The sequence below is a fragment of the Simochromis diagramma genome, unplaced genomic scaffold (assembly GCF_900408965.1).
Source record: "Simochromis diagramma unplaced genomic scaffold, fSimDia1.1 OVJJ01000802.1, whole genome shotgun sequence".
NCBI classification, from domain to species: domain Eukaryota; kingdom Metazoa; phylum Chordata; class Actinopteri; order Cichliformes; family Cichlidae; genus Simochromis; species Simochromis diagramma.
The window spans coordinates 619,712-741,607 of NW_024387492.1; the positions used below are offsets into that span (position 1 = coordinate 619,712).

At 44.0% G+C, this 121,896-nt stretch overlaps 4 protein-coding genes across 4 annotated transcripts; all 4 read left to right on the forward strand.

The window, feature by feature from the left end:
• Nucleotides 1-8,391: 8,391 nt before the first annotated feature.
• Nucleotides 8,392-40,074, forward strand: emilin1a (elastin microfibril interfacer 1a). The gene is made up of 12 exons (XM_040016906.1): nt 8,392-8,745; nt 29,134-29,250; nt 31,090-31,256; nt 31,609-31,708; nt 31,935-32,043; nt 32,127-32,297; nt 34,669-35,943; nt 36,455-36,869; nt 37,145-37,261; nt 38,119-38,136; nt 38,236-38,370; nt 38,469-40,074. The coding sequence occupies exons 1-12, from the start codon at nt 8,633-8,635 to the stop codon at nt 38,786-38,788; spliced, it is 3,057 nt and encodes a 1,018-aa protein (XP_039872840.1). The 5' UTR covers nt 8,392-8,632; the 3' UTR covers nt 38,789-40,074.
• Nucleotides 40,075-41,375: 1,301 nt separating this feature from the next.
• ankef1a (ankyrin repeat and EF-hand domain containing 1a) lies at nt 41,376-76,548 on the forward strand. The gene is made up of 12 exons (XM_040016907.1): nt 41,376-43,167; nt 43,453-43,659; nt 44,405-44,566; nt 46,434-46,633; nt 46,721-46,870; nt 47,062-47,185; nt 49,454-50,270; nt 50,507-50,733; nt 50,996-51,135; nt 54,151-54,306; nt 54,480-54,646; nt 76,346-76,548. Exons 2-11 carry the CDS (start codon nt 43,470-43,472, stop codon nt 54,633-54,635), a joined length of 2,322 nt encoding a protein of 773 aa, XP_039872841.1. The 5' UTR covers nt 41,376-43,167; nt 43,453-43,469; the 3' UTR covers nt 54,636-54,646; nt 76,346-76,548.
• On the forward strand, nt 76,431-109,121 carry snap25a (synaptosome associated protein 25a). Its single transcript, XM_040016909.1, has 8 exons — nt 76,431-76,562; nt 90,850-90,993; nt 93,382-93,423; nt 96,995-97,043; nt 100,477-100,594; nt 104,269-104,388; nt 106,782-106,926; nt 107,679-109,121. The coding sequence occupies exons 2-8, from the start codon at nt 90,922-90,924 to the stop codon at nt 107,745-107,747; spliced, it is 615 nt and encodes a 204-aa protein (XP_039872843.1). The 5' UTR covers nt 76,431-76,562; nt 90,850-90,921; the 3' UTR covers nt 107,748-109,121.
• A 4,238-nt stretch (nt 109,122-113,359) lies between these two features.
• LOC120725567 (high choriolytic enzyme 1-like) lies at nt 113,360-114,927 on the forward strand. The gene has a single exon (XM_040018601.1). It carries the CDS (start codon nt 113,860-113,862, stop codon nt 114,652-114,654), a length of 795 nt encoding a protein of 264 aa, XP_039874535.1. The 5' UTR covers nt 113,360-113,859; the 3' UTR covers nt 114,655-114,927.
• Nucleotides 114,928-121,896: the final 6,969 nt, after the last annotated feature.

The following is a 121,896-nucleotide window of genomic DNA, read 5'->3' on the forward strand; positions in this document are numbered from 1 at the left end:
AGAATAGATATCACAGCCAGCTCGAGCTATTTATTTCCACACAGACATCACGTTTAAAAAAATAAACGGAGGCGTGCCCGTGTTTCTGTACAAGCGATCGGGTTTTGCATGTTTTTAAAGTCCAAACATGAATCTGCACTGCAGTAGTGTCCGTTATAAAGCTGCTGTAGTCAGTATTTGTATGTTAAGAAAACTGCGTGTAATGTGGAAGGCGTGGGCTGCAGTGACAAACTCACAGTAAACTCTAAGCTGTCTCTGGAGATTAAACAGACTTATCAGCAGTTTTTGGTATTCAGTGTTGTTGTTCTGGGCTGCAGCTTTGTTCACTCTCATCGGACTTTTCTCAGCCATCATTAAATAAAGATGGCAGTTGTGCTCATCAAATGCTATCTCAGTGCAGACCTTTATCCAGCCTGTCTGCTTATCTTCTATCTGAAGCAAATAAGGAAATATACATCTGCTGCATCTGTTAGAAGATGACAGTGGTGGCTCGAGGTGCTTCATATTATAAGGTAAAGATGCAACCACATTAGAGAGAAACCGCCCCAATAATCAGACAAAAGCTTGCACGTCATTACTTATAAGGAGAGTAAAAATTGGCAGCCTGAGCCTAAGGCAGACCTTCCCAAAGTGTGTGTGTGTGGGGGGGGGGGGCGCAGAGCTATTGTGGTTATTTAATGCAGTTTACTTGTATTTGCTTAATTGTTTACTAAATGTTTGAGGTGTGAAATAAACCGCAACGGAGCAAAGTATGGGCGTGTGTGGTTGGAGGGTGTGTTTGTGGGGGCGTGAACATTTTTCTTGTAAAACAAAGGGGGGCCAGCAAAAAAAATTTGGGAACCACTGGCCTAAGGGAAGGTTGAGGGTCACCTAATTCAGACTTAACTATGAGCTTTATCAGGAAAGCATCTCCCAAATCCAAACTGAATTCTTACTCTTTACGGATGGATTTAATGGATGGTGTAATACCATTCCCAACTTGTTCAGCCAAACTACTTACTTTGACTGCACCCTGCTGTCCCTGGAGGTCGCCACAAATCTAATGCCGCCACAGCGGATGAATCTGCCTGTTTGATCTGGCACTTCTACACCGGATGCCCTTCCTGAGAAAACCCTCCCATTTTTTTCCGGGCTTGGGACTGGCACAACGAGGGCACTAGCTTTGGCCTCCTAAGGCTGTGTTTGTGTCTCCTCCTCAACTCAAACCAATTAAATCTTAATGATGAAAAAGACTAAAACTACGGAGCCCCGCAAGGGACATGGGAGAAAAAAATTACGATGAACTTTTGCGAGATCTCGCAAAAGTCCGTCTTAATGTTTTTTCCTCCCATGTTCCTTGCGGGGCTCCGTACAAAACTAACGCTGACACTACGAAAAACTAAAATTAAACATTTTCAAACAGCTAAACTGAAACGAGCAAACTCACGAGGATTAAAGATTAAACTACAACTCTGGGAGCAGCTGACCGTACGAGTAAATCAACTTGTGTAGAAAAGAAACATTAATTTGGAGCAGTCTGAAACCTTAGCAGTGCTTTGTATAACAATCTACCCCATAAACATCCAACATGGCTGAAAATAAGGAAAAAAGCTTTGATGGAGCAGAGTTGACATGATCGCTCTGTGTCCGGGTACTTGAGTTTCAGGCAATAGTACAAAGACATGCTCTTAGTGGGGTTAGCTGCTGATTCAATGGAGTGGCGCCGACAGTGTACCCTCCCTGGGATAAGCCCCGCCCCCCCTGAGTTGGATGGACGGGTTCCATTAAATGCTCGATTAGCCATCATAGCGAAACATCAGATGGATGACAGCGATTGATTGCACGTCTTTTGAAAATCAGAACTTTTTTGGGGGGGAAACAATGTTTGACTGAGATTATTATTTCAAGCAGAATCCTTTCATGTATCTTTAAAATACCTTGAACAGGTTTCGTGTTGAGTCTTTTCTTTGAAAAGTAGCAAATGGCCAATAACTCCTGATTTTTGTGAATACTGGTAAGAGGGTTGGCAGGGTGTGCTTTATTTTATTGCTCAGTGTTAGCAGAAACAGCAGGATTAAAGAAATGAAACAACATTCATCATCCTTACGATGCTTTCATTCTTTGATCACGATCCTGAAATCCTGGGAGGATGCGAGCCATCGTTAACATGACAGCACTGAAATTTCAACATTATCGAACTTTTGTTGCAGTAAGTGAGGGACGGCCACAACAAGCAGGAATGGATATTCACATGAACTTTATTTGGACTGTGAACACACCGTTGCCTGTTTTCCTCTAAATTGAGCGTTTGACATTGTGACTCTGGGTGACAGCGTTCCTAATGATGGAAGCCGGGAGCTCCCGCTCGATCCAAACAGGCTCATGTTCGTTTCTATCCTTCGTGTCTCTGCTCGAGGTGAACTGCAGAGATTGGAGACTTTTTGTTGGAGGTTAGATAAGTTTCGGAAACAGTGGCTCCTGCTGTTTGTGTAAAGTCTGGACAACATGAAGAACACTTTGTGTGTGAGTTTGCTTAGTACTACTGTATGTTTGCTGTACACACAAAGCAGTGTGACATATTAATCCAGTCTGTATTGTGAGTACAAACGGCCTGGGGGGGTATAAACCCTTCAAAGAAACAACCTCAGTCAGCGAGTCCAGAGTTTCATAGAAATGCACTCCAGAGCCGCCTCCCCCGAGGCTCCTTTTGGTGCAGCAGAGCATACCACACTAGAAGAGGCATTTAAAGGTTCCTCCAAAGTGCGAAATAACAACTGGGGGTCTCCCATAATAGTTAAGGCAAACAAAATCCTCTGACCTGCACAAATGTGAAATGCAGGCCAAGCCACCAAGAATGTCAACATGGCAGCTGCAAAGCATCAGAAACATGCACCGGTCAAAACCACACACACACAAAGTCTCGATAAAGACTTGAGGGAAGCGGTGGGAGTTGATAAAAACTGAAACGGGCACAATGGGAGCAACAGAAAAGCACCGAATGCACTTTTCTCTAAACACACACCAGCTTGTATACTAGCTGTTTATAGGAACAATGCCTTCATCCACACATATTGTGTGTTTCTACCACAGTGAGGCTTGTTGTTCGTTTTGTTGTGTATGGCCTAATCTTGCCTATTTATAATGGCAGTGATGCAGCGGTCCCCCCTCCCCACAGGAATGTTAATCTCCCCAAAGAGCTTTGGTCAAGAGTCCAACGGCCCATGCAGCGAACGCCGCACAGCTCCACAGTCTATCCAAGAACATCCCTGTGCAAACTTCTTCTGTAAGAAAGATGCAATTAATCTAAAACCACAGGAAAGGAAAAGATGCGTCGTCCAGTCACATTTTTCAAAGGCAGCCTCACAGTGCAACCACACAAACCAATGAAAGCGCCAGAGATTCCTGTGAAACGAAGCAAAATGTGAGGAAGGAAAGAAGAAGAGGCTCATCAGCAACTTTCAGCATGTCAGCACACAGAACGGCTGCCACAGCAGCAGATGGCAGAGAGCGTCCTGGCTCTAGGTCTATATGAACGATAGAAACAGTGTTAGGGTCAGAGAAAGGTCAAGCTTCGTGACCCCGGAGGGAAAAAAGTAGCATCAAGATGCTATCTCTATCAGTATGGCTCCACAATAACAGATATGGAAATATTCTCTTTGGATTGACATGTGTGGAGACGCTCGACGTTCTTACAGCCCCGTCCACTAGTTCCTGCTCAGTCAGCTCGGCTTGATTTGACTTGGTTTTTGGGTTTTCTGTTACATGTTTAGAGAAAGGAAAAGTAGGAGCTGTCACCGAGCAGAAACGGGAGCTGGAAGCATGTAAATATAATAATAACAACCACTGCAGCCAAACAGAGAGCCTGACGAGCCCAGCTGTAAGTAAGCTGTTAAGACTCGACTGTACGCCGTGTTCCTGTTTTCCTCCGAAACAGTAAGTTCTGTTGCAGCAGCCTTTCAACACCTCTCTCTGTCTCTCGCTAGCAAACTTGACCCAGACAACAAAGTAAAGCTAGTTTTCAGCTACAAGCTGACACGAACCCGACGTATCAGCCAGAGGTCCCTTTACTACGGTTCGGAGCCGTGGACCTGTTTTATATACGCGCGGAATAGTTTTCTATACGAGATCGCTGCAAAAAGTGCAGCCTTACCTAATGTCCACCTACTGTTACTCATTTATATCAAGATTTAAACATCTAGTTGGTGTTGGTATGGAGAGTAACCTTCAGTAATAGTAATAAATCACAGCAATAGGACATTCATGTGGTTGTAAAAAGCTTGATAATATATTAAGTAATCCAAAGTACTCAGAATAGTTACTCTCACTGAGTAATGTAAAGTCAGCTAGTGCACATTTTGAAGATAGAAATGACTGAAACTTTCAGGTAAATTAAGACAAATTAAGCCAAGTGGCTTAATAATGGATTGCATTCATAAAGCGCTTTACAATTCACACACTGGAGGCAGCTACAGTCGTAGCCACAGCTGCCCTGACAGAAGCGAGGCTGCCATATCGCGCCATCGGCCCCTCTGGCCAACACCAGTAGGCGGTAGGTAAAGTGTCTTGCCCAAGGACACAATGACCAGGATGGAGAGCCCGGGGATCGAACCGGCGACCTTACAGATGCACTTCCCAACCCCCTGAGCCACGGCTTAAACCTGGTTTGTTTTTTAAAGGCTACCAGGAGCAATCGCTGTGGTAATAAAAAAAGACTTTGATTCCTACAATACTCAACCGTGACCTGTTACTTTATTTCCAGTTGTGAATTTTATTTATTTTCTCATTTGATGTTTCTGAAAATCTTTTTCTCTAAAAGTTTAAAGCTTCGAACCAAGAAAGCCAACTTTTCAGTGCATACCACACACACACACACACACACACACACGTTAGAGCTTCACCTAGACTAAATCAAAGATTTTTGGCCAGTCTACTTAACAAAATGTTATTATTTGATCGCTAACTCCATACAAATCAAGTCTCAGCCAGCTGTAGCTGTAGCCTCTGTGTTAGGCCTAACCTCTGTTAGAACTGGACCTCTTCACCATGTGTGTGCTGTTCGGGCCTTTCTACGTCAGCACACGTACGGGTGATGGAGCCTGGCTTGTTTTTGGAGTCATCGTCTAGTAGTCATTAGAGAAACCGCAGTTTTTGGCACTTCTGAGCCAACTTAACATTTCAGCCCCAGAGATTTCTCCTTTGTTAGCATATTCTTGTTAGCATTTAGCTCAGAGCACTAAAAGAGCACATATTCTGTATATTCTTAGATGTATAAGATAAAATAACCAGCACATTAATCATGGCGATGAAAATAAATGCAGTAAGAGGTTTCTGTGTTACTGTCTCGTTTAGTTTTCTCTGTGAAGGGTAGAGTCCACTCCACAGCAAACACTCCACAGCAAACACTCCACAGCAAACACTCCACAGTGAGCTTAAGTCTGTTAAAGATGTGCAGTAGATAAGCTGGCAACACCTGTCTCCAGCTGACACGTGGACTTGTTGCACTTTTAAATTCCAACTGGTACTAATTTCATCATCTTAGTACTTGCAATTCGGAAATTGCTACCAATTAATCTTGGGAACGTTTGGCTTCAGAAAAGGAGGCAAGTTAAGGGTTTTGTCTGAAAATAACACGGCGTCACCGCGTCCGTCTGTCCAGAAAAATCCCTTTCTTTAAGATTCATTGTAAACAAAGGGAGGGATGTATTTTGCACGTCCCAACATGATGAACGTCTTTTTCACAGCGCTCCCCGTCATTTAGTTCGAGTTCAGATTCTTCTTATATCTGGCTTGTGTCACACACCACGTGGTTTGTGAGGCCGCTCATTCATTCTCACTCTTATCACCTCGACTGCAGGCTGGCCTGCATCTCACACCAGCAACGGATCATTTGAAAGGTACAGTAGCAATGTTACAGCCTGCAGCAGCAGTTAATGAGCCATGAGCCTGTGGAATAAAGTACAGTGGCTCTACCATTGCTAAACACAGGCCACTACTTCCCAATCTGATTAATATGTTCCAGCGTTTCTTTGGCAGGAATTTAGTTTGGTATGGATCTGCGTAGGTCAGGGGTCACTGCGATGGAAATCCAGTTCACAAAGCTAGAACTGGGCAATGGCCAATTTTACAAGCCCAGCAGATGCTTTGCTAACTGTCACTCTGACTTATGAGGATGCTGAGCTGCTTGGCAGAAAACATCAAAAAGGGCAAGCATGGCAGTCATGCATCAGCTTGTACCACACCTGGCTTCCCAACACTGTTGGGTGTATTTCAATGATATATCTGAGTCATGGCCTAGCAGAGTTTATCTTTAATTTGCCAACTATCCATTTATCATCATGCATACGGCTGCAGGTACAGCTGCATGTTCCTGTTATGGTCTATGCTCCTCAGCATGCCTGGCTCTGCTCTCAGTGGGGAGTCGGCAACAGCGCAGCTGGGAGAGCTGATCTCATTTGTGGGTTGATGGGAGGGCTGCTGAGCTGGGCATTCTTCTGTGGCAGCAGTGGAGGAGATGCACAGCTTTCAGTGAGTGAAAGAAATAAACCAACAGACCAAGAGAACTCCAGGGAAAGAAAACAGCCTCCTACAACCAGCCTCACAAAAGTTGCTCATCAGGACACAGAAACTGTTCGAGGCTCTCTGAACATGAATAACCAAACGCGAAAAACAAACCCAGTGTCATGAACCGAAAGGTTCGCGAGGAAAGTGGAGCCAAAAACGCAGACAAACACGGGCGAGGAATGCTTTACAGTGATATTTATTTGGAACAGTGACCTAAAGTGACGAGGGAGGCCCAGTAAGGCTAGTTGCAGGAATGGGGAAGAGGTCGGAGAGCCGGGGGAATTTTCTGTAACAGAGGGAGAGGTAGCTATAGTCTGAAGAGAAAACTGGAGCTTGATAACTAGAAACTGGAGAACTGTTTGCCTTACTGTGCCAGTCCGGGTTAGTATCACTGAGGGGAGGGGAGAGAGGTCCGTGGAAAGCGTCTGGAGGGTCTCAAGCTGAAGCGTGGAGGTCAGAGGGCAGGCGGGTGAGCAGGCAGGGAGACAGAGACTGTCCAAGTAAGGTGAAGCCAAGGTTGGAACTCCACGGAATGAAGGGAAGACAGGAATTACTCCAAGAGATAAATCACACGAGGAAAACCACGAAGAAGAGTAGAACAAACTGGCGAGGAGAAGCAGTCGAGTCAGCTTAAGTAGGTCTCCCACTGATTGCTCGCAGAAGAGGCTCAGGTGAAGCACTGCAGTCTCCGCCCCAAAGGGATGGCTCAGCAGCCACAGAAGGAAAACCCCTCCGGGTACTCCCACGGACCATGACAGCCAGTGTGTCCTTTCCCCCCCTCTTTCGTCTGAATCACAGAGTGTGGACAATTAGAGTTCAGCAAATGTTTCCAAATACATTTGAAAGCACGGTACAAATAAAAACGACTGTTTTTAAACCGACTTTGGACACTCTGTCACTCACAGGAGAGCTGCTGAGATCGCAGCCGTCTATATTTAACTGTTGGGCATGTTGGCCCAGTTTGGATACGTATAATAGCAGGAAGAGAACTGAAGCAGGAAATGAAGAGCAGCGTAAATCATGGCATGAATAAAAGCTCTCTCTTGGCTCAGAGAGCACAAGAATATCCACAATGCTTCTACTACTTGCTGTCTGTGTGCGTTTGATTGGAGTCGCTCGATGTCATCTGCTTCTCAGACTGAAATCTGACATCAGCCTACGATATAAAATCCTTACTTTGAGTTAATCGATTTTCTATTCCAGGCTGGCTTAAAAGATGAGACTAAAAGTTTTACAGTTACAGCGTGTAAAACAAAGTAAAATAAGTAACTGTGACAATATCAGAAATAAATAAGCATGTTTCATGCCTCAGAGGCTTGACTTCAGCTCAGTGTGATTTATTTTAACGTGAGCACATATTAAAATAAATATACTTTGAAATGTGTCCAAACTGACACATTTTAAAGTATATTTTTGGGCGGCTTTAATAGTTCAGAGGACAGGTCGTTGTTCTAACTCATCCATCTAGATAAGTTATGGCCATCTTTTCTATACAGTTTATCCACAGTTATATTTACACTGTGATTTTGGCGCAGGGCCTGAGAGCAGAGGAGTCTACTTCGTATTCTGACGATTTAAGTTATAACGTTTATTAAGTAAAGTTTAAAAATAACTTTACTCTGTGCGTGTGACTGTCTGTCTATGAAAAGCGTTTAATAAATCAACTTTACTACTTACTAAAAAGATAACAACACACTGTGAAAAGCGTCACGCACGTCGACATGAGTACACTTGGGAAGCAGAGTAGAAAGCGAAGTGCACTTCCAGTAAACTGAGTATCAAAGCGAAACAGACAAACGGGGGAGGGTAGGGGGCATGCAGGGAGGGAGGGAGCTGGCATGGGGCTCACTGAGCTCAGCAAACTTGCTTCTTGTTCCTTCGCTCTTCAGCGGCAGTCTGCCTCCAGCACGCTCGCAGTTTAGCGTCTGAAATGCACTTGACTGGACTCTGCGGGTCTTCTTCATCCTGTGAAGTCATGGCTCTGCGTCTGCATTTACCGACTGTGCGTCACTGAACGGATCCAGCGGGCTTTTTCTTGGAGAGACTTTGGACCTAAATGACTTTCATTTGTCTTTGACTTACATTGGACTTAATGATGGAGCATTTATTTTACCTGCTTACCTTCTTACTAGCCCGTGTGTGTTCGGGTCTGGGATACGCGGAGTCTACAGTTCCAGCGGGTCAGAGAGCGGCGAGCAGGCACAGGTAAGGTCCACCGCGCACAGAGATCACCAACCTGTGACTCGTTCAGTTTAAAACGTTTGTTTACCTAAAAATAGTTTCAAATTAAACTCTTTGGTTAAAAAAGTTTGCTTTGTTATTTTTTTCTTCTCCAAAGAAACGTTCGAGACCTGTGAATTTCCCCACTGGTCCGTTCATGGATGAACTCATGGATGCAACAATCTATTAGTCAACAACTGTTTAAAGTTTGCTTGTATCTGTTTAAACCATTCAAGCATCAGATGAATGGGCTGTTTATAAGCAGCTCACGTGGTCTGAATTCTCATTTTCACATGAAATGTGTTATTGGTGATAAAGTCTCTTACGCAGCAGAGAATCGGGAATAAAGCGTGAGTAAGTGAGTGAGTGGGTGGGTGGAGTGTGATGATTCAGGGGCCCCGGAGCTGGACAGGGCTTATAGGAATTACAGACATTTACTGTTCCAGATCCCCAAGTGAAAATTTTTCAGGAGGCCCTGAATCTCTAACAGCGCTTCAAGTGTCAGAGGAGGATTTATCATTCTGCCTTGGAGCTTGTTAAGTAGAGGTGAAAGGGCTCACATTGTTCAGGAGCTGTCTGCCATAAAGGATGTGATACAACCAGGGCTGCTAGGGAATGATGTGTATTCCCAGACTGGTTGGCAAATGGTTCCTGGAGGTTGCTGGCTCTGGCTGTCTGAGTTTACAAAGAAAGTGCTGCACAAAAATCTCCTAGTTGTTGCTTTGGTTGCCAGCAGGTTGCCACAGTTGCTGCTAGTTTTTATGTTTGTCTGCACACACTGGCTAACTACTAATGAGCTGAGTAAAAGCTGACAAAGAACCATGAAGAAGGCTCCTTCAGAGTAAAAGTTGTGGCTCAGCATTGCAGCTAGCATGTTTCAGAAGATGCAACTTACTATGTTATCTTTAGCCAGAAGTCACCATATTAATGTGAGAGGGTGGAATGCTAGGCTATCAGCTATGGCTAGCAAGCTTGGTTAGAGAGGTGCATTTCTGAACAGTACTAGTGCAATACTGTGTTTCTCAGTGTTTGTCTTAAGTTACAAATACTAGAATTTCTATTACTAGAACACAAAGATGATTGTGTTAAAGGGCACCATCACCTGGAACAAGGTGCTGTATAGTAGGTGGCTGTTGGCTACAGTGTCCACGTCAGTCAATTGAAGCAGCCCTAGCTAGCTTCTTTAGCTTGGATTAATTTTCAAATGGCCGTGAAACTTTTATAAAAGGGAAACTCTCCATTAGGGCTGCCACGATTAGTCGACTAGTCACGATTACGTCGACTATCAAAATCGTCGACGACTGATTTAATAATCGACGCGTCGTATGAAGCTTTGTAAGATCCCAAAGGACGCAGGAATAAGTAGTAGGATTTAAGAGTGTAATAACGGACTGAAACAGAAGATGGCAGCACTGCATGTACAAGGATGCCAGCTGCCGTTAAACCCCGAAGAAGAAGGAGCAGTGTCCGGTATCGTAGCTGTCTCCAAAGTTAGCGGCTGCATCCTTCGGAGGCCGCATTTGTAGACCAATTACGTTACAGCGACACGGCGAAGCCTGTCCGAATTCGAAGACTCCACCATGCCGAAAAATGCATTCTTCATTTCCCCAGATTTGAAGGATGGGTCGGGCGCAACCTATCCCAGAATTCATAGCGCGGCCCTGCTCAGTTTCCAACAATGGCGGCAGCTAGTTAGTTTTAATATTACTCTTATTATTCTTTCTGGGTCACAAAATAAACGTTTAACATATTTTCAGGCGAGAATGTAGCTGTGTAAACCTCAAATATCTGCTCAGTTTATCAAGACACCGCATATTTTCAAAAGCGCTCCGATGTTTTCGGAGACGTCTGTTACCCGTCTGTTCTATCCTGTAAACATGCTTTGTAATTCCTTCAGTTTTTTTAACCTTTCATGTTGGCTTCATTTTTCAGAACTGCTGGTTCAGCTGGATTTGCACCATTCCCGTTTTGATCCTAAGACAGCTGCTTAGTAGTCACTGATGGCGTCCCAGCTCAGACCCGGCCAATGATATTGTTAGTGGGCGTATAATTTTTATTATCCTGTATCCACCCCGTAGGTTGTTATTAGCATGTAATTGATCGCCTCCTTCAGGGGCCCGTGTGTGGACGACCCCCTCAGACAATGCGAGTGACTTGTACGGCTGTAAATGGATGAATAAAGAACTGATCTGATGATGTAGGTGTTCGCACATGTGTGTGAATAAAAAGGTTCACTGCACTCACATGTGGTGTGGGTCTGCCTCGAGGCCTGCATGTGTTTGTAGTTAGTGTGTATGTGTCGGCAGGATAGGCCAAGCTTCTGGGAGCTGAGCTCCTGCGACAGAGGTTTCTATCAGGTTTCTGTGCTGCTGATGCTGTCTGTGACGAAAAGCAGCTGTTCACGTGTGCATTCAAGTTGAGCTGTAACCACAGACAGGAGGACACAAGATGGAGATGGAGAACGAGTTGATTGGTCAAGTGGAAGCAAGAGATAGGAAGCTAAAAGAAAAAAAATCAGACGGAGACAAGTAGGCATAAAACGTTCTCTGTCTCTGCAGGAGTAGAAAAAGTGGTATAAAAGACTATCTGGAGTGAGACCAAGCAAGCGGGCATGGCAAAAGAGAGTGAAAGAGTGACAACAAGGCAGGGAGGGGAGACAAGACAAGAAAAAAGACAGACTGACAGGGGAAGAGGGGGGGCTTTGCTTCTTAAAAGGCTTCCTTTTGCTGCAGCCAGCAGGCTATGAAGGAGTCACCATGGTTGGCCTGTGATGGACACACACATACGCACACACAAAGTGACGTATCAGGAAGAAGAATGCATTGGCCCATGACGGTGCAGTTTGCCCCTCTGACATCTGTTTGAACTCAATTGATCTGTTTTGACAGATGTGTGAAGTATTCCAAAAGCGGCAAAGGCTTTGGTATGAACTGGAGACATCCAGCAGAGGTTTGATTGCGGGATCAGGAGGACCCAGAGCTTTCTGACACATCTCCTGCCAAAATCTCCGAGCTGCAGATATTGACTGAGGAAGAGCGGAGGAGATGTCGGAGATGGATGCAGGTGGACTGCAGACCTGTTTTGGCTCGTTGGTAGTTTGATGGACGAGGCATTAGATCACCACTGGAGGGTAGCAAGGAGCAGAACATGCTTACTGTCACCGTCTGTTAGTTATCACACTTAGGTTCCCTTATACAGTACATGGGTCACAAAGGGAGACAAATGCACTGTACACTTATTCAGACACTGGAGTAATCTGGAGCAAAATGAAATGAATGTGTAACTTTGTTGTACCTCCCTGTGCAGCAAATGGCTTTGGAATAAGTCGGTCGCCTCTCTCCGTACTCAAAAGTCTAAACTTTTTATTTTGGTGTCCTCAAACATGACACTGAGAACAAAAGTCTTGAATGCGGAGCCCTGATGGTTTTTGGTACTTACTCCTGTGGCTGAACTGAAACTTCAGTCGTAAACACTGAGATTTGCTGTCAGTCCTTCATAACTGAATGACAAAGGCTTCTTTGTTCCGGGCCTAAGGTTTAAGGATCCACTGAAAAATGAATCAAATGTGAAATTTCCAAAAGCTTCTTGACCAAAAGTTACCGGCAGAACCACAAGACTCTGTTTTCACTTTCTAACCTTCTCATTGTAGTTTTCTGTTTAGAACGCTCTTCTTCTGTTGTTTAAGGAATTATTAAGGAAACAGGAGCAGATTTGGATTGTTCAGCAATGTGGGAGCCGCTGTCCACAACTTAGCTTGTCTTAATTGCGTCTGAGCAAGCATCCGTTCATTAAGCATCGCAGAAGTTTAAAGGCAGCGTTCGGTGGTTCTAGTCCTCTTTATTTAACATCAATGCATGCAAAACCTAACTGACCACATCTGCATAAATCTACAGGGAACTAATCCTTAGATTCAACTAAGCATTAGCCCAAAATATCATGTTCACAACTGTTGTTCACCCACATGTGATCCAACACTTTGTGCTCTTCGTTTATAAATTATAAACACCTCATAAAGTGCTCACTCAGCCGATCTTAATGCACGGTGAGACTAAACAATGAGGGGGTTGAATTTCTATCAGTGCACTCAAGTGCTTAAGTTTGGCTGTGTGGATGGTAATGCCTGCCAGCTGATACAGGCTGAATGATCTCAGCATTCGTGGTAGCTTTTTTTTCTTTTAGGACCACCGTGGAGTTCAAATTTGTGGTTTTGAGTGAAATGTCTCAACAACTTTTGGATGACTTGCGATGAAATTCCAAGTAGAAATTGATGTCGCTCTCAGGGTAAAAAGTAAACAGTGTTGTTAAAGAGATGTTTGCATATGAATGTGCAGAATCGGGGGGCATGGGTGCAGGAAGCTTTCAGGTTTCTGTCTAGGGCTGCCACGATTGGTCGACTAGTCACGATTACGTCGACTATTAAAATTGTCGACGACTAATTTAATAGTCGACGCGTCGTTTGAAGCTTTGTAAGATGACAAAAGACGCAGGAATAAGTAGCAGGATTTAAGAGTGTAATAACGGACTGAAACAGAAGATGGCAGCACTGCATGTACAAGGATGCCAGCTGCCGTTAAACCCCGAAGAAGAAGGAGCAGTGTCCCAGAATTCATAGCGCGGCCCAGCTCAGTTTCCAACAATGGCGGCAGCTAGTTAGTTTTAATATTACTCTTATTATTCTTTCTGGGTCACAAAATAAACGTTTAACATATTTTCAGGCGAGAATGTAGCTGTGTAAACCTCAAATATCTGCTCAGTTTATCAAGACACCACATATTTTCAAAAGCGCTCCGACGTTTTCGGAGACGTCTGTTACCCACTAGCTCGATAGCTAGCCGGGGGCAAGGTCACTAGAGCCGTGAGAACACCGGACTCCCAGCAGATTGTTTTCAAACCCACCGCCGTCTTTCACTACTCAGGTTAAACATGATATATGAGTCACTTAGATAACTTAAAAATGTTATTGTTTGGCTTTTTTAATATTTTATTTCTTCCTGGGTAAATCGGTTTGGCTGAGATTAAAGTTATAGTTTTTACACAGCTGAATAAACGTCAAGCAGACAGCTGATTATCAGAAGTGTGAGATGCTGGAGAATTTACTCCGGTGTCCTGTTATATTTTAGATAGCAAGGAGTTTATTAAACTTCACCGAAACAATCTGCAAATTTCATTAAAATTTAATAAACTATCATCTTGTCTTTATTTTTAGTTAGCACAGACCTGAAACACTTAAAGCTGTAAGCTAATGATAGTTATATAAGAGCAGATGCTGCTGGTGCAATAAGCTGTACGTTTTACGTCCAATGGATGATGATCTGATTAGTCGACTAATCGCAAAATTAATCGGTGACTAGTCGACTATCAAAATAATCGTTTGTGGCAGCCCTATTTCTGTAGTAGTCCAAGAATTGTCGACCTGTAACATTTGAGTGAGTTTGTCTGTATGCGGGCAAACGGTCTGTGTGGCTGAAATCCAATCTCAAAATCACCAACTGTAGGGGAGACCGGGGACAGTTGTAACACTTCCAATTTCTCCAATCAGGGCTAAGTTTCAAATGATGTGACTCATCCTGTGCATGCCCAACTCAGTTCTGCTATCACATGTGAAAAATCAGCACATTTTGTCAAACACAGACAATTTAACACGAAAAAAAGTAATTTACATGCCAAAAAGTAAGTTTTTCTACTTTATTTCAATTTGTAATAGCATTATCTGCTTTGCAGTTAAACTCATCAAACTTAAATTATGTTATTTGTATGTCTATGGGGATATATTCTGTCTTCAGTGCTAATGTTTTAGCCGTTGGCTGTAATGTTAGCTAGTTCATGGCTATAGGAGTCTGGGTCAGTTGTAACAGCAACAGTCTGGGTCAGTTGTAACAATAATGCAGATGTTACAACTTACCACACTATTACTTTAACCCATATTAAACAAGTTGGGGCAACGACATCAGCAGAGAGAGGTTCACTGGTCGCTTTTGTATATGCGGTTAATGCCATTGGTAACACAATTCCTCCACTGTTTGTGTTCCCACACATACATTATGCAGACCACTGTGTCAGAGATGGACCAGTAGGAAGTACTGGTAGTGGAAATAAATCAGGATGGGTGCAAGAAACAGATTTCCTCATCTTTCTGAAGCACTTTGCAAACCACACCAAGGTAAGCCATGATAAAAAGTAATGGAATTGCGATGCTGGTGAACAACTACATTTTTTCAGCTTCATTGTTATGTTCAAAATTGGTGCAAGAGTTGTAGGTTACAATGCCCACTGAGCCAATGAGGCCAAACTCAAGGAAGACCAACCAAAATTAATGAAATATTCAGTTGCAGAAAATTCCATAATTTGTCTTTTTTGGGGGGTTGGAAGTCACGGTGGTTAGCACTGTTGCCGCACAGCAAGAAGGTCCTGAGTTCAATTCCAACATCAGGCCGGGGTCTTTCTGTGTGGAGTCTGCATGTTCTCCCCGTGTTTGCGTGGGTTCCCTCCGGGTACTCCGGCTTCCTCCCACCGTCCAAAGACATGCAGCTTGTGGGGATAGGTTAATCGGATAATCCAAATTGTCACTAGGTGTGAATGTGCGAATGAATGTGAGTGCGAATGGTTGTCTGTCCCTGTGTGTTGGCCCTGCGACAGACTGGCGACCTGTCCAGGGTGTACCCCGCCTCTCGCCCTATGACAGCTGGGATAGGCTCCAGCGCCCCCCGCGACCCTGAAAAGGATAAGCGGCAGCGAATGGATGGATGGATGGGGGGTTGGAATATGTTCAAAAGCTAGATTTCTGCATTCTGTCACACACACACACACACACACACACACACACACACACACACACACACACACACACACACACACACACACGTAGCTACATAAATGGCTCTAAGTGCATTCATGTGTTGAATAAACAAAGATTACATGTTAATGTTTTGTTAGTACCCTTATTTCATTGTGTTACATTTCACCCCAGGATGTTACAACTAACCCAGACTATGGGGTCAATTGTAACATTTCACTCTTTGTGTTTGAGACCATACCATGCAATGGGTAATTGTGCTGCAGAGAAAATAGCTGCACTATTTAATAGCCGAGACATGTAAATACTTTGCATTACATTTTGAATCCACTACCTTAAAAGAGCTCCAATTTACAGACAGAAATGTCAAAAATGTTACAACTATCCCCGGTCTCCCCTACTCAGATATTATTGCTTTGTATCACTTTATCAAAGCTGATAAGCATCCATAGTGTGAATGGACAATGATCTGTACACAGACTAAGAACCGGACTGATGTGTTGGTTATCTTTATTTAAACCTGGTGGCTGACACCCACAACACAAGACAACACTGACTGTTGTCAGATACTGAACCCCAAATTGCTCTGAAGTGTTGTGAATGTGCATAAATCTCGGTGGTTACGTGAACGTAACATGTTGTTTGAATGCTCAAGTAGAGTTTTAGGCCGTTTACCAATATGAAGCACTTTGGGGCAACCGTTGACAGTTTAAATTGAAGACTGTGTTAAATATCATCTCATGTAAGCAGCAGCTAAGAAGCTCCAATGAGCTTTCTAGTTTTAGTATGTTACTATGGTAACATCTGCTAATTTGCACTAAGCATGGCTATTACTTTAACTCTTGTTGCAACAGAATTGAAGAACATAATTATTTGATTTGTCTGACTGGCACAGAGGTGATTAGCATGTCCTCTATTTGTCTTTTTGGCACGTGTTTGATCAGCTCCAGCTCATCTCTGTCAGTGTAATATTTCCCTAACAATCACCCATCTATATGACACATCTACCCACAAAATTACTCAGAAGTGAGGGGCGTAAACTTCATTGTAAATTTAATAGGACTGCACAGTTAGAACATGTTTAACGCTGCACTATGCAGCCGGTGGATCAGGCTGTTTGTCTCCTATTGAACCAAAACTTGGAACGCGCTCAAATTCACTTTATCCGTACGTGATTTTCTGCTTCCTGTTAATTAGGTCAGTATAAAAAACATCTCCTTAAATATGCTAATGCCATGTGGGAACAGGGATGCTCTCCAGGCACAGCCTTTGTAACCTAATTACCATAGTTTCAGCGCGCATCACATATGAGGAAGCCGTCCTTTGTTTACATAAACCTACAGAAAGTTATAAAGACTGGGATTTCTTCCCATCACATCCCCCCACACAGCTCAACAGCTGAGACTATGAGCCTCGACTCGGGTCACGGATGCCATGACAGGACATTTGTACTACAAACAGCTTGGAGAGCTTTACCTTGCTATTCTGGGCAACTGTGATTTTAAGGCTTTGAGCACTTATGCTCTAAATGCGCACGCTTCCATAAATGGCTAAAATTCAAGTGGGTCACCAAAAATCCCCCGCAGACCTCCGAATGCTGATGTGTCTTAGCAATAATATTAAAGCAAATGGCAGAATCCTAGACATTCTCAGTATATCTTGGTGACCGTCAGGCTAAACAATCAGAGAGAAGTTTACATAGTCACGCACGTCCTGGTGTGCGTGCCAGTAAAACGTGTGCAGAGCCTGGAAATATGCGTGCGTCTGCCTTTTCTGTACGTTAGCCTGTCCAAATGGGATCGCTCAAGCATGAGTGAGTGCACTCGAGTCATCCGTGGCGATCCGTGTGCCTTTCACTGTGTGTACAAGGACTTCATAGGGACGCTCGACCTCCGGTTCACAGTTCAAATGCTAGCCTACCCCTTTCAACCCGCTCATTCAGGTTGCTGTCGAGGCCTCCCCTTGAAGATAAGTGAAAGATTCCTCAACAATAGACGCCGCCAAAGGATTTCTTTGTTTAAGCATTAAACCTCAGCCCACTCTTTTCTTTCTTTCACTCCCTCTTCCGCCCACTCATTCGATGCGAATATTCTACTTTACCCGCACGTTCTCTGTGCAGGTCCCATGCAGTGATGCTGCTGAATATAATGAACCTGGAATGCGTGGGTAGAGATGTCAGATCACAACTTCCTGCTTGGCTGTGAAGTTTCTGTCTGCTGTTTTACAGGGAGCTGAAATTTATTGGGCATTAAAGCAAGGTTCAGGCAGGTGTAAGACTTTCACTCACGCTGAGTTATAGCTCTGTATATAAAGACAAGACGCATACGTTCAAAGATTCCCTGCTCTGTGTCTGCCAGAGAGCTAATGAAGGCATAGTTTGCATGTTTGTGACTGTGGGAGACTGACGACGTGGATGTGAGGATGTGAATCCAGCATTCAAGGCCAATCGTTTGGTTACTTTCTTGTATTGCAAAGGCGCGGCTTTCCCGTTTCGTTGACTTAAAGCTGCTATAATCATTAACCTTCTGGTAACAATGACTCACATTACTGTTTAGCAGTAGGTATGTCTTATCATGTTAAAGTAACTTTATACTCACCTTCACTTTACTCACCTTTACTCTACTTTTTAGCCCCTTTCAGTATTTTGTTTTGGTTTTGTGGTCTGTAGCTTTAGTGTTTTAAGTAAAATTGAATTCAGCTTTCCACAAAAGTCAAAGTTAATTTGTGATTTAACAGCTGGTAGCTTTGAACCCAGGCCCGACTTTTAGTAACTACTGTGCCACCACATGAGTTATGAGCTAATCCCCGATAAATGGGTGTTTAAAAAAAGTTGCTAGAGAAAATCTTGGACATTTTTTTAGTTTTTGAAATGAAGTAAAAAACCTGTCCCGCCTTTCTTATGCAGATGCTGATTTTCTGCAGTACGTCCGGCAGGTCGACAGGTGATGGAAATTACTGTAGATGCTGTGAGTTTCTCAATCCCAGAACATTTCCAGTGTGCCATCACTAATCTCTTTATTACAACTGTCAATAAAAACTAATCGGCTCATCACATGACCTCCTGCCTCGAAAAAGAAAAAGCCAGACAATACTGTTTGTGCAATGAACACCTCCAAAGAGCTGCATTTGTACGTCCTCTTATCTGACAGAAGTTCTCTGTTACTGCTGATGGTTCAAAGCTGTGAGAACAAAGTTACACTTGTAAATGTGACAGTGTCTGAGGGAAGGAGCGGCTCAGGAAATACTGATACAAATGTGTGGATTTAAAGGGTTTTTAGCGCTATGATAAAAAAAAAGGTTACATAATGCAATTTAATAAATGGATGTGGATTTTTGAAATGCCTTCTCTGTGTGTCCATTTGGATTACTTCCACATGACCCCAGCCTCAGTCACACCTTCTGTAATTACCTGAACCAGTTTGTCCACTTCCACTTGAACTCTTTCCACTTGCACTGGCACAAGGAAAGCGTCTACAGACTCAGCCTACATAGTGAGTTTCAACTACAGTTCAGCAGGTTTAACAATGTTTGGTTGCACAGCACAATAGATGTTTGAATATGGATTGAATATCATTGTACTTTAGCTTTACATTTCTGGCTCTATCTACTACTGTCAGACAAGCATCCTGAAAATACACAATGTAGCCATAAACATCCTGAAGCATGTGCAGGAACTGCTCTGCACATGTGCGGTATTATACTGTGGAGCTGATATAGTAAAGGAAACGTTGCTGAATGGCCCCTGATGGGAGGCAATAGTACAGACCCATACATGGAGACCTGTGCATTTCAAACACGAGCGCTTTAATTCTCAGTTGCCTGTAATAACTCAGATTTTTAGCTTTTTAGCTTTACAAGCTTCTCCAAAGTCCAAATGTCTTAATGTCATTTACTCTTAGACATGTTTAGAGTTTCAGTCGGTGAGTTATGTAACGGGATGTGAGTATTCGGAAACAATCCAAGTTTTTTTAATGCTTTATTAGTTTATCGAAGCAAAGAAAGGAAAGCTTTCTCATCATTAAAATGCATTAACAGCAGTAAAGCGTAAATTATGTTTATTGTAAGCAAACTGTAGAAAAAGGATTCAATACTGGCAACAGCTGTGCACTTTAATTTGGGAATACAGCAGCGTACTGGGATTCATGTGAATACAATCCAACTGGTACAATTTTGGCAAGTGACACACTTTTTTTGTAGCTCTGCCTCTGTATGCCATCACGCTGGATCAATCGGTCAGCTTCAGTAAGTGTAGACTAGGGCTGTGCGATATGACGAAAGTCTCATATCCCGATATAAGACATCTATCTTCCCGATAACGATATAAATCACAAAAATGTAACATTTTCTGTAAATTCTGTGAATCTCGGGCAGCTCGACTTGGAAGTGTTTCCAGCTGGGTGTCATGTAGCTGGAGTCGAGTGTTTTAACCGATGCATGCAACGACACATTTTTAGACATAAGTTGTAACGGCCGCCGTTTTCTTTCAAAGTCTGAGTCTAAGGTTTATTTTTTAGCACCTGACGGCTCTTTTTTGTTTCTCATCCATAAACTCTCTGCATACTCTTTCACGTGATTCAGTTTATTTTGAAAAGTCTCAACAGGATCTTAAGCTTTATTGTGAAAGGTTTACTTTAAGAAATTAATGTAGCCACTACAGTGACCATCAAACGATGAAAAAATATTAATATAAACAGTTTATTTTACGACACCACGAAACCAACGATAGCGTGATAGGACACGATAAATGTTTCTATATCGTTATATCGAACAGCCCTCGTGTAGACCTTCAGCTCTGATTCAAGGACATTAACAAAACTAATGCATGAGCTGTTTATGACAGCGGGACTGTGACCAGCATTTTAGGTTTATTTACTGTTTTTGATTCCTCATGATTTATTAGAGTAATTGGTAAGTTCTAGTGTATTATTAGTATGTCTTAGTTTCATCCATGCTCCCTTGTTTATGTGTTGTTTCCTGTTTCCTGTTTCTATCTTCCTCTCCTTGTGTATCGTTCTGTCTATTGTGCGTTTCATGTCTGCGTGTTCCATGTCCCGTTGTCAAGCCTGTGTTGTCACAGTCTACGTCTTTCCATGTTTCCTGTTTTGTCTGAAAGTCTTGTGTTTCCATGTTCAGTGTGTTTAGTTTTGCTTCCCCTGTGGCGTCGTGTTCACTTGTATCAGCTGTGTTTCCAGGTGTTTCCACTTCCCCTGTTACCCTTCTGTGCATGTGTCCTCTGTGTTCCTCTGTTCATTGTTGGGTCGTCTGTTTACTTCACGTCGGGTCGCAGAGTCTTGCTTTCTACTCTTCGTGTTCGTGTTCTTGGCAGGTTTAGTTTACTTCATGTTCAAAGTTTTGCATGCTGCTGTTCAGTTTACATGTTATGTCTCACGTCTTAGTCGTCATAGTAAGTTTAGCTGCTCCCAGTTTAGTTTCCAGTTTAGTTTTGCCCCAGTTCGCCTCGCCTTTGTTTGGTGGTTTTTTACTATCAGCCAAATAAACGGCTTTTTGTTAAACCTTCATTTTCCCTCTCCTGTGTCTGCTTCTGCGTCCACTCCGCAAACACCCCGACTGTGACAGTTTATCAACTACAGCCATTTTTACACAAAGCCAGTTTTTTTCAGTAGCTCAAAAGTAACTGGACGACTGACCGACAAGCTCTTTTATGTCCAGGCGAAACCTGTTACTGTATTTTTCTAATGGTAAATGAAGCAGATCCTGGAGGTCTGGAGCTGATTCTGAGTGTTGAACTTGGTATGTTTTGGTGGTACTGTCCACTCAAGCTCTCAGTACGAGGTTGAAGGAGATGTCAGTGCAAGTGAACATGCCCATCATTAAATCCAAAATAATCCCATGAGTGTAATAGCAAAAACTTAAGGAGCGATCAAATCAATAATCTTAGTTGGTTACGAAAAACAAGTTCATAGTTGTGAACCGCTGGTTACACCCAGGAACAGGAAGCACAGGCTGGCCTTCACGGAAAAGAGCCAACACAGTTTGGACAAAACAAAACTTTTTGGAAAGACGAAACAAACGAAATGTAGCAGATAGAAGGAAGAGAAAAATATTGTTGGAGGAAATGTTCTACACTTCACTCACTGACTTTCAACCAAATATTAAAACCATTCCTTCTATTTAAAATTCTGTTAGTTTGTCCAATTACTTTCGACCCTCTGAAAATGGGGCACTATGTATAAAAACATCTGCCAATGCTGAACAGTTAATGGAGCAATTTTGTTAAGCGGCCTGAAATAACGCTGACAGTTGGCTCTTCAATCACATCCTGCTTGTATGATTTAAAGTCCCCCATCGTGCTGGTCAGAGGCAAAACTACAAAAACGTGTCACTGTCCAAACACCGGCACTGTGAAATCCAAAGCAAGTATTTTAGTATCCATACGTCACGGGCTTGACGGTGTGTCCACGGAGGAACACGTGTTCCTGCCGTGTTATGTTCTGAGCAGTGATTTTAATGATGATGTTCACAATAGTAATGTGTGTTTGTGAAGAATGAGCAGGTGACACTCAGGTTTGCGTCTACCTTTGTGCGTGTGCTAGTGCTTGTTTAGGAATGCACAGCTGAGTGTGCGTGCAATTGTGTTTCACACTTATGGGCAAAGATGCCAAGTCTAGTTAGTGCACTTTCATCTGAGTGATTTCTCTGCAGCCGTTTGGATTATTGGGACTTCATTGGATTACAGTTGAGAAAGCCTAACTTCATGCTGATTAGCCAGAGAGGAGAAAACGGGTTTGCTGAAACGTTTCAGATGTGTCATCTATGCAGCACAGAGCCTGAAAACTTCAACAAATCCAGCAAAGTCTGCTTTTGGGACAGACATGCACTCAATGAGCTTTGCGCTTAGACTTCGTCATCATCTGACAAATATAAAGACGGCTCTCATCCCATGATGGAAAGACTGGAAAATGAGCCCACAGTGAGGGCGGTGTGTACACTAAGTGTTTGAAAGCTGCCAGATCGAGGCAGTTCTGGATGTATATGGATACGAATGTGTGTTTGCACATCTGTGTCTGCTCAGAAGTGAAAAAATGATCGATGGTTACGTTTATTTATGTGACACGTTCTGTTCTCTGTCAGAGAAAATCGGGCGGGGTGTTGCCAGCTCTAAGCTTTATCTGCTGTCTGTGACGCTGAGAGTCAGTAAGGCCAGATAATAGAGCGGCAGCGCTGTCCCACTGAATCCCTGTGACGAAAACAAGTCAGCTAAAGTGCGAGAACAGGAGGATGAGCGGTGACGATTAACCACGGCTGTGTGACTTGAAATGCTCTCTTTTTACTCTTGCTTTGATGAACATGTTCGATTCCCATTTCTCAGTCATTTTAAGTAGAAGAGAGCAAGACCAGAGGTAACCCAGCAAACCACCACGAAGCATAATGCAGTGCAACCGACCACCAGACCGAGTTTTACAAAGACATTAAACACAATGTAACTGAGGAAAATGTAATATATTAAAAACAGCAATGCACACGAGTGTCTGTGCTGCATCTGTGGAAGCATATAGAGGCAGCTCCAGTGCTGTTTGGACGCATGAGCGCTGGGTGATTTCAGCCAAATATCATTCAGTGGTGCCGACTCCAGGCTGAACTGAATCCCACCAAAGCTTGAAACCACTTCACATCAGTGTGAGGCAACGTGATATGCTGTAAACGGACCAAATAAGCCACAAGTTTCTGCGCACGGCTTTTAACTGCCATCAATATTTCACGTGTTTTTCCCATAACCCCTCCACTCAAACTCCATGTCTTATTGGTGAAAAGAGAAGCAACCATCACATGTATTATTAGCCTTTTACATGAAGGACCACGAACAGTGAAAACTCCTCTTTCAGTCTAAAGATGTTTAACTACACATTTAATCCTTGAGATGTGTCAATATGAGATAAAGAAGTAAAATCTCAACAGCACGTCTGAGTTTTTCTGCTTGCTGTGGTACCCTCTGTCTGAAACATGCTGTTAGATGTTAGATGCCTTACTGATCGATCTAACCCGCCACAGGATGAGACAAAGATCGGAGGTCAGAGCAGCTGTTGGGTTATTTCAGGTTGAATCAACATCTGCACAGTTATTTTCTATGGGATCAACTCGATTGACACGCAGATACAAAAGCTTCACAGACTGACACTAAAGATCTAAATAATTAACAAATACTTTTTGTGTTCACTGAAACAAAATGTATTATCCTCATGAAATTTCTCACCCTTCACCTGACATCAAGCATCGAGTCAGCAGGAAACTATGGTTATGATCCACAGAGCTCACTTTCATTAAGCCACTGCTCTACCAAAACAGTGCGCAGGAACACTATAAATAATAATTCAACATCATAACACACATCAGAGGGAACGTTAGGACACTCCCTTCAGCCAATCCGAAAAGATGTTAATGAGGGGGAATCACAGGCGGATTTAACAGATGTAACCACTGTTTTTGACCCACTCATACATGTCAGTGATAATCTGTCGTCAGTGGTTTACACATGCACCTAACAGAAGACAGAACAGACACAGGTCAGTTTGTGGCTGCGTGAGGAGGGAAGCTGTGAAAACAAAACTAACAACAGCCTAATCTGTCACGTAGAGCCATGAACGTCTATGAACATCTATTATTGTGGACAGAAAACATAAAGAAGTCCCATTTAAAAAACAGAGTAACAAATCTTACAGGCTGTTTCCATTTTAAATGAAACTTTAATCCCTGTGTGCTTTAACTTTTCTACTCTCAACAGAAGTTGTTGAAAAGCCTTTTTGTAAGTGTACAGTGAAAAGTAACAGTAACTACTTTAAAGCTCGGGGCGCTGAGCGGGCGGCCACGTGCCGTACAGCTGAGAGCATCCACCCGCCGCCCTTTACCGCATGTCTTCCCCTCGCTCTGCCCCCACCCTCCTGTCCTTTCTTCACTGTTGGACTGACGTCATGAATTTAAACCAAAATGTTGTCTGAGGTGCTTCTTTAAACATCACCTGGACCTCTTTGCTTTCTACAAGAGAAAATTATGCTCAACGGTTGTTTTTAACTGTTTTTATTGATTATAATTAAATGAAGTGGATGTCTCAGATTCGCGACCTTGGCGTATGTTATGGAGCTGATGGGCTCAGCGTTCGTATGTAACGCACAGGCTTTGGCACCGCGATCAGGTTGATGGCGTATTTGCAAATGTCCTGACCCAGCAAAGTTTCCCGAAGCAGATACAGTTTTTTCTCCAGAACTTTGGGAAAACCTTGTGAGAATCGAGGCGAATGAACATTTGCTTTCTTTAAATGAAAAAGCTCCAACAATAAGTAAAGTTTTTGAAAATTGACATGTTTAAGGTGTGGATGTGGTTGATTCCATCCATCTGTAGCATATGTTATGTTTCAGATCAACAAACATTAACAGCAGTCTGACAACTAATTAGTTCACTTTCCCATGAAGAGAGGTAATAGGTCATGGGGGTCAGAACATGATAAACTCTTCTTGTCAATGAAACAAGCTCTGGAATGAGGAGGGGGACAGTTTACGGGGTGAGAACGAAGGCTACAGGAGGAGGAAAAAAGGAAAGGAGACGAGTAGCAGATAATAAACAGAGATGGACAGAGAGGCGCTCGGGTGCCAAAACCTGTGTGAGACTGAACAAGACGGTAACACAGAGAGAAAAGTGACAGACGTGAAGACTGACAGACAGACGGATGAAAGGACGAGACAGAAGAGGGACTGAAGCTGCTGACTGACTTCCCAGGATGAAGGAGCTCCTTGTGTTCTCCAACTTTTATCCATAAAACACTTCATAGTTCTGCGTAGATGACTCTGGGAGTGACACTAATTGGCCGTAATGACCACTGGAGAAATAGCCGCAGATGGGGATTGTGGGTAATATGAAAATGATGATAGAAAGTGACTGAAGGACGTCTGTGTCTCAAATCTATCTGCAGCCGTTATCAAGAGAGACATCAGAGGGTCAAGGGCGATAAGGCAGACGAGGACAAACGGAGTAGCCTGCAGACTGTGGGAGTGTGTGGGAGCGTCGTGCTATGAAAGCATGTTTATGGGGACGTTTTTTTGCTGTTTTAACAAATGTTTGACCGTCCACTTCATGGGAATTATTTTAGGATTAATATTTGAGTTGGCGTGAAAAGTATGGATTAAGTTAAAACCTGAACCTAGCATTAGAAAGCTGCTATAATGAGCATTATTTTATCAACATTGGATTTAATTTAGTGTGAACAGTTCTTTTCAGTTAAGCAGCCAGTGTTATTTGAGCCACAGCGGGCAGCTGTTTCCACTGAAGTCACTGGCAAACAAAGTTAGCCACCAGCTCTTAGGAGCTGCAGTATTATTTTACTATTTTACTTATTTATTTACTTTTAACCTTTTATATTGTGTATATTGTCTATTTTGTTACTTAACTGTCTGTTTATTTTAATCTCTGTGTACAGCGCTTTGTGACGGCCTGTCTATGAAGAGCGCTTAATAAATAAACTTTACTTACTTACAGTCCCCTCGGGGCTCAGTGAAGGAGGGGAAAGCACATGACGCGAGTGAATACTTCACCGGGAAACATAACTCTAGATGCATGCTGCTGTTGATCTGTGATTTTGCTCTTTGCAGCCACTTTATGCTTGGTGTTGTGGTTTTCCATGTGTGTACTGTAGGATCAATGAACATCGTGCTTCCTTGAACAGGTGGGAATCGGTGGTTCAGAGGGTTGATCAGAGGGCTACCCTGTCAGCAGTGACACGTGTGTGCGCCATATATAGTACACCTTGTTAGTATTAGGTCAGATTGGTCTAAGGAGCTTGGAAAGAAACTGGACTTCTTTAAGTTGCTTGAAGACATTTCACCTTCAGTTTGAACTTCTAAGGAGCTTTCCAAGCTCCTTATACTACGATGATCTGGATGACTGAGAACCTTCACAGACATTAGGTCAGATTCCCTTTAGCGTTCAGAACTACTTTCATTCTCGATGCTATAGATTCAGTCAAGTGCTGTAAAGATTCATTGAAGATTCATGTCTATATTGACATGACAGCATCACACAGTTGCTGAGATCCATGATGTGAATGTCTTCTTGCACCAAAGGTGACCCAGTAGGATTGGGATCCGGTGACTGTGGGATTTGAGTGCAGTGAACTCATGAAACCAGTTTGAGATGATTGTACCTCTGTTACATGGTCCATTTTCCTGCTGGAAGCAGCCATTAGGAGATGGGTAGGTGTGGTCATAATTGGATGGTTGTTTAACTGAGGCTTAGTTCGTAGTAAGCGGCCCAAAGTGGCATCAAACGCAGTTTTACCACCAGCAGCCTGACTCATTAATAGAAGGAAGGATGGATCCATGCTTTCATGGTTTTTACACCAAATTTGGACTCTGTTTGAATGTTGCAGCAGAAATGCAGACTCATCAGACCGGGCAATGGTTTTCAAATCTTCTTTTTAATGAGCCTGTGCTAGCTGTAGCCTGAGGATTCTGTTCTTAGCTGATAGCAGTGTTCCCTTTCTATCAGCTTGAAGTAGTCTGGACACTCTCTCTGACATTAACATTTGATCACAGAAAAATCAGAAAAAGTGTTCATGTGCGACAATCCCAATCAAACCTGTCTGGTTTAGCAGTTTAGCAGTTTAGCAGGTCATGTTGACCATGTCTACGCACCTAAGTGCACTGAGTTGCTGTAGGCTCAAATACAGTGAAACAACCAGAGAGAACACCATGTGGACAGTGAGGTTACTATCATAAACTAACTTCAGCTTTTTGTGTGATTCTTGTGTGAAGTCCACTAAGTAACCCAGTATTAGCACAACCAGCTTGTAGCTTTGGAACATCAAAGTTAACAAACACAGGAAATATAGTTACGTTGGAAAAACTGGAAACTGATGTTGCTGATATTTGTTTGCTTAGACGAAGCGACCTGCATCCCCGGGTTAACATTATGTGTTTAACTAGGCTAAACGTTTTCTTACTCTTATATTTTGTTATATATTCTTCCTGTTAAAAGGGAGTTTTTCCTTCCCACTGTCGCCGAAGTGCTTGCTCATAGGGGGTTATATCCCACATAGCAGTCAGGTCTGGCCCTGGATCTGGTGTCAAGCCGGCACTGCTGGCTGGCTTCTGGCATGGTAAGTGGTATGTCATCCAGATACGAGCCAGGTGTAGATGGCACTGTCTATGTGATGGCATGCCATATCTGGGCCGATTATGGTTTGGGTTATGTGGCCCAGGCTCATAGAAAACAGGTCTGGCCCAGCATCAAGCTGGCACTTCTGACTGACTGGTGTCATGGCAGAGTGTGTGTCAACCAGATGTGGGCCAGGTCTGGCAATGATGACACTGTTTATTTTCCTATTTTCCTATTTTAGGTAGAAGACCCAAATGTCATGTTCCAATACTATACTGCTATGGTAGCTAATGTTTCAAACGCAGGTTTGACAGGTTTGTGAGTGTACACTTTATCCAAAACCCAGTGATGTTTCACTCATGTTTGCCGCTGGGTGGCTGTAGCTCAGCAGGTAGAGCAGGTCACCTACTGATCGGAAGGTTAGTGGTTCGATCCCTGACTCCTCCAGGATGTCAAGAGTGTGAATGTGCATGAATGTAGTTAGGAAGCACTCAGCTTAGAGCGAGTGTGTGAATATTGTATGGAGCACTTTGAGTAATCTGTGAGAGTAGAGAAGTGTTATATAAGAATCAGTCCATTCACTGTCTGAGCAGAGTTTTGTCATGTTACTTTTGCACTATTATGTTCCGGCACATGTAGTTATTACATGGCTTGATTAAGGTACACATTAGGCTGACATCTGTTCTGGGCCATCACAGGGCCAGCGGCGTGTCTGCTGCTGGCCCATGTGTGGGCCACCTTTGGCAAACCAAATCGGGGCCACCAAAGGGCCGTCATTCTTTGAGGTATGTGGGCCAGATCTGAAATGAATATTTCTTTTATTTTTATATTGTTATCTGTAAGGAAAAACGCAAACAGGCGCTTTCATACTTAAAGCACATTTACAGTGTATCTACCTTCATTGGTTTATGAAGGTATTGCTTCATTTTTTAAAACTGTTGTAATGAACTGAAAACTGTTTGCAAAGAAAATCTAATTTACTTTTGCAGTTACTTTCCCTGGTTCACGACTTCTCAGATTTGTGGAAAGAGATAAGAAATCATGCATCTGACAGGCTTTTATAAATGTTATGCTGGGCATTTGTGAATAAATGTAACTCTGTGTTTACTGCAAAGAGATGCAGTATAAATACTGCAGTGAACTTGGTGTGTTGCAGTCATTGTTAAATTCATGTACTTATCATACATGATCTGACTTTTGCACCAATTTTCCTGGAGTGCAGCACAGAACAATAACTCCAAGTCCAAGGTCTGAGATATTAATCTACAAAAACTCCAAACAGTGCAGACTCACATTCAATGTGTGACCAGAGTTTTGATTGTCATTCCTTCCCTGTTTTCTGTGCCAGGGAACGTAGAGCAGAACTGGAGTGAGGGCGAGGTGCTATGTTTGTGTTAACGCCTGACTCGAAACTCTGAGCTAACCGATAGCCATCACACACTCATTCATCTGCCATTTCCTTTTCCCTGCTTCAATAGGAACTGGTGCGCTTATGTGGTGACGCGCACGGTTAGCTGCGTGATGGAGGATGGCGTGGAGACGTACATCAAGCCGGACTACCAGCGCTGTGCCTGGGGACAGTGTCCTCGAGTAGCGTGAGTATCTATGCCTCGTCTCCGTGTTTCCGGATTCTACCCCGAGTTTAGCCTTGCCGTCTTCAAAGCCGCAGGAGTCCTGCACCCTGTATCCATCATCTTGTTCTATTTCCTGTCTGTAGACTTCACTCAGCTCTCTCAATCTTTTGTCTCCCGGGCTTCAACCACGAGGTCAGGAGGGCGCCTGGTTGAAGCTGGGCTTCCACATGATTGCAGCTCCGTACTGGTCTCTGGGTAATCTCAGTGATAAAGTCTCTTTGGTGCAGACGGGTGAATATCTACTATTACAAGTAACGGAGCACATTTACTAGAGATAGGACTCGCTAAATGGGTTTTCCAGTCGTGGATGTAATGCTTGGAGAAAACATTAATCGAGCATTGCTGATGTTTTCCCTCCTTTGAAGTTTTCACTGTGTTGTCTAACCCTGGCCTTGCCGCTTGATCCCGATGCCTGCCAGGGGCCTCAGTCTAAACCTGGGCTATGCTAAGAATGAAGCCAACAGGAGTTCCAGGCACCGCAGTCTCGTCTCCTACCCTGCAAAAACAATCTTCTCTTGCTCTCTGTTTCTTCCTTTTATGATTCTCTCACTTTCACTTGCTAACTCTGCCCAGCTCCTGCTCCCATTTCTCCGAGCCCTGTTTTGTTTTTCTTCTACGAGGACCTTTTTTCTCACGCTCACAGAAAAGGGAGCTGGAAGACGAAATCTTTTTTCTGTGTTACCTACAGTAAAGTCACGAAAGGAAAAAAACTTTTGCAGCCGCAGCTTGTTAACATGCCTGTGATGGTAAATCTTTATGGAGTGCTTTGGCCAATTTCTGGTCTATTTATTGCGTTAGGACTGCAAATAAGACCTCTTCAGAAGCAGAGCTGAGTGGCACATTAATGATACGACTCCAGCAAAGCTTTCCAAATAAAACATGCTTTTCTTTTTTTGCAAAGGAATGCTCTAAGAACGAGATTTTGTACTGGCTCAGTGCAGTTCCTTTGGAAAATGGGAATTTAAAGTCCCTGTAATCTCATTCATCATCAGTAGATGATTTGCTGTGATTTTCCTCACATATAATGACCTTTGCACATGAATATCAGTGTACAGCACAATGATGATGTCTCATGCAGGGTTTAGGGGCTGCTGCAGGTCTTTGACTTGGTTACATTGCAAATATTAAATCTTGCAGTGTCATCACCGGGAACAAGTTGGCTGCAGTTTTTGAAGGCAGAAACGTTTGGTGCTGTATTAGTGATCTGTGAGGCTGTACTCAGGCATGGCTGCACCTTGAAACCAAACACAGATGATAGCATGCTGACAGGCTAATACATGTATGCCTATAGATTTTTTCTAAAATCTATCCTGACTTTTCTACACTCCATACAATGATACCAAAAAAAAGAGTAATATAAAGCTAAATTTGGCCGTAGAAAATAAAAAATTTTTTGAGCCACCCCATATGGAAAAGATATATATAAATCTTATAAAGTTTGTATCTGTCTTGTGTGAAACTTGTATGAAAAGCATACAAGAGTGAAAACAGATATAAGATCCTTAAAAATTATAAAAATGAAACTTGTATGTTTTGGATACTTCCTAAAACAATATATGAAAGTACTGAGAAAGTGGCCACTTTCATGACTAAATCATATCAGCCTTATATGAGTCACTATATGAAGTAGGCCACATCTGATGCAAGTCTTTTATAAGTTTATTCTATTTCTCTTCCATATGGGACACTATAAAGACGACCAACACAAACTAAAAACAATCGAGATGAAAGGGTCACGGGGTCGGACGAGCGAAAACACCAATCTGGATGTCGTTTCACAAACTCCTTTTTCATCCTCAGCTATCGGACGTACAGGAGACCGAGATATAAAGTAGCTTACAAGATGGTGACAGAAATGGAGTGGAGGTGTTGCCATGGTTACTCCGGGGAGGACTGCCACAGTGGACCACAGGGGACACCTGAGACTGGTGTCGTGGACACAGGTGGTGGGCAGCGGGGAGGAGAAGGTGAAATTACAAACAAATCATAAAATATTCTTTATCTTCTGAGTTTTGATACCTCAAGAATGAAAGAAGACGTGTGGCCTCTGATAAAGTAAAGGACGACTGCTTTTAAAGCCTTGAAAACATCAAATGGTCATAACATTAAAAAAAGAAGCTCAGGCTGCCGTATTATGTGCGTCACACGTACTGAACCTCAGTGAGCTGTGTGTTTCCTTTATTACTGCAAAATGGTCCAAATCTGGAAACATGATAACAGTCAGTATAAGTAGCTGACTGAAAAACATGTCGAGACATTTAGCAAACAGATTTACAGCATTAAGCAGCACATTTCACACCTTCCTTTCCTTTTGTCCAGGAGACACAGAGAAGATCAGACAGCTGGAGAACACCATTCATGGCCTGACCAAAGACCTCAGCAACATGCAGACCACCATCAATGGCATAAACCAGAGGCTGTACGTCACTGTTGTTTTTAACACACGTGCGCGCTTTATTTCATGGACTGAGTTTAGTGTTAGTGAAACGCTGTTTAGTGGAAATAAAGAAACTAAAGTGTTGTTAGGGTCACGCATGGACGGCACACTTTCAATTCCTGTTTATTGCAGTGGAGATATACCTCAGCTTTGGAGTGGATGAAAACTTCTCACACGCGAGGGAATCAAAACTGTTTCTATCTCGTAGGCACGGGCTGACTGGGGCCATTGTCCCTGCAGATTCAGCTCAACCACACATGAAGGAAACCATCAACAGCATCCAGACAAAGCTGGATCATCTCTATAACAGAACACAGGTAACTGCGGCTGTCCAGAAGTCTGCTGTTTGTGCACGCAAGCATGGATGATGCTCATTTCTGTGACTGTTGTGGTCGTTTAGGCACATGATCAGACGCTGCTCACGATCAACAACCACCTGGTGAATGGAGGAGGTAATGAACTGGATGGAGCAGGCCGAGGAGGAGGTGGAGGTGACCAGCTGAACATCCTAAAGGAAGAGATACTGACAGAGCTGGAGAGGAGGGTGTCTCTGTCCTGCTCTTCCTGTCAGGTAAAGTCCAATATGTCCTCATTCATTATGTCATAATTATATCAATATGGCAACAATCACCATTATTTCCCCACCACCAATAAGACATGAAGGCGTACTTGTGGTTCGTTTACTAGCAGTTCGATGTTCATGCCTTTGCCCCTGTGGGAAGCGATTTCTTCTGCCCAAAGCAGTAAAAGATAATGGCCCCATGCTGCAGCATAAACCACTGCACAAACAAACAGTAAAAAAGGATTACTGAAGAAAAAGATGAGAAAAGTGCAGCGACAATAAGGAAACAGTTTACCAGCTGCATTACGTTTTTTTGTTGGGATTCAACATAAATCAGATAAAGTGAGTTTTCATTTGCCTCGTGTGCTGTCATGGCTCCCTGTGGGCGTCGACACATAAAGGGCCCCACACTTGCTCCCACCATAGCACAAAGCCACTCCTTTGTTTGTCCCATGTGCTCCTGCATTGTCAGATCTTCACTCTGAGCACATATGACCTAAAATGCTGCATACAAAGCGTCGTAGCAGGGCGATTGTCTTAGTACACTGGGCAGCTTCTACAATGACACCTACACCTGTTGCGTAAACTAGAGGACGTTATATCGTCTTGCGTCTGTCGCCGTATGTACACTCTGCTCTTATTGGCACTCAGCGAATGTATTTACCTCAAAAATGAGAAAAGTTTAGCCTGAGCGCTTTACATCATCAGCAGGTTTTTTGCCCATGGTCTCCATGTCACTGTTAGTCGCTTCCTGTGTGGAAGCTTCGCACACTTTTGGCTAGCTGTCAGCCCAACCACCCCGTGCTGACTGATACTTGATTTATATAGCACCTGTTTCAAAACAAGGCTATAAAGCCTTTCGCACAATAGTAAAATAGGTGGAATGACGAAGGTTTGTAAATGTGCTTTTTTATTCAGTATGACACGAAAAGAGTAAATGAGCCCATAAACCAAGCAGGAAAGTGTTTACAGAGGCACAAAGTCATTGACCCACAGGCCCACATGAGTCTTTTTATAACCACAGCTGTCGCCACCTGTTGGCCTTCAGATAGAATGCAGGTTTAAGGCACTTCAGCATTAGCTTAGCCTCACTTTCTACTGTCTGTGTTTTTGCCAGCTGTGATCTCAGTCAGTAGGACAGGGGTGGGCAACTCCAGGCCTCGAGTGCCGGTGTCCTGCAGGCTTTAGATCTCACCCTGGGTTAACACACCTGAATCAAATGATTAGTTCATTACCAGGCCTCTGGAGAACTTCAAGAAATGCCGAGGAGTCATTTAGCCCTTTAAATCAGCTGTGATGGGTCATGGACACATCTAAAACCTCCAGGACACCGGCCCTCGAGGCCTGGAGTTGCCTACCCCTGCAGTAGGATATGATTACACATCCACCTGCAGCTTAGCTGGATGTGCAAATCTGCTGATGGTGAGTTTGTTAGCAGATGACATCATTTAAGAAAAAAGCTAGTTACAGGATCCAGTCTGGGATTGGATGAAGTAAACAAACATGGTTGCTCAAGACAAAAATATTTATCTTTACTATAGCCTCAGATTGCACTGTATACATAATATATGAAAAAATTCTTTGCAATATTACACAACGAGTGATATTTACAGGGAAACAATATTGAATCAGAACGTCCTTCCTTTTAACGGAGCGCTGTAACCTTTGATAAGAAGATGAAAGAGAGGTTTGGTCGTGGAAACCCCACCTCCACCATCCCATACTTGATTTCCTGGCCTGTGTTATGTAAACAGTGATCCATAAAACCGGGCCTTTGCATCCGTGGCACCCAGACTCTGGAATAACCTCCCCGTTCATATTCGCACTGCTGAGTCTATCCAGTCTTTTAAATTACGTCTTAAAACTTATTTTTTTACTTTGGCTTTTGATTCTGTCTAGTTGGCTGTTTTAGCTTGTTGCGTTGTTACCTATTGTTTGTTGTCCTCTTTTATTGTTTGTTTTAACTGTCTCATGTTTTTATTGACTGTGAAGCACTATGGTCAACACTGTTGTTTTAATATGTGCTATATAAATAAATTTTGATTTGATTTGATTTGAAAACAATAAAAATAATAAAACATCAGCACAAACACTTTGTACCAGGGGCTTCGTGGGGTGACTCTCCAAGGCTACGCAGCTTTCCTGTTGGTGTGTAGATGGCTCAGTGCTTTTCTCCTATAGAGTGAAGTAATACACATGGTATTAGTATAGAGATACAATCACTCCTGCTGAGAAGCAGAACAACAAAGCAAACCTACAGTTCAGGAAAAGTACCTTTGAAACCCTTAGAAATCACAAAAAAATCAAAGTTTCAAGGATGCTGAAAAAATATGAGCCTGACATCATGACGGTTATGTCTCGTATGTCTCGTTATCACCAGGTCGGCGTGGAGGACCTGAGGCGCCAGCAGCAGCAGGACAGGGACCGGATCGCAGCCCTGGAAAAGAGGATCAGCTCCATAGACCAGCACTTGAGGCAAAGCTTGGAAATCTCTCGCAGCGAGACCGAGCGCTCACAGGCCTGCTGCAACACAGTCACCGAGCTGGGAAGGAGGCTGTCTGATGTCGAAGTCCGACTCACCTCCACTGCAAACAAGTGTGACGCTATTAAAGGGCGGCTGGATAAGGAGCTCGGGACGGGTGGAGGAAAGGGAAGAGTGACAGAGGACCGGTTGAACGGCAGGCTAAGAGAACTGGAAAAGAGGATGAATACCACAATGAGGAAGACGGAGCAGAGGTGTACTAACACCGGGAACAACATGAAAGAAACTGTGCAGAGAGACGTCACTCAGCTGCGAAACTCGGTCCTCGTTCAGCTCGATGACCACAGCTACAAGATCGGTAAAGTAGAGCTGGATGTGGCTGTTCTTGGAGACACGGTCAAGGACCACAGTCGACGTTTAAGCAAGCTGGAGAACATCACGACCTTCCTCGACAGACGGCTAACATCGACCACAGACATGTGCAGAGACACCTGCGGGCCGAACACAAGAGACCGAACAAGTGATGAAACTGTGAAAACTTTAGAGTGGAGGGTTGTGGCCAACCAGGATGAGATCCAAAAGTTTAACACCAAGCTGAACAACCTGTCGGTGTCAGGAGACTCGCTGCTTGAGAGAGTGATTAACTTAACAACTGATGTGAAAAAGATAACAGCTGTGACCGGGAAGGATGGCGAGAACTTCAACAGGATCTTCACTGAAGTGGAAACTTTGGGCCGCGATTTTAAGGAGTGTTTGATATGCAGCACTGTAGAAAAGGACCTGCTCACATTTAAAAACTCCACCACGATCAGCCTCAACAGATGCCAGACGGCACTGACGGATCTGCGGAGAAAAGTCGACTCGGGAGAATCTGTCTGCTCTCAGGTTTGCTCCAACCTCCAGGAGGAGGTGGGACGACTCAGAGAGGACGTGGAGGAGTGCACGGTGCAGTGTAAAACCAACATAAATGATCTAAAGAAACGTCTGGAAGGTCACACTGTACATAGTGGAAAATTAGGAGGGGATCTGAAGTCTATCCAAGGAGAGCTGGCTGAGGTCATGGATACTTTTAGCTCCATTAATGACACTCTGAAGGGCCTGGGAAGGACTGTGCAGACACACGGGCACACGATAACAGATCTGACCCACATTAAGGACAATATCATCGTTGAGGTAAGAATATGTGATGCAGATAATAGCCTAGTTATGCACACATCTGTTTGACATGTGAACCTTTTAAAGCCACTAAAGGCTTTTTCTGCGTTGCATTGTGGAGTGGCTATAAAGTAAGCAATGAACCAAAACAAGGAGGCTATATCAGTGTGACTGTTGGTAGCTTGGATCAGCAGGCATAGCAGCGGAAACTGCCTGGAAAAACAGAAAGAGCAGTGTTGGGCGGGCTGCGCAGTTGTTCAGTTCAAATGCACTGCAAGTCAAGAAAACACCAGCAAACAGAAAATGATGCAAAAGCACACAAAAGAAAACAGAAGTTCAATAAAAAACAAGAGAAATTCATAAAAATTTCCAAATGCATCGTGGTTACCTTTGGAACTGTTTTCATAGAATATTTATACAGTTATGAAAATAGGATATTACAGATATTTGGGTTTTCTGACAGATGATGTGCTGACCGTAGGAGAATAAATTGTCTTTTCATAGTAGAACTTTCAACACTCTTTTCAAGGTGAACAACCTGCAAACGGTCGTGGCAGACCACGTCGCTGACTCAAACACTCGATTCAGCGATCTGGGCAGAGAGATCCAAATAATCAGGAGCAACCATGTGACTGAGATCGGGGAGTGCCGGAGGTCCAGTGACGGTCTAGATCGAAGGCTCTCCAACCTCGAAAAAGTGTCTGGGCGCTTCGACTCGGTTTCTGGAAAGCTGGAGGGCATCAAGGAGGGCTTGGACCGACACGTGTCTGGGCTGTGGACCTCTGTTAATGGACTCAATGTCACAGTTACTTCTCAAGGAAATGCTATTGAAAATATCCAGAACGTCCAGCTGCCTCACATCCACTCCAACATACACAGGCTGAACTCTTCAGTGGTCGACTTGGTCAGAGACTTCCACAGATTCAAAACACGGGACTTTAAGGGTGAGTCACAGAGGGCAGATGGCGTGGGATTTGAATGCTGGTCGAGAGATAGTTGCTCCCAACTGAAGGGAGGTACGTTTGGACTGAGGGAAAAATAGATGAAAGAAAGATTCCAGGCAGTTGTCATAAAATGATTTAAATTGTGCTCTCTGCCTAAAAGCTAAGTTTGAGTAAATATGAGAGTAAAGGGCACGTCCCACGAGTTCTCTTTAAGGATAGTGTTACTGGTACTGGAGTGTTTCCCGGCTGTCTCACCAAACATTGCACTCCTTCAGGTCCACCTGGTCCACCTGGGCTCCGAGGAGAGCAAGGGCCCCGGGGTCCGATGGGACCCGAAGGGAGGATAGGACCTCAGGGCAGAGATGGCGAACAGGGACCAATGGGACCCCCAGGTAAATACTGTAGGCCCAGTGTTGGAACCAGAGTAGTGATCATCTTAGGCCAAAAAGATGGAAGTTAAGCTTAACCCCTTAGCAGTCGGACGTACCGCCCACGGTACGTCCGACTCCTAACCCTTTTAGGCAAAATTTGTAGGACTGCTAAGGGGTTAATCAAGCTAGCTAAAGTTAGCTATGTTATTTAGGAATGTGCATTTGTACCGTTTGGATGTGACTCCTGGTAAAACCTTTCACCAAACAGAGGCTTCTTGAACAATCTGTTAACACCGCAGCAGCAAATCATTTTTATTTGGCTGATAATTGGCATTATTCTCAACTAGATGATCAAATTTAGGTAGTTTTCTCTGGGCTTATTTTTTATTTTTTTTTGTGTATGTGTTTGTTTGTTTGTTTGTTTTTTTATATCTCTCTATTGACATACTGCAAATCGATTTCCCATTGGGGACAATAATGTTACCACCATTGAAATCTTAAATCATCACACCAACTAAAATGCAGTAGAATGTGATTTGCTCTAAATTTTCACTCAAAAAAACATAAACTATAGAACTATGAATTTCTAATGCGACCCAGCCATGGGACAAGGCACATGTGTGAGCCGTCTCCCACTGGGACACAAACTTCAGTACAGAAGAGTAAATTTAGGTCAGAGTAATGAGGAATACCATAAACTGACTTCTGCTTCTTACTAGTTTGAATTTACTTTTTATATAAATAAACGTGTATTAACAGACGTATTTGGTGCATCTTTGATGTCTCTTCATTAACATGTTGCATATGTACAATATAAACATGAGGAATGGTATCGCTGGGTCTAACTTGCTGTTGTTGTCTTTCATCTTACTTTCCAGGTCTCAGAGGGGAACAGGGTATGTGGTGTTCTTATCAAACAGCAGATCAAAGTGCGACTAACTCTTTGATCTCGAATCCACGGTAACACCTGCTCTTTGTTTCTGCTCTATCATCAGGTCCTCCAGGCTCCGATGCCCACGTGCCACGCCTTTCCTTCTCTGCCGCCATGACCCGCCCGATGAGGAACACGGGAACCATAGTGTTCAATGAAGTCTTTGTCAATGAAAATAACGCCTACAATCCCAAAACAGGTGAGTTTCACTACAACGGATGTTTCAATAGTTTTAGGTTTTCTTTATTTCAACTTGGTGTCTGCAGTCAGTCATTATGACCTCGTCCTGTCCCTCAGGTTATTTCACAGCTCCTGTGCGTGGGAAGTACTTCTTCAGTGGCATCCTGACAGGCCACAAAAACATAAAGATCGAGGCAGTGCTGTCCAAGTCCAACACTGGTGTGGCCCGAGCAGACTCGGCCGGATATCAGCCTGAAGGCCTGGAGAAGCCCATGGCTGAGGCAAAGCACATCCCTGGAGCGTTAGCTGTCTTTAACATCATCCTACCCATGGAGGAAGGGGACACGGTCTGTATCGACCTTGTAACTGGGAAGCTGGCCTACTCCTCCGAACCTCTGACCATCTTCAGTGGGATGCTGCTCTACGAAACCATCTGATTGGATGTGTAAAAATCCTGAGCGTGAGAGCTTCTGATTTGTCCAAGAGACAGTGCCACTGAGAAATGGAGATTATTGGACTGGATCTATTCAGCAAGACAAAAGCTTATGTTTGACCTTCAGTGCCAGGAAGGATTTCAGAAGTCCTTTGTAACCACAGTCGTTTGTTCTGTGTTTCACAGCTTTAAGGAAAACTATTTTAGGCAAGAGCCATTGGTGTGTTTTTATATCCTGAAGAAGCCACTGCACGGTTATCTAATAATGTCACATGTTTTCACTAATATTTTCATATATATCTACAACCAATCCCTCCCCCAAAATTAAAAAAAAAAAATTGGCACATCGTGTAAAATGGAAATAAAAACAGAACACAATGATTTGTGTCACAAATGTCATAAATCCACCTTTTTATTCACAATCGAATACACAAAACATGTTTGTGACTCTTATCACTATATCCCTCATCTTTAAAAAGCTGGGAGTTAAGGAGACCAGATGCTGGACTTTTGGGAGAGGATTGTTGTCCCGTTGGTGTCTGTTAGAGGATCCAAGCTGCTCAACAGTCCTGGCTCTTCTCTGTTGCACTGTAATAGATGCATTATGCAGCTTAGCATTGTCTAAGGCCTTCCCTGAAAAAGATGTCTGGGTGGGAACTCGTTCTGATCTCCCACCTGCATGTATTTCATAGGTACTGATGCGCCTCCACACCATCAGAGAGGCAGGACTTGAGAGCTGCTGACAAGCCGAATGGTGCCTCTTCTCTTTTCTTTAGAGGACACGGCGTCCATGTTTTCCAAAAAGAATTTCAAATTTCAATTCTTCCAACCACAGTTTTCCACTTTGCCTCAGTCTATTTTAAATGAGCTTTGGCCCAGAGAAGTTTCTGGATCATGTTCGTGTATAGAGCTTTATCCTGCCTTTGTGGATGTCACGGCGGACTGTAGTCACAGACAATGGCCCTTACAATTAGATGCAAAATGTTCCTCCAGCTGTTTCTTTTTAGTAACGTTAACTTTTCCAAACTTTTTTGAGATTTGCTGATGCAAACCAAGTCAAGAGCTAATGTTTTTTTCTCAAAATAATTTCAGCTTAAACTTGTAAAAATATGGATCCATAACATTTCAAAATCATTGCATTCTGTTGTTATTTTCATTTTACATGCCATTCCAACATTTTTGGAACTGGTTCAGGTAGTTTTTTTCTACTTTTAGCTCCGTATTATGTCACTGAGAATGGATATCCCTTATATGGGCACCTTAGTTGTGTAGCCAATAGGAAGAAAGTTGGCTCAAAGTGGGGCGGGGGAGCTGAAATTGCTTCTTTCAGACAGAGGATGAACTATGGGGCTACGCCAAGGACCAGTGTAAGATAAAAAAAAGGGTTATTTTTAACCAGGGATCCTTCAAAGCTACTCAGCAAAGCTAAGCAGAGTTCAAGAATGAAAACATGGAGCTGGAAGGGAGCACCACCGGTGCCATTTAAAGAAAGGTTATCTTATAAAAAGATGATTAATGTGAAGGCTTTTTGTCCCTTATCCACCCACAGCATACCAAACGATCAGAGGTTATTACACACACTTCCTGAATTATTCCTTGGAGTTTCATTCTTACCACAAGTAAATTCCCAGAAATACAACGCAGAGTGCCAATTGTATTGGAAAAAATGCAGAGTGATGAAGTCCAAACCACTATCACTATTCTTTAGGAGGAAATGCACAAATGAAGTCACTGATAGTTTGGTGGAGAAACCACAGGATTTTATAAATCATACAAAACAATAAGAGCATTATAGGACATTAGCTGTGCCCAGAAACACAAGAGGACGTGGAGGACTGCCAAGGGCAAGAACAGTTCTTCTAAGGGACGTTTGTGAGAGTTCAGATGGTGAAAGTTATGTCGCTGTTACTATCAGTCGATCTTACGCTGGAGTTTTTATGCAAAGCAAACAATAACAAATACAGAAGCTACACTTATCCTTATATCAAGTATACAAAGCCTATTTCTTTGATTGAACACACACATCCTGCCTTTGGTTGTCTGTTTTTCAAGTGTGTATTTTGAAAGGTGTTGTACATATTTTTAAATGGTTTGCACACTTGTTTGCAGATTCATAATGCATTTTTTACATTATGGCTTAAGAGTGTATTTTCTCTTTTTTCGTATCATACACGTTTTCCTTTGCAAGGAGGACATGTTTGTCATCAACTCTAGTGTGGAAATATAAGTGTATGTGTCTAAGCATTGTGTAACCTTAACAGACTGTACATATTTTTATGATCTTTAAGAATTGCCACTTCACCTTGCAAGGTACTGTATACGTTTTGTATGTTTTGCCACGTGTGCTACAAATACAGATACCCAGTGTTATACGGCTCATGTTATACGGCTCACGTCAACAGTATCGCTCTCATCTGGATTTGGTTTCTTTTATTAAATGAGCTGGTATGCGTCAGGTTTTACACACTTCTCCGCCTGCTTTGGACTTCACTTATTTGATCTGGCACTTCTTTGGCCTTCACAAATACACACAGCTGGGCTGACTTTTGTTTCTGGCTCCTACTTCAAACCTCTATCATCTCCTCCCTCGACTTCAACAGGCTAATTTTAGCTTAAGACAAGACAAGGAATCTGTTAAACTGTTTTTCTTTCATATGCTACACTGCAGTGACCCCTAGTGTTCAAGATATTTACTCCAGCAGCTGTTAGGAAAAGCTTAACAGTCAAGAAGCTCATTACTTATCAAAGAAAAGATATGTGCTCTTATTTGTGTTATGTTATAGCCTCATTCCAAAATGAAATTCTACACAAGTGAAAAACATTTTTGCTGGAAGTATATAAAATATATAATTACATATTACATGCCCATAATTACTCACAGACTTTGCTCGACATCGTGTTGAAGCACCTTTAGCAGCAATCACAGCCTAAAGTCTTTGAATATGATGCTACAAGCTAGCACTCTTGTTTTTGAGCAGTTTCTCTCATCCTTCTTTGGAGAACCACTCAAGCCCCACCAGGCTGCGTAGTCATTTTTGGCTCTCTGTTCAATCAGGTCCAAGTCTGGCCTCTGGCTGGACATTCACAGAGTGAAGCCACTCCTTTGTTATCTGGGATGTGTACTTAGGGTCATTGTCCTGTTTGAAGATAAACCTTAGCCCAAGTATAAGGTCCAGAGAGCTCTGGAGCAGCTTATCATCAAGGACTCTCTGCACATTGCTGTATTCATTTTTGATTCCTTTTCCATTGATCCTGACTAGTCTTCCCGCTGCTGAAAAACATCCCCACAGCATGATGCTGCCACCACCGTGCTTCACTGTGGGGATGGTACTGGCCAGGTGGTGACAGTGGCCGGTTTCCTCCAGACATGATGGAGGACATGAGTCAGGCCAAAGAGGTCAATTTTCGTTTCATCAGATCAGAGAACTTCAGACGTGCAGTCATTCGCCTCTTACTGAGGAGTGGCTTTCATCTAGCCACACAGGCCTGATTGGTGGAGAAACTTCTGGTGGTGCAGAAATGGTTGTCCTTCTGGAAGGTTCTCCTCTCTCCACGGAGCAACGCTGGAGTTCTGTCAGGTTCTCTAAAACCTCTGACTAAGGCCCTTCTACCCTGATTGCTCAGATTGGCTTGATAGCCAGCTCTAGTCCTGATGGTTCCAAACGTCTTCTATTTACAGATGTTGGAGGACACTGAGCTCAGTGAGACCTTCAAAACTGCAGACCTTTTTCTGTAACCTTCCCCAGATCAGTGCCTCCATACAATCTTGTCTCGGAGGTTTGGGATTGTCCAATTCCTTGGACTTCATGGCTTGGTTAGTGCTCTGACATGCACTGTCAACTTTGTGACCTCATTTATACAGGTGTGTGCTTTTCCAAACAGAAAACATCTGACAGATGATCAGTGGAGACAGGATGAAAATGATGCCAACCTTGAGTGTCATGGCAAAGGCTGTGAATACTCATGTACATGATCTGTTATTTTTAGTCAGTTTGCAAGAATTTCAAGCAAACGATTTTAACTTTGTCATTAACTTTTGACAATTTTGAAAAAATAAAATAATCCATTTGGGGAAAATGGAAGCAAAGTGGTGACGCTTTCATTTACGACAATTTCAGTATTGCCGAGCTTATCGAGAGACCCTGAAAGCAGCATCAGACGCTGCCGAGGGCACGAGGTCCTGCCCGGGATTTTCGCGCGTTCCGTTGCCATGGAGCCGACTTTGTTTCCTTCTAACGGCCCGCACAGAAAAGTGAAAAGCCTGGGAGGGAAAGCAGGTACAGACGGGACCCTCTCGCTGACCAAGCCTGGGTTTGTGGACCACAGCAGCAAGTGTCTGTCAAACAAGGGGAGCCCGTGTAACCCGTGCGTGTCTGCGTGCAGGTGCGTGATGAGCTTGAGGGTTTATGCGTCTGTACTGACAGATTTTTAACAATACTTGTGACTTTATTTTTCATGTACTGTGGTGATGTTTGTCTTAAAGAGACCAGAAAAAGCACTGGGCCACTTTGTATGAAAGTCGCCATTCACATGGGTAACATGAACAAGTAGCTTATTTAAACTGCAGTTTTTCAGAGGAAAAGAAAGCACCTAAAAATTGTAATTCAATTAAAACATGTTAGAACCAAATATTTGCGTGCATGTTAGAAAGCTCCTATTTCATACCAGCATTCAGTGAGTCCACAATGAGCAGCAGAGTGGCAGAGGGCCGCCTGCAGACCCTGCAGATCTACCGCCTGCTTCAGCTGGTCCATAAAGGGGATACGGCACAGATAGAGAAGATGGTGCAGCTCGGGGCGGAAGACCTCATCAGTCTCACAGAGCCGAAGGACGGCGTGGGGGTGCTCCACGTGGCAGTTTCAGCCAACAATCTAGGTAATGTATGCCTGTGGGTTGGCTGTGGCAGACTCATTCCTTTGCAACAATCAGACACATTTGGTTGGACGAGTGCTATGTTTGTTCAACTCAAATACTGTGGGTATTTACAGTACAGGTTATTTCATTGGAGATAATGTATCGGAATTTCAGGAGCGGGACCACGCCTCCAAACACGCTACTTCCGGTTGTCATCTGTATAGGTTCCCCCAGTTCTGCAAACTGTTCATTGTCGTTTACGTGCCCCACCGTCCCTCCCTCCTTGTTCTCAATTCTTTAACTTCTTCATTTCTATTTAGTCCACGGGGATCTGCCAGGCCGGGAGCCGTCCCCTTCGAGGCCTTCCCCAAACTGCAGCTCAATTCATGTCAAAGCACCACTTTTACCTACTAAAACGCTGTCAAACCTAAAATGAGGACGTGGGCCCAGCGAGTGAATTTAGTCTTTGTGTCTTTGTTTGCATGCCGCATTTCTTGCCAAAGAAAATATGTCCACAGAGATTTGTGGCAGCATGTAGAGTTCTCGAAAACGGCAGCGCAATGGAAAATGGATGTTATTAAGTTTGCTAAACATCTTAATCACTGCCTGCAGTAACACTGGGGAAAGATGACATGGGGTATAAACATGTATTTCCAGTTACTTTTAAACATAATCTGCATCAAGCCCAGTTGGTCTGAGAATTTACCACAACCCCAAATATGATCTGTCTCCTGATTGTTTCTGCTCTCTCTTTTTCTCCTCACAGAGCTCGTCACCTTCCTCCTCTCCAAGGGAGCAGATCCTAACGTGCAGGACAAAAGGGGCCGCGCTCCGATTATGTTAGCTGCTGAGCTGGGCAACCATCCCATTGTGTCTCTTTTGGCCCACAGCGAAGCCAACCTGAGGCTCCTGGATGTAGAGGGCAAAAGTGAGTTCAAAACTAAAGGCATTACTACTTATAATCTCTGTGTAGGTTTAGCAACACTGCACTGACAGAACAGTTACGGGATTTCAAACACACTAAAGCTGTGTGCCGGGAGCTTCGTGGCATGAGTTTCTATGGCCGATGGTACAGGTGTAGGCGGCCCACTTTTGTTCATGTAGTGTGTATATGGTGGTAAACAGCAGGGTTTTCTTCAGATGTCTAGTTCAGAATTGCAGCTGTCACACAATTCAAATAAGTTTTCACAATAAGAACCCAGAGGCATTTCAAGGGCTCAGCCCAATGGCGATGCTCACTTTTAGAGGGACATTGATGCCTATCTTTGTCTCCCTTAGCTTTATCCATACAGTGGGTGATTTTCAACGACTTGGCAACTCGAGAGAAATTCAGTCACATCCGGCGACGTAAAGTGACTATGGGTGAAAAAACTATGGCAATGAGAAAGAAGTCTGAGTCTTTCTCAACTTCAGCTGGCACTGAGAGCACAGGATGCTGGTGGCTGACAGCTAACAGGGAAGTAAATACATTAGAAGTTACTTAGGTGATGGGAGTCTGTCCGTTAACAGCCGACTGTTACCTACAAAGTAAGGTTTGGGAAGCTAATCGCTTCCTGTGTGGATGCAGGTTTAGCCCACGATCGTTTTAAACAAAGAGACTCTAAAGCTGCAGCTTTTTGCTTTCTGGTTAAATAAAGTTTTGAAACAAAAATATTTTGTAGCATTTAACAGCTGCAGAATGATCAAGGCTGATATTGTCACAGGAACACGTGAGAGTTGAATTTCAGAGCTTTTTTGTTTGCGATATGTCATATTTGTTTAAAAGTTCCTGCACAATTGAAGCTCATTCATTCTGTGCCAAGTGTATCAGATGGTTTGCTTTAAATGTATGTATTCTCATTTGAGTCTCAGTTTCCCAAATGGGGGCGTTTCCATCTCAAGTTAGGTCAGCTGGATCGCTTGCGGCGTCTTTCCGCTCATGAACATGCAGAGTTTGTCTCTTTAGATATTGATGAGGAGGTGGTATCCCAGACAACTCCAATCAGAGCGCACAAAGGTCTTCTGAAGGAGCTCGTTGAAGTAATCGTGATAATGACCCCATTACAGTGTGTCTGTGGTAGCGATTACTCTAACTGGCTCTCCTTTGAGAGGTAGATCAAGGCTGAGTGATTGAATGCTTCCTGACGTGTGCATAATTTACATACTGTATGATGTATGTACGCATGTGTGAAGAGCCATATGAGGTTTTGTTTGTGTGTCATGCCACATGGACACGTCTAATTACAGATCAAGTCCTAATGATCGTCTCCTGTGAAACACGCTGAGCAACTTGATACGACCCAGCTCTCCCTGGGGTTTTGTTCAGCCTGGCCTCAGTGCTCACAGCAGGCTGAGCTTCAGTAGTCACACACACCTGTTTGTGTTATCCGTCGTGTCAGAATATGGAGTAATGTGGGAATAATCAGAGTGGGGAAAGTAAAACACAGCATCCTGCCCTCCCTCCTTTTACAGCAGTTTGATCCACCAGCAGTTAGCAGCTGTGCTCGGTGCTGGAAGCGTGGAAGCTCTCTGTCAGAGCAAAGTTTCCCGAAAGTTTCCTCGCTTTTAATTTTGCAGTAGAAATGAAGATGGCTTGATTTGACTTGGCAGAGTTAGCTCGCTGATAGCTGCGAAGGACTGCAAACACTGGATTAGACGGAGGGTCCACATTAATATTTGAAACAGCATTTAGGTCTTAAGTGCTTAGCTATCAAAGTAGTCTGATTACACTGATGTACAGGTTTATTGTTGACGCTTACTTGCTTCTTCTGTCTCATGAGCTTTTCCTAAACTTTTGCACCCACGCTGTGACTCAGATGTGCTGTTCTACTGCATCTACCCCACCAAACGCCACTGCCGCTGCCTGCAGGTGTTGCTTAAGTGCGGTGCCGATGCCAACAGCGTGTCAGTGCAGGGGATGCATGTCTTTCAGCTGATGTGTGAAAAGGCCCAGGAGTGCACCCCCCTGTGCCTCATTATGCTGAATGCCGGGGCAGACCCCAATGCGGCACACCAGGTAAACAACAGGGACTGTGAGACCTGCGTTTTGAAGACAGTCTGTTGGAGCTGAAGCCTTTCCTCTCCTCTCTTCCCCTCTGCTCAGAAAACTGGAGTCACAGCGTTGATGGAGGCAGTCAAAGCAGGGTCCCTGCCGCTTGTTAGAGCTATAATCAGGATGGGCGGAGACCCCAACGCCTTTGACAGGAAGCGGCTCACAGCCGTCCACTATGCTGCCATGGGGGGCTTTTTTGAGGTGTAGTAGCTGCTCATATATAATAGCTGACATCTTTTGAAATGGCAATAACATGCAAAGTTAAGCTGTATCTATTAGGACTTATTCTACTTTGTACTGGAAGCTGAATTAAAATGACAGCGACCCACTGTTAGTGTAAGCAGCACCTCGGATTTAGGCTCGTCTAACGTGTTGCTCTGGGCTGTGTTCAGGTGCTTCAGGTGCTGTCTGCATACTCAGCAGACATGAGTGCGATGAGCCTTAAGGACTGCACAGCCTTACACTACGCTGCTGCCTCGGGCAATGCAAACTGCTGCAAGTTCCTGGCACAGAGAGGTACTGTACTCTTTAAAGTCTTCTTCTGTGATGAGGCCTGTCACTCCTGCTGATGCCTTAAAAGGAGCCCGACTGTGCAGACATTTAAAGCTCATATCAACATTACATTCAGTAATTTCAGTCTGATGTCACTTGCAGGCTAACGCTGAAACGCAGGAGGAGAACACAGCAGCTATTACTCAAAATGTACATCAGGAGAAAGCTGGTCACAGCGCGGGGGTCTGTGTGGTATCACAGAGCATTGCAATCGGCTCCGAGTCTTAAATGTGTGTTGAAGTGTGTGTGTTGGTGTTTGACAAACAGGGAAACAAACTGAATACTTAAGTAAAAAGGGCTCATCGTAATATTTACTGTTGAGCGAGGTAAATGTGTCTCAGCCTCGCAGCCTTATATAAAAACCACCGTGACGTGTGCTTTGCTCGAGCGTCTCGGTCATTCCTCAGACCTCTGATGCTTGGAATCTGCTGGACTCGCTGTTCTAGCCACTGGGACCACTTTGGACTTGACCGTTCACATCTCCAGCTGTTCTTTCCGCCCATCGGACTTCTTCCCAATATTACAGCAAGCTGGGATTGTCACGTCTGCAGCCTTGTGCTCTTTATCGGTCACAGCTCTGTGTGGTTGGTCGTCAGCAGCTGTCTGTCTGTGCCGCCATGACTCTGTGGAGTCCTTTAGGCCGAGCTCTTCTAACCTCTGGTAGGATTTATTGATGTCAGCCACCTCCTCTATCTAGCCCATGCAGGGGCTTTGTCCTCCTGTTTCTCCTCCTCCTGTTAGCTCCTCAGCTACCTAAGGCACTGTTGTAGCAGCTCATCTTGTGGGTGGGGGTGGGGGCCATGTATTCATGGTTGCTTCTGGCTTGTCGCTCTGATCCCCTCCCTCTCTCTCGTAGAGCCCAAAGGTGCTGGACTGCGTTCCCAGGGTCCCACCGAAGCATCTATGACACTTATGTGGCCGTGATGATGGCCGTACGTCTGTACTGGCTCACATCTTATTGCTGTCTTCTCAGCACCTGCCTCACCTTCTGTAGGCGTCGCCTCTCACATTATTGTTGATCACGGTATTTTTGAGGTATTGCTACGTAAGTATTGTATACCTCAAACTGTGTAATGATTCATATGCATGGCCTGTGAAAGTGAGAGGAATGCTGACGGTTACACTGAATATCTTCAAGTTTAAAAGAGGGGAACAGGACTCTATTTGGAATATGGGAATTTTCAGTTCGCTCCAAAAACTGCTCTACGGTACCCTTTTAGTTAGACGATGATTTCAATATTGTTAGCTTCATAGCATAAGTGCCTAAGTCATTTTTTTGTGTGTTTTCGGAAAACAAGAAAAAACTAATTTTCTAAATTTTAGAAAATTAGTTTTTTCTTGTTTTCCGAAAACACAAAAAAATGACTTAGGCACTTATGCTATGAAGCTAACAATATGTTACCCTCCGTTTGTAGTAGTGTTCGTACACATGGAAACGTAAAGGAGCACGCTCCACGGCCAGCTCCACGTTACTGCCAAAATGTTGAAATGTCATTTCATTTACACGCGTGTGGACGCTGGAAGAGTCGAGCACATTTCTGATTCTGTTCTGGTTTCTTTGATACACGAGCACGTCTCGTTTGATCACACACGGGGATTTCCCAGCTGCTATAAATATGGATCAAACTGTCGTTTTATGATCAAACGCACAGTCGTTTCAGAGATTAACATAATAACACAGTCCCCCTGCTTTTTTCATGTTCACACGTGGAAGTATTGTCCATAATTACCAGCTTGTGCACGCCTGCTGCTCACCACACCTGTCATTGTGTGTTGGTTTTAGCGCGTTGTCAGCTTCCTGTGTGATCAGAGGTCTTTTTGGACTGTTTGCTGCCCAGCTGGGGACAAATCTGTCCCATCACTCATGTTTCTTAAGACGATTTGGAGACATTTCTGTCCTTCAACGCGCATATTAAACCCTCTCTTGTATTGGAAACATCCCACGTTCATGCATTTGTGACTTCTAGGCTGGACTTGTGTAATTCGCTGTTATCAGGATGTCAGACAGTAGATTTGTCCCATGTTGACGTCTCCTCACTGCTTGGACTGGGTTCTGGGTAAAATCCAGAACTGAATTTCAAATTCTTCTCCTCAGTATTTTTATAACAGATTGGAGGATCAGTGTCCTCCCCTCTGTGTTTGCATATCTCCGGTATGATACTATAGCTGCAACCACAGTCCTGAGTTAGGCCATTCTGCCGTGTGTTTATATAACCTCTGCTCTGTGGTCAGGTTGTAACCCTAAACTGAAGAACCGGGAAGGTTTGCTGCCGCATCAGATTGCCAAAGATTGCGGTCACAACGCAGTAGCCAAGGAGCTCCGGAAGGCGGAGAGGAAGCAGGGAAAAGGCAGCGATCCCAGCGGCACCGGGCAGATGTCAGAGCTCTGGGCACTGACTCTCCACGACTGGTCTCAAGAGTATGAAGCCGAACTGTGGAAAGCCTTTGGCGACAAATCAGACACAGTTACTGCAGAGAGGTTTATTTCTGTATTAGAGGAGCTACAAGCTCCAGTTGAACCAGACCAGATCCAAGCAGTCATCTCAGCCCATGGAGGAGACGTCAACATCAGTGACTTCATCAGAGGAGTCAAGTACATCAAGAAACCGTTCCGCCTCTCCTCGTATATGCCTAAGAAGAAAAAGGGGGGAAAGGGAAAAAAAGGGGGCAAGAAGAAGAAGAAGGGTCCGTTTGTTCTCCCCATGCCCATTTGCACCCTCCCACTGGAGCTGAAGCCCCGACGAGCAGACGGAGGCCCACCCAGCTTCATGATCAGCTCGTACTTTAACTGCTCGGACGTCCTCCGATTCGACCTGGCTCACCCGCCAGTGCATCCGGTGATGAACGACTCAGGATGGTACATACACAAGCCACCGCCGGTCTACGTCAACGTGAACTCCTGCGTGAGAACCAATGATCTGGAGTCTCTGGACCACGCCTTCAGTGAAGGGGTGCCGGTGGACGTTCAGGATGAGTTTTACAAGACGCCGCTGATGGTCGCGTGCTCCACTGGCAGCTATGAGACGGCTCAGTACCTCCTCAGCAAGGGGTGAGAAAGTTCATGTCCTGATTTCAGTGCCGTTTGTTTTTTCTGTGGCTTTACAATAAAAGCCAAATTAATATTTTCAATACTTTTTACCCGTTTCTTTAGCTTTGTATCACAAAGCACGCACCCAGAAGCAAACTGAGTTTTTCTGGTGTTTTCTGGTGGCTGCTGATCCGAGCCAAAGAATGGGCCTAAATACTAATATACGCCTTAAACTCTGACATCACTGTCTGTGACAGGGCTGATGTGAATGTGTGTGACCAGTTCTTCTGGACCCCCCTCCACCATGCGGCGTACGCCGGGCAGCGGGAACTCATTGAACTTCTGGTGAATGCTGGAGCTAACGTCGATGCCCCGGCCCTGGGCGGAGCCACGCCCCTCATGAGGGCCATTGAGACGTCTCGAGTGTCCTGTGTGGATTTCCTCATCGAGGCGGGTGCCAGTGTGCTTGCAGAGAACAAGAGAGGTGTGACGTAGTTCAAAGCCTTGTACCTTTTTCTTATAATGCCACAATGGAAACACATGATTTTGTATAATTACTCTTTAACTCTAACTCTCCATCAACATTTACTCTAGAGGTCTCCTTTGTGGCGATGTATAACGTACCAGCATTCATATCCTGTCTTTATAGGCTCATTGACTGCAACCCTACATCGTAGCACTTTCACATCTATGGCCACTTTAGAATCACCGTGTCTCGTTTAACTGCTGATTTTACTTCTGTACAGAGCAAAGCTGCCTTGATGTTGCCAGAGATTTTGCAAACCCTGTGATAATCGACTTGGTCAAACAAAAGATGGATTCTCTGCCTAAACCAAAGGACAAAGCAAAAGGAAAGGAGGCCGAAGCTAAAAAGCCTAAAGCCAAGGTACACAAATAATCTACGACTTAAAGGAGACCTTTGAAACACATTAAAATCGTTTGCCTTCAGACTTTCCCTGTTATCTTTGTTTCTCTAAACTGTATCTAATGTTCACTCTGTACTATAGGAATATAGCAAGTCATGGTTCTGATATAGAGCTTTTCTCCTCTGTTTGAGCGTTCACAGCATTTTCACCATACAAGCGCGTTTTCCTGTGCCTCAGTGCTCTTTCACACTCCCACGCTGATGTATGCAGCAGGGGCAGCTCTGGGATCAGCGTCTGGGCCACAGAGACAGCCCGCTCTGTCTCCTGATCCCCATCATGACCTCTAAATCATGTAAAACGACACACGCTGGTTTTGCTCTCTTCTCCCTCGTAGCAGCAGGGAAACCCGAGCCTGCAAAGGGAGCCGATTACTTAAAGCTGGGCACTCGTACGCAAATGACACCACATGTGTTTGGTTACAGCTACACCGAGCTGGTGTTTAGATTTGTATTCCCTCTAACCAGGTCACAGTCGGTTCAGATGTATTGATGTTGTCATTAAGACCCTGAAAGCAGCAGGTGTTTGTGACGCGTTCATAAATAATCAGGAGTATTTATAATTCAAGGAAAATATCTGTCACACAGAGAGCCGACGAATCACGGAGCGTTTTTCTCCGAGCTCGGTCGGAGGCGGTATGAGCTGCTTTCACTGTTTTCTACAATAAAGGGCAATAATCCTCATCAGGCCCACTGGAATTCACAAACTCTCTGTAAATCATGCACCTTCAGCACTGTGTGTGATTCAGAAGAAGCCCCGTGGTCGTCCTACCCTCTAACCACAGCCGTGGGAACATGTGGGGGCTTCTGTGGGAATTACACCACTCTCAGTACCCGACTGCATGTTGTTCTTGTTTGTCTTTAAAAATTAGTTACATGTGAACAAAAAAATTAATATTTGTCAATGAAAGAATAATTACACTAAGAAATATAGGACACACACACACACACACACACACACACACACACACACACACACACACACACACACACACACACAGCAGCTAGGGGATGGGAAAGGCAGTTTGATGCCAGCAGAGCCAATGATTACCTGATAACAAGCTCACACAAACAGCACAGAGCTCTGCAGCGTCTGTGGTGAACGCCAGAATATCCTGATGAGAACATCAACACCCGTGTGATCGGTGATTAAGTTAATAATGGGCCTTTGTGCAGAACGATTGGTGTAGCAGCAAATTCTTCCCATGACCGCGCCTCACATGTAGACGGGGTTTTACAAAAACAGCAGCCGTCAATATCCAGCTTAGCCACAGTCCTGGCCAATCAGATGATAGCCTTTTTTGACATGCAGTTGGCAAAGCTCAAGTTTCACGTCCTGCAGCCTGCAGACAGTTTTACCTGCGTATGCTTTGACAATGCCAGTGATAAACATTCATTATTGCGATGACACACTGACACAGCGGTGGAGGCAGATAGGCTGAACACCTGACGATGATGGCCGACAAAAAGAAACAGTCGAATCGATGCAAATTGCTTAAAGCAGGCCTAGATGATCTCCAGCTGCAGCTTCACAGGACCTTCAGTTCAGTCTAACTTGGTACCATCCAGAGGCAGGATCACATCAGCAGCAGGTAGCAGTGATGCAAACATCTGGCAGGAAGTCAGTAAAGTTAAAAAGCTAGTAAAGTTCACAGTTCTGTGAATAATTATTTGCCCCTTTCCTGATTTCTTATTTGTCACAATAACATGTTTTCAGATCATCAAACAAATGTTAATATTAGACGACGATAACCTGAGTAAATATTCATTCAACTAAATGATCCTACGTGGAGCTGTGTGGAAAAGTCATTGCCTCCTAAAGCTACTAAGTGTCAACCGTGACAACAACTGCAGTCAGTGATAACGAGCAGTGGATCCTTCACTGTGGATCCTTCACTGTGGAGCAACAGTCTTCTTTGTAGAATTGTTTTAATTCAGCCACAGTGGAGGGTTCTTGAACATGAATTACCAACATGCTGGTGTGTGTCAGATCGTTGTCCTGCTGCAGAAGCCAAGTGCACTTAAGCTGCAGTGCACGAACTGATGGCCAGATATGCTTCTTCAGGATTTTCTGGTGGAGCTGAATTCAGCAGGTTTGACAGTTGTTTGATGTTCTTTTCATGGAAAGCCGTGCTAGTTTTATGCCGGCGTAACAGGCGTAACGAGAGCTTTGCCTCGTCGGTCCACCGAGTATTATCCCAACAGCTTCATCACAGTGTTTTTTGGTGGATGTGAGCCTTTCTGTTCTCTTTGGTCAGCAGTGGTTTTCTCCTCGAACTCTCTCATTTTTGCCCCGTCTCCTTCTTACTGTTGAATCATGAACTCTGACCTTAACACACACAAGTGAGGCCTGCGGTTCTTTGTTGTTCGGGGTTCTTTTGTGACCTCCTGGATGAGTCGTTGATGTGTTTTTGGAGTCATTCTGGTACGCCGCCCACTCCTGGGAAGGTTCTCCATTTGTGTACAGTGGTTCTCATGGCGGTTCGCTGGAGTCCCAAAGCCTTACAAGTGGCTTTGTAACCTTCTTAAGACGGATGTCAGGGACTTTGTTTCTCATCTGAAACATCCGAGCCATGTAAGTGTGACATATATGCAAAAACTAAGAAATCAGGAACAGGGCAAATACTTTTTGTAGCACATTTATATACAAAATAAGTTTTGTTACTGATGCTCCTCAGATTCCTTCACCAGGTTTTCTCAGTCCAAAGTAAACATTAGCTGTCCGGTGCTTTAACAGAGTACTTCTGTTTCCTCGGTGCAACAGCTAAATCTTTGGATTACTCTTTATCCTGCCTCTGCACCGTTACTGAAAACCATTGAGCTTTAATCCTCAAACATAACGTTTATTGTTAGCGACCTAATCTTGTGCATTTGGACATCTCTAGCTGCCTTTAACCAGCCTGAGTCTGACACTTTGTATTGAACACAGCGAGTATGCAGAGGCTGCAGAAGCTTTGAAAGTCTTGGTATTCACTACAGGTTGCTGCTGCAAAAGTCGCTGTGCAAGCAGAGACGTCGTCTGCAGCAGCAGAGAAGACTCCACCCCAGAAGGATTCAAATAGCGTCGTCCTGCAGAACACCAGCATCACGACTGGGAAAACCAAACTCGTGGACATCACCTTTGTGCCAAAGACGGTGAGCCTCTCCACCGTTTACAAGAAGACGGCTTAATGTGTCTTCTGCTGCCGGCTAGTTGCAGCAGTCACAACGTGCACAAACCAACCCTGCATTAAGCCCGTTAGTGCACACATGTTCCTGAAGAAGTGACTGTGTAATTCCACTTCTCACTCTGACTGTTTTTGTCTCAGGTTTGGGGGAAGCCGCCCACCACCAGCCAGCTGATGTCAAAGATAGAGAGAAGGAATAAGCACCCATCCCTCGAGGTGGACTTTGACGACCTCGTGATGCCTTTCAGCCGCGACCTCCAGGGCACGATGCTGGAGCTAACAAACAGCGCAGAGTAACAGGCAGCGAGGTTAGACAGAGGCTGACATCTTGGACTGAAATTATCATAATTGTGGATGTTTCATCTTTTCCACATGGCTTCTTTTTTCTGCCTTGTTGGACATCGTGCTTTGAATAACGTTTCCTTCCATCGCATCAGGTTCCTGCTGCTTTCATTACGGCTCTGTGCCCGTGACAGACGTGGTCACAGGTTTGATGTTTCCAGGTTGTGCGTCTCTAATCATCGATGTTATAACTCAGGATTGCCTTAAGAATATTTTTTTCTTTTTTAAGGAGGCACGAGCATCCACTTGGACTCAACGATGAACCGATTGGACATAATCAATTCACTTTTATTGTTTCCTTTTAGGAAAATTTGTCTCGGGCACATTTATCACAGCCAGGTGATTAAACGCAGACAGCACTGCACAGTAACATGTGGCAAAGAACAAAGGGCTTGTGGCCCTGATAAACTACATTGTAACTCAGGAAGCACTGCAGCAACATGGTGTATGGATAACATTATATCCACAGGGTCAAAGGTCATAATGTTGTTTGACAGCATGACTCAGAAGGATGAACTGTGAGCCGATCTGCTGTAGTGTTGTTGAACACGTTTTACAAACTGCAGCTGTTTTTCGGTGATACGCATCATCTTTCACTGCTTTTTCTGCTGTCATGGCAACAACTTTGCATTTCATGAGAATGAACTTTATGGGCCAAATGTGTGATCGCTTATTTTAAAAAACTGTTTGTTTGTTTATTTCATGAAACAACATTTATTTTGCTTTTTCTTATTTTTGCTCATATTTATGCTGCTATAATGGCTCAATGCGGTCATCTCTGACACGCAGAGTGACGGGAACGATGGGTTGTCAAACCTGAGGCCTGGGGGCCAGAATCAGCCTGGCAAAATCCCCTACTCGGCCCACTGGATGTTTTTGGACTTTTAACTGTATTTTCATCAAACCTACAGCTGTCCTACTAATAAAGACTCCCTCCACAGCTATTCATAACACAATAATGAAGATAAACAATTAAAAAACAGAAAAGTTCCTGTTTTCTCACTATCGACTACAAAAAAACATCTTCTTTTTATACAATGTATCCACAGTAAAATGAATAAAATGAGACATTTTCTGTATAAAATATTCCACTCGATGGCACTTTTGGCAATGAGCCCCTGGAACCTTTTCTCTAATTTATTTCTTGCAGGTTCAGAGTTGTGCTGGAAGATTTCTTTCATTTATTACAGCAGCATTTTTGATCATGTAGAAAAGCTAAGGAGTATTATTGCAGTTGCACTTTATTTTTCTTATTCTGAGACATCTCAGGGGTTGGATGTGCAGCTAAATGAGGTTACAGTTGCAGAAAATGGGGTATTGATGTTTTTACATGAATTTGTCTTTGCTGGTTTAAGAGGGGGACAAATATGTGGTTTCAGACAGTGGATGAACTGAGAGGGTGCAGCAGAGATAAAGAAGAACTTATTTTGGGTTGTGAATCATGCAAAGCTACTCTAGTGGTCTGCAAGAATAGAAACATACAGAGCTGGAAATTAGCACAGTATGTGAGTGAAATAAAAGTGTGCAGATGCTGCAGATGGTTCAAATCCTGCCAGCTCTGCAGTAACTGTGCCTGCAGTGAGAGAAAACAGATCAAACCTCATGCTTAAGACGTCACACAAAGAAAGAAGTCATCATCGCAGCCTGTCAGGGCTCTCACGTCGCCTTCGTGTCGTGGTGATTTGGTCCTTCAGCCCTGTGCAGTTCCATCTTTGTACCAGCACATGGCGCTGTTTGCCAAGTTTTCCAAAGCAGCGGTCTGGTTGTTTATTAGAACAGAAAACTTGGAGCAAGCTCTTGTGTTTCGAGCACAGAAAGGCATCAAAATGGCAGCCGTGTGTGTTCAGCGAGCTCCTGGTTTTCTCCCGAGAATCAGATGATTTAAAATGAGCGAACAGAACATGATGAGGAGCGCCTTCATCGTCCTCCTCGTTTCATCTTTGCCCAGATTACCTTAACGATGCTGTGTCTGAGCCCTGTTTGGATAAGGCTTGTGTTTTGGATGTTTACATGAATGCAGCTACAGGAAACAGACATTTCTTCTGCTTTAAATGTCGCATTGAGGCACACTCCCATCATCATCGCCACCATCACCTGATAAAATTAGATTGCAGCGTCCTCGAGGTCCATGGGGACGGAGTTATATAATCAAATATATCAGCAGAGAGGGAGGGGGGGAGGTTTGAGGTTCTCAATACGGGCCCGGGATTGTTTAAATATACATAAGCACAACGCCATCGATGACAGTGGAGAGAAAGAGGGGACGAGGGGGATGGATGGAAGCAGTGAGACAGGCAGAAAAAGGCGCGCATGTATGTAACGATACTCAGAGAGACGAATGGAGACGGTGAGCAGGGGAATGGAGAACATATCACTGAAAGCCCAGCAGTGCCATTCATAAAGAGACCCGAGAGATGAGGGAAGGTGAGGAGTGACGGCGAGGAAAGGGAAGGCAGAGGCACACGGGGGGGGAGAGCAGCGGAGGGTGATTCAGAGGATGGGGAGGGAGCACGACGGAGGAATGGGAGTGGGCGGGAGGAGAAGATGAGGGCTTTTCTAGCACAATCAGTGGCACACAGGTTAGAGGGAGTAAACAAGGCTGTGATCGCTGGCTGTGATGCAGCGCGTCTGTTAGGGCGTCGGCTTGCAGCATGTTTGCAGAACCACTCGGAGACACATGCGAGCGGCTTTGAGTTAATGTGTCATTAGCGCAGTCAGGAACAAGCTCTCCTATTTGAACTGTCTGTGTGAGCGTACAATGAAAGCGTGCCAGCTGAACATGTCTGAGAGTCGCAGCCTGTTTGGAGCCTCTCCCTCCTCCCCCTCCCCTCTGCTGAGTATCAGTCTGAGCTGTGTTGCAGGCAGCAGCACTGCAGTCTCTCAGCTCGGGCCCTGCTCCGCTTACTCAGCACTTCAACCCTTCACTTCCCCAAACAGCCTCTGGGGACAAACACAAAAACACACACTATATTATATTACTGCTGTTTGTCACATTAGAGCATTATTGATGTGTCATCATTTGCAATAATCGTGCCTTCATAGAGACACAAATGTGCTCACATATGCATCCAGTAATGACATACATGCATAACCATACACGGACTCATTGTGCACATGCACGACGTGCAGTTGTGTCTGTCTGCCTGTAGTCTCCAGAAGCATCTACACGGAGATCCACATAGACACATAGGTGTTAGCTTAAAAGCTTTGATGATGAACAACATTTTGGGTTAAAAAATCTGTTTTTCTCCGATTTCAGGGTGAGATGGTCCAGTGCTCGTGACTTTTCTCACCAATAGTGTAAATATGGTAGCCACGCTATGGCAAAGCCCTGTCGACAGCACTGTGCAGATCTGTATCCATTATTGATGCGGGAGTCGTGTTTCACGCTGAATGTGACACAACAGGAGAACGTACAGTAAGCTCTGCCAGCATCTTTTGTCTTTGTTTAGCACCTGTGCAGGTTTACTGTGTGTGTGTGTGTGTGTGTGTGTGTGTGTGTGTGTGTGTGTGTGTGTGTGTGTGTGTGTTGCAGTGATTCATCATTCATTAGTGCAGCGTTGGCAGTGCCATAGATCTCTTTATCTTTCTCAGCTTTAGATTCCAATTTGCTCCAGGCCTGGAACTTTTATTATGAGAGTATTGATCTGAATTTCATAGTGAGACCAGTAACGCTGGGTGGTAAACAGAGGATGGGGTCTTGGCTCACGTAAGCAGAACAATTCCTGGGAAAGACACCAAAAGCTGGTATAATAAATATCTCTCAGGATGCATGGCAGCTGCAACCATTTCACTGACTGTACTTTGATTTAAGAAAAACAAAAAAACAGTATTTAACGGTATTTTAAGAAAAAGAGAATAACAGGAGGCCAAAGGAACAATATTTGATATTACCAGGTGTGTAAAGAAGGGTGAGTATTCTACTTAAAGAGGACCTACTGTGCTCATTTTCACCTCTATGTTTTTATTCAATAACTTTTAATGAGGTTTTCCATGATTCACTGTACAAAATAATCCTCCCCCATCTTTTTCTGTGGAATGGTACAGCCCCTTATTACAGATGTTTCCTGAAACAATCCTATTAGCTGTTCCTTTAAGCCAGCTTTCTACTGATTGGCTGCCTGTTATAAACAAGCAGGTGGGCGGGGCTGCTGCGTTCACAAACAGAGCAACTGCTGTCCTAACAGGTAATGCAGTACTGCACATTTTGGTATTTATTAGTTAATAAGTCAGTACAGGCGCAGTGTTGCAGATACCAACATATACACACCGATACCAGTATGTGAGACGTAGACTGTGCTTCCCTGCAAACAGCACGTTGGATCAACCTCAGGTCTTTAAATGTGCTGTAGGTTTTAAATAAAGTAGACAGTCAACACAAATACGCTCTGACATTTTTCATACAGCAGGTTTAACGTATATTTTTTAATTTCCAAGAAGATAATTTTATACAATTCAAGAGGTCACATAATGATATCAGAGACTAGAAACAAAGTATCAGTCCTATCATGCTGGTATCAATCTGATACCCATACCAGCATTATTGATATTTGCATCAATCCACTGACCTCTAATGTCAGCTTTCCCTGACGTCACCTGGAGCCACGAGTAGAAACATGTTAACATCAGGAGAGCTTAGAGCCGACAGGTTCCTGCGTTTCTCCTGGATACATGAGACCAAATCTGATTAACACGAGTTCAGTTTCATGACTTGACCATGTCAGTGTTGTGCTTTTGTTTTCAGTGGGACATTTTGGATTTAGAGGACTGATAAGAGCACTTTGATGTCCTGTGTCCGAGCCTTTGTGTGCGCTTGGTTCTCACTGCAGTGTCAGCTGTACTCCCCAAACTGACCTTTGAAAATACAACGAAGAGAGATGGTCACACACACACACACACACACACACACACACACACACACACACACACACACACACACACACACAGACTCACACACACACAGACACACAGAGTTATACACACACACACACACACACAGAGTTATACACACACACAGAGTTATACACACACACACAGACACACACACACACAGAGTTATACACACACACACACACAGAGTTACACACACACAAATACACACACACACACACACACACACACACACACACACACACACACAGTTACACACACACACACACACACACACACACACACACACACACACACACACACACAGAGTTATACACACACAAATACACACACACAGACACACACACACACAGTTACACACACACAGAGTTATACACACACAAATACACACACACACACACACACACACACACACACAGACACACACACAGATACACACACAGACACACACACACACAGGGCCTGCTCAGTGGCCAAGAGAGACGTTTTAATCAAACTTCAAAAAAACAGCCATAAAATATAATAATATAAAATCTAAATGTTATATAAGGAGTTGTTAGCAGGGCTTCCTGATAAGCCTGTAAATAATACAGATTAATGTTACTTTAAAAAAAAGCCACTCATGCGTCAAGACTGTGAATGAACTGTTTTAGTTTTGCTGCCATGCAAGCACTCGTTTTATTATCTAATTAGGAGTCTGAAGAGTTCTTGTCATTATGTTTCCCATTAGCATTATTTCCCTTAAAGCCCCACACATCACACACTTACCACTGCCACTGTCCTCTCACTCTGAATGGTAATGATACAGCCGTGGCTGTGGAGCACAGGATGCAGAGAGGAAACAATGAACCGAATGCCAAGCATGCCTGGGTTTCTACAGTGTTCCTGGTTTTATCATGTACGAGAGAAATGTGCTTCAGGGTAGAAGAGAAGGAGAAGGAGAAGGCTTGTTGTTAGGCAGCCGGTAGGTGATAAAGAGGAGGAGCGTGAGAGGACTGAAGAAGATCTGCATGGAGGTTATGACAGGCGAGGAAAATCACTCAGACACAGTGGAAGGTGAGGATAAGTTTAGCGGTGAGTAAAAGTGGGAAAAGGGTGTCTTTCAAACAGAAGGTGGCCTTTAATGAAACTGCAGGTATCATCGTGGGTGTCGGTACAATAGGCTGTATTTGGGTGTGTCGATTCAAATATGAGGACGCAGCGATCGAAGACAAAAGAGAGGTGTTTTCCCCAAACCGTGTAGCCACTGCAGAGCCCAAAGCTGAGCGATTTCTTTTCTGCAAGAGTTTTGCTATGCTGCTGCTGCGCTACTGAATCGATGAGGAGAAAGAGGAGGAGGAGGGTCAGCCTGGTATAGGGTTGTTTTACTGCAGTGGAGGCTCTCTCTCTGACTTCACATTGATAGACCCCATATCTTTCTCTCTCTCCCGTCATTCTAACTGGAGTCTCATCTATCTGTCTTTGCTTGACTCGCTGTCTCTCCCTGTCCTTCTGCCCGGTTTTCCCCCAGGCGGGACCTTGCTCTCTGATACCTGGCGCCCCACTGTCCACAACTATTCTGGCAGCCTTGGGTGAAGTTGTCTCAGATTCTTGCAGTGTGCAGACTTCCAGCATCCAGCCAAGATCCTACACTTTTCCTTATTAGCTGCATCAGCGTCTGCCCTGTACTAACTTGGCACATTTGCACAAAACTTACTCTTCTAGAGTTTGTTTGGAAGGGAGTTTGTAGGGGGCAGTGGTAGGGATACACTGATGGATGGGTTTTTCACCTTATCAAACACACTGTTGGGATGATCTACGATGAATAATTCAGTTCAATTCTATTTATACAAATCACAACAACAGTCGCCTCACAGTGCTTTATATTGTAAGGTCGACCCTACAATAATACATACAACCCAACAATCATATGACCCCCTATGAGCAGCACTTTGGCGACAGTGGGAAGGAAAAACTCCCTTTTAACAGGAAGATACTTCCAGCAGAACCAGGCTCAGGGAGGGGCGGGGCCATCTGCTGTGATTCATTTGTTTCTTGTTGAGAGCGTTTTGAGAGAAAGTGTCTGTTTACATCCAGCTGCCTGTTATATTGAGACGCTGGGTGAGATCGTTACAGAGTAACGTGTGCATAGAGAGGAGGTCGGGGAGGACAGGCGGGTTAGTACTGTGTCAGACGTGGAGACGCAGGAGACCCTTTTTTCTTCCTCTTTCAATCATGTTTTTCAAAGTATGACCACAATCATGACCAAACTGTTTACACAAATATTATGCTATTATAAAATGTAACACAAGATTACAGTTTCACTCACCAAAACCAAAGTGACACAGCAAATCATTTTGTTAGACAAGTCGAGTAAAACTGGTGTTTTACTGAAAGTGTGGGGACCTTTAGTGAAGTGAGTGCAGATTTGTCATAGCAGACAGCTGTCAGCTACACCACATTGTTTCTGCACTAACTTTAATCTATTTCATGGATTGGTGACTATCTGATAGACAGTATGTAAGACTGGGCAGGGCTCTGTCTGGTTTAATGGTGTGCAGTACAGGAGCTCCACTGTGCTGTCTCCATTCCTGCTCACCATGTACACCCCAGGACACGCAGAGAAACACTCTGACCATTCTGCAGTGGTTGGATGTCTGGAAACGCGGTGTCTGCCAGAGAGTAATTATTACTGTATTATTGTTCTTATTTAACATTTGCTGTAATAAACAAATTCCCCGTATATGGTATAAATAAAGTAGTTATCGTCTCTTCTCCAGGATGATATAAAAATTCCCTCCCTGCCCAGCTGTCATGAAGTGGGAACGATCAGTAGAGGCTGTAAATGTTTTTTGTATCTGGCTGTAAGAAGGTGTATTAATACTGTAAAGTTGGGCATTTTAAAATTGGGAGTCTGTGGGACTGAATCAGTTTTGGAGAAACTGCAGGTTCATTAAAGTTACCACTTATGTCAAAGAAACAGCTTAAACACAAACTTTGTCATTTGCACCCTTCTTTGTGTAGATTAAATTAGATAAATGAGCAAACGTTAGAGTTGCTGCTTTTTTCCCCCAGAGCCAGGCTAGCTGTTAGCTGTTAGCTGTATCATAAAGTGGGAAGGCTCCATCGGTGCCCTGTTGGTTCGTGCAGTAGGGTTTAAGTATCAGCTCTGTATTAGGGGAGAGAAATTCCTGTAGGTACTATTTTCACAGCAGGGTTCGATGACGAGTAATGCCGATGCTTTCAGTGTGCGGCGCTCTGTTCCTCATCGCTGATTCATAAAGAACGACATCTGTTTGAACCGCAAACAGCCGCTGATCAAAGCTCAGCTAATTCTGATTAAGAGCATCACACAGGAACTCGATGCTGCTGTTTTCTCTACAGTGCTTGTATTCTGAAATGTGTACAGTATTTTATGTTTTTGTCTCTGTTGAGGTGATCCCAGCGGTGTGTGTGTGTGTGTCTGTGCACTGCACTGTGCAAAAAAAGGAATTCGTTTAGTTAATGCACTTAAGGTTTTTAGTGTGTGTTTCTCTTCCAGTGAGTTGTTGGGAGCGAGAGCGTCAGAGACAGCAAAATCTGACAAGAGAGAGCAAGAGGGAAGCTGATGGAAGGGAGCAGGAAACCAGACCAAACATGGGCACAGGTGACGCACAGAGGATACCCAGTTTCCATAGCAACAGGCAGGTGCAAGACATTGGGAGCTAGTTTTCGATCTGCTGAGGTGAAACATTTGCATGCTCTTTGCAGTGTGATTAGAACGACGCTCACACGAGTGCAATGGCAGAGCTTCGTGCATTTTCGGTCATAGATGTGAGAAAAGCACACGTGTGAAAATGGTCTCCGTCACAGAGAAGACATGATTGGCCAACCAGCACCGTGACTTTGCTGACCCTGTACTGGGAAATGCCTGACGCATTGGCGATACAGAGGGAAGGGGAGGGGGATGAAAGGGGAGTCGACAGGAAAGGGGAGAGGAGGCGAAGGATGAGGCAGGAGAGTGAGATTAGAGAGGAGGGGGTGCTGGGGGAGAGAGTGTTGATCTGTACCCTGGAGCTGCAATACATGATGAAGAGGAGGGAAGAGAGACACAGAGGGGGATCGCTGGGCTAGGGTGAGGACAGGGAAGGAGAAGAAAGCAATTTCAAAGAATGAACAAGAGAGGGGAGAGATTAGAGCAGGACGTGAGGAAAACTTTAGAAAAGGCAGATGCATGCAGGGTGTGCTGCAGAAATGCTGTTCATGCTGTAAAGAGCCACAGCTCCTTACAGCATAAACACTTCTGAGCGCTTGTTTGCCTGAATGATGGTCTGCTGTGTTGCAGTGGAGGCTATACCAAAGTGGCTGTACCACAACAGGACTTTACATTGTGATGTCGTTGCTGTGTATCCTGGTGCTGTGCATCAGCTTGATGTCCCCCATGTAGAGGAGGTGGCTGACGGTTGCTCCGTTCTGTAGTTCTCACTGAGGGGTTCAGGCCTATGCAGAACAGCAGTAGGCACAGAGCATCTCCTTGGTAGATCCCACACTTGATGGTGACTTGTGGGCTTGAAGTTGGCCTTCATTGAGTTCCCAATGAAGGCTCTTAGGCTCCTGTTTTAGGCATGCCAGGATCCAGGTGTGGGGCATCGAGTCATAGGCCTTCACAGTGAGGCTGGTTTTGCAGTCTCGGGCAATTGCTCTGTCTATAAGTAGGTGGAGTTTCGCCCCTTTGGTATTCCTGCCCATTCGTTTCTGTGCCCTGCTCATGTGTCTGTTCATCTTAGCTGCTATGATGCCTCCTTCCACATGATACTGAGGCAGGTTATTAGCTGGTATTTTGATGGGACCGGTCCTTTCTGGGGATTATTGAGGATCAGGACACTCGGGGTGTGTCTTATCTACTAGCAGCTGATTCATTTGTGCTGCCAGACTCATAGACTGCAATCAGCTTCTTCAGCCAGTATCAGAATCATGTCAGGCCAGGTGCTGTCCAACTCTGACCCTTTCTTGGATGTCTGCCGCTGTGATACTTGCTGCATCCTGTTCAGAGACGTTGCTGTGGTCTGCTCTTAGATCCAGTAGCCACTGAGCATTGCTGTTATGGGTGCGTCCTTCTCCCATGTGCTCTTCCAGTCTTGGTGGTGCTGTTCTCATATTGTTCTCCTGCCACTGAGAGTACACCCTGGATGGTTCAGTGGAGAGCAGCTGGTTTCTTCTCCTACTTTCAATCTCTCTGGTTTATCTCTTCAAGATAAGACTGTGAGTCTTTGCTCGGCAGTTTCCAAGGTGTGAGGATTTTGCTGTACTTGGCATCCCTTTCTTTATCACACCTTTCCACTTCCCTCTGCAACGACATGAGGGCCTTTAGTCTCCTTTTCCATGGAGGGTACTGCTCCAGATATTTGAGATTCTAGTTGGACTCTGATTATAAGTACTTATCGTGAATTTTTGTTTAATGTAAATTTTACATGAAAAAGTTCAATTCATATTTAACTTTCAGGAAAACATTTTCTTAAATATTAGACTTGTGTTAGCAATATAGCATGTCCATGTGTTAACATGTCCATGTGTTAACATGTCCATGTGTTAGCAACATAGCATGTCCATGTGTTAGCATGTCCATGTGTTAACATGTCCATGTGTTAGCATGTCCATGTGTTAGCAATATAGCATGTCCATGTGTTAGCATGTCCATGTGTTAGCAATATAGCATGTCCATGTGTTAGCATGTCCATGTGTTAGCATGTCCATGTGTTAGCAATATAGCATGTCCATGTGTTAGCATGTCCATGTGTTAGCATGTCCATGTGTTAGCAATATAGCATGTCCATGTGTTAGCATGTCCATGTGTTAACATGTCCATGTGTTAGCATGTCCATGTGTTAGCAATATAGCATGTCCATGTGTTAGCATGTCCATGTGTTAGCATGTCCATGTGTTAGCAATATAGCATGTCCATGTGTTAGCATGTCCATGTGTTAGCATGTCCATGTGTTAGCAATATAGCATGTCCATGTGTTAACATGTCCATGTGTTAGCATGTCCATGTGTTAGCATGTCCCGAACGGTGTGAACTGTCCAAAAACTAAAATTGTTTCTGTGCAAAACAGCGAGAATATCATAGTAATGCACCAAATAGTTGCAGGGATATTTAAAACGGACTGACCATCTGGAAAGCTCAGCAGCTACCGCAGACAAACAGGAGGTTGCATCAAATAAAACAGAGCATTACCAAAGAAAACCTGCGCAATATGTACGTGCAGCTTATTCTGCCATTCTTGTCATTTTTCACTTGTCACTTTTCAGCACAGCTTTAGTTTAATTAATGAACACTGAAGCATCAAAAAAAATCATTCTGGTCTATTTGAAATTCCTGCAATGGGCATTTATCTGCATTTGTCTTTAAAAGCAAACAGAAACGTCTTGATCTCCATATCCTGACGAAGCTGATTGCATTTCTCTGCTCACTGGCCCTAGTCATGCATCGGGGCAGTGTCAGCTGTTCAAACATTACCACACATTTATATGCAGTTTCATGTATACACATATGCACATATGGGAGAGAATTCTGAGTTTATTCGACAGTAATGTGCCACTTCCTGTGAGCTAGCCAGGAGGGACTTTAGATTCTGGGCCAGTGCACCCTCATCACTTCTGCTCCTTTTCTGCTCTCAGTTCTGTTGTAACATTACATCGAGTTGTATTACGTTACATTTCCTTACCTTGTGTTGCTCTATGTGACAGCGCTTGTGCATTTGTTATTGTGTTAGTTTGGGACGATATCTTCCATAACCTGCTCTGTCCAGTTGTTCCGCCTCGGTCTGTCTCTGCTCGGTTGGAGTGAAGTGTTTAAGGACAACGCTTCTATGTCGTTTCCTTGTTTGAGTCACAAATACCACATACCACTCACAGGATGTAAGCCTGTTCTACATGCTTCATCCCACACTAGCAAAAAACAGAAGACAGAAAAGAAGGGGGTGGGGTGGGGAGGTGGGGGTTGCAAATAGATCCAAAGAGGAGATGAAAACAGGAAAATGTGGGGAGAGCTGGAGCAAACAGAAGAGAGAAAATACCAAAGCTAAGGATAGAAAAGGAAAAAGAATAAGGCCGGGGAGGCGTAGCTGTGCGGGTCGATTCACAACCATTCTCCCTCTAACGGTCCTCCTCACCATCGGATGCAAGACCTTCAGTCTCACACTCATCAATGTCACCACTCATTCCTGATTCATCAATACCTCAATTATCAGATTGAATATCACTCTCCCCAGTGGGCTGGCTGAGACTGAGAGCTATTCTTCATGCACGTCCCCGTTGATGCACATTTGCTTTAGCTCCAGTTTAACCTCCTAGGACCTGCCGTCCACATATGTGGACATCACATTTTGGGTTATTTAGACCAAAATACTCAATTTTGCTCTACAAGGGCCTGATATCCACTCACGAGGACATTATGCTGCTACTGTTCTATCAAAATTTTAAACGAATATCCTCATAAGTGGCTCTCATTTTTCTTAGAAACAAAAATTAGGTAAAAAAAAAAAAAATCTGGTGATTCTTTGTTTTTACATTCATCGGGTCCCAATCAGCCCAAATATCAAAGAGAAATTAAAAATGCTGCTGTGGAAGAGTTCAGGCCGTTAAAGGCAAAGCAACATAACAGGCCTGCACGCAAACCGTCAGAGTCAACACACAGAGCTGCTACAAAAGATGAGACTCAGTCATGTTTATACGATATTAGCACTCCACTGAGACACGAGTTCTTCTTAGAATAGTGCTGAAACTTACTACACGATGACTTGGTATCTAAATCACTCCTCATGGTGACACAACAGCACACGTGCTAAAGCCTACAGTTGTGGTCAGATGTTTCAAATACACTCATCATGGCATGAATGTCGTGGTAATTTGGGGCTTTTAATGTTTTCTTTGAACGTTACCGTTTCCAGGGTGGAATGGTTGCATGTTTCTCTAATGACATTTAAAAACAGAAACTAGGTGCCACAGAGAAGAAGCCCTCGCTCCAAAGTCAGCACCTTCAAGCTCAAGTGACATCTGGAGCTCCCCACATGGACAAGCCAGATGCCTTGTGGAGAAAAGTTTCATAGTCAGATGAGACAAGAATGGAGCTATTTGTCCACAGCGACAAGACGTATGTTTGGAGGAGTAAAACTGAGGCTTTCAAACTCTGTATCAGCTGTGGAGCACGGAGGAGGCTGCATCGTGCTCTGGCACTTTTTTGCTCCCAGAGCTACTGGCAGGTTGTAAAAAATAGATGGAATAATGAAGGAGGAGGACAACCTTGATATTATTAAATATCACCTCAAATGACCACATAGAGGGTTGCATTCAGACAAAGTTTGATGTTGCACCAGGATAGTGATCCCAGATGGAAAGGATACAGCAGGCTAGCAGTCCTGACCTTTGTGATGGACTGAGCAGCGAAGGAAATTTAGGCACAGGTTAAAGTCCAAAAAAAGGATTTTTTATTTAACCCCAAAACCATAATTGGTTAAATCCTGCAAAAAGAATCAAATCTTGGGCCCATAAAAGAGGTCAGAATAACAGAACTCTGCTCAAAGTTGACAAAAATACTGATAACACAAACAAACTGACCTAACTTAACAAGACAAAGGGAAACTTAAATAGAGGCTGACCAGCCCACAAAAACACAGAAGGGTAAAACACACAAAACCTAACTGAAACTAACATAATGGACTCCAATTCCCCCCCATGGTCCCGAGTTATGGAATGAGCCAATTTGCAGCTTTCCATCAAGGCTTGCTCCGCCCCTTTTCCACCTCCTGGCTCCTCAGTCAAGCGACTGGAGCAGCTGCAACTAAGGTAACTCAGAAAACAAAGATTAAATCATGCATAACAGTGTAAACTGAAATGTGCGCACTTATTTTAGAAGGCAGTGTTATGTAACAGCCTCTGCACTAACATGGTGATATTACCGCTGTGTGGCTGTGCGTGCAGCCGTCACACCTCAGTCCCTCTGAAATCTGTGCACTAGATCCAAGATTCAAAGTGTTTATGTGTCACAAGAGAAAAGGCATTTCTTTGTGCAATGAAATTCTTTCTTTACTGTCCACCCACAGATGCCGAATAATATATACAATAGAAACAGAGCATATAAATACAAATAAATAGCTGAAGTCAGAAAAGGAGACAAAATATGGAGATTTGAAAAAGATGTGTGCAAAAGAGCTATAGCTCAATATGTAAGACGACCAGGCGTGCAAAATGGGTCAGCTGTTCAAGAGTCTGGTGGCAGTGGGGAAAAGGAGTTAGTGAGTCTGGATGTTCTGGACACTTCTAAACCTTCGTCTCAAGGGCAGAAGTGGCTAGGCTAGGCTAGGCTAGGCTAGGTCCCTATTCCAATGAAATGTAAAAATCCTGCTGAGAAGAGCAGTCAAACATCCAACCTGAATTATGCCAAGAGCTTACTGATGGCTACCAGAGGTGTGTGGTCAAGGTGCAACTACAAGGTCACACCAGCTTTGAAAATCAGTAAAAATTTCATATTACCTACAATTTTTTACAGATCGTCTTCAAACTTAACAACAATATACTAGGCCTTAGGGAGCATAAGTGCTCAGATTCACTAAGCATTTGACTTTCATAGTTAGCACCTGTGGTCAAAGTTGACCTGGAAAAAAAATCATATTGTAGCATAGAAAACACAACGGTGCCAATAACAGGCTGACATCATCAGATTGTGATAAAAACATCATAAAACATGAAGGTTTTAGTGTAACCATTAGCCTTTGGTAAGAGTTACAGTCTCTGAATGCTCTTGTTTCCCATCAAATCACAGAAAATATTTTTAAAAGCCTTTAAAAAATCCAAAAATATCCTGTGTTGTTACTTGGCATACAAAATTCTTGCTTTGGTTAACATGTTGCTATATCCAGCACCAACAGTCATGATATGAGTAAAACAGAGGCTTTCTCTTAAACAACCCTCTACAGTACATGTGTTTGTTTCTTGGCCTCTCTGTGTTTTTCTCACCTCCCCTCGTGGCCGGTGGCTTCCCTTTGTTGGAGGTCTCATCCTGTTAAAAGGGAGTTCTTCCTTCCCGGGGTCACCAAGTGCTGCTCGTAGTGGATAATGTGATTGTTGGGATTTTCTCTGTGATGCTACAGTCCAACCAGGGTAACAGAGATCACAGCACAATCAAAATTATTACAACCGTGTGTGATAGAATTGCAGACTTGTTACCTTTGAAATGGTCTCTTCAAAGACAGGGATCTGTGACGACTTGCAGTCAGATGCACCAAAAATCACCTAGTCTGGTAATTCTATATATATTACACTTACATATTGAATTAAAATGTTAAATGATAAATATAACCATAGGAGTCTGAGGAACGGAGCAACTGAAGGAAATCTTGGCAGTTTTGCATTAAGGTGAAAAAGGCCAGTCGCTTGAAGAGATGCAGCAGAGAGATATAAGTAGGAGAATCAACCAGCTGTCCTCCACTGAACCATCCGAGGTGTACTCTCGGTGGCAGGGGAACAATACGAGACCAGCACCACCAATGGGAGAAGGACGCACCCCACAACAGCAATGCTGAGTGTCTACTGGATCTAAGAGCAGACCACAGCAACCTGCTCTTAGATCCATGTCCAAGAAAGGGTCTCCAGCACGAAGAGTTGGCCAGCACCCGGCCCTGACATGCTTCACGCCTACTGGCTGGTTTTGCTGTTCACATAGATTGTTGATATTGTTCGTCAGTTTTCACACCCTGAAGCTGAAGATGGCCTTATAAGTACTGACAGTAGCCACCCACTGTTCAATAGTCGAATCAAATTGTTATGTGTTCACTGACTGTTATATGAAGTGTGTGTCCTTGTCTGGAAATAGCCTTGTAGGTGTTTTCATTTCTAATTTCAAAACAATGCAGATTTTCTTCTAATGATCATCGACTGCACTGTTAAGTTTAACTAATAGAGTCTTTCATTCCTTGACTTAATAAACTGATTCTTCAGCTACTCCTACGACATTTGTCCAGATAAACTTTTTGCTTTTTTGTTGTTTTTACTGTGCAGAATATAAACGTAGCACAAGATGCACTGAAGGAAATAAGCATTAACACGACAATATAAAAACACTGGAGTCCCGTTGATGTTGTGAATGCATTATCCTGTAGCAACACATTTAAACATTTTAAAGACCATTTTGTGTACTAAGACTGTTAAATAAAGTAATGAGTAAATGAGGATGTTTTATGAAGTGCAAACAGAAAATATCCTTTGAACTGTAAAAACTGTAAATAAGAGCTGGGCAGATGTAAATGCTTTATGTGGTTGAATGCTCAGGAACACAGGCAGCTGTAATCAGATGCAACATTAAAATAAAAACGCATCGTCGTGACGAGCTCTGAACAGACGGATGAAAAGCGGTCTAATTGTGTGCGATGGCTAAGTACGATGACTAAGGGCTGATATTTGAGGGAAATGAGGGGGGGGGGGGCAGAGTTTAGTGCTGAGTCACAGCACGGCTGCTGCTGCTGCTGCCGCTGCAGCGCCCTCCCCCACACTGAACTACTCAGCCTGGCTGACTAGCTTCATCTCTCATGCTTCATCCTGCCCTCTCTGTCTTCACAAACACACGGACACAGAAACATGTATATAACATAATACAGAGATGCAGCCTCTCCATCCATCACTCCCTCGCTGCCTCGCCTCATCTCTAATCTCATTCTTCTGCCTCAGTTAATTTTGTCACTTGCAGCTCTTTCACATCTCTTTCTATGTTTTTAGGCCGTACCTATTGTGGGTTTGTTTTTTTTGCTTCGTCACTCTTTCACAGCTCACCCCCATCCTCTCTCCTCCGCCTTCAGTTCCTCCAGCCTCCCACCTTCCTTGTGAAGTTTGTGTGAGCTTGTCTGCTACAGGGCTGATAATGCTGCAGCTAATCTTCCCTCCACTTGCTGTGTTTTGCTCTTTGACTGTGAGACAAAGCACAGTTACAGCAAAAGCTCCATCGCCCGAGTTCCCCAGACACACACACAGGTACACACACACACGTACATGTACACATACACATACATGCACACGTACATGCATACGTGCACACACGTACATGCACATGTACACATACACATACATGCACACACACACATACACACACAGGCACACACACACACACACACACACACACACAGGTACACACACACACACACATACATGCATACGTGCATACACACACACACACACATGCACACGTACACACACACACACACACACACACACACACACATACATGCACACACATACACACGTGCACACGTACATGCACATGTACACACACATACATGCACACACACACATACATGCACACGTACATGCATACGTGCACATGTACACATACACATACGTGCACACACACACACATGCACACACACGTACATGCACACGATGGATCAGTAAAGACTTCATTCTCTCACTGAGAGCTTTTAATTCATGTCTTTAGCATCTTAACATCAGAACTTAAGGCGTGTCATTACATTCAGATGCTAAACAGAAGAGACCAGCTCGCCCTCAAATCCACAAGGAAAGACTTTAGACCTTGCAGCCACAGTTTGCTCTGTGGTGAAGAAACTGAAGGATAAGCAGTGCCAGGGGGAAGTTTCTGGAAATAGGCTGGCAGTGCATGTTTCAGACAACTGATAAATCTGTCAGATAAAAAAACAAATAAATAAAAATGTAATTCTCATAACACATGAAACTGGATTAACCTGAATCTACCGATGATAATAATACTGTCGTCCAAATCTCTATGACAACAAATGTCAATGATTTTTCTGAATCACTGGACGACAAATCCAGCTGTTTTCTACATTCATGCTATAATAATGACTTACTGCTGTAGAAAAACATTGTTAGTATCATAGTCCCAGTCTACCCAGTGTCTGAAGTTTATATTCCTGACTCCTTTTTCTTACCTTCTGGTCATATTTTTGATGGTATTGTTCTTTGTGTATTTTGCTGTTTAGTCATGTTCTCAGTTCTTGGTTGTTTACAGTTTAGTTCAGCTGTTGTCTTACTTACTCACCACGTTTCACTTCCTGCTTTATTTTAAGGATTTGTGCCTCGTGTTCAGTTTACTTCCCCTCCTCACATTTTCCCAGATTGTTTGCCCCCGTGTGTTTCCCACAGCTGTGTCCAATCCCATTTTCCCTCAGTGTGTATTTAAGTCTTTTGTTGGTTGTCAGTGCGTTGTGATCCCGCGCTGCTCTCTGGTTTTCTTTGGTTTTGTGCTTTTGTGTTTTTCCCAGATTCTTGGATGTAGTTTCCTCTTTGGACTTTATTTTCCCAGCACACATACTTATTAAAGGCACACTTTAAGTTTTCATTTGGATCGAGTCTATTTAATCAAAAACACAAACAAGAAAACAACCAGCAGAAGCAGAATGAGACTTAGCGTTTGTTGCAGCTTCACTGAAACCTTTCGATTTTGAGAATGTAACCATCTGCAGGTTTAAATGAGAAGTTAGATGTGCCCGAGGTTGGATTACCCACATGTAATTCCCCCAGGACACCAGACTCCCGGGGGCCTGTGAGTTTCAGGTTCACTGCATGTTTTTTGGTACTTGTAGCTGCAGATTTGGTGGAGAAAGCCCTGCATTGTTATCTAATGCTGTGGGTCTGTCATTGTGAAACAGTAACAATCTGAACCTTTTTAAATTCAGGGTTTTTTGTGCTTGCTGAGTTCACGTTACTCAGTCTAGTCATTCAATCTAATTACTACCACTGGACTAATGGGCAAAAACCTCTGGAGCTTGTAGAAGCAGGAGCTAAACAGCTTTGTATTGATCCAGATGTGCTTATAGACACGCTATAGATGGATTGTTTATCCTGGTTTTTCTTTTCTGTTGTCAACAACCATGTGAAAACTGTTTTAAAAACAGTTATGAATTATTGTTTCATAAGGTGTTTTTTAATTTATCATTTAAAAGAAGCCTTTCTCAGATGACACTGGGCCTGAGCCAGGTGCACCCTGGACTGGTGACCAGTCTGTCGCAGGGCTGACACAGAGAGATTAACAACCATGCATGCTCACTCCTGCAGACCTACAGCCAATTTAAAAACACTTATTAATCTAGCACACTTAACATTCAGCTGCCAAGCTAAATACCAGCCTCGGCTGCACTTCTGTTTAGAGCCAATGGCTAATGCTAGTGTGAAATTAAGATGGCAAACCTTAAATATTATGGCTGCCAAATATTAGAGGGTAACTGTTTGGAGCAAAGTTGCTTGGAGCCGTCCAACGCAGCATCTCTGCTATGCGTCGGTCAAATAAATGAATTGTTCCTCCTTTTCTGTCTCATCTTGCGTAACAGTAAACATATTGCAACTCAAAACTCAGATTTATTCCTACGAATATTCAGAAAGTAAAGACAGTCAGTCCATAAAACATTTCCTAACTGGGACTCCTATTAATGAAATAATGCTGACAATAAGTGGTGTGTGAGATTGTTGACCTTAGTTTGCTCGAAGGTGTGTCCTGTACTGCCAAACAAGTTCAGTATACTCGGGCTGTCTCTCCCCTCATGCAGCTTCACCTCCATCAGCAGTCTCACAAAGTGTTTCCACTAAGTAGTTATCAGCTTGATAGATCCACCCAGGGTTTCCCAGTCTAACTATGCGCGTTCCCATCAATGAGAGGCCGTTCGCCATATATGACCAATCACAAACTTGGCTGCTTGCAGCATTGTAGCATTTCATTTTTCATAGAAAAATAATCCACAGTATAGAAACACTATTAAAGCTACATGGAAAAACAGATGCCTTTACATTGTTTTAGACCAGCAGTAAAGAGGAAAAAGGAATAAAGTTTGCTTTGGTGGCAGTCTGCTCATGAGGGATGTCTCGCTATAATATCTGAGCACACAGGTCGACAGGATCCTCCAGGAGTGGTGACGCTGTTGTCCAGAGAGTTGATTGGACAGCTAGAGGTGTTTTTGTGTTTATGGATTTAACTTGCAGCATAAGTTAGGCAATAAAACTGAACCAGCTTTGTGACAGAGTCAAACCCGAGCTTACCTCTTTAGGTCCTGAACCCTGCTCTGTAGTGCCGGCCTCACAGCCTCTGATGCTTCTGTTCAAACTCTAAATCCTTCATTTCCATCAGAGCCTAATTTTGTTTGCCGTGCTCCTGTGATGTTGCTTCAGAGTAAAATGAATGAACGTGAAACCTGTAGATTCATCCTGTTCACCCTCCACACTCAAACACACATCTGCAGCCACGTAACAGCCCTCAACACACACACACTCCTGAGTCTCGTCCTCTCTCCTCTGGCTCTTCTCTCCAAATGGATTTTTCGTACAGAGTTATCATTATCATTCATTTAGGAGACAGGTTCGCTTCAGAGTAATTGAAGACACATTTGTTACAGTGCAGAGCAGAGGCAGCGGCTGGAGGGGAGGGGGGCATTCCCACGCCGCTGAGTCCACAGACGAGCTGAGGAAACATCAGTCGCTGTCTTTGTGCACGTTTCCCTCTCGTCACGTGATTGTCGTTCAGTATTTTTTCATTTGGAGCGGAGATGACGTCAGTGTCATGAAAGGCGACCTGTCAAAATGCAATGGCCTGCATGTATGAACTCTGGGGGGATGTTTAAACTATAAGGGACAAAAAAGTGCCAGTTTAACATATAACGACGTATAACAGAGTGAAACACTGCATTCTGTGTGATTTTTGGCACCTGTTCTCCTTTAGTATCATTATGTTGACTCTACATGTAAACAGAGACGACGTCGTTTTTGTATTTGTTTGCGTATTTCCATGAAAGAGAATCAGAGAGTAACGCGTCTGGTTCTGTCTGATATCAGGCAAACAAACAAGGTGCTAAACTTGGAGGGTTGGATGATCCACACGTGTACGTGCCGCTCACTCAACAGAAACAGACACATATGCAAGGACACATAATTATAGTTTGTTGTGAAGCTTCTGCTCATGGAAGACTCTTTACTTCACACTATGTTGCTTATATTTGAGTGTTTCTCTGCTTTCCTTTTCTGCGATGCTAGCCACAGTGATGATGCAGCAAAGTACTGCACACAGCTGGTTTCCTGTGAGCTTTAGGACTGGCGTACAGTTGCCTCCAGTCTGCCCACTATCTAACTCTGTGCTTACTTGACAAACCAAGAAACCGCCAACTGCTACCATGGTTACAGCTACCAGAGGATTATTGTGCAATTAATAAGTTACATGTTCCTCATGTTCCTCACGTTCCTCTCCATCCGTGTTAGTGAACGTTCTTCGGTGTAGGACCTTCGACATCATGCCTGTTTTGTGTGTAGTAATTTGATGAATACCTTATGATATTGCAGTAGCGTGTGCACCACGTCGGTGCAATATGATAAGGTTTGTTTTGACACCGAACATTTTGGCTTTGGCAGCTGGTCGCTTTGTCCACTCTGGTGACCACAGATCGTGATTACTCATACTCGTGGGATTTAAAATGATAGTGTAGAGCCCCACTCACGTCCCACTGACACTGAGTGAACGCTGTCAGTGTAACAAACCGACACCTCTGAGGCTACAAATGCTCTAAGGAACTTGTCGGGTGTTAACTGACGATGCAGGATCATCTTGCATGAAGTGAAAGGCCTGTAGGGATGTATGAACAGCTGATGTGTTGAATCTATTTGGCTTCCATGTGCTGGGCTCTATGAATCACACAGCAGCAGCATATGAAAGCATCTAAACAGATGATAAGCTGCTGTCCGCGCAGCTGCCCGTTATAACAAAGACTTTCTGAAGTCTCTCTCTCTCTCTCTCTCTCTCCCTCTCTCGATGACAGTTATCTATTAAAAGCTGCTGCTGACGTCAAAAGTGTCCGCCATCTTTGAGGAGAGCTGCACCGCTTTCCCCCCCATTGAAGAACAAGTGAGGAGGAACCAGCCGACGCGCAGTGCCTTTGCTGCAGTCACATACAGAGAGAGGCTGGTATCGGTTGCTGTTGATACACGCAGACATTTCCTCCCATACTGACGGCGGGACACCGAAAACAGGCGCAGGTAAGACTGGAGACGCTTTTCCGCGAGATTTGAAGCCATTCGTGTACCTCGGGACGGCTTAGATTGTGCGAATCGAGGCGGAAGATGTTTAGCGTTGAGTGAAACCGTGGATGTCGGGTGTGTTTCAGCATAAATGATGCTGGGATAAAGATGATTTGTGTGCGTGTGTGTGCTTTTGGGTGTTGGGGCAGTGTTGTGGACGATCTGCAGCACTGTTAGGGCGAGGAAAGCAAAGGACGTGGTTTGGTTGGGGGGGCGGGTGATGCGTGACCTCCTGGGTGATAAATCTCAAGCGCGCAGTGGAAAGCTGACAGGATGGGATGCGGTGCGCTATAATGCGCATATTCAGTGTGGGCGTTTTCAGCGCTTCAGCACCTCGGACAGAGCCAGAGACGGAACACACCGAGGAGGTGAAATCAGCGTCTCAGCGTCGTTTTCTTTTGTTCAAGCATTTATTGCTCTGTAAAAAGAGGGCCGGGGGGGGGGGGGGACCCTGTTTTCTTTGCAAAGCCTCAGAACAGGTGTAGACTGATGTCGCAGCAGGATGATGAAGCGTGAATCAACGTGTCGCATTCACGCCACCGAGAAAGGAAATTAAACCAAACAAAACACGGCAGAGTCGCGGGACGTGGCGTGGTTTGTGGGGATGTCATGTAATAGTGAACTGCGCCATGGTGAAGTCGGTGGAAGGAGGGTAGCCCATATAAACAGTAGTGCGGGGGGGGCGTCGAGTTCTGTGAATGCGACGCTCCCTTCTTCCTTCTTTTACGCAGTACCTTCGCACAACATGCCCAATCCACGCCACGCGTCTACGTGACCGTGGCAGAGAGGGAAAAGGTGTGTGGATAGGTGGCTGAGGGGTGCGGGGAGAAAAAGGAGGACAGTGCCGGGGATGTCGGCGGTGAAACCCGCACTATGACACCCTCCTCTCCCTCTCCTCCTGCGTCCCATCCAGCGTCTGTGGCCACGCACGAAACTGTCAATGATCCCCGCACGCGCTGTCTTGTCAATCAGCCAAGCCACATTGGCTCGCGCGCTAAATCGATACCTGAGCTCGACACAACGTGTAACAGTTGAAGTGTTTCTGATCCACGACAGTAGGAGACACACATGAACCACGGCACAGCTGCCAGGTCGGACCCTTTGACTGCTTTTCCCAAACCTGCAGGAGCGGCGAGCCCAGCAGAGTCCGCCCAGGTTATCTGTCAGTGTGTGCGTGCTGTGATTTACCACACTCACCATGTTAACTTGAGTCTGCGTGTTTGAAGGCTTTGGTAACAAACAGTAGCTAAGCTAGTTTTTCTGCCCATCAGTCACAGCACCGCGTCTGCTCGTAGAGGTGCAGAGAGGCGGTTGTTGCTTCTCCTGAGCTTTGATGATGCGGCAGATTAGACACTGAAGTGGTTTGGATTTCTGGCGCACCTGAAATTACATTACACTCCCACATGGTGCGTAAGTGCCTGGCTGTGTTACTGACACATGCTCAGTTGAATGTTTGGCACGTCACTGGAAATCTGCAGTGAGTTTTCCATGAAGCAAAGGCTGTGCTCAGATGGCGTTGTTTAAAACCAAAATCATGTCTCAAAGCAGAGCCTGCAGGCCGATGGCATCAAAGGACGGCCTACAGTTCGTAAAGCCCCTCAGGATACCCTGGTTGCTGCTTTTCCACAGCACGTTATGCGGTTGGACTGCAGAGAGGGAGCGAGGCAGACTTGGGGAGGGGGTGGGAGGGGATGCCAGGCCTATACTGCACACACTGTGAAAGGGCTGCTTTCTGGATAAATGGTGACTTGCAGCACCATCAGCACGCACTGATTGTTTCTTAGAAACACCCCGGCCATTGTTCATTTCACAGGAGCACTTTCACGCCTGCCATCTGTGAAATGAAGCTAAAGCCTCTCTGATTGATGCTGAGCCGGCCGGCGCAGTGCGTGTTTTGGTGCAGGTACAGCTCTTATTATTTGCTTTTTTCTCCCCTCTCCAGAGTTTCTAAGTTCGGCCTTCAGCCTGATGCTGAAATACTCAAATGCAGTCACACAAACCCTCTCATGCGAGTCCAAAATGAAACTAGATGCTCATATTTGATTGTTTGTACTGCAACCAGTCTGGGGCGATATTTCTATATCTGCTGGAAAGACAGAATGAAATTTTGAAATGGTATTTACAAGCCTTATCATGTCTGTGACACAGGATTTCCTTCACACCTTGAATATTAAACTCAGCCAGGTGCAGCATCACAGAAACAGCTGAGCTCCTGAGTCCAAGCTGAAGCTAGAGATCAGTCTGGGAATGATGGAGGCAGAGATGTACGTGCATCCCTCTAAACTGCTCAGCGGTCGTGTCTCGCTGTCACAGAGCAGTTCAAGTTTTGGCTACAGAATAAACAAAATCATCTTTATCGATTCAGCAGAGCTCCACCGCTGTTGCATGAGCAGCTTTGGTGGTCCAATGTGCCGTTCTCACTGTGGGATTAGTCACACCAGCTTTAGGTTCATAGTCCAGAGGAGGACAAGATGTGGCTTCTGAGGTGAAAGGCTGTTAGCTTCTCTGATGTGTCATAGGAGGCATTATTAGCCTGTGAAATGGCTTCGGCGTCATCAGACGGCCTTATATTTTATTTTTTACATGTTGTGCATTACTCATGTTACAGTGGTAGATTTAAATGGAGCAAAGAACGAACAGAAACACAGAGATATCCAGATGATTAAATCGTACTGACTGAGGGAAGAAGATGAAACCTTTTCTATCTGGAAAGTAAAAAGTAATAAATACGTTTATTGCTCTAATGTTAAGAGTTAGATGAGTAGATGCCATTAAAATTAAATTTAGCCTTATTGGCTAAGTTTAGTAGCTTTCAGCAAGTTTAGCATAACTAACCTCAAAGCTTTCAAATAGTTTTAAACAGCCAGCAAATCCACTTGATATTTGATATTTTGTATCCTGTTCATTGAATCTGCACCAAGGTTTTCTAAAACGCTGTTATGTTTCTAAAGTTGTTTTAGCTGTTGTACACAGACAGCTGTTTACAGCTGTTTACAGCTGTTTACCGTTTAAGTTAAACTCACAGGCTGGACATGTAATGGTCCCTAACCAGTCATTAAGTGTCCTTTGCTTTTGTCTGAAATCCTCTCAGGTCACTACAACATGTGAAATCCACCCATTTTTCCTTCCTTTAGCTAGCGTGCTGCCAGGATCAGCCTCTGAGGCCAGGCAGACAGAGTGGAAGTGCTGTTATTTAAAAGTGCACATTATACTTTGGTAAACAGCCCCGAGGCTTTTTATTGAGAGTTTGCACTCGTTCACTGTGACTCGTGGTCACATATAATATTTTTCGTTCTCTTTTTTTGCTGTACTGAAGATTAAATTGTGACCCAGCTTTGAATTTCGTGTGAGAGAGAATCGATGTTGTCATCTATCACGAAGAAATCAAAGAGTCTTACGGAGTCAAACTCAGACGGGAAGAAAAACAGCAGCTTTAGAAGGAAACAAACGCTCATTTGTTTGCAAATGATCAGAGTGGAGATATTAAAGTGGCAGCAGCTTTCTGGTGTCCGGCCAGCCCCCACGTGACAACCTGTCACCTGCTCTGTATGTAAACAACAACACAGAAACAAGATGGCCCCTCCGGCGGCGACGAGACTGTGCTGCATAGAAGGCTTGATCCTTCTCAGCTAAGCGTGTCGTACGCAGTTTTTGATCATATGTTCTGATGTTCACGTCGCAGTCATCGGTTTATTTTGTACAGTAGATTTGTCAGATTACATTAGGTTGCTTAGCTAAATGGTTATTTATAGAGATAGGCTGCGCCGCACTCGTCAAGTCTCCTTTCAGTGCTCACACAGCGCGACTTCTCTAAATTTAGTTTTATTCATCTTACCTCAGTTGTAGCTCGTCACAGCAAACATGACAGCTAGAGAAAGTTAATATTATCTCCCAAGTGATGCTTTTGTTTTTGAAGCTTTCCTGGCACAAAAAGCCACGTTCGGCTTTCCACCGCGCCCGTCGTCACTCTGCCATCTGTCCTCTCGGCTGCTCTCGCAGGGTTAGAAACCTTTGATTAATGACAGGAATTTAGAGAGAGAAAATGAAAGTAATAAGAAAGAGAGGGAGTGGGGGAAGGTGGAGGGAGAGGGTGCGTAAACGGGAAACGATTGTCAGGCCGAATCATTTCAAACACACTCACGCTGTGAGAAAATAGCATAAACATACAGAAAGATGCTGAAAATGAAGCAAAGTCTGCACAGTTTGGAGGCTAATTCCAAATTCTAGCTGTAAACCAGAACCAGCCTTTCACAATGTTCACCAGGGAATACACGTGTCCGATTTCACTGTGGAGAGCAGATATTTTGGAGTGGAAACATTTCCGTGTGTGCGTATGAAGGAGATGGTGACGGTGGTTTTAGTATTTTGTATCTTCAAGCGTATCATTTTCACCCGACCATTAGCCGGGCCTTTCAGTGTCGCTGTGCTGTAAAACATCCATAAGCTCCTAAAGCTTTTATGTCTTTCAGAATAAAAGCACGTGTAGAGATCTTTCCTCTGCGTCGGTGAAGCATAAAGCCGGTAGATGGATCTGCTCGGCTCAATGTGAATACGCCCTACACGCTGCACATTGCACAGCATTGTGTGTGCTCAGGTGCGCGCACAAGTGTGCAAACATGACCCGTGTGGCGCGTGGAGACGGTGTTCACGGGAGGATCGGTGGGGTGGTATTGAGTGGGGGGGTTAGTTGTGTAATAAATGAGGCTGCAGTGCAGCTGATGAGGGTTGTTGGTGCAGATTAGCATCTGCAGGGCTTTTACAGAAACATTAAGCAGCCTGGTCTGTATCAAAGTCGTATTTGAATGCATTTATAGCGTGTACACGCACTGCCACTGCATCATCGCTGCATGCAGTCGCTGGGCGAGGGGCCATCTATGCTGCCCTGCATCTGGTCCTGATTTAGCTTCTTACTAGCTTTTCTTTCACTACACAGACGTTCAGACTGCTGTGCATGTTGTAGCAGGACACACAGGAGCTTCTTAGTCTGAACAGCGTCACTTCCTGGTTCTAACAAAAACATTGTGTGTTTTACAGTAAATGATATATTTCTGTTGTGCCAATTAAAATAACCCCATTATGTGCTGTGATAGCGCTCATCTGCAGTGCATGAAAAGGCTCATAAATGCATTGTGAGCAAACACAGTATCAGTGTTATTGATCTTTCTGGGCCTGTCAGCAGGTCAGAAATGCAGCTTCTACTGCAGGCAAACAAATACGACAGTGTGCGACTGACTGCAGCTTTCTGACGCTCCGACACAAAGAAATACAAAAGTCCAGCTTCTCCAGTTTATCTACATGAAACAAAATATCATTATTTTTAAATCTGTCATAAAAAGGGAATTCTTTTCTATGTCCACATGCGTTGGACAGATAAGGAAGCGAGCTGTTGTTTGCTATGTTTATGATCTTATTCCCAGTTGAATACGTCACGCCGGGTGGTTTCGCAGACTGGAATTCAGAGTTTCAGGATGGAGACTGTGTCAGCGACATTCCCAGTGCCAAACAACTGTGACTGAAGCAGCAATGAAAGGCCTCCATACTGATGATGGTGTAACAGTCTGACGGTGTGCGTGCTGCAGCGTCGCTAACACAGCAGACATCCTGCCGCCGCCCTCTGCTGTCTGGGATTCCTTCAAACATGGTGTAAAAAGAACTTCTGCTGTGGTTTTTTCCAGAGCCTTCACATCCCACCGCCCTGATGTTTATTGTGTCGTAAAACAGGAGAGGTTGTGCTTCTAATTCAAAACAGGACCGTTGCTCCTCCTCTGGAACCACCTAATCCCGCTCGTCCCATCTGATGCTTCCTTGTTTTCCTCCTTCCAGCTTTACTGCCAACATCACCCCACGAGCACCCACCTGTCATGTTTTGCTTGTCAGATGTCAAATCTCCGCAGCCCTCCAAGCAGCCAGAACCTCATCTGCAGCAACCACATGGCAGTTAATGTGGCGGCGCGTGCCCCGTGTGGCGGCGCGTGCCCCGTGTGGCGGCGCGTGCCCCGTGTGGCGGCGCACAATGAACCCAAAAAGCCACCCTGAGAGGCTGGCTGTGAGCACAAAGAGACTCCCGAGCGTTCATTCGCTGCTTTTCACTCATTTTCAGTCTTGTCCATGTTTTGATACTTGAGTTACTTACATGTAGTAACTAATCAATGAATCATTGATACATTTTATAAAAAGCTCAAAGGATGCACCGTTGTTGTGTCCGCACTTAGCAGACAATGATATCTTTCAGCAAAAATGCAAAAACATTATTTGTTCCTGTTTCTTTACTTAAATCTATCAAAAATGTCAACGACGGCACAGTTTGACAGGAGAACGAAGCATTTCTGCTGCCCTAACCCAACAAGGCTGGATGATCCCACTGATGCTGTACAGTGTGTCCTTAAAGGACTGAGGAAATCTGAGCAAGTGGAGGGTAAAAGGCCCTAAAAACTCTCTGCATAAGTCATGTCCTCAAGAAACAGGAACAACCATCTACAGCCAGAAAAGGACCAGATATTGAGGCACCGTGCAGCACCGCGGGGAAAGAGGCTGATGGGCAACAGCTGCATCATCATCATGTGACTTTACAGCAAGGCAATAATCCCAAACACACTGCAAATGCAGTAAAAGCATTTGTGTGCAGAAAACATACAATGGAAAGCTGTCAGTCACAGACTGAGCTCAAGGTTACAGAAGCAGTTTGAGCCTGAAGAGAAAGAATGAAGAATAAACGTGTTCGCACCAAATATCAACTTTCAAGCTCATTAAACTGGTTTTTATATACTGAGTCTGCACTTATGTTTGCACGTCTCCATGAGTCGGTGCATGAATTGCACATTTTTATAACAAAATGCAAAGAAGTGAAGAGTGGCTGCAGACGTTTGCACAGTACTGTATATGTGTGGTGTGCTTTTCATTCGTGTCTCTTCTTTATGTCCACTCTTCCACAGCAGCGTAGAGTAAACGGCGTCTGCAGCGCCGACATGTTGCTCTGTCCACCAATAAGCAGAGAGATCTGGACACTCGGCTCGTCTTTACCTTCAGTCTGCTCTCTGATAGCAAGTGAAGCTGCAACATCAGCTTCAAGCCACAGTCAGCTGGATGATCACATGTTCACTTCTTGGTAAAAGAGCATCCGCAGCTTTTTTTACATGAGATTTTCCGAGCAGCTGTTTGATTGGAGTAGAAAGCGTGGGACTTTAGCCGCTGACGTTTCCAGGAAGCCGTTTATGAATGCTGCAGCTCCGCTCAGCAGGAACGCTGCTGCGTTTAACGGGACCTGTAACAAGTCGAGAATCAACGTGTTTTATCACAGCGGTGCGCAGCTTAGTAAACCACCTCGGGCAAGGACACGACGTGTTATATATTGTTATATAATCTGCCCTGGAGAACACTGTGATTATGTTGGGTTGCTTGTAGTTCTGCATACAGAGAAGGCAGCACTCCGGGTCGTCACCCGAGGTTAAAGCTGTCGCAGTCACCACGTCTCTCTTTGGTCTCTTTGTGTAACATGTTGTATTTGGAGCTTCACCTATTCTGGGATGATTCCAGTGCTTGAAGCTACAGTCTGGCTGATGGCTGTCGGCAACTGTTTGCTCTGTTTATTTTACGGATTGTTGCTATCCCCCCCCCACCCCCACCTGAGCCAAGGTGTGAAACTGGGTGTGGGTCCCAATCAGCCGGAGTTTCAGGTGAGCTCATTGTGAAACCTGGCCCCACCTTATCATGTGATGTCCTGAGGTCAGATGGCCCAGGATGTGAGTGGGCGTTAAGGCGTCTGGGGAGGGATCTCAAAACTGGATTATAGATGGCAGAGAGTTGGTGTCGTAAGCCCCGCCTCTGTTCAAAGATGGTCGCTCACAGTGGACATAGATGCTTCTTTCACTCCTCTTTCAAACCATCTGTCCTCTCTGTCCAAAATGTGAACATTGGCATCCTCAAAGAGTGACCTTTGACCTTTAGATGCAGATGGACTGCTGAGTCTTGTCCTGTGGAGGTGGCTCTTCTGTGTTGTGCCATGCGCTTGTGAAGTGGCTGTTTGGTCTCTCCGATGTAGAGGTCTGGGCATTCCTCGCTGCTCTGTACAGCAAACACCACATTGTTAAGTTTGTGTTTTGGAGTTTTGTCTTTGTGATGAACCAGTTTGTGTCTGAGTGTGTTGCTGGGTCTGAAATGCACCGGGATGCTTGGAGAAAACCCTCCTGAGTTTCTCTGATACGCCGGCTACATAGGGGATGATGCGTCTGTCTTCCTGATCCTCCCTCGCTGGTGTCTGATCTTCTTTTCTGTGCATCTTTGCTGACTTTATAAAAGCCTCATTAGGATAACCGCATGTTTTAAGAGCTTCCTTTGTGAGATGGAAAGAAAAAGGATCCTATTTTTAAATCACCAGCATCAGACCTGGTCTCAAAAGGCCTGATATGAAGAGGGAAACACAAAGACTGTCAGCGTCCTGTCAGTGCGGTAAAGGTGGACATTTGCTGCCGTTTCCTTTCCTAAATCTCACTTTGTGCTCTTTGTCACTTTTACAGTAACACGGGAGCTTGTCTGATGCTGTCCTGTACTGGCACATGTGGGCTGCACGGTTGCAGTGGGAGTGGGTGAATCAGTGACAGGATCTTGGACCTCTCAGGTCAATGATTCAAAGCATTATCTTTGGAGCCACTGGGATGTTGCTTCACCACTTAAAGCTCCAGCTCTGCTGACACTTGGTCTCTTTGAGTGATGTTGCTTCAGTTATTATCCATCCCTGCGCTCGTCTTATCGTGTCAGCAAGATGCTAATGTGGAGCGTTTTCCTTTTGAGCTCCAAAATGGCTGCAGAAATATTTAGATATCCATTTGCATGTAGCATTTCATCTGCAGCCAAGCTGTGTTTTTAAAAGAAACGGCCGCTTGATGCAATTTATCTTTGTGCTGATATCAGTGCAAGCTTTTCAAACGAGGGAAAACATCGGTCCGAGTGAAGGGCTGCAGTAACTTTCACAGCTAACGTGTTTCACATCACCAGATTTCTTTCTAAAAGGCCACATCAAACTCTCAGCTGCTCCTCTGCCAACCGTGCCAAGACGGCTCGTTTCCAACAACCATGGATGACGTTTAAATCCAATAATTGAAGCATGAGCGTCGCATGAATCTGCAGATTAATCTGCATTTGCACAGGAAAGCAGAAAACGAGACGTTACGCTGAACTGTAACATCGAGTGAGGCCTGGTTATTTAATGCCAGTTAATGTTTTCCAACCCACGAAAGATTCCTCGTTCGGTAACGATAAGAAGTTTAACGGAGGGACAGAGACGACACGTTTGAAACTGATAAGCAAACAAAATGGCAGCTGCACGCACACACACGCACACACACACACACACACACACACACACACACACACACACACACACAGATCTGTTGTCTTTCTTGTCCTGAGCACAGAGCACGGTCTCCTCAGGCCGTGGACGTGAAGCATTACGTCACATGTCTACTGATTCGGTCGCCGACGACACGCCGTCTTTTCATAAAACACTTGATGGGTTGACACACATGTTCAAGCGTTTTATGTTTTTCTGACGTGATGTAAAAGAAGACGGTCGAGGATAAATACGTCGAAGCACAGCCAGAGCTGGGGGAGGGGGGGCAGCTGGTAATCACCTCCAGGTAGCGTGTGATTGGACGATGAAATACGCCGTTTCATCGGGGAACGGAAATAAGGGCGTCCTCGTACCTTTGCCTATTGTTCCCATGGCGGCTCCATCCTAGTGTTGCTCCACGTGTGCACATGGAAATACGGATGTTCCATTAAACATTCGTGGAAGTTGTGCCGTGTGGCAGGAAGTGGATAAATCCAGGTATTACTGTTCCACTGATCAGTGTGGTGCGCTCGGCCTACTGCCAGTGACGGCCACGCATCAGTCAGTCGCGCCATCACAGCAGCTTTTCTAGCACCAGAACTCAACCCCGTCATCAGCACGTATGTATGGGTTTGTGTTTATCATGCTACAGCCTGCTCGCATCATTTTAATAACTCAAAGCGACTGTTTTCCCCTTTGAGCTCTCCATTTCCTGTTTCTTATCACCTTCTTCAGGTCAAAGGTCATACTGCTTACCATTTCATGCCATAAATGTCAGCATCCTTGTAATATGTGATGACAAGGCAACAGAAACTCTTGGCCAAAGGTCACGTGGCTGTATGCAGGGACACAGCAGAAGGAGACAGATGTGGCAGCTGATGGTTGTCGACTCAGTCCCTGCATTTGTTTGTGAATGAAACAAGGTTTCTATGGCGATGTTTGGTGTGCATGGGGAAGTATGGGCTTTGATTACATTCATCATGTCTTCAATATGTGCTGCATATGTTTGTAAAGACCGTGTGTGCTGTAACAATCCTGGGACAGTCTAACAGGAGGATCATATCGTATTATATCAGAGGACAGGTCTGCATTCCTCTGTTACTCCTGCAGCACGCTGCGTAAGGATGCTTCACTGCAAAACAATATTATTTCATGCACTAACTGGGACACATGGTCCATGCACACTAGAAGCCCTGCTGTAGACACATCCCTGATTTATCAGCTCAGAAATTTACCGTCCTCACTAAACTCCTGACAGGCAGTGTGCGAGTAATTAAGTATTTCTCAGATGGGCTGGCCAACATTTAATCAGATGGGACTCTCCGGACAAACGTGTGTCCTCTGAGAGGAAACATTTCACGGACGACGGGCGGCTCCTGGTTAAAGGTCATCACGGGTCACCGGTTTATGGGACCCATCTGAAGCCATTCAGCGCTCTCAGATTCTCTGTGGGATCAGTAAACGTACAAATACACATTATAGCACCACATCCAGTAGATCCAGCCAGACAAACAGATGTTTGTAAGCTAGCTCTAAATACATATGCTTCATGTGCAGAATAATTCAGTTCAATCTTATTGATATCGCACAAAATCATAACAACGGTGACCTTAAGGTGCTTTATATTGTAAGGTCGACCCTACAATAACACACACAGAGAAAACCCCATCAGTCACATGACCCCCTATGAGCAGCACTTGGCGACAGTGGGAAGGAAAAACTCCTTTTTAACAGGAAGAAACCTGTGGTTGAACCAGGCTCAGGGAGGGGCGGGGCCATCTGCTGGCTTGGCGTGAGGGGAGGATCCCTGTTAATCAGTGCAAATACACATTAATAAAATATTAGCACAATGTCACTGGCTGAAACAACTGGATCACACACTTGTTGTGTGGTCTGAACTGTAACTGCAGACCTTATTGTTTGTTCAGCATTAAAAATTCTCCAAGAGCCACAAACACCTCAAAGACGAGAGGTCGAGTCCAGGTACGAGTGGAGGTGAGGTCTCACAGCGAGAGCAGACATGCTCACGATGTAACTGATCCCACATGATCGGCTGCGGCTCCTGTGCACGTTCACTGACCAGCATAAATGCAAAAAGGCTGCGCAGGTGGAAAAAACCGGACTGTAAATACCAGAGAAGCTGTGCAGTGTAAAAAAGAGCTTATAGGTGTCAGGAACAGGTAGCAGGAGCTTCCTGGGCAGTAGATGCATTTACTGGATAATAGAATAAGTACATCAACATGTCGTCCTCCATTAACTCAGAGTTTCTGCATCAAGCCTGCGTTCACTGAGTTACTGACTTTAATTCAGCTGCGATGAACCTGCCCACAGAATAACTGATTCCACATAAACAATTGTTAATGCACAACATGAGCTCCGTCGGTGTTTTCCATCTCTCCCTGAGAAGACCTGACCGTACATTTGCTGCAGAGCTCAAACCGACGGCGCAGATGGGAGCAAAGACGCCGCACGTGAGGCGCGTGATTGAGACGTAAAGTAAAAGGTCAGCGCGGCCTGCTCAAACTTCATTGCCTGACTTTAGTTATGTAGCGAGGCAGCGATGGCGGCCTTTCTTCCCCCGACAAGTGCTTTTGAATCTGACTGGATTCAGACACGAAGCCCTGCGCTGACTGCTTTATGTAACCCAACATGGCCGTCGCTGACATGCAGGAGAGCGAGACGAAAGGAAAAAGCACATCGGACACGTGTGTTGGCATTCAGCTGTGGCGATTATGACACGTATACGATCTCTATCTGCCGCCCAGCGAGGCTTTAATGATTCAGAGCGTGGCATGCTGGGTAATATTGTCTTGGCAGTGAAAAAAAAAGTGTCTTCATATCTCACATCCGCGCTGCAAGACCAGCAGATGTTGTTGTGAATGCCTCTGGACACACGAGTGGGAGAGGCAAACGAGGGTACGGCGAGACCTCCGAGCAGACCGTTCGCTCCGTCACCAGGATGAAACGTCCAGGTGGGCGAACGCGTCTGTCTGAGGCACCGACCTTCACTGCTGACTCCATTCGCCGTCACCTGAACGTGTTTGGATCTGAGCTCTGTGGCCGTGCTGAATATTTTATCAGTTAAATTGATCCTGTTATGATGCTTGCATTAAGCTGGTAGATGTTGTTGTTTATATGGACAGTGCCAAATCATGATGACAGACTCTATATGTAAGACAAAGACCCCATAATAAAACCGTGGGAAGGGAAAACTCGCCTCCCACGGCCTGAGCGGGTGGATGGAAACGTCATCTATGGCACAACCATCAGTGACATCATGTGAGTGGCGAATGTGTAATATTTACTCTTCTTTTAGGTCGTTTGGCCAAATCAAAATAACGTGTCTGACTGGTTAACTGCTGAATGCACACTCGGGTTTATTGTTGAGATGACTACCTGCTGATGCAGGAAACAGAAAGCAGTCAGAGGAAACAACTCAGTGAACCCGAGGTCCATAAAACCAGCACAATGAGCTGGTTCCTCGCTCATCCTCAGCGGGTCCGGCCCTTCTGTCAGGTTTCATTCAGCTGATGTTAGTGCACTGAGGCTTTCTTCACACGTGGTCTCGTCTGTCCCTCAGGATGTGCGTGGATTCATTCTTCGTGACTTTGCCTTTGGGTCATAAAGGCCGACACCACAGTCGAGTTTCTGCTGAGCCAGAGTTACATGTAACTGCCTCGATTGGTCCTGTAGACATGTCCGCTGATAATCTCTCTCATGCTCATCTTTCATGCAAGCTTCTGGTAATTTTGCATCTGGATGCGTCCAGCTGTTTAGCCAGTGATGCTAGCCTGTGGTGACCTGCAGAGACCAGAGAAGGATTGCAGCTACAGGGGCACGCGCTGTTTATTTCTCAGGCTGATCCTCTGAAAGTCCAGGAAGCCGGGATTCCTCTGCCCGTTCACTCCCCAACAAACAGACGATACTGCTGCATCCTCACAGTCCTCAGTTACGCCGCCTGCAACGGCAAACAGAGGCCTGTGGAGGCAGCAGCTCCCACCTCCGGGTTTTTCTCTTGTTTACCTGACTTTCATGAACGTGCTCTCGTTACACTCAGGCCATTTGCTGCGTGCCATGCGCCTCTTGTTGCCTCTCTGGAATGCTCTTCACTTTTATTTGTGTGACCGCCGTTTTCTGGCGTAACAGTGAGGTGGGAGGTATTTGTCGCCTCCTTTGAGGCCCATCGTGATGCCCGTTGATGTACATACTTGAGATTGAAAAATAAAGAGGACGTTTGCATGAACTAGTATTGAATTCAGTTCTTAGAAGCACGATCTGAGTCGTGTTTCTCTGACGTCAGCCCGTTCCAGCTCATTAATTACTTTTCATATTTTGTCATATGTGTGTGTTCATGTATGTGGACTACACTACACACTACACAAACGCACACGGGGCATTGTGATGTCAGTAGCCGTACAGCCTTTGTGCCTCTTGCAGGCTGCGAGCGAGCAGCAGGTGTGTTTGTCGTGAATCTGAAGGTAACATCACGTGTCCTCGTTTTCAGTTTGGCTCAGTAGTGCAGCTGAGATAGAGGCAAAAACATCACCAACACGGCAGGGACGATGTTAAGCTCAGAAAGTTGAGAATAATTATTTTAAAAGCATGTCGAAAGATCGAGAAGGGAAAATATTCGCGGGGAGCTGTCAGCTGGTTTCATGTTGTTGTGCTCTTCTTTACATAAATAAAGACGTTTTCATCATAAACGGACGCAGAGAAAGGTCTGAGGTCAGGGGGAAAGGGATCACGCCACAGTGATGCTGTGAGTTTGAATCCTGCACAAGCTCACGGGTACGTTAGTTGACTCTGCAGTGGTCGCACACCAAATTATCCACGTTCTCCATCGTCCCGAGTCCGTTGATGCGACAGTCGACTGAGCCGTGTGCTGCACGCTGAATGCTTTGTGTTTTGCCTCTCTTCCAGCCTTCCCCGGACTCCCACTAGGATCTTCTCTTCCCTGTCGGAGACCTTCTCCACCCCCGACATCCAGCAGACATGGCAGATGATGCGGACATGCGCAATGAGCTGTCAGACATGCAGCAACGCGCTGACCAGCTGGCTGATGAGGTGAGAACACCGGACTTGCTGCATCGCAGGCGTTTGCCTCGTGATGGCAGGTGCACGCTTACTGACTCGCTGAGGAGTCGCGTGGTGGTTGGAGAAGCCGAGCATCTTTGTTTTATCACAACTTCAAACATACTGAAACTATGCAGCACAGTAAGAGGGTGCACTAATGAGCACATTATAGAGAGTGTGTGTGTGTGCGTGTGTGTGTGCGTGTGTGCGTGTGTGCGTGTGTGTGTGCGTGTGTGTGTGTGTGTGTGTGTGTGTGTGTGTGTGTGCGTGTGTGTGCGTGTTTCGCAGTGAGAGAGAGGGCGAGAGAGTGAGAAAGTCTCCATCATGGCCCACAGCTGATCAGCCCTCCAGCTTCACATATGACTCACTGTGGCACAGCTGAGCAGAATATTAAACACACACACAGACACAGACACGCACACACACACACACACACACACACACACACACACACACACACACAGGAACGCAGGGCAAACACAAAATGGCGGCGCTACAGCTTTGCCTCCGTGGCTTCTGTGAGCTTCAGAGCCTCCACAGCGATTCCAACAGATGGAAGCAAACGAGCGAGCTGATGCAGACCGATCAGAGACACAATGCAAAAAGGAAGAATCAGAAGAAGGAAAAAGAACGTGAGCCACGTGAAAAATGGCTGCTCGGTGTCAGATTTGTTTGTCTAACCGACACCCCCCACCCCTCAACCCCTACCAGCGCAGACGATGCGCTTGCAGCGAGCGCAGCGAGGCGGAGCTGTGTCATCGTAAGAAGGACAAGATGCCCCGCTGCTGCCTCTGTGCAGCCTCACGCTCCTTAGAGAATGGGAGCCCCCGTTACACATCAGCCAGCAGCTAAGAACAGACGTCACACAGTGATGAGGATTCTGCCTGCTGCTAATAACAAAGCTGAGTTATTTTGATCAATCAGTGCTAACTTAGTAAAACAGACACAAATGCCCATCACGTGCTATAAGTGCTGCATTTCAGGACCTTCCAGGTCTTATCTTACATGTTCCCACAGCTCCGCAAGCTGTCGTGCCCCCCCCCACTTCTGTTTAGCACCTGGGGATCTGTCGGCCCGAGAGCTGCCACCAGTGCCCTTCGAGGCCTTCCCTAAACCACAGCTCAATTCATGATTAAGCCATTTATCTACTAAGAAACACTGGCTAACTTAAAATGAGGGCCCAGCGAGTGAAATGATTATATGAAAGACAGAATGCTGTCTGACGCTGCCCCTCATTTCTTGATATTTTATTTCCAAGGAGTTTAAAAACTATCTGCAGCAGATGAACTTAAGAAACGGGAAATAATCCAGGAAAGACGCGACAGAGGACCTGAGAGATGCTTTTGGGTCTTCTGGTGATTTATCCACTGTTTCCCACAGAAATCGTCTCAGCTGAGGGGCGGCTGTTCTGCCACATCACACAAGAACTGGACTGAAAATCCGTGGCAGCAGCTACGATGGAGTGATGACATTTTAGCTCAAATTATCGTCAGTGTGTATAAGGTCAGGAAAAGGTACAACACTGTAAAACGTAGAGGCTCCGTGTCTTTTTGGGGCTGTAGTGTTGCAGGTCTGTAAAGTGTCCAATTAACATCAGCTTCGTTTTTCACGTAAGTTTTAGCCTGGAAATCCGAAGCACACTGCCGAAGCAGTGAAAGCAAACATTAAAACAAGTGTGGGCTCATCTTCACTGTAGCCGGGTCCCAATTTCCCAGACAAATATAAAGAAACGAGAGGGGCGGCTCTAGACTTTTGTGCCGTACTTTAAACTTAGAATAAGTCACCATTTCCATGTGTTACAGTCAGAGCTATGCAGTCCTGCGTGCACACAGTCCATCTCTGCGAGTTCATGTTGAGTTCACGTCGATAATCGTTCAGGGATTGATCCTGTTTGCGGCTGCTGATTGTTCTGATCGGCTCCATTTAGTTTCACACACACTCGCTTATGTTCAGTCGAACGAATGCGCATAACCACATTGAGTTGTTGTGTAAATAAGATTTAACAGGAACACAACAGTCAACAGAACATGTTGTGTCCACCTGCAGCATGGCTGTGAGAGGGCACAGAGCAGAGCAGTTACCACGACAGCAGATATGACAAAGCCTGGAAAAGCATGGAAGGTGGTGGTGGGTTGCAAAGAGGCTTGCAGATGTGCAGCAGCTGTGGGCAGCCTTTTTAGACTTTTGCATTAATGGAAAATCAAAGGCTGGTGGCAGTGAGAGCAGCTGACCTGCCAGTCCTGCAGGTAAGCTTGGCTTCATGGCCGGTCTGGTGCGATGCTCAGGTTATTGGCCATCACATGAAAAACTGCACATAACATGAAAACCAAAACTTTTCAAGCTTCTTGAATCTGAATTGTTTCCTTTATTTGTCCGCAGTCACTGGAGAGCACTCGCCGTATGCTGCAGCTGGTCGAAGAGGTAAGAAAAGTCCTCTAAATGTGGGTGTATGAGTTTGATTTATAGCCAACAATAATATTTAAAAATGTGTGTCAACAACAAATGAAAATAAATGATACTGAATCGCGTCTCGTGGTGTTACGTGTGCAGGACGAGCTGCTGTTTTGCAGCACAGATCATTTACTGTGCCGACACTCGGATATAATCAGGGCAGAGGAGACTTCAGGGTTAGTCGTGTGAATATTACAACGATGTCGTTTTGCTCCTGTGTTGCAATGTTGTTACTGTTACTAAAACCTTCATTTTCAGTAATCTGGGAAGGGAGGAGTGTATGCAAAGTGCAAACACACAAGCTCATAGGATAAACGTCCTTTTCTAATAACTGCGCCTCTGTCAGAGATCCTTTACATTTTACAAACTTAAAGTTTTTAACCTGACGACACCAGCAACACCAGGATTACATGCAAGCATGTCACTGTACCAACACTGAAACTCTCAGAGGAGCAGAGATGAATCAGTAGTAGAAGAGCGAGGACAGTAGGAAGCTCATTGTTGTGTGAGGATCTCTAAAGCTGTTAGAATATCTCAGATTTATGGAGCGAGACTCAGATACCTGAAAGTCCAAACTCAGCGTTCAGCTGTCATACACTCAGCAAGTGTTCACGTTCATCAGCGCTGCCAGGAAGGACACAATCAGCCTTTACATGAGAGGGAAACATGGCGCTCTATCAGATCTATTCTGAACCGTTAGTGGTCGGTTTGCCCCCAAACAGCCAATCAAAAGACAGAAGTAAGTCTACTGTTTGTGCCTTGGATTGGTGTTTGTTCAGTCCTCTGTGAGACAGGCTCTGACCTGGTCAGCGCTCTCTCGTCAGATTGTGCTGGTGATCAGCAGAAGCGTTACCAAGACGGCTGCCAGATGGCAGGAAACTGTGGATAAAAGAGAGCCTGTCAGTTAGGCTTGGTGGCATTTTCTGTAACGTTACGTGATGTATACGTAGTTAATTTTAGCTGTATCCACAGAAACAGTCGTCATATGAAAATACTGAACATGTTTGTTTGTTTGTTTGTTTTAAAGCTGTAAGAAGAGGAAGTGGAAACAATTCCTTCTTAGTCATTTAGACACGCGTCACGATTGCTGTGCACAGAAAAATGCAGCACGTTTTTAAATAAATCCAGTAAACTGTCCAACACAAAGCCACACGTACATGTGAGCACGTCCCTGTTCATGCTTTGCCCAACGGTTGTGGAGCGTGTGCCCAGCTTTGGCGGACCACGAGTCAACTGAGTAATGGCGTGAATAGCACATAACGTGAAGATGATAATACTGCGATGCAATGAGACTGCAACAAGCAGACGCAGATGGAAGAAAGGAGGGCGGGTGAGGCATGGAGAGACAAGGAGTGAGAGCATCTGGGGGGGTGAGTGGCTAACAAGCTACCCGCTGCAGCTCTCAAGGTCATATTGATCATCAGTCGACATTTCTCACCATCAGCTCCACCCTACAAATGTACTGCAGGCAGGGAGGGACCGAAGGAGGGCTGAACAGAGCGACGGCTTCTTTATGCACGTGATCAGAGAGATGGAGGGTGGGGAGGATGCAGCACGAACAGCTGACATATTTCCCTTCATAGATAACATTCAGCGGCTCTCGTGATGTCACTCGCGACTCTGTGTTTATCGGTTTTCCCCACAAACTGAATGTCCAGGACGACAGTAAGAAGACCTGTTCAGTCTGAAAAATACAAAATTAGTTGTTTCTAAAAATGAGGCTGACTTTCACTCGATTCCGCAGCTTTAGCGGCGTGCTCTTAGCGGCGTGCGTGCTCTTAGCGGCGTGCTCTTAGCGGCGTGCGTGCTCTTAGCGGCGTGCTCTTAGCGTAGCGTGCTCTTAGCGGCGTGCTCTTAGCGGCGTGCTCTTAGCGGCGTGCTCTTAGCGTAGCGTGCTCGTTGCTGTGAGGCCATTTGAAAAAGCCGGGATTATTAGATATGGAACATTTCATGTCATCACAGGTACAAAAGCAAACATAAACTGTAAACCTGGGACAATGATCTATCATCAACAGTCCGTCAGTGGAGGTGTAGGATAATACTCACCTGCACCACCAGGTTAGATGGAGAAAGCTGCACCATCCTCAGGCCTGTCTGGGATTATGGTTGATTATTGTTGGGTTTCCCCAGGGACACATTTCAGATACTTTGGGATTTCTCATGCAGAGGCTCCTTATTGCTCCCCTCTCGCCTCTCAAGCATCCGTGTGGCTCTCTTCCCAAACTGCTGAGGAGGAGGGGTGGCTGTTTGTCACGGCGAGCACGTGTGGTACACAGCGACACACCGTGATCGTGTTTATGCCGATCAGGCTGAGCCAGCTGCCAAATCTTAGTGCTGCATTTTTAAGAAGCACACAGTTGTGTGTTAGCTAACGCTGCTGCGTCTTCTCAGACTCCTTTGCCAGCCCCGCCATCAGTGACGAGAAGCATTACTATGAATGCTATTGCAGGCTCAGCTGCTCCAGTCAGGAGCAGAAAACTCGCATTGTACCACGATTTTAAGAAGAACGCTCGTCCGCTGTCGATGCTAGCATCATTAATCTCCTTCAGCTTGATTCCACGTTTAACAGACAGATGTCTTTGCATCTTCGGATCAATATCATCCAGCACAGAGGTAATAGGAAGGAAAATATTCAATTTGTTTGTTCAGGAAAACAAGAAGATGAAGCAATGATCCCGATGATCAACCTCAATGTGCATTTGTTTGCAAAAATACAGAGAATATTTAAATCAAGTGTGCGATTGATTAACACTTCCAACACACAATTTAAAGCTAATCGCACCGATATAAAAAACAGCAGGTCTGTGATTTTTTTGAGTTGCTGATATGAAAACTATCTACATCTGTCAGCAATGATCCTTTGCCCCGTGTAGTAAATTATACCCTTAGACTTCTAAATCACATTCATTTAGACATTACACCATGTGCTCAAGCTGTTATTGCCCCGACTAGCTGAAGACTGGGCAGGTGTGTCAGGTGTCATAAATAAGGTCCTTAAACTATCTGTGAAGGAACTGTCCCAAAACATGCCTGTATGGTGCTTAATGCATGTAAAGTTAAATGAGGAATGGTTCATACTTTCATATAATACAGATTTGTAACCTTTATTTAATGAGGAGTTCACTCTTGTGGTGACCAGGTAAAGGTGAAGTCTCTTAAAAAATGGTTGTAGGGCTAAAAAGTTACATAAAAATATAAAAGAAAAGCACAAAACACAGCTGGATAAAGGTGGTAGATGTTTTAGTTTAGATTTGCAGGGAATTAATTGCAAAAATGTACCTTTAAAAGTGTGTGTGTGTCGCTCTCCTGCTGTAATAAAAACGTAATTTGGCGAAGGCGAGCAGAGCGCTCGTGTTAGCTGCAGGTGTAATTGTGCTCTGCCAGCGTGTTTAACCATGTTAGGAGAATTTAACTTCAAAGGATGCAAAGAAAGGAGCAGCGCAGAGTTTCTCAGCTTCACTGCTTCCTGAGCTCCTGCAGCCGCTCACCACTGTTTTCCTGTGATTGTCTTCCTTTTCCACCTCCTGTCTCCGGGGAATAGAGCAAAGATGCCGGCATCAGGACTTTGGTTATGCTGGACGAGCAGGGAGGTAAGTGTGCATGAGGGGCGATGGCGCAGGGTCACAACATATAGATGCGACCAGAATCGGCACAGTGATAATATGATTGCATTCAAATACAAGCAGCGCTACACTCCAGTCTTCACCTCGTAGACTTAGAATTAAACGACGTGTTTCATTTGCAGTTGCTTGGTTTTATTTGAGTATTTCCAAACTAATTCGTTTTGTCCTTAAAGGAATCGGTTTTGAGTTGTTTGATTTGTTGCATGTTTTCTTTGGTGAAGGTTCAACATGGTTTCCTTCTTTCTTTCAGCTTCTTTTAACATTTGTTTTCTTTGGCTAACATTTTTCTTTTTACTTTGCCTAACCGCTTTCACTTTGCCAGCAGCGTTTTATGGTTTTTCTGAGCTGAGGACGACGGTTAAAGGAACTGTCACGAGTGCCAAAACCATAACAGATCCTCTCAGGAAGATTTAGCGGCAGCAACCGCAGGAACCTTACAGCTCAACAACTCATTGTCAGGAACCGGGCGACAGCCTGGTCCCTGTGGGTGCTGCTGGCAGTGTAACCTCCGGGCTGGCCTCAGATCTGTTTACAAGAAATAAATACATTTAAAAAACACCTATATGACCTATTATACTGCTTTATATCACAATAAAGGCAAACAGGTCTGAGGACAGCTAACCTGGCCGTTCCAGCCCACTAACAGTCCAAACGATCGATTTAGCTGGTAATGACAAAATATTCAAGCCCTTGTCTATCAGCCCACCTACAGATTTGTACAATCCCTGATTAGATGCAATAAATGAGAACGTCGGCTCACAGTAACCTTAAAAGATATCATTTCTAATGTGAAGTGAATGATATTTACACTCTTGAGCGCCCTCAGTTTTCTGTTTCTGGGAAAGCTCGTAAACCAGAGCAGCCCAGTAAGAGGCCTGACTGCACCAGCATCACTCGGGGAGAGGAAAGCTCTCCCTCCTCCAACTCTCCATTTAGCCTTGCTGCCCCGAGAACTGCAGGATCGTTTGCAACAGCTGACTGGACGCAGGAGCCCGAGCTGACCTATGACCCCAGATTTGCACCTCTGCAGCACTTGGTGCTGAAGTCAACATTCATAGGCTGATGTGCTTTACCTCTGATGCAAATCATTTCAATTTGAACTTGAAGCCATCGCTGATCTTTATTTTGTATCATTCTTTAATGATCACCACACACTCAGTGACCCACTTCTCTATAATACCACTAACACAATGTGACGTCCTTTATGACCATCAATGACTGTAAACCAGGGATTTTACAAATTTGGGGAAAAGAATCTGTAAAGTCGTTTCTCAGTCCACTCCATATTTAACCGTGTCTCACCCTTCACTCACCCAGCAGCCGTCCACCACACAGCACGACGACGGCCCCGATGCTCACTGACCAGACGGACCAGAGTCCTTTCAGTTACACTGAGTCGTTTTAAAGCCACACACACAGTTTTCAGTTGACCCTCGTAACAGCAGCAAAAGGTGTGCTGTTCATGCTCACAGCTTCATCTACAGCTCATAAGGGCCACATGCTGCAGCTGTCACTAACATGCAAATAATCCAGTAGCTGAAAAATGTTTAAATTCTCCCAAGTTTTACACGTTAAATCAGAGAAAGGAAAACTGGGCAGCTTCCCGGCAGCTTACAACCAAAGGAAGAGAAAATCCATTCAGCACTGAAAAGGTCTTCAGCTGTAACGACCATCTGTTTCCTACGGAAATATTTCAGTAGAATTTTACAGCCTGTCACTAAATAAATGTGATTTCAATGTATTTTATTTGAAATGACAATTTAGTTACAATTACCTATAATACTCAAAGAATAAGGAGGCAATACATCAGATTTCTGCAGAAAACAAAGAAATAATAACACTGTAAATTTAAGTATGGAGAAAGTCATTTTACGTTGCTCATAATTTAAGGTTTTTATAGGAAAGGAGACAAAAACGATTCTGTAAAGTTAAATACTGCATAAGTCATTTTAGGTTCTGTGTGATGTCCTGATAATTTGGGTGGAAACATTTTCTTTGTGAAGTAGTTTGTCAGTCAGTTTGGGATGTGGATTTTTTATGGAGCGGTTTCACCTTAACTTACTATGTTAAAGCAAAGGAAACATGTTTTTTCTCTTCACTAATTTTTTAAGTTGTGTTTGTGATTTTGAAAAAGAAAGTTAGACTTGGCTTCATCGTTATCAGGTCACATAGGCCTCCAGATTTTGGTTGTATTTACCTTTTTGTAGTTTGGTAACGGTGAACTGAGCACACGTCTGATGGAAAAATAAAAAGACAGACGAATAACAGAACAAACATCATGCACATCAACAGAAAAGGCTAAAAAGATGAATCTACTCCATAATACAGCCAAAGTATTGCTCCCACAGAGTCACCCTGAGATGCACAAAGTCACTTTACAATATTTACAACTTTTATAAATATATCATAAAAATATTTAAATAAATATCATTACATTTAATTTCAAATAATAAACATTGAAAATCTGTTTAGTTACGTCCTTGGTCGTGGGCTGTGTTATAGCGTTACCAGGATTTCTCCCACTAAGCCCTCATGGCCGTCTGCGACTGGTACTGGAAGTGATGGGAGCAGCTGGAAACTAAGAAAATGTGCCAGCCGCCTCTAAAGCTGACTGACAACCGTTTCTCCTGCTGCGGGGTATAAACTGGTACTAAAACCTGGGTTTTGTGTGGGAGGACCTGGAGCAGCTCTTTATCCTGAGCTGACAGTCTGCTCGATCGGATTTGAGATTGATCTATTGATTTGAAAAAAAGGAAACGCCGATTTCCCCCAGAAATCTTTGTTTCCCTTTAACATCTTTGCTGAAACATTTACAGTTTCAATCAAATGAACCAAGAAAACAAAGAGAGAAGATTTACTTTCATTATTGGATTGTTGGGGACTCTCATGGAGCATTTTCTGGTCCCCCAAAAATCTGTAAGTGCACATAATTGCATTTTAGCCACCAAAGCGATGCACTGTACACTCAGATACACACCAGAGTACAAACGCTTCACTTGCTGCTCATCATGACTCATATTTCTGTCAATCAGTCAATGAAATTCATTCCACTACTGTCATCCCTTTGTCCTGACCAGAGCAACTCGATCGTGTCGAAGATGGCATGAACCATATCAACCAAGACATGAAGGAAGCCGAGAAAAATTTAAAAGATTTAGGGAAATGCTGTGGGCTTTTCATATGTCCATGTAACAAGTAGGTACTGATAATGTGCCCCAAAGGTTCTTTACATATGTGGTGGCGTCCAGTTTTTCCTTTTTCTTCTTTTTAAGTTTTTGTTTGACTTTCTTTCGTCATAGTGTCTGAAGTTGTTGTCTTCTCTCCTTTGTCCTCTCTTTCTTTCTCTCCTCTTCTCCTTCTGCTTCGTTCTGTGGGGGATAAATGACTTGTGTTTAATCAGAGCAACTGGAGCGCATCGAGGAGGGAATGGACCAAATCAATAAGGACATGAAGGATGCAGAAAAGAATTTGAACGATCTAGGGAAATTCTGTGGTCTTTGCTCCTGTCCATGTAACAAGTAGGTGCTGCTTGCCTGCCTGCCTGCCTGCCATTTAAAATTAAGTATCTAAGAGAAATAAAACCGAGGTAGAAGTGACATCACAATGGCCATCAGCCAATAGTCTGCTCTACTCCAGCTCCTAATAAACACTGAGCCTGGCCCACAATGTGGAATGATTAACGTCAAAAACGTCCCTGTTCAGTCGGCCCACTTAAGGTTAAACATTTCCTGTCACAATATGACGATTTTTTAAAAAACCCAAACATCTAAAACAATAACGTGATTTCCCGTAACAGTACGTGACACTCGTTAGGCCCAGTCATGTTGGTCAGTCAGTGCTTTTTCTTTTACTTCCACCTGATTTTATCTTCTTTTATTTAAATATTTGCTGATTCAGTAGCAACTCCCACATGGTTTACTGAAGGGATTTGCTAACAGTCAGCTGAGCCTGAAGGAGTCACCTGGATGAGTGATGAAAACGTCCAACGACCTTCTTTGGGCATAGCAAACATAGTGTCCCAGAATTTATAGCTCCCCAACTGGGAGCATCTCATAGTCCAACGGTCTGAACCATCACCGAACAATTGACCTCAAAAAGCTGCTAAAGTTCTTCCAAAGTTAAAATTGTGCAAGCAGCCATCCAGATTCACCACCCAGATTTTTACATACCTTGTACGGTCAAATGAGGCTGAAACAAATCTACAGGTGAGACCCAAATTCCATAAAGCCGAGCTTTAAACGTCCAGTCAACTCTCCCCCACCCAGCCAAGGCCATGCTTCATCAATAAGTGCCTCGCTTCTACCAAGTGCCATATTCTCTAAGCTTCCACTTCTCCAAACAGCTCTGTAATGGGAGTCGTCTACATGCAGGTGTAGCCGCTGTAGAAGTCCCACCTGTAGCAGTCGTATCGATTCCTCCTGAAGAGGGTTTTTTCTCATTAGTGATGCATGGTGGTGGGAACGGGACTTCTACAATGATACCGCTGCAGCTGTTGACCTTCCCAATTATAAAACGTACTTAGATTTAAAGAGCAGGGCTGGGGCTCCAGAAGCATCTTGGCACTTAGATCATCCTAATGTATTGACTCCAGATGGAAATGTAGCGATCTTGGTCCCAAAATGCCTTTGGCCAGCCTGGTCCAGGACTGGTTGACACTTCTCCTCATCTGCATGATCTCTACCACCACCACACTGCTCTGACATCCAGTAGATCCTCACCTGTTTGCAGGCAATGAGACCTTTCTGTTTCCCGTTGAACACCCCCTCCCCCACTGCCTTCTATGAGCCACCGAGCACCAATGACATGGAAAGACTGGCGAGCATGACCCTGTGAATGCATGCATGATGATGTAACTCATAAAGCAATGCTACACATGATGATGCTACGATCATGATGTTGATGTTTACAATGAAAATGATACTGATGGTGATCCTGATGAACAGCAATCGTTTTGTGCCAAACTCACATCGGCGCGTGTTCAGAGTTCATTTGTGAGCAGAGCTGTCGGTTCGTAACTTTACGGGTTGGACCAAATTTAAAGACATACAAAGAAAATAACGTTAACTGAAGTCCCTGCTTGGCAAACGATGGAAAAGAATAAAGAGAAGATAAAAGAGGAATGCTGCACAACAAAACTGTCAGATGCTCAAAGTATGGCAGCGAACACGCTGGAAATAGGAAAGAAATGACAGAATGACACATTCAGAGCAAAGGAGAAAAACAGGAGTGATCTGTGGTGTAGCTTGCAGCTAGAAACTGGGCTAGGACACATGCGCACTGAGATATTTTTAGGAACGTAGTCAGGGTCGATGTATAAAATGGGTGCATCATGCCACAGCACTGTGTGCAGGACCCTTGTTTCTGCTGCAGTTTGTCTGCAGCGCCACCTCTCCTGCAGAGCGCTGTGCTAACTTAGCCTTTATTCCACTCTGGCTGCTAAACACTGATGTTTGCTAAGCTCCCTTTCCTGCAGGGAACTCGCTCACATGTAGGTCAGCCATATCAGATAGTGGCAGCCTGCTGGGACATTGACTCAACCTGCCTGCACACATAGCAGGATGCTAAAAGATACATGTTTTTCAGCACTGCTGCTCACTGTACCTCCTAATCCCTTCAGCATGTCTCTCAGAATTAGCAGACCCCAGATTTCCCTCTTAAAGGCTTCATATTGTGGCCGTCTGAATGCCACTCAGGAGCTGGTGGTGGATTGCTCGACTTGCAGGTCGCTCAATGAATGAATGAGGCAGAATGACTTTAGTCTTACCGCGGGTCCTGCAATACTCATACCATCTAATCAGATCATCTCTGCTCAATCAGAGCAGATCTGATTAGAAATGTGCAGTATATCCTTTCTGAGACAGCAGGAAAGTAAATTGCAAATTAAAGTTTTACAGAAGGAGAGGAGATTGAAAAAGACGCAGCAGAAAGAAAGAAGAAAACAGATGGAAATATAAAGGACGTAGACAAGGGTAGAGTATGTGTTAATCATATTGGTGTGTGTCAGCAGGGACAGGGCGCTCAGCGAAGCCTTGCCTCAGTCCATTTCTATTAATAAGAGCAGTGTAGGAGGCGGCTGAGCCATTGCCATCCCCGATACAGCTAGAATACATGCACACAGCACTCCAAGGTTATAAAAGCTCAGCAACTGTGATACAAGCAAAGAAGTGTCAGGATGCCACTGAATGGGCAGGAAAATGTTTACATATGTACACAGACAGCATCGACAGAGCTCTAACTAAAGAGACAACTGTTACCTTCCACTCCATCTAGCTGCTGTGTGGAGCCAAAACAGATGCTGAATGTGACAGAGTGAGCTTTGATAGGCCGAGCTGCGATTGTGTTAGCACAGCTGTACAGACGCAAGCAGATGTGACTTTCGTTGAGAGATAAGCTGAGTCACAACCATTACCCCACTCCTCCGCCTCACCACCTCAACATGACCAGGACTCTGTGACATATAAAGACATACAGGTGTGGGGGTTGGGGTGGGTGATGCCGATGGTTCAGGAACAGGTAAACGAGGCGCTCTTCTCTGCTGACTCCCTCCAGTTTCTTGTTTTGTTTTGTTCTCCTTCTTCTTGTTTCGCAGTTTGTTCTCCGCATTGATCGTCGTCCCTCCCAACAATGTGACAGTCCTGTACACTCTGTGTTGTGTGTCTGCCACAAGCTCTGTCTCTTCTCTGTTTTCTGTCACACTGTGGGAGTGGGATGTGCTTTACTGTTGCAATAACACAGAAGTATGATGGTTTAGGATAGAGAGAAGGAATCAGGCTACAACACAGTTCAAATTGCAGCTATGTTAAGACACGAAATGGCACAGCGTACAGGGCTTGCCTGATTCTGAACAGTATGTTATATACCTGCAATATAACATCGCACACATAAGTACTGTGTTACAACAGAATGAGCCTGTACCTACCAAACCCAGTCTACCAGCCAGTCCATGCCTGCTATGCTTTGCTCGACTTTAGTCTAGTCCCACCATATATTTATGTGCTGGTTGCATGAAACCGATTAACACTGTGTGTCAGCTACATGCTAATATATTTACATATGTGCTGCTGCAGTACCTCAAATCCAAGGCTCTCTTTGTTAGGTTTGACTAATTGGAAGCCAGCCTGGTTGAGGTAAATGGCGAGTCGCTTTTTTCAAACTGTTGAGTAACTTCCTCTTCGTCACTGCCGGTGGCCAGGATGAAGAGCGGAGCCAGCAAGGCCTGGGGGAATAACCAGGACGGGGTGGTGGCCAGCCAGCCCGCCCGCGTGGTGGACGAACGCGAACAGATGGCCATCAGCGGAGGCTTCATCCGCAGGTAGGAGGAACGCTTGGATGGAAATCACAAATGTGCGATTTTACGGGGCACATTCATCTTGTCTGGAATATTTCGAGGCAAGATGAGGGTAAATGTGCACATGGCATCGTTTTTGGCCTCACCGGCAGCCTGACTAGGCTAGCAAAGCAGACCAGCCTTTATGTAGCACTGAGATGTCCGTCCGCTCTCGCCAGCCACTTTGTTAGATGCGCTGTTCTAGTTCTCTTACTTTTCCTAAAAGAACTGCTTTAATCCTTCATGGCATAGAACTGACAACATGCTGGAAACATTCCTGGGTGACTTTGATATTGATCCATACTGCTGCTACAGACCCATGATCCGCATTTCCCGCGCTCTGTTAGATCAACACGTTCTCACTCCCAAAGCGTAACATTTTACGCTAGGTGACAAATCGTCAACATATTACGTTTTCGGCCACCCAACACGTTCCTACATGACGACATCGGAAAACTGAGGACATATGAGAACTTAAAATCGCTTTGGGAAAACACTATTTCACGTCATTACAGTGCTGGTTAAGGTTAGGTTTAGGGCTGCAATACAGGGCAGGAACGTCTATTACCGCGAGAGCGTAATTCCACTGGATTTAATCCATAACCGGCGCGTACCATAAGAACGCGGAAGGTCACCTTTCGCGTTCCTCAGGAACGCTGTGGGATGTGACAAAACGTCGGGATGCTGTGCCTCGGGAGTGAGAACGGGCTCGTTAGATTGAGATGTGGTGCCTGTGAAGATCATTTGAATACAATGAACTGTAATGATTTGATCTTTGTGACGTGGTATACTAAGGGATACACATGATCAGCAATGATACTCGACATTGCTGCAACATTTCGTCAGTAATCAAGTGTACAAAAGAAAATCCCATCACTAGATCACCACCAGCCTGAACTATGAATCCATGCTTTCATGGTGTTTGTGCCAGATCCATCCCGATGTCACAGCAGAAAGTTTGAAATATCCTGGTATTTTTCATAATTTCCTGAACTTTCCTTCAGCTCACTGGCAGTAACCACATACACGGATAATCAATTATTCCACTTTTTACGTAGAGTCGGCCTTAGTCAGTATTTAAATGTACCCACACAGGTACTCACAGGCAGTGTTGGGCAAGTTACTTTGAAACAGTAATTAATTATAGTTACTAGTTACTTCTTCAAAAAAGTAACTGAGTTAGTAACTGAGTTACCAGATTCTAAAAGTAATTGATTACTTGAAAAGTAACTATTGCGTTACTTTAAAAAAACATTTAATCCTCTGGGGTCCAGGGTATAATCGGCCATTTTTAACTCCTTGTGATGTTCCCTCCACATTTCACCTTTAACTGTTTATCTGCCTTGTTTGGTCTCATTCTTTTCAGCACAACCTCACGTGTCTGAATTTACAGTCATGTTTTCATTTTGACAGACTGCATTAACACAATTGATTTAAAATCAGACACAAAACATAAAATCAGAGTAGAAAAAGTGATATTTTTACTGTAACAACCACACATTTCAAACTATTTACAGAACAGCAGAAAGTGATCGCCGCCCACGGGAGCGCGCAGCTGCTTAAAGCTGTAGCGCCCAGATTACTTACAGTTGCAGGATTACTTCCTGCAACTGAAGGTGCGGTGAGCTGAACACAGCTTCAACCGTCTGTTTGCTGAAAAATAGTAACGCGACTGCACCTCATTTTCTTGTTAGTAACAGTAACAGCGTTGTAACGATAGCAACAGTAATTAGTTAGATTACTCGTTACTGAAAACAGTAACGCCGTTAGTAACGCGTTATTCCCATCACTGCTAACAGGTACTGAAATCAGCTCTACTTTTAGTACTTTAGTGATACTTAATGTAACAGCGAAAGAGCAAATGAAGGCGTTTCTACTTGAATACCATCGACTAATAGAAAAAGCACGAGTCCACAGTTCAGCATCTACTGAAGGTCGAGCTACATTAGCTCCATGAACAGCTGTAAATAGACTGAAAGTCAGATAAAGACGAGGAGCAGCAGAAAAAAACATTCATTATCTGGTTCTTGTCTTGTTGTCTTCATATGTAATCAGATTACCTGATGGAGAACTATAATCCAAATCTATATTCTTGAGAACAACACAGGCTTTAGACTTTAATGTGGATATTAGATTATATCATATTTCACATTCAGTTTTTTTAATCTAATCTGTGTCTATATATTTGAAAGATTGTGAATTGTATATCTGGATATTTAACACTGTGACATTGTGATATTAATAAAGAAACACAGTGACCAGGATCCTGCGGTCAGTCTCTGCTCTTTGGAGGTTCAGAGGTGAAATATGGACAACAGCAGTGGCAATATGTGCTGTACTAGTTACTGCAGAGATAAATGTGACCTTTTGTATGGTAGGGTAACAGACGATGCCCGGGAAAACGAGATGGATGAGAACCTGGAGCAGGTGGGTGGCATCATTGGCAACCTGCGCCACATGGCTCTGGACATGGGCAACGAGATCGACACCCAGAACCGCCAGATCGACAGGATCATGGAGAAGGTACACGCACATGACGAGAGATTTCACAGCTTTTCAGCTTTTTCTTCAAGCGCACCGGGTTCATGTAATCGCTGAGTTGAGTCATCATGCTTATTTAGTGATTTGCCTCCTTGCAAATATAACATATAACCAGTGTGGACACGAAGGAAAAGCTTGGAAAGCTTGGTTTGTATACGACACCAGCTCAGGTTCACAAAGCTCAGCCAGGTTGGGTCTTTTATAGGCTGCAAGGTTTTCTCCATGGATATTCCAACATTCACTTACATCCCTGTTTCCTGGTTTGGTTTAACTGAAACAGTAAGAACATCGAGTGGCCATGTTGTGAGGATGTGCGAGAGTGCTGTGAACATGCCCGTAAATTTGCAGTTGATGAAATGCTGGTGATTGGTTAGAAAGTTTTAAAATAATGTCCAACCTTAAGACTTAAATAACTTAATGCCTTTGACGCAGAACTGTGCAACTCTTCATTCTAAGACATAAAGGAATGACAGTCATTAAAATCAGGTCAGAGATAAAATGTAGAAACAGCAAAGAAAAGTTGTCTTACCTTTTATTTTCTTAAGCATTTCTATATTTAATGGTCTCTTTGTATAATAGAGTCTTTTTAAAAAGCTCCATCTCTAAATTCAAAGCTCTACCACACCAAAAGTACAATGAAATCTATCTAACCGGGTACTAAAGATAAAACACCAAAATACAGATCTGTGGAATCAATCAACAAAGCCCTCTCATTACTTCTTCCTCTCTCACAGGCCGACTCCAACAAGACCAGGATCGATGAAGCCAACCAGCGCGCCACAAAGATGCTGGGCAGTGGCTAAACGCCCGGAGTCCGGAGCGTGAACGTCCCGGCGTCCCGCGCCACGCATCGATAGGCGCTGACATGCTTTCATCATGGTATTGACCTTCTAGGTTTGCACACATGCACATATCACCTCCCCGCCCATTGTAAATGTTGTTCTGTGTCGTCTGTCGAGCTTTTTCAAAATGATTGTCCTCGTAAAAAGATGATTTCTTATACTCCGTATATCATTCTTTCCAAAGGTTGTATATAGTGCTGACTTGATGGATCTCTAGCTCACCTGTGAAGTTTTTATTCTCTATGTCAAATATATATATATATATATATATATCTCACATATCATATATATATACATATATATATACACACGAGTACACTTCTCTGGATGACAAGTATATAATAGGAATGCTGTACAAGCTGTTTGTTTTTTCTTCCTTTTCGGTATCTCAGTATCGTCTTAGTAAAACTGTGTCATTACATATAGGCTACTGTCATGCTCCTTATTTTGGTGTTGTCACAAAAACAGCAGGAGAAGATCGATGGCAAACACGAGTCACTAAGCGGCGGTACAGTTGGGCGGGACGGCAAAGAGCACTTACAATCAAAAGGCAGTCCTTGGTCCATTTTCCTTCATCGCAATCATACTGAGTTACTGTTTAGACAATGTGCAACTAGACTCTCTGTAGCTGTATTAGACATTGCATTCCAAGTGATGTGAATTGTGCGTTCTCTGCATGACAAATGGTAGATTTTAGTCTTATAAATAAAACCTGTCTGAAAAAATATATATAAAAAATGATAACATGGCAGTAGCAAATTGACAAAACGCATGCTCGGTATTAGGACACAGTTTATCGTTCCATACTCCTGCAAGTTTGCAATAGTGCCACTCTTTCTGTCTCGATATATTTACCGACTGTGACCATCTCGTTGTACAATAATGCAAAAGGGATCAAAAAAGTGAGATGAAGTTGAAACAACTGAGGACTTTGGGTTGTATTGCAAAAAAATGACCTGTTTTCTAAATGATTATGCAGTTCAGTGATGAAGATGTTGATTATATGATGAAAGCTGAGGACTGGTTGTGTACTGTATCATAGGTTTTGGATGCTCTGAAAAAAATAAACGTTTGCAATGTAAAGCAAAGACGCATATTTCTGAGAGACCTTACTTTTATAAGAAAACCGTATATGTAAGTTTATTCTCCCCGTGTGGTTTGTTATTGGTAAGAATAATGACAATATTAAATAACAATTACAACTATACTCTGAAACAAAAAAATACATACAAATGGGTTTTTTTGTTGCTTCTGTACTTTAGAGCTATGCACACCAAATCGCCAAAATGTCAAGTAGTTAGAGTAAGGTGATGAATTACCTAAACCTGAATGACACAATAGGTTAAACTGTGAGATTGATGTCCTCAACGCATGTAATACTAAAGACTCCCTCTCTGTATCCTGTCAGTGTGTGAAGTGGTGGACATTTTGTAGCTAGCTGAATTGATTAAAAGTAATAAACCCTAGTTGCATCCGTGTCTGTCTTTATTGCTTAGAGACTCCAATCTCAATCTCTAACGTCCAGGGTGGCATTTACCCAAACTACCGCTCACTTTTTAGATTACATCTGATGTGGCAGACAGTCCACCCGATGGCCCTGTTTTCTCTAAACAAGAAGCCAGCAGTCCAGGGATACACTGACAGTCAACAAGATAAAGCATTTGATATTCATCTTTGTGGTGTTTAGCTTTGGCGCAAGTTTAATATATGAGAGGAACCAGACTGAAAGGCAAGAAGTGATTCCTAAAGAACCAAAACATTCAGAAATGTCAGCTGAGGAAAACACAGTAAATACAGAAGTTTCAGTCGAATAACCACAACTGCTAAAACGTTTCTCCCTTTTTAACGACCTAAATTTAACTTTAAAAGGTTTTATTGTTTCATAATTAAAAAAAATTACAAATCCCTTCTGCTATCCTTTTTTCCTTTCACAAACTTCTCCTCAGGAAAAACACAATTGTCACATTAAAAAAGAAAGATTCACACTTTTTTCACATCAACTGTTTCACAGTGTTTGTCATTTTCTGATATGTTGCCAAAATTTCCATATAAGCAAGTTACATGCTAAATATTAGCTAAACTTCCACGTGCAGCGTTAGCTTACCTCAGTGCAAAAACAACAAGCTTAGCTGTGTTTGTTGTTGAATCTACAGAAAAAAGAAAGAATACCAATCACAAAATTGTTTTGTATGGGATCAAGTACTGTTTTACAGTTGCTATGATGGGCTAGCTAGCTACTAGCTGTAGCTTTATGTTTAGTGAACAGACCAAGCAGAAAACTCTGGGGGCTAAAAATGAAAGTGGCACAAACTGCAGGTCTTCCACCCGAGTCCAAACTGTTCCCCACTGTCCCCATTTCAAAATGCCAATCTTTGCCTCAGAAATTAACATATTTAAGCCAAGTGTTTCTACCTTGATTCAAAAATATAAGGAGGGATTTTTTTGCTAACTCACTCATTTAAGTCTTATTATAGCTCAAACGAAGCATTTCTCAAATATGGGTACAAAAACATTTATGGCAGCGATATCCTGAGGTTTCAAAGTGGCAGCCAGTCAAGGATGATAAGCAATCCTCAGCCATGCTTTATACAGCCTAAAGTGTATGTTTATAAAAAAAAATTCTTCTCAGAAAAGCATTTCTTTTCTTTTCTTTATTAATTTTTCCAATATTACAAATATATTGTCAAGTTTGCTGTTAGCCAAGTTCAGATTACCCATGTTGGTTTACTGGTGATGGTTTTAATGGGATTAGCTAACTTCTCAGTAAATGCTAACCGAATGCTAGGGGAACGTAACTGGTCAAATTGTGTGCATCAAGCTTCTCATTTGAGCCAGATGTGCTATATGGACGAGAGAGTTAATGAATTAAACTGTGGTACTGTAGTAGGACATATATTTGTCCATATAGTGTACCGGAAGAATGTCATGATTTGGACTAAATGTGGCCTGATGGTGGTGTCGTGGAAAGTTTGTAATGTACATCAATGACTGCAACGTCAGAAGACGCTTTCTCTTTGGGACACACATAAATGTGAGCACCTGATTCCTAATGAAGACAAATCGTGGAGGGAAGAGCAGAAAGACTCAACGACTGAAGAAAAAAAGGTAAACCCGAGCTTCTCTGAAAACAAGAGAAAAATGTTTAAATTATTACAATAATGATGCATTTCAGCCAAGTTTAACAGAAAAAAACTAAACCTTTGTAATGAACCAAATCCATAATTACTTACTACGGTACACAAAAAGCATTTTATTCACATTTCCTCGTTTTGTTTTAAGTCAAATGCTTTCAAATGTTCATTCTAGTAAAATCAAATATATGAAAGTTTATAGCTCATTTAATGATTTGACTTTTCTTCATGCAAAGCACAGTATGGGAGATAAAACACGGAAAAAATATTTGACAGGAAGCCAAAATAAATAGATGAGAACTGGACTAATCTTCCTCGAGTGAAGTTATCATCAAGTTTCTTTAGTGAGTTGTACTTTCAGCCATTTGATTGTTGGTCTGACCAACATAACATTTTGTTGTATTTCAGTTTCACACTTTGTCTGTAGTGTGATTCTAATGCGTACATGTTCCATAAAGTCATTTTTATAGAACATATATTACATATACATTAGGGGTGCAACGATATTCGTATCGATATTGAACCGTTCGATACAGTAGCTTTCGGTTCGGTACGCATATGTATCGAACAATACAACATTTGTAATTTATTTTATCAACTTTCCTTCTGACGATGCTGTCTGTGTTGAGCGCTCAGTGAATCTGCGTTCGACTACTCCGCCTAGGCTGCACTGTCGAGCGCAGATCCACTGAGCGCTCAACACAGACAGCATAGTCAGAAGGAAGAGCGCAGGGCAAGCTAGCAAGACAGAAGTTAAGCTCTCCTTGCAACATGGACCTCCCCCACCCTCATTCAGATCTGGCCTTTGGAATTATTTTGGTTTTCATGTGACGTATGACCCTGAAGGTAAGCGAGTCATGGACTAAAGTAAAACAGTATGTTGGATGTGCCATGCAATGCTCAATTACATGGGTGGGAACTAGTGTGTTAGCGCAGTTAGCTCGTTAACGTGTTGGCCGTCTAGCCCCATGCACGGGGCGATCGGCGGTAGCTCGTTAACGGAGATTTGCCGTGTTGTGGCGTTAAGGTCATTTCAACGAGATTAACCTGAAAGCACTAATGGGAACACAACGAATATGACTGCACATTTACGCCGACATCATCCTAGTGCAAAGACAAAAACAACAAGCATGCTACTAACTTTAGCCGAGTCATTTAGACAGCTGTTAGCACATGATTCTCCTTATGCTGCTGAGAATATAGCCCAGAAGAAGCGGATAGTATAGCTTTTATTTTGGAAAGAGACATTTCTCTGTAATAAACTCTCTTTTCCAAAGATGAGTGATTCCTCAATCAGATACAGGGCTTGCAATATCGCTAGCCCGACGTCCTGGGGCTAGCGATTTTTTTCAGTCGGGCTACCAAAATCTATCTCTGCCCTGCCCGTCAGGCTATTGTAGGAAGGAAAAATATATGTCAATGCTTTTGCATTCTTTCAGAAATGTAGCTGGGTAATTATGTCATTGGCATCGGTGAGCCACTGTCAATATGTGACATATTGAGGTCGCGTTTGAATTTGCGCTTGTTTTTTTGCTTTCACTTTGCAATCGTGCGAACTGTGTATAGAGAGCGACAGCACTGATCTGTGAGTGATGATAATTTGTGCACCAATTCCTCTGACATCGTCTTATTAATCGTTAGCTTACTATGCAAACATGACAAGTGAAATCTCCCGCAGCTTAAACATGTGAGAGGTTGATCGCGCAGAGAATCGCTGAGCTTATGTGAGTGCGTGTGTAAAAGCAGCAGGATATATATTTCAGTTCTGCTGAGCCAAATAAGACAGGTCAGGGTGAAGAAGTGACAGCCAAAGAAAAGCTTACCACAAAATGGAAAAGTTATGACAAATCAGACTATAAGGCAAAAAGAAAGTGCAGCTTTATGGTTTCATGGACAAAAGAATTTCTGTGGCTGCGATATGACGAGCTAAATAACCAGGGCTGCACATAAGTGGTCCGCAGGTGCGCATTCGCTGTCAAAATAAAAAACACGCACAAGGGTTAGGGTTAAATTTAAAAACTGTACTTTTGAGTTAAAATATATATTTATAATTTTAATAAATGACAAATTAAAAAGGCATGAACATTTTTTTTGTATCGAAAAAATATCGAACCGTGACACCAAAGTATCGAACCGAACCATGAATTTTGTGTATCGTTGCACCCCTAATATACATATATATATGACAATGTCAATAAACTCTCCATTTTCAAAACTATTTCTTTCTGGAAATTGTTTCAAGGTTCAGGCTTTACAGGGATGATTTATGGTATTTTTTTATCTGTTTTGATTTTATATACTGTTGTTTGTTTGTTTGTTTGTTTGTTAATTAGTTAGTTAGTTTATTTGCTTGTTTTAATCAATTTTAAATCATGCTTTTTATTTGTTCTTGTTTCTAATGTCTCTGTAAAGCACTTTGAATCACCTTGTTGTTGAATTGTGCTATACAAATAAACTTGCCTTGCCTTGCCTTGCCTATGAACAGCAAATTCAAACTATTTTAACTGTGTCAATGAGAAGAAAAACACAGCAGCCAGATGAAGAAAAGAGAAAAGATTACTTTTAGATATGCATTTTCTGACTGTCCAAAATAAAAGTGAAAATAAAGGTGGTTGCAAATGGAGAATTTGAGGACTTTTTAGTTGTAGAAGTTTCTAATGTGTAGTTAAACAAGTCCCACCCAGTAAAGTAACTGTGTTGATCCGTCCACAGCCCTGACATAACACAGCATGTTGAAAGAGTAGGTTTGTCTGTGCAGTCCTCCCTTCTCAGGTTTATTCAGGCCCAGCGATGTGGACCCCAGCCCATAATCCTCCTGCAGACACACCTGTAGAGGAGAGTATAAAGACCTGCGACTCAACTGTGTCAGACACGAAGCTCCGAGGAGTCTCTCCACGGCAGCTCTGCAAAGAAGCTCCACAGCTACCAGACCCACTCTGAAGATGAGTCCCTCTGTCAGCCTGCTGCTGCTCCTGCTCGGCCTCTCTCAGGCTCATCCTCTCATGGAGGAAAGAGGAGGAGGAGAGGGCCAGGTGGAGGAAGACCACACCGTCGATATCACCACCAGGATTCTGACCGCAAACAATGGCAGCAATGAGATCCTGCTGGAAGGAGACATCCTGCTTCCAAAAAGCAGAAATGCCATTAAATGCCGGAGTTACCAGAGCTGCCTGTGGCAGAAAGACAACAACGGCCTGGTGACGGTTCCCTTCACCATCAGCAGCGAGTACAGCAGCGGGGAAAGGCAGCTGATCAGAAATGCCTTGCAGTCCTTCCACAGCCAGACCTGTGTCCGCTTTGTCGACCGTAAGAACCAGAACGACTACATCAGCATCGAGAGCCAGAACGGATGCTTCTCTTTTGTGGGCAGACAGGGAGGGAAGCAGGTCCTGTCTCTCAACAGGCAGGGCTGCGTCTACTTTGGCGTCGTCCAGCACGAGGTCAACCACGCTCTGGGCTTCCAGCACGAGCAGACCAGGAGCGACCGCGACTACTACGTCAGGATCAACTGGGAGAACATCGACCCACAGATGGCCTACAACTTCAACAAGCAGGACACCAACAACCTCAACACTCCCTACGACTACTCCTCCATAATGCACTATGAAAGAACAGCCTTCTCCATCAATGGCAGGGAAACCATCACCCCCATCCCCAACCCCAACGTCCAGATTGGCCAGAGGCAGGGCATGTCCTACTGGGACATCAGGAGGATCAACCTGCTGTACGGCTGCTGAAAACACACGTTAGCTTGTCTGATTAGAAGTTTTCATTTGTTCCCAAAGGTTCTTTCATCAATGCTTTTTCAGTGTGTTAATATTCTCTTTAAAAAAGTCAAACACAAAAATAAAGTGCATTAAAATGGTGTTTTGAACATGTGTGGCTTCATCTGGTTTGCAACATTTATGTTCCTTTGGTCTGGATCAGATGTTCCTGATGGTTTTAAACGGTGTTTGTTCAAACTTTCATTGATTTCAACGAGCACCGTGACAGAGCCTCCACCATGTTTCACAGATGGCTGTAGCACTCACTGCTGTACCTCAGTCCTGACTTCCTCCATATATACTGATGACTTGAAGAAAAATCTAATTCTAATTCAGGTGTAAGAATTTGTTCCTGTTTCTTAGGGAAATTAACTCTAATATCCAGTTTTCCCATATTATTGTTATTTTTCTAAGGAAATTGATGTAGTTTTACTTGAATAATTCATAGATTATTTCTAAGTGGCTTAACAAACAAAAAACGATTCCTTCAGACCCCTGAAGGTGTGCTGTGGTGTCTGGTACCAAGAGTTTAGTGAAAGATTGTCTTGTCCTGTAAGTTGCAAGGTGGGGCCTCCATGGATCGGACTTGTTTTTCCAGCACTGGAGAATTTGGAAGACAACTCAACACCTCAAGCTCATTGTTGTGCTCCTCAAACCCTTCCTGAACCCTTTTTGCTTTGCTGAAAGAGGCCACATCCATAAGGCAATATTGTTTCCATGAAAGGGTGTACATGGTCTGCAACAATGCTTAGGTAGGTGGTACGTGTCATAGTAACATCCACATCAGTGGCAGGACCCCAGGCTTCCCAGCAGAACATTGACCAAAGCATCACACTGCCTGTTTTGGAGATCCTCTGACCCGGTCATCTAGCTATCACAATTCAGCTCTTGTCAAACTCCTCAAATCCTGAAGCTTGCCAATTATTACAAGGTTCAAGGTTCAAGGTTCTTGATTTGTCACATGCATAGTTATACAAGTATAACACACAGTGAAATGTAACTTGAGACGCTCCTCGACATGTGCAAAAATGGGGGGGTAGAGGAAGAACATTATATATATAGTATATATAAACAAACATGTTCCTGCTTCTAACTTGTCAACTTTGAGGACAAAATGTTCACTTCCCCCCTGATATATCCCACCAACTAACAGGCATCATGTCACCAACTGTCAGCAGTCATGATGTTATGCCTGATCAGTGTAGGGTCAATCTGTAGGCTTCTAAAAGAAGACGGGACTTAAAGCCTCGGTTTTTTCACAAGTGCTTTGCATTTGTGAACTGAAATGTAGCTAATTATATCCTTTCCCTCCACATGAACAAATGAGGGGAAAACACCAAGAAATGAAGGATGAAAAATGGTGTTTATTACGATACTTTGAAAGAGATTATCAAAATAAATTCCTTTAGTTTTAGATCAAAATACACAGCTTTTTACAGAGGAGGGCCAGGCCTGAGAGTACTCCGAAGCATTAGTGCTGCAGCGTTGCTCCAGAGGAGGATCGCTCTCCCTCTCTGTGGCTCAGGTTCATCCATTACTGAGCAGGATAAAAACATCCTTGACAAAGACCAGAGGATGTTACGGGAACACGGCGGACTGTTTGGGTTTTGGAGCCACTGTAACAACACACTCTGCCTCATCATATAAACTTGCTCTCGATTCATTCGTTTTCTGATTCATGATGATAAATGTAACATTAAAAAAATGCATTGTATGCAGCAGTCAGTCAGTCAGTAGATTTTTGGCTATCGAGAGAAAAAAAGGATACTGTACTTATGAATAAACAATAAACAAATAAAATAGTGTGTAAATACATATTCCAACAAACTAATGCATTCTCATAAAATTATTATTGATTAACAGAAGCAGGTTTGTGGAAGCTGCCATGTGCCCCCACTATATTTTAATATAGTGCCCAGGAGGGACACCTCCCTTCCCACTCCTGGCATCTAATGTATGTGGCTAGACACCAGTGGAGGAGAAGAGAACCTGTAGGTATGTATGTGCTCCAGAGGGCCATAAAATTCATACCTGCACCTCCCAACTTAAGATGTGAAGGATTGTACCTATGTTTTATCAAGGGCTCCCCCTCATGAAAGAAATGAATGTGTGAAGAACAGAGACAACACCACTGACAATAAAATGTCATCCTCATCTCATAAACATGCTCATTTATTACCAGTATTGCCACAACCTGCTATACTGCTTGACTAATCTACGATAACTGTCAGTAGATTAGACACACAGTCCATCCATCTCTAGACAGCTGACAACAAGCTGGCTAAACAACAGCAACAGCTGATTATAGGCTAATGTTAGTTAGGTGCAAGTGTCCTAAAACTCTCGCTTTACCTCTGATAGACAGTTTGATTACACATTATATGAGTTTATTCACTAAACAGTCCAACAAAGTTGCATCGATTTCAAAGGCAGTTTCACTAACAGAGGCTAACAGCGGCTAACAGAGGCTAATAGCGGCTAACAGCGGCTAATAGCGGCTAACAGCAGCACTTACCAACATCATCTCAGTACAGACGTCACTGTACACAGGAGTGAACATCTCTGACTCCCTGACCTGTATCGGAGCCCTTTCACAAACTTTTACAGCCTCTTCCAAGGTAAATCAAGGTGGACGTTTCTCACTCATTATTAGCATTGGAGTTAAAAATGGACCTACCTTCGACTGGATCCGCCCCAGGAGAAAAACTCAGGATCAGATCCAGTCCAAACAGTAGTAGAAATACACCCGTTGTAGTGATTTTCATGGCTCTCTCTTGACAAACTAAAGCATCTTTGTCCTACAGCAGCCGCTGTCTTCCAGCTGTTCCCTACTCTCACAAGAACTACAGTCAGAAAAACTGTTTCACGAAATTATTGTCAGTTGGTTTTGAGTCAAGGTGTTAATTTTTGAGTTCAGGCACTTCAACCTGTACATTTCAACCTGTACACTGACAAAGTGTCCTAAGCAAGTACTGCAATCTGCACCTATGAACGGCATACTCTTCATGTATAGATAAGAACACATAGTTGTCTATGAATGTTTTCTGTCCTGAAGTTGAGTTTTGGTCATTAAAACTTATGTCTGCACTGAGACTTGTGCACATACTGTATCTGGCTGCAGGCAATCCCCCGAGCACAAGCAGCATGCCTCGTTTTCCACACGTCCACTCCTTCACAGCCTTATTTGTCACACTACCCCTACCTCGCTCGCTCTCCAGTCTACTCAACTCCACCCCCTCCGTGCCCTAAGACACCCCCTCCCCCACCGCCTTTATTTTAATATATTCTCCACTAGCCTCTCTTTGATCACTACTCTTATCCTGCTGCCGAGCTGTGTGAAGACAGCTGCCCCATCTCTCTGCCAGTCACTGACACAGTCTAGGATTTGGTTTTGTCAGAGTCAGCACCCTGCAGAAATAACAGTGTCCTGTAACACACACACACACACACACACACAGACACACACGCACGCTCTCACACACACACACACACACACACACACACACACGCACGCTCACACACACGCTCACACACACACTCACACACACATGGTTACATTCCTATCCGATTGTTCAGTCTGACGTCACTAGCCGTGTCTGGGCCTAAACTCCGCTGCAGGTCCATATATCAAACGATCACTGTGGCATTACTGAGAGTTGAAAAACTGTCTAAAGTCTTTCATCTTTAATAAAATGATCAGCGTTCTGCTCTACCAGGTGTAACAATTGAGTTTAACATCCAGGCATCCATGAAAACAGAATTTATGACATTTAACGGAGTTAGAAGTTAGCAGGAAGTTAGCTCGCTAGCTTCTATCTAAATACAATATAGCATGTCCTGACTGCGGGGTTTTGGAAACAAATTAAAACGTACAGCTCTGCTATCACTTCCAGCATAAATGAAGACAGAAAACTAAACAGCAGTGACGTTTGTAGGGCTACTGAAGTTTGGCTAGCTGGTATATAATGATGTGCTACGTGACCGCTAGCGACACAGCTATGTTAGCATAATATAAACAAGCTAACTTTTTTCCCACTCGATAAAAGTTAACGTGAGTGTTCTCGGTGGTCAGGAACAAATGTAATCGCATGGCAGGATGCTGTAAAAGGACCAAACTTCAGCCAGGAGAACAACTGAGATAATCCATCCACAATACGAGGTTAGTCATTCATATACTGCTGCATGGGCTGGGCTGTAGTTACATCCTAAGGTTTTAAAAACTGAGCTTAAATAAATGATTAGCGGTAATAAAAGCCGAGGGAGGTCAACAGTGATCACTGAGTTTTTTTAGGAGCTTTTTGAGATCAAATAGAAGAAAATACAAAACATTAAACATGTTAACAACACAAAAGCCATATTAAACGCAGACTACTTTAGGCCCGGAAGTAGGATTCGTCACGTCATCACTTAACAATCGGATTATATATTCTTCACTATGCCATAGAAACATGTAAAAGATTATCCAAATAAAAGCCTTTGAAGTCTTCGAAAAACAAAACTCTGGCATGTGTAGAATTCCTGTTTTTGTCTCTTCAGAGTTAACTTATTCACATACACAGATACCAGGATTAGAGACTGTATATTATAGCATACTGAAAAATCGTTGTTTCATAATATCATGGTAACATCATGGTATCAAATTTGGCATCAAATATCAATTTCATTTTATTTATATATCACCAAATCACAATAACAGTCACCTCTGGGTGCTTTGTACTGTCAGTTAAGGACCCTACAGTATTAGGCCCTAAAAATCAGATGATTACCAAAGAGCAAACAGTTGGTGGTAGGTGGGAAGAAAGAACTTTTCCATCCACCCATTCCTTGGATCATCCCTTTGAGGGTCGCAGGGGGGCAGCTGGAGCCTATCCCAGCTGTCTTAGGGCGAGAGGCAGGGTTGGCCCTGGACAGGTCGCCACTCTGTCACAGGGCTAACACACAGACAGAGGCTACGTCTACACCAATCCGGATAAATTTGAAAACAGTGTTTTCATCTAAAAACGCTCCGCATCCACACTATCGTTTTCAATCATTTCCGAACACTTGTTCATCCACGCTGAAACGTTCCTGTCCTGCACATGCGTGAAACATAAGACGATTCGATCTGCCCTTATTTCTGTCTGCTGTTTATTTACTTTCCAGCTCTTTGAAACGTGGCGGCAAAATGTCGAGGAAAAGTTTTTTAAGTGGACTAACAATGAGGTTGTTGCTGTGAGTAACACAAAAGTACAAAGTTGCAAAAGCGAGTGAGAATTAAAGAATTTGAAGAAAAGCTTTTTGGAGCACGTACAGACTGATATTAATCTTTAACAAAATTGAGAACAAACAAAACAGCTGCTGTATAACGCCCTCCTGCTATCTTAGTTTAATTGGTCACATGACTGCATGATATGACTCAAATGTGTCATTGTTTCCGAAAGCCTGCGGTTGCGCTGTCCACACTGTGACACGAAAACTGCATTTTCAAATGTATCCGCTTTGGAGATCGTTTTCAAAAAGCTCAGTTTTCCTTGACCAAAATCTGCGTCTCAGTGTGGACAGGAGGCCAAAACGCAGAGGAAAATGGCCAGAGACCATTCTCACTCACATCCACACCTATGGGCAGTTTATAGTTTCCACTTAACCAATCCCCACTCTGGAGAACTTTTCAATATTTTAAGTTAAAACAGAAGTGCAGAGTGCTAGGACCAATTCTGTTTACATTATACATGCTTCCCTTAGGCAGCATCATTAGAAGACATAGCATACATTTACACTGCTATGCAGATGACACCCAGCTCTATCTGTCCATGAAGCCAGATAACACACACCAATGAGTTAAACTGCAGGAATGTCTTAAAGACATAAAGACCTGGATGGCCGCTAACTTTCTGCTTCTTAATTCAGATCAAACTGAGGTTATTGTACTCGGCCCTGAAAAGCTTAGAAATATGATGTCCTGTGACCTTCAGTGTGCATATTAAAAATATGTAGGACTGCTTTCTTGCATTTGTGCAATTCCTGTCTCAAAATTATTCTGAAAACTAGTTCATGCATTTGTTATTTCTAGTGCAGACTTGTCCCCAAAACTCCCCAATTTATCCAAGATTCTGTATTGACTGGGACTAGAAAGCGAGCATATACTGGCTTCTTTTCATTGTCTCCCTGTTGAAACCAGAGTTGAATTTCAAATCCTTCGTCTTACTTGTGAGGTCTTGAATGATCAGAATCACTCTTATCTTAAAAACCTCATATTACCACATCGTCCCAATAAAGCACTTCAATCTCAGGCTGCAGGCTTGTTGTTCCGAGGATATTTAAACCTAGAATGGGAGGCAGAGCCTTCAGCCCCTCTTCTGTGGAACCTGCTCCCAGTATGGAGTTTGGAGACCTAGACTCTAAACTTTTAAGATTAGGCTTCAAACTTTCCTCTTTGCTAAAGCATATAGTTAGGGCTGGACCCCCAATCCTCTCTTAGTCATGCTGCAATATGTGTAGGCTGCTGGGGGGATTCCCATGATGCACTGGGTGTTTCTCCTTCTCACACCTCTTTTCACTCACCATTTGTTTATACGCTACCCTGTGTTTAATCATGAGATATAATTAATCTCTGGCTCTCTTCCACAGTGTGTCTTTTGTCCTGTCTTCCTTCCATCACCCCAAATGGTTGCAGCAGAGGGCCGCCCCTCCCTGAACCTTGTTCTGAGGGTTACTTCCCGTTAAAAAGCAGTTTTTCTTTCCCACGGTCACCAAGTGGTTAATCATAGGGGTCCTTCTGATTGTCAGGGTTTTTTAAACAAAGTAGTACAACAACTTTTAGTAAATGATTGAATATTCCTTAAAGGTTGGAATCATAACAAAGAGGCAACGAGTTTCTCTGCATTTTTCCGACATTGTTTTAATTAAGTTATCTGTATTTCTCTATCATTCCACTTCAACATTATTTTTAAAATAAGACACAGATGACCTTTTAAATAAAAATAAAATGCTCTTTATTGTGTGGCAGTAGTACAAAGATTGTTTTTCATGCGCTTTGCTGCTTCTATTTTTATTACCATTATTACCGGTCCATACATGTAAAGGAGAATAAATGAATATTACAGCCATGACTGTGCAAAACAGAATCTGGGAGTTGGAGCAGATAGGGAGCGAAGTGAGGGACATGACACGAATATCCGTGCAGCTACAATGGCGGAGCAGAGACGTGCAGAGGCAGTCCAAAGGGGTGGGGCTGCT

What these genes read in the sequence shown, in the direction of transcription:
- emilin1a (XM_040016906.1), top strand. Translation starts at nt 8,633, where the DNA reads ATGATGGAGCATTTATTTTACCTGCTTACCTTCTTACTAGCCCGTGTG. An exon ending in TGGGCAGCGGGGAGGAGAAG is followed by an intron (nt 31,257 to 31,608) that starts GTGAAATTACAA and finishes CCTTTTGTCCAG; the next exon opens with GAGACACAGAGAAGATCAGA. An exon ending in AATGGCATAAACCAGAGGCT is followed by an intron (nt 31,709 to 31,934) that starts GTACGTCACTGT and finishes TCTATCTCGTAG; the next exon opens with GCACGGGCTGACTGGGGCCA.
- ankef1a (XM_040016907.1), top strand. Translation starts at nt 43,470, where the DNA reads ATGAGCAGCAGAGTGGCAGAGGGCCGCCTGCAGACCCTGCAGATCTAC. An exon ending in CCTGGATGTAGAGGGCAAAA is followed by an intron (nt 44,567 to 46,433) that starts GTGAGTTCAAAA and finishes GCTGTGACTCAG; the next exon opens with ATGTGCTGTTCTACTGCATC. An exon ending in CTAAAAAGCCTAAAGCCAAG is followed by an intron (nt 51,136 to 54,150) that starts GTACACAAATAA and finishes TATTCACTACAG; the next exon opens with GTTGCTGCTGCAAAAGTCGC.
- snap25a (XM_040016909.1), top strand. Translation starts at nt 90,922, where the DNA reads ATGGCAGATGATGCGGACATGCGCAATGAGCTGTCAGACATGCAGCAA. An exon ending in TGCTGCAGCTGGTCGAAGAG is followed by an intron (nt 93,424 to 96,994) that starts GTAAGAAAAGTC and finishes TCCGGGGAATAG; the next exon opens with AGCAAAGATGCCGGCATCAG. An exon ending in TCGACAGGATCATGGAGAAG is followed by an intron (nt 106,927 to 107,678) that starts GTACACGCACAT and finishes CCTCTCTCACAG; the next exon opens with GCCGACTCCAACAAGACCAG.
- LOC120725567 (XM_040018601.1), top strand. Translation starts at nt 113,860, where the DNA reads ATGAGTCCCTCTGTCAGCCTGCTGCTGCTCCTGCTCGGCCTCTCTCAG.